This window comes from Conger conger, chromosome 13 (genome assembly GCF_963514075.1).
Source record: "Conger conger chromosome 13, fConCon1.1, whole genome shotgun sequence".
Classification (NCBI taxonomy): domain Eukaryota; kingdom Metazoa; phylum Chordata; class Actinopteri; order Anguilliformes; family Congridae; genus Conger; species Conger conger.
The window spans coordinates 23315029-23456219 of NC_083772.1; the positions used below are offsets into that span (position 1 = coordinate 23315029).

Genomic DNA, 141191 nt, shown 5'->3' on the forward strand with positions numbered 1-141191 from the left:
TATAATACTTTACTTATGTTAAAGCCACATACTGTTGTATATTATGGTACATAAATTAAAAATTATTGAAAATTATTGGGGCGGCACGGATGGTGCAGTGGGTAGCACTGCCGCCTCACACCAAGGGGCCAGCCGTGTGTAGGTGTAGAGCCCTACGATGGTCACTACGGCTCGAATCCGCCCTTTGCCAAACCATGACATAAATAATGGAAACTATTTCCTTGTAGAATTGTCCCATAATCATGTTTGTTGTGTCATTAGATCCCCAGCTCCATTTCACTATGGATAGGAAATCCTTTCTGCCATCATTCTACTTAATAGTTATCTCAAATACAATTAAGGTATTTGGCTCTGTCCCCCACTGTTCACTCTGAACAATATGGGATATGCAATTTGTTTTAAGTACATTGTTTTTAATGGCTGTTATTGTAACTCTGTAAATGTTTTAATTTTTTAATTTTATTGTTTCAAATTGGAGGCGGCACGGATGGTGCAGTGGGTAGCACTGCCGCCTCACAGCAAGGAGGTCCTGGGTTCGAATCCCCGTCGGCCGGGGCCTCTCTGTGCGGAGTTTGCATGTTCTCCCCGTGTCTGCGTGGGTTTCCTCCGGGTACTCCGGTTTCCTCCCACAGTCCAAAGACATGCAGGTTAGGCCGATTGGAGAGTCTAAATTGCCCGTAGGCATGAGTGTGTGAGTGAATGGTGCGTGTGCCCTGCGATGGACTGGCGACCTCTCCAGGGTGTATTCCTGCCTTTCGCCCAATGTATGCTGGGATAGGCTCCAGCCCCCCTGTGACCCTGATCGGGATAAGCAGGTTCAGATAATGGATGGATGGATGGATGTTTCAAATTGTTAAAATTAGGGATACGTTACGGCCCCCTGCTCTGTGCTACTTATTCTGGCGTTACTTCACAGGTGCCTTGTTGGCGGAGCACCAGGTCATTTGCGCAATTGGAAGCACCTGTGACCAGATGTTAAAATGTACCTGACTCTTGTCTGAAGGAGGGAACTCTCTTCCCACGTACCTGTTGGTTCTTTTTGGGTTTGCATTAGACAACATTGCTTCAGCATACTTTTCACACATCCACTCACTCACACTACTGATGCAACTGACTTTCACACTACACATTTTTGTTAACTGGTTATTTCAAATAAATTTGACCTTGTTTTTTAAATGCGTCAGTGTGCGTCTCCCTCTTTGTCACGGCCAATGAGCCAGGTCGTGACAGATAATGAAGTACATCATTTAATATCTTCTAATCCTGACAAACTTTACATTCAAATTAATAATATCAAGCAGGAAATAAAATGAAAGGCAGGCAGCTGGTTGGATTGGGTAAAAGTTTTTATGGCAACTGAAGGAGAACAATATTTACAACTTGTCTACTATCCATGCACACAGATACAGACAATTGCCAAAATATCCACTCACTGAGAACTTTATTAGGAACACCTGTACACCTACTTAGTCATGCGATTACCTAATCGTGGCAGCAGTGCAATGCATAAAATCATGCAGATATGGGTCAGGAGCTCCAGTTCATGTTCATATCCACCAATAGTGATTTTGACTGTGGCATGATTGTTGGTGCAAGGTACGAGTATTCCTGTAACTGCTGATCTCCTGGGATTTTCATCCACAACAGTCTCTTGAGTTTACTCAGAATGGTGCGAAAAACAAACAAACATTCAGTGATCGGCAGTTCTGCAGACGGAAATGGCTTGAGGATGAGTGAGGTAATGGAGAAGGTACAGACTGGTCTAAGCTGACAGGGAGGTGACAGTAATGCAAATAACTGCACATAACATCAGTGAACAGATCTCTGAACACACAATGCGTCAAACCTCTAAGTGGATAGACTACAGCAGCAGAAGACCTAATACATCTAATAAATACCCAATAAAGTGAGTGTATATTTTCAAATAGAACATGCAAAATATGTAACTGAGGTGAAGGGTATAGCTCATTAAAGTACAGAACCGTATAAACATATTTACACTTACACAATGAGGCAACATAAAAGTAGTACAGTAGTATGTATGTGAAAATAGCAGTGTATAACAATATGTGGAAAGTTCTACATTAGATGTAGAACTGACATTACATCACTACTGACATTAGATCAATGATTGCAATTTATTACATACACAAAAAAAGATTACAATGTTATATAGAGTGCCATCTGTAATGTTTAGGACAAAGACATTTTTTTATTTGGCTCTGTTCTCCACAATTTTAGATTTGTAATCAAAAATGCATATTCTCAGGAAATATTGAAGGGCATGTTTACAGACTTTGGTTTCACCATATTGAAATTACAGTGTGTTTTATATATAGTAACAATAAACATCATATTTTTCTCAGCTTTTTCTTGCCTTTGGTTTGTATTATTGTTGGCATTAAACATGAGGGCCAGAATGTCCAAATTCCAATGAATGTCAAGGAAGCCATTATGAGACTGAAAAATTAAAATAAAAAGTCTGTAATGTCTGCTTTGTTATGCCAAACCTTAGGTGTAACAAAATCAACTGTTTGGAACAGCATTAAGGAGAGAGAACATGTAATGGGGCATAGGGCATGGCAAGCCAAGTAAGACCTCTACAGCTGATAGCTGAAGAATTCTCATCATAATGAAGAAAAATCCCAAACATGTGTCCAACCGATCAGAAACACCCTTCAGGAGGCAGGCGTGGATGTGTCAGAGACTACTGTCCACAAAAGACCACAGTCATGTCTCAGTGGGTCACAGACTTCAACCAGTCATGCAGACAGAAAATATGCAGTAAACATGACTGTAATTTACATCACATAAATATGTCCCAAACATTATGGTGCCCTGAAATGCGGGATTATGTATAAAAAGTGCTGTCATGTCTACATGGTGAAACCAGAATGCATAAAAATACCCTTTAATAAAATATGAGAACTTGCACTTTGAATCGTTTGTTTATGAATATAAAATTGTGGTGTACTGAGCTAAATTAATGTTTTTATCCCAAGCATTACGGAGGGCATTGCATATTACAATTCTTATTTGCAACAGCAACAGCAACAAAAATATCAATGAATAACTATATATTGTTGTTTGTAACAATATTAGCATGGTGGATATGCATAGGTATTAAAGGAGACTAGGCTTGGGACTGGGGCAGTTGGAATAGCCAGGGCAGGAGGGAAGGTGAAGGCTGGGTCTCCTGAGGTACTGGTATTGTTCCGATTTTGCCAAGGACTTCACAGACCTCTTCGGAAGTACATCTGCGCCTACCTGGGAGAAAATATAGACGCCTCCACATGCTGATCACCTGGAGATATCAAAGTAACGTTAGTTATCAAATGTATGAAAGTAACCAAGAGACCTATACTAATTATACTGTGTGCCTAATTATACTGCAATGCCTGGCATTACAGTCATTGTTGTACTAAACAAAGAAAAAACAGAACAAAAAGTATATGTATTTACTGTACATTCATATAATTTAAGGTAACATGGGTGTAAATATTGTATAATATAATAATTGTGGAAACTGCTCTATTATTTAAGTACTTAGCTGGGCAACTACATAATATGGGCAAGTTAACAACAACAACAATAATAATAATAATATATTAATGGAAAATAAAGGAACATATACCAAGATGTCTGAATGACAGTAAGTTAGGCCAATGTCAATAAACAATTGCCAGTGAAATACGAGCAACAATAATACATTTTATGTCTAAACCTTCACGAATCAAACGTGTATACAAATTGTCAATACTATTAATGACGGTGATATTTTAAAACCGTAATGTGATAGCATGTTAATGTAGCTGGCTACGACGTTGAGAAGCAGACATGCAGAGACATTATCCCGTTTACCTGTAATTTTCCCACATAAAAAAACGAACAATTGGAACATTCAAAATAACAATAATACATCGGGAATACCTCAACAACATGAATATCATTCGAGGACCCGTTAATGCCAAAATAATTATCTAAATAAGACTTACCAAAAGGAGCCCATGGATAAGAACTTCCGTTGAAAATGAATGGGAAAAGTTAAGGAATCCGCGCTGTAAGGACGTCATTGGTTTTTCTCGGAACAGCGCCGCGATATCAACGTGCGGCCAAGAATATATCGCATCCGAAGTGATAAGAACTTCCGTTGAGAATGAATGGGAAAAGTTAAGGAAAGTTAAGCTTAACTATCCGCGGCTTCGGCGCGGGAGGTCCTGGGTTCGAATCCCTGTCGGCTGGGGCCTCTCTGTGCGGAGTCTGCATGTTCTCCCCGTGTCTGCGTGGGTTTCCTCCCACAGTCTAAAGACATGCAGGTTAGGCTGATTGGAGAGTCTAAATTGCCCATAGGTATGAGTGTGAATGGTGTGTGTGCCCTGCGATGGACTGGCGACCTGTCCAGGGTGTATTCCTGCCTTTCGCCCAATTTTATTTTTATTTATTTTATTTGTCCTTTATTTAACCAGGAAATGTCACCATTGAGATACAAGATCTCTTCTTCCAGGGAGTCCTGGCCAAGACGGCACACATAAAGTTACAACATGAGAAACAATAAGGCATATACAATATACATGACAAAAATAAAATAAAATAAAAAATAAAAAAATTATTTATAATAAAATTAAATAAAAATAAAAATAAATAAATAAATAAAAGTCAAACACAGACGCAGTAGGCTACAAGTGCATTTTAAAAAAGCATAATTGAGTCAGCATCAGGTAAAGCAATTACATGTTTCCTGTAGGGCTCTCTGTAGCATAACCTTAAAGGCACTAATAGTAGGGAGTGCCTCTAGACTAATTTGTTGTTGCAGCTTATTCCACAAGGAAGGGGCGTAGTAAGAGAATGCAGTCTTGCCAAACTCTGACTGCACCAAGGGAACATCCAAAAGCATCTTATTAGCTGCTCGCCTGGTGTTAAAAGTACAGGTATAAAAGGACAGAAGTCTGGAAATGTATAAAGGTAGTTTGCCTAGCAGAGACTTCAAAATAAAAATCAGCATGTGCGACTGTCTCCTTTGATACAGAGAGGACCATCCTAAAGATTGATACAGAGTGCAGTGGTGAGTACGTGAGCCTGCATCTGTTACAAAACGTATAGCAGCGTGATAAGCAGAATCCAGCTTTTTAAGCAGGGAGGATGGAGCATGCATATAGATCACGTCACCATAGTCCAACACAGACAGAAAAGAGCTCTGAACGATTCTCGTTCTGGCTTCAAAGGGAAAACATTTTCTTAAACGAAAGAAAAAGCCCAATTTGGGCCTAAGCTTTTTCAGCAGGTTCCCAATGTGCACATCAAATGCCATCTTTTCATCAAGCCATATGCCCAAATATTTGTAGGAGGCTACTTTTTCAAGGCATGTCCCTTCCAGTGTCAGGACTGTAGGGACAGCTGTAGTGGCTCCAGAACGAGTGAAGGTCATGTACTTGGTCTTCTTTGCATTTAGGACCAGTCTTAACCGTAGCAGAGAGTGCTGCAAAGTATGAAAGGCATCCTGCAGGAGCTCTATGGCTTGATTTAAAGTGGGTGCCACCGTGTAGATGACTGTGTCATCGGCATATAAATGAAAGCGGGCAGGACTTAAATCTTTACCTAGATCATTTATAAAGATGGAGAATAAGACAGGGGCCAAAATAGAACCTTGAGGAACACCTGTGTTTATAGTAAGAGCAGCTGAGGTGTAGTCATTTACTGAAACACACTGAGTTCTTTCAGATAGGTAGTTTTTAAACCAGCTCAGAGCCGTTTCACCAAGGCCTATGCAGCCAAGCCTCTGCAGTAACAATGCGTGATCCACAGAGTCAAATGCCTTAGATAGATCGACAAACAGCGCTGCACAGTGTTTCTTCTTATCTAGGGATTTGATGATGTCATCTGTGACTAACATAGTCGCTGTAATGGTATGCTGGGATAGGCTCCAGCCCCCCTGTGACCCTGTTCAGGATAAGCGGGTTAGGATAATGAATGAATGACAATTATTGTTCATTCAAGTGCAAGTTCATTCAAGTGCAGGTGCCAGGCCTGAAAGATTACAGGTAAGTCAAGTCAATTATATTCATCAATTATAAGGGTTCTGGGTTAGCATGCATGTAATGTGTACCTAATGCAGTGCTTCAAAAATATTTCAAGTACATTGGTTCTGGCCAAAGAGTCCTGTCAACTTTGTCCATATCATTACATCACTACAACCTGTCTGTCAGACAACGACTCTTATCTGTTCTGGACAAATAACTTCATATAATATCTGCCATCTGGTGCCATCTCATCCTTTAAACCAGTTATTCAGGATGTCAAAGTTGGTTCACTGTGACTTTGTGTGATGGGTAACCAGGCAGGTCAGATAAAAGCTGCACTGAGAAAAATTGTATGTTCCTATAAAGGTACAAATGTTTGTCACCTGGATGGTACCCTATCGTTACATACAATTATACCCCTAGCTAGCAATACATAATTCATTTGCACTGTTTTTGCTTGTACATAGTACTTATTTGTACGATAATAGAAAATGATTGTACTCTCAGAGCACATTTGGCAAATTGGCATAAAGAACAGAAATAGACCTTCATTGTACCTTCATTTCTCAGAGTGTGTGTCCAGATGATTTTTTAGGCTTCTGTTCTACATGTGTCTCTGACTTGTGGAATAGAACTTGATTTCTATACCAATTCTGTACTCATTTGGGTTCATTACTGCAACAGACTTGTCACAGGGCATGACACACCCCTGGGAGGACAGAAGAGCTGGGCACAGGGAGATACAGAAAATGAATGGCTGATTATCTAATCAATGTTCTGATGCTTTCCTATTAAGCTGTCAAAATCTAATGCTTGCCTGAGATATATACAACATGGCAAAAGTTATGGATTAAGTAAAGAATAAAGGAATAATGAACAACATTGCTGCCAAAGTATCACAAACATATTTTATTTTGTAGGAATGATGAATAGCAAATGTAAAAACAAGATTGAGGCAACCAAATGTTGCTCTTGATACAGAAACATCTAGAAGACCATGATCAGTTCAAGCTATCACCACACAAACAGCATATAATTTGGATTTGGTTATTTCACGGGAGTGTTTGACAAATCATATAATCATATAATAATCATATAATAATCTTTTTCTTTTCATTGTTAAAACATCATTAAGTTAATGTTGACTACATTGCTGATGTCCATGCCGATGACAATCCATCATCGTATCCAAAGATTAAAACAACCAATTCCTCCAGCCACTACTGCCCAATAGTCACGCCTAAATTTGTAGTTGTCCTGCTTTGCATTTTTGCAGAATTAAATTATTATATTTGGTGAGAAAAAAGCAGTGCACCTACACTAGCCCAATGCACTTTACTTCCCTCAGTGAAGCCTGGAAGGCAGCAGCTTGTAGAAATAGAAAACAAATAGTGACAGATTAGCAAACAAGCTAGCTCAGTAATATAGATAGATTTGATAAAAATACATTAAATAAAAACTGCCAGCGAAGAAGTATGTACACATAATCTGTGGTTGGCTGAGCTGAACCTGCTGCCTTTCAGGCGTCACTAGGGGAAGGAAGGTGCCTTGGGCCCAACACTACAGTATGGTGGCACCATCTACTGGTGACATTTTAACTAATTTCTGAAGGTTGAATTTGGCATATCCAGCACTTCATGTATACACATACAAGCAGTGTGGGGATGAGGCCATTGAAGCAGTACCTATGCACACTGCTTTCTGAGAAGGGTATTTCCAGAATTCAATTTGATGAAATTGCACTCGTATAGTTTACAGAAGAATGTGACTAAGATGCTTTACAGTAGCAGAAGGGAGAACACCAGACTTGGACCCCCAAAATAGTAAGCAAAAAAACTCCCCATAGAAAAAAAGGCTCAGGAGGATAGAAAGGAAGTCCATCCTCTGTTGGCTGGTGATGTAATGATACAAGTCTGAGATACAACCTGCAAAGGAGGCATGCATATTAATGTACTGCAGTACCTTCAGTGCAATGATGACAGGTTTTCACGGAAAGGAGTTTACACCTGCACAGGTGATGGGCATGTGATGAAACGATAATCGATGAGTAATATTTTCTGTCTCAGCCACAGAACACAGGAGTTTCTAAACTCGAGTACAACACCGTTATGGTGATACTAGGGGGGCACTTGAGTTCAGATTCTGCCCAGATTTGAATTTTGCTAACATTAGCTGGGTATAGGTTACCCCCCCAGCGACAAGCATTTGTACCATTTTCTGCAATTTTCCTATGTTTATTTCTGAAAGTGTAGGCTCACAGGTTTTCAGACTATGTTACATAATAAAACTGAATTCAAAAGAACATAATATGGTCACAAGATTGCAAAGAAAGCTGTCAAGATTGCTTTATAGCAACAGCACTTTACTCAACTTCTGGAATCCAATAACTACACTTTCTGCACCTTGCTCATGTGAATGGCAGCAGTAACTGGATATGAATGTAGTTCCTAATTTTCAAAAGCAGACATGATTGCACAGCACAAGTTATGCACCAAGTTACAAAATATATTGGAATTATTTGTAACAAAATAATGGTATTCAAAGAGGACCTGGTCGGCCTGTTCCATTTTGAAATGACATGTCATTAAAATTTGATTGTCATATCACAGAGCATGCGCACTCGCCTGTATCTGTCTTAAGTATGTATGTATTATGTATGTATGCTTAGCCTAAGGAGGATGCCAGTTGTGTTGGAATGCTGAAGGCAACGATATTGTGCCGATTGCGGAGTGTATTAGTGTGTGTCAGTCCGTGTTAGCTGGTTAACCCGAACTTTGTCGGCGGTAGGTGTAAAAAGGGCAACACAGCAAGATGAAAAACGGAGGCAGTGACGACTTTTTTTGACGAAATGTCAAAAAAAGAGCTTGCTCGAGAGGCTAGTTTACTTTGTTACCGGCATGTTAGCCAACGTTAGCTAGCTAATACAACTCATCCAGACCAAGTAACTAGCTAGGTAGCTAGCTACCTTTGTGCTAATTGGTGTGCTTAATACACCTGCAGCTATTGTTTTCATTAGAAGAGAAGTTGTTGCATAGCTACGATTAAACAACACAGCGAGCATTCAATTAGCTTAACGTTGAGTTAGCCTTCGTTGACATTTACTGTGTTGAGCCAAGGTAGCCTCCTAGCTAGTCTAGCTATACTAGTATCACGGAAGCTGACGGCTGCATTTTTCGCGCTCACATTTTCTAAAAGCACGGTGTCGTCATTCTGTTATTCTCTATCTTTTTCGGACAGGACATATGTGTGCCGCGATGTACGTGCTGCTACCCGTGACGGGATATGTTCTCACATCAGTCCTGCTGTTTAAATGTCCGTCACTTTTGCATCGGAAGAAACGGGAGACTTTCAGGAGCAGACACATATCGCACCGCGGGGGTGAGTGGCCGGCTATCGTTAGCTAGCTTAGCTACATACCATTCACAATCACAGTACTATCCATTTGCAATGTACATAAGAATGAACACTAGCGTGGCAGTTAACTGATTGGCTGACAAGGGGGTCAAATTCTAGGCTCTCGTTTATAATGCTAATGCTATGTAGTTTACAGTGGAACAGCTAATATTTTACTGAAATATGTTTGCAGAATATGGATAGTTGCAGTATCCAGTGCTGTAGCTTGTACCTGCATTAGCCACAATCTGACCAGCTGTATGACATATTGATATGCTTGACACGATATGAAGAACAGCCCCATTGATCTTTGAAACGTAATTAGTCGAGAGCTAACTTTGCTAATCGCGTATAACTAATGCCTCTGCGTTCTGTTTGGTAGCTAGCTAGCATCCGCAGAGAGGGTCAAATGAGGTAACGTCTGAGCTACGATGTAAGTGGCTAGCGAAGAGTTTCAGTCTGGGATGATTTGAGTTAGTTCTGTAGCCTATGTACAAACGTATGCTGGTCTTATGTCATACTGGTGGTGTTGAAACATCAGGTCAGTACAACGGCACTGTAACCAGCCTGATAGTCTTGGAGGGTTACTTTCAACATGTTGCACCTCTCATTTTGAGATTAATCTGACCTTTAACTCACTCAAAGACTGACCCCATCACCCTTCCACATTGATCCAACAAACTTTTTCATTGGTCTCCAACAACAGTCTCCAGGGACTTTTCTTATCTTCACTGACAGACGCAGTCACAAGTTAAAGCCATATGATCATTAAAACTCATCTTTTAAAACAACTGCAATTTTTGGCTATTGGTTACCAATGTAAACAAAGACCCCTGTTTTGGCCTAGCTATATATACAATAGCAGCCCATCTATTGCTCCTACAAGAGTGTTCTAAGGATGAATACTTGGTGTCAATATGCATTGAGCTGGGTTCCTCTTTCTCAGGGCAAAAGGGCCTTTTGACTAAGCTGATAAGGCCTGCAAGTAGTATCTGCTTTGCATGCCTTTCTTGGTGTTCTGGTGTCCGGTTGTATCCAATTTCTTTTGTTATTGTGGCACTGACCCGCATCCTGCTTTGTGGATCATAATGGCTTTCCAATTGGCTGTGCCAGAAGATCAATTTTCCCTTTTCATTTTGAACACAATGAGGCCAAATTGGTTGCTCAGCTATGACATGTGATTAGACAGAGACTGTAATTCCTGCTCTGATTGGATAGAGGGACTAATGCCTGCTCTAATTGGACAGAGGGACTGTAATGCCTGTTCTGATTGGACAGAGGAACTGTAATGCCTGTTTTGATTTGACAGAGGGACTGTAATGCCTGCTCTGATTGGACAGAGGGACTGTAATGCCTGCTCTGATTGGACAGAGGGACTGTAATTCCTGTTCAGATTGGACAGAGAGACTGTAATGTTATCTTATTTTTCTTAACATCTGTGTATATGCTGTGCTGAATGTCTGGTAGACTGACGCTGTTTATCAAGCAGTTCGCAAAACTGCAGTTATGTCAAGTATGTCTCTCACTCTCCATTTCTCCCCCTCGCCCTATCCCCCCCTCTCTCTCTCTCTCTCTCTCCCCCTCTCCCTCTCCCTCTGCCTCTCTGAGGCCTTAATTATTTGGTTAAATTTCAAGGCTTGTGTTCTCGACAAGCAGGCTTACCCTTGCAAAATAAGAAGTTGAGCAAGTTTGTCACCCTGCAAGCATGGGGTTATGCTCACTGTAATTACTCTATTTCATGCAGATGAGTCAGCTTCCATATTTAATGTAACCGAGATCTACAGTAACATTTTTTTCCAAGGAGCACGCATGCTCCCAATTTGAAATATTTAGGTGCACACTAAAGCATCCCAGTTAGTAGATACTCCTAAAAACATGTTCAGGAGCAACTGCTCCTAATGTGGGTGCACTTGTCAAACCCAGTCTTATGGTGTGGCATCATCTGTACAGTGAGTGACTGTGTCCTCTGCAGTGGTGTAAATCATGCAATCAGGTATTTTTTCGCTTGATTTACTGAGCTAGGCTAGATAGTTATTACAATGGAGGCAATTAAACGTACACAGCAAGCTGTTCTGAACGTGCAATAAAGCATAGCCAGATGTAACTCTGGGTGAGGGGACAGCAAACAAAGCATTTGTTAATAATTATCCCAAGACAATATTTATATGGGTAAAAGTGCATTGTTCTTTGATTGGGCGAAGGGGGAATTCAGTGTGTTCAGTTAATTTGCAGTGACCTTGGACTCAACTAGATTTTTTAAAATTGTGCAGGTGCAGGTGAAAACCTGGAGAACACCATGGCAGCTTTCAGACAGTGAGTAGAACCACGACCCCGTGTCCTCAAACACCATTGAGCAAGAGCTATCCAACTCAAGTCCTGGAGGGGTGCAGTTTCTACAGGTTTAACTCCAGTCCTGGAGGGCCGCAGTGTCTGTAGGTTTAACTCCAGTCCTGGAGGGCCGCAGTGTCTGCAGGTTTAACTCCAGTCCTGGAGGGCCGCAGTGTCTGGAGGTTTAACTCCAGTCCTGGAGGGCCGCAGTGTCTGTAGGTTTAACTCCAGTCCTGGAGGGCCGCAGTGTCTGCAGGTTTAACTCCAGTCCTGGAGGGCCGCAGTGTCTGCAGGTTTAACTCCAGTCCTGGAGGGCCGCAGCGTCTGCAGGTTTAACTCCAGTCCTGGAGGGCCGCAGTGTCTGCAGGTTTAACTCCAGTCCTGGAGGGCTGCAGTATTTGAGTATCTGTTGGTATCTGAGATTAGCTGGTCACCACAGGGGGAATTGCAGAGATTACAGGCGTGATTACGGTTTACAGGCGTGATTACGGTTTGGTTACATGTGACAGTAAGGCAACATTTGCACAACACTTAAATTAACTTTCTGACTTCCTGTTTTGAAGTTTCACCAGAGAAAACCCGTTCCAACCTGTTCCAAACATGTTCGGCAGCTGTCTGATAGTTATGCAAACACATAACTAACTGAATTCCAAACTCGGGGTACAGCTCTTTCTCTGTTTCCGTTTTAATTTTCTCTGTCTCTCTCTCTTTCTCTCTCTCTCTCTCATGTTCAGTGTTAATGTCTCACTCTTTCTCCCTCCCCAGTGCGGTCCAGCTGGGCACAGACATGCTGGAGCTGGATTGTCACCTGACCAAGGATGAGGAGGTTGTGGTGTCACATGACCACAACCTGATGCGCTCAACGGGCGTTTGTGCTAACGTCTGTGACCTGGCGTACACTGTGAGAGTCACACCCTCGTAACATGAATATGTTCCACCCTCTATTACACTGATTGTTCAGTTAATTACCCAGGATGCATTTGATCCCTGGTCTGGATTCTCTGGGTTAATTGCTGTCCTGTCATAGTCTGTCAGGCACTTACAGTACTTAAGCACATCATTGGGATTGGCTCTGGTGAGCGCATGTACATTTCTGATTGGCTAAAACAAGACTGATTGCCATGCCATTGTTGCTGCGCTCATTATGGAGTAATGAAACCTCACTCTCCTGTCTGTGTGTTTGTGCGTGGGTGTGGGTATGGTATGTGTGTGTGTGTATGGTATGTGTGTACCTTGCTTGTGTGTGGTTATGATGTGTGTGTGTGTGTGTGTGTGTGTTTGTGTGTGGGTATGGTGTTTGTGTGTGTGTGTAGGAGCTGCCCCCTTACCTGTGCAAGCTTGATGTCTCCTTCCAGAAAGGTGAGTGTTACTGTGTTGCTGTAGACTAATGTAAAGGTTCTGCGCATTTGTTTTTGAGGGACTTTTATTGAACTTGCACAGCACAAATATTAGAATGGCCTACAATCTGTGCATATTCACACACTAATGATCTGTGTGTGTGTGTGTGTGTGTGTGTGTGTGTGTGAGCGTATTCACCCACTAATTGTGTGTGAGTGTGTGTGCGTGTGTGAGCGTATTCACCCACCAGCAGTGTGTGTGCGTGTGTGAACGTATTCACACACTAATGGTGTGTGTGTGTGTGTGCACACAGAGTGTTTCTGTGAGGGAGGGGAGGATAAGCACATTCCCCTGCTGAGGGACGTCTTCGAGGCCTTCCCGCACACCCCCGTCAACATCGACATCAAGGCCAACGACGACACGCTCATCAGAAAGGTGGGTTTTACAGAGAGTAACAGAAGGGCTAAAAGCTGAGGTAAAAACTCCCCTAGTGGGAAGAAATCTCTGGAGGACCCCGACTATAGAGGGGGAGCCCATCCTCCACTGGCCAGCGAGGTGTAAAGGTGTGTGTGTGTGTGTGTGTGTGTGTGTGCATGCGTGCAAATCATGAAGCATTTTACTTTCCAAATGTCCTCTGTTCAGCTAGTTTATTTTGTTAAGCCAGAGCTTACACAGCAAACCAAATCTCAAGGTTATAAGTTTGGAGGGTGTGAAGTGTAAAGTGGTTTTTACTTCCCACTGCGCTTATAGTGATGTCGTATTTAGTGCAGATATTCCTGAGTGTGTAGAGACCGTGGAAGTAGCAATCAGTGTTGTGGCCGATGCATGCTGGTCTACGTGTGGAACGGATAATGAAGAGTGAAACTTAAAGGACACACACTTTTGTGTGTGTGTGTGTGTGTGTGTGTCTTTAAATATGTATGTGCGTGCCTGTGTGCGTGTCTTTGTGCATGTGTGTGTGTGCTTGTGTGCGTGTGTGTGTGTGTGTGTGTGTGTGTGTGTGTGTGTGTGTGTGTGTGTGTGTGTGTGCGCGCGTGTGGGTGCGTGTCCTCAGGTCTCAGAACTCGTGGTGAAGTACAACCGCGAGCATCTGACCGTTTGGGGAAACACGAGCAACAAGATTGTGCAGAAGTGCTACAAGGAGGTGAGGCTTGCAACACTGCATGGTGACAGAATAATCCATGACAAAGATCCATATTTCATACAGTCACTCCTGTTTCCTGTAGTCCAGGGATGACTTGATGACTGATTTATTACATTTATATTATAGGCATTTGGCAGACGCTCTTATCCAGAACAAAGTGCAAACCCATAACAGGTGCGCTGAAAGAGGGAAGAACAGTTTTCTAGTGCTAAGAATACAACAAAGATAAGGACTTGGGCCATGTTGATGAATCTGACAATGGATTACATCTATAAAACCCTATTCTATCTATTATACAACACAACGGGAAGGAATGGTGTATGCTTACGTCGGAAGAAACAGCTTACATAGCCAAACAAAAGCAGCAATAAAACCATCCTAGCAAACACAAGTGTAATAATAATGACACACTATTCTGAGAACTATTTTTACTTTGTTTGGATGCCATATACCTTCCAGTTGGTCACAGGACAACGTTGTGGAGTTTCAAAAAGCAATTGGTATGATGAATGGTGAATTTGTATCTCCATATTTACTTTTAGCTTTTTGTTGATTTGATCGGTCAAGCTAAATGTTGATTTGCCTAATTTTCGAACACAGAATTCCCTAATAATGATTAATTTATTAATTTATCCAAAGCGACTTACAGTTGATTAGACTAAGAAGGGGACAATACCCCCTGGAGCAATGTGGGGTTAAGGGACGTGCTCAAGGGCCCAACAGATGAGTGGATCTTATGGTGGCTACATCGGGGATTGGACCACCAACCGTCTGGGTCCCAGTCATGTACCTTAGCCACTAGGCTACAGGCTTCCCTGTGATATAACTGTAGCAGTCAGCCCATCCTGTGGACCATCCCCAAATCTGCCGGTGATGTAGAATCTCGGCTGTGTCTGAAACCTCTCCCTCCTTCACTCGTTCGCTATGCCCTCCATTGGAAACGCTCAATAGGACACTATTTAGGGAATGGTAAGCTGTGATTTCTGGCTCTTTAGGGAGTGGTAGGTTGTGATTTCTGGCACTTGTGAATTATCATTTTGCATCACCATTGACAAGTATGGCGTGATGTAAATATCCTAATTTACGCGCGTCTGTCCTCAGATTTATCTAAATAAACAACCAAGGAAAAGTGATTGAACTGCCATTATCAATTGGGGTTTGCAGTGGGAGAGGTGAATCATTGCATTGTGGGTTTTTTTTGCATAAATATTACATTACATTACATGGCATTTAGCAGACGCTCTTATCCAGAGTGACGTACAATGAAGTGCAAATCAAACACAAGTATAGGTGCGAAGAGGACCTGAGAGGACAGTACAGTTCCGAGTCCTAGTGTAAACATACAGATAATCAGAACCCTTGAAGAGTACAATCGACTTCCAAACTAGCATGCCACAGTTGGCAGCTAGAATACCCTGAGTACAACAATACAACAGCCAATAAAAAAACAACAATATCTATACAAGTAACAATAGCTATACAATCTATACATAAGTGCCATTACAGTCTAAGGCTAATCATGGTGGTGAGTTAGGGAGGGAAAGGTGTAGCCTGAAGAGATGAGTCTTCAGTCTGCGCTTGAAGAGACTCTGCTGTTCTGACATCCATCAGGAGGTCATTCCACCACCGTGGGACCAGGACAGACAGCAGTCGTGAGCGTGAAGTGCAGGTGTGGCGAGGGGGAGGCGCCAGACGGCATGAAGTGGCAGAACGGAGGGGCCTTGTTGGTGTATAGGTCTTGATAAGGGATTGAATATATACAGGGGCTGATCCCTTAACTGCCTGGTATGCAAGCACCAAAGCGAGCCATAACAGGCAGCCAGTGGAGGTTGCTGAGCAGGGGGGTGACATGTGAATGTCTGGGAACATTGAATACCAGACAGACTGCAGCATTCTGGATCAGTTGTAGGGGTCTGATGGCAGATGCGGGAAGGCCAGCCAGCAGAGAATTGCAATAGTCCAGGCGGGACAGGACCATTGCTTGAACAAGGAGCTGAGTGGAGTAGGTGGTGAGAAAGGGTCGGATTCTCCGGATGTTGTACAGGAAGAACCTGCACGCCCGGGTCACCGTAGCGATGTTCTCGGAGAAGATGTTGTCCATCACCACTCCATGGTTTCTTGCACTAGGGGATGAGGTTACTGTGGTATCCCCTAGTGAGATGGAAAAATCGGAGAAGGGAGAGGTTAGAGCAGGGATGAAGATTACCTCCTTCTTACCTGGGTTGAGCTTTAGATGGTGGTTGCCCATCCAGCTCTGGATGTCTCTCAGGCAGGCGGAGATACGGGTAGAGACCTGTGTGTCTGATGGGGGGAAGGAGAGAAAGAGTTGGGGTGTCATCGGCATAACAATGATATGAGATGCCATGAGCAGGGATAACGGGGCAAAGGGATCTCGTGTAAATGGAGAAGAGGAGGGGTCCGAGGATTGAGCCCTGGGGGACTCCTGTAACTAGGGGGGCGAGGGGTTGACACTCTTCCAGCCCAGGACACCTGGGAGGACCGGCCAGAGAGATAAGATTTAATCCAGTCTAAGGCTGTGCCACAGATCCCTGTAGATGCCAGGGCGGCTAAGAGGATGGAATGGTTGACCGTGTGAAACGCTGCAGAGAGGTCAAGAAGGATCAGGACAGAGGAGAGGGAGGTTGCTCGTGCAGCCTGAAGGGACTCATTGACGGAGAGGAGTGCGGTCTCCATCGAGTGGCCAGGTCTGAAGCCGGGCTGGTGGGGGTCCAGCAGGTAATTCTGTGAGAGGAAGGAAGAGAGTTGGTTGGAGGCAGCTTGTTAAATGGATTTGGATAGAAAAGGAAGGAGAGATACCGGACGGTAGTTTTGAATGCAGGAGGGGTCTAGAGTGGGTTTCTTTAGGAGCGGGGTGATGTAGGCCCTCTTGAATGATGAGGGAAAGCAGCCAGAGGACAGAGAGGAGTTAACAAGGGAGGTGACAAACGGAAGGATGTCAGGCGTAATTGCCTGAAGGAGGTTTGAGGGGATGGGGTCCAGGGCACAAGTAGTAGGGCGGTGGGAGAGCAGGAGGTGAGACACATCAGCATCTGTAAGGGGACAGAAAGAGGAGAAACAGGGGGCAGGCACAGAAAGGGAGGCAGGCACAGAGGTGGTGGTGGCGAAGGTGCTGCGGATATCTGCAACCTTCTCGTCAAAGAATACTGCAAAGTCATCAGCAGTGAGGGAGGACTGAGATGGTGGGGGTGGTGTGCTGAGGAGAGAGGAGAAAATGGAGAACAGTTGACGGAGGTTAGAAGTGGAATTCTGGATTTTTGTTTGGAAGTAATTTCTTTTGGCAGTGGTGATAGTGGAGGAGAATTCCGCCAGGAGAGACTGGTAGGAAGACAGGTCCGATGGGTCTTCACTTCCTCTCAGCTGCAGGTAGGCTGGGCCTGGAGGAACGTAGAAGGTCAGAAACCCATGAGCTGGGAGGGGAGGATCGAGCAGGCCGGGAGACAAGAGGACAGAGAGAGTCAAGGGCTGAGGAGAGAGAGGAAAGCAGGGCGGAAGATGCAGAGTCAGTGGGTAGTTTGGAGAAGGATTCCAGAGGAGGGAGAGAAGCAGTGACTCTGGGGGCAAGGGAGGAGGGTGATAGAGAGCGGAGGTTACATTGGACAGAAACAGTGGGGGTGAGAGAAGGGGAGGGAGGCAGAGGAGCTAGGGGGATGGAGAAGGAAATGAAGTGGTGATCTGACATGTGTAAAGGGGTAACAGTGGTAGGGAGGGCAAAGTGGAGCTTTAGAATGTAGACCGCTGTGTGTGCACATGAGCTAAAATAATAATCATAATATTCATGTTGATTTCCGGAAATACATTTTTCGGTTGTCCTCCCTAACAGTGGGGTTAGAAGAGGAGCAGTTCCTCAGAAAGATCAGGTCGAGAAGGTTTCCAGGAAGGGGCAATCAGCAAGCCAGTGCCACCTCCATGGCCAGAGGGCTGGGGGGTGTGTGAGAAGGAGAAGGAGGATGAGAGGTCAGCGGGGGTGGCGGTGTTCTCTGGTGTAATCCAGGTCTCGGTGAGGGCAAGGAACTGTAGGGACAGTAGGAAGGCATAACCAGTAATGAAGTCAGCCTTCTGTGTGGCAGATTGGCAGTTCCATAGCCCCCCTGCAACTGTGAAGTTGTCACAGGGGGTCAGTGAGGTTGGTGGGGGCCACGTCGCTGGAACCGCGTTCTGTAGGGGAGAGAGCAGACTAATGGGGTACTGACCCACCATACCATTCCAAATGGGAGTGAGCGTCGCTCTGAGCACGCCTATATAAACTGCTAATTATCAATGCAAACTAGCGATCTAATAATTATCCTAACAATTGCAGCGTCCAAAGTATCTAACTGATTCTGATCACCTAATCAGAATAACAGAAGCGAGCGAAACTGCCGGCAGCTGGTGAAAAACACATTAGATTTGCATCAGTGTACAAGCTTTGTACACTTTGTACACTACATTTTCCATTGCATTGTGGGACTTTTTGAGGGCATTACATAGTGCACAAATTTTTCAGTTGCAATTCACTCAAAATGGTGGAAAGTGAGTATAGTACACTATATAGCGATTAAGGTGTGATTTTGGACTCTAGACCAGCTTGCATAATTAATGTTGCAGTAGAACCCACACCACCGTGTGACCTCACAGAAGAACCCATGCCATGTCCTTGTGTGCGGCCGGTAGCGTTGTGGTTAAGGTAACTGACTGGGACACGCAAGGTCGGTGGTTCTAATCCTGGTGTAGCCACAATAAGATCCGCACAGCCTTTGGGCCCTTGAGCAAGGCCCTTAACCCTGCATTGCTCCAGGGGAGGATTGTCCCCTGCTTAGTCTAATCAACTGTACGTCGCTCTGGATAAGAGCGTCTGCCAAATGCCAATAATGTAATGTAATGTAATGTGTGTGGATTAGAACCCACAGATCCCCATCCTGTTCAGCCTGCAGCGGGTTCTGCTGCTGGTAGGGTTGTTCTACACAGGCCTGCTGCCCTTCGTGCCGCTCCGGGAGCAGTTCCTGGAGATCCCCATGCCCTCCATCTTCATCAAGTGAGTGACCCTGCAGGTTCACATGACTCTCTGTTTCACTATTTTACTATTATCAATGGTCACTCATGTAATCTTTTGTTATTGTTTTATTGGTTTTATTTTATATTTTTATATGTATTTTAGCAGTAGAGTTTCAGTTTTTTGTTGTTGAAGGTAAGAGCAGTAGTGTCTCCTTTGATTGAAACCAGCGACCCTTAGGGGTATTTTTAACCAATGATGGATGAACCTTCTAGAAATTATATAACCTTTTGTACATGGTTCCCCCATTTTAACATACTACAAGTATTTGTTGAACTGGCTTCACAGATGTTCACAGACGACACAAATTCATACAGCTGCCTATAGATGTGTCACTGTCCAATGAATTATGGTGCTCACTGAAAATGCTTTGTGATTCCCAGTACCTCTCTGTAATTGTAACCAAACAGAGTTCAGGTGTGTCTGTAATTTTAGCCTAACAGAGCTCTGATGTGTCTCTGTAATTGTAGCCTAACAGGGCTCAGGTGTGTGTCTGTAATTGTAACCTAACAGAGTTCAGGTGTGTCTCTGTAATTGTAGCCTAACAGGGCTCAGGTCTGTCTCTGTAATTGTAGCCTAACAGAGTTCAGGTGTGTCACTGTAATTGTAGCCTAACAGGGCTCAGGTGTGTCTCTGTAATTGTAACCTAACAGAGTTCAGATCTGTCTCTGTAATTGTAACCTAACAGAGTTCAGGTGTGTCTCTGTAATTGTAGCCTAACAGGGCTCAGGTGTGTCTCTATAATTGTAACCTAACAGGGCTCAGGTGTGTCTCTGTAATTGTAGTAACTGTTTGATGCTGCCCCACAGGCTGACTGACCCCAGGAGGCTGACGAAGCGCCAGCGTTTCATTGCTTGGCTGGCTGATATGTGAGTGCCTTTACCGCCCTCTGCTGGTCATATAAGGGAACAACCAGGATTACATTACATTACCATTATTTAGCTGAAACTTTTATCCAAAGCAACTTACACTTGATTAGACTAGGTATGGGACAAATGTGGGATTAATGGCCCAACAACTGTGCAGATCTGACAGTAGAACCTCAGAGAACCAAACAGGGAAATTAAGGTCATTTGGAAGGCTGAAATTTTCTGAACTCGACGGTGAAATACGCCAATTTTACTAAATAAATATACATTTCAGTTCAGCTTGGTTCGAGTCATAGTAAACCAATAACCTCATTGGCATTTGTCCAAACAGTAACTATTATGTAAAGTGCAATCAAATATCCAACAATAGACAAAACTTGTAAACTTGCCAAATCTGAAAAAATCCACATAGTGACCTTTGCAAAGTACGGTTTCGCAACTCTTGTGGATGAACGCCAATGCTGAGCGGAAGTCAAAGTTGCTGCTTGCATTCCACTGTGATGTGATCTTTACTGGATTTTAAATTATTTGCCTACTTCTTGCTTCCGTTCATCAGCAAATTTTGTCCTGTAGTGTATGTGCAATAGTCAGTAGTGTATTTATCACATTTCTTTTTACAAAATGAATGAATAGTTAATGCAGTATCGGGAACATAATAAGATTATTGCACTTATTAAACTACATTACATTACATAACATTATTGGCATTTGCCAGACGTTCTTATCCAGAGCAACATACAGTGAAGTGCAAACCATAACCACGGATAAGTGCGCTGAGAGATCCTTGAGGGAAGTACAATTTCAAGTGCTAAGAATACAAAAAAGATAAAGATGTCACATCTCAGCTTTGTCCTGGTTTTTGAGATTGAAACTAATTGGGGGTGATAACAGGGCATGATGTGACTGTGTCTGTCTGCAGGCTGCTGATGAGGAAAGCCCTATTTAACCACCTCACTGCCAGAGGGATTCAGGTAAGAGTCATGATCGTCAAATACTCAATTCCCACAGATGATGCTTTTCTTTTTAAAGTGTGGGTGTATATATTGTGTGTGTATATATTGCAGGATTATCGGTGGGTGTATATATTTATTATATTGCAGGTTTATGTGTGGGTGTATATATTGTGTATATATGGCAGGTTTATGACTGGGTGTATATATTGTATATATATTGCAGGTTTATGTGTGGGTGTATATATTGTATATATATTGCAGGTTTATGTGTGGGTGCTGAATGATGAGGAGGATTTCCACCGTGCGTTTGCTCTGGGAGCCACTGGGGTGATGACCGACTACCCCACCAAACTGAAGGAGTTCATGGAGAAAAAAAACACCTAACCTGTCAACATCTACCTAAACCCCCCCAGAAACTCCAAATCACTTAAAACGAACCCACCCATAAACATTCAAATCACTTTTACCTAAACCACCGCCCATAAACATCCAAACCTCTACCTAAACCCCCATAAAATAATCAATTTGGGATTTTGGGATCATTGCCAACACCTCCCATCCAGAGGATTACCCAGAATCCTGCAGTGCACTGCCCATTGTGGCACACCTGTTCATAAGTGCACATTTACCTGCCAGCATTGAGCAGGTAGAGCTCAACCTCTATCACATTTTGCCCTTATTTGGTCTAAGTCTAGGGGTCCGAAGGTAAAAGTCCTGCTTTGTGTTTCCTCCACCCATGAACTCATTTCACACTAATTAGCCCTACCTCCTGGCTGAAGAGTTGTGGTAATTAGCAAATCCAGGTGATTGGAACAAAGTATTTTTACTTTCTGAACATGGATTTTACACCTCTGCTTATTACAGAGAGAAACTCTTCAGCCCTCCAGTCTAAAGACTGTACTGTACAGTTGCGTAGTTTACAGTGTTTTAGCCACTGGTTTTTACCAAGTCTACCTGTGTTGAAATGCGCAGATGGAGAAGATCTGACTCAGCAGTTTGTGAAAATGCTTTTCACTGCCCGACAGACTGAGAACAGTGCATTTTTCTTTATAATGCATGTTAATGCCCTTGTTTTGTCTCATTTCAACAAGCCCTCCGACTTACTGTGTGTTTTCAGATTTTGAATTGCAATATTCGAGGTGTCCGATACCATTTTCTGCCTTTATGAAAACGATGATATCCCAAAGCAAGTAGTTAACACTCCTTGGAGTGTTATAACATATGTAATTATGCGTCGTTGTTCTCCATAGTAACACTTTCATTCGTCCCAGGGGGCATTTTACAGAAATCAGATGCCGTAATCGTGTCGAGGGGAGATTAATTCTGTTTGCAGTGAAGAGGATTTCACTGTAATGGCTCCGGTGGAGGGATATGGATGCTTTTGAAGCACAGTAGTGTGTGATTGCTCGAGAACTCGCCTCCTAGGTTAGGACAGTGCTGTTGTAAGGTACTTGCAGGGTAATTTAATAGCTTCAGTATGTATCCAGACCGGCTGTATGGGGGGGGATACGAATACCGTGTAAAAATGCAAAAGTTGCATGAAGAGCGTTTGCTGAAATGGCGGTAATGAAATGGCAGGGGGTTCACCGATTGTAAGTTTATTAAATTAATGAATTTGTTCAAAATATATATGGGCAGTGGCTACATGCAATATTAAGTACATGTATATGTGATATCAACTAATTACATATTTTGTATGAGTACGTCATCGGTTGAAGTCCCTTTGCTGATACTGTGTGCAACCACTGTCTATAGTTATTTTAACATTTATTTTTTGAGTGTAGACTGTCGTTTAGGAAGTGAGAATAAAATAAAAATAAAATAATGTAGGTTTTATTGCGGGCTGGCGTATTATTGCTGCGTAGTTTTCAGCCAATGGTAGCCAGCGTTAAAGGAAAGTGGGAGGAGGAAATATGATCGCACGGACTTGATCAAGCAGACTAATAACGTATTCTTTATCCTAACTTGATAAGCGAGGCGTATTCTGTGCAAAGAAGCAGTCATGTGGCACTATGTCATTGTCGTTTTTCTGCATTGTAATTGTTTACACCGCGATCGCTGCTGTAATTTGTGTCTTTGTGCTGCAAATGGGGTAAGAGTGATTATTTTAAAAGTTATGTTTTATGAATTCAGAGTCTGAAAAGCTGAATGACTATTATCCTATTTGATTGGAATTGTCTTTGTGTAGGCTATTAGTCATCCAGGGGCGACATGGCTCAGGCAGTAAGAGCAGTCGTCTGGCAGTCGGAGGGTTGCCGGTTCGATCCCCCACCCGGGCTGTGTCGAAGTGTCCCTGAGCAAGACACCTAACCCCCAAATGCTCCTGACGAGCTGGTCGGTGCCTTGCATGGCAGCCAACCGCCGTCGGTGTGTGAGTGTGTGTATGAATTGGTGAATGAGAAGCATCAATTTGGATAGAAGCAGCGCTTTGGATAAAGGCGCTATATAAATGCCAACCATTTACCATTTTGATGTTTTTGGTTCCGCCGTTGTCTCTGGCTGGACTTTAAATCCTGCAAATGTGCAATATTGATTTAAATAATAGTATTTAATGCTTTTATTTGTACATGGTACACTTTTTATTATGGGTTTTTGGTTTATATTGAAAATGTGTTTATTGATTTTACAACTTCATTTTGCACGTTGTGAAGCCTGAGTTTCTTAATTTAATCTCTCAATAAAGAAACAAGGGTTGGGCCTGCGCTTTGCTCTCTACTCCTGTTAGGTTCCGTCTCGTCATCCTAGGAAAAATGTCCCTCTCTTTCCAGCTCACAGGGACTGATAAATGGATGCCTTTTAGCAGACCACACTTTCCTACCCATCCAGTTCTCTACTTCTAACTTTTAGCTGCCTGGAAGAAACAGTATTGTGAGGTGATTTTTTTTTTAAGACTCTCAGATACGAATGTAATCATTTGACGTCATTGTCCTGAGTTACATAGTGTATAGTGAGCAAGAGATGATAAATGGTTATAAATGGTGTATGTTAAAGTCCTACATATTTTTAAATGCGGTGAGCTTTGAAAATGTATAAATTGTAATGAAGCAATGCTGAAATAAGACGACCAATAAATGTCTAGATTACGTACTACTGCTGCTTCTGCCCGTTTTATTGAATGCACACTTTATTTGTGTCTCATCTCACCTGATCAAAGAAACTAATCTTGTCGGGTGTCTGTGCCTGCACCAGGCTGTACGCCTCAGTACTATACAACCACACATGTCATTTTTTTTAAATCGTGCAAATCATATCATACTTGTACAATCTGCTTTGGTACACTTGTTGATGTCCTGGTTGAGTGAGTTAGATCGACAAAATAATAATGGTTTTTCGACACTAGATGGTGCTGTTTGCCGTTTCGGCGAAATGCGAACACACGCCAGTCAAAACATTTGGCTTTCGAAGTTGTTGGCCCAACCAGACACAGATTCGGCCTAGTCCTAGACCAAATTCAGTTTTGAATAGATATTCGTCATACAAAACTCAATTGGGTCCAGGACTACGGTTAATAATCCCTATTTGTGACCCGCCCATTGGGTTTTTTAGCACCAGAGTGGTTAACGAAAATATTACAGCCGAATTGACGGGGGTAGTTAAATTTAAGTTTTTAATGTAACATACTAGCAATGACATCACATTTACACGTTGTAATTATGATGTAGATCTTCAGTAGAAATTCAGTCTTTTTATCCTTAAAGGCATACTGTGCAAGCATATTTTGCTTGCTTCACTCCTATATTTTTACACAAAAACACATCTATGGCCCCATTCTCAACCCCGCCTACACCCCAAGGTGATTCTGGCCGTTGCAGACTAGTGTGTGATGGCAATGTACTACAAAAACCGATTGTTAGTAAAATATCTGCTTTAGTAGTCGCTTTCCACACAAGCCATTTAGCTAGCTATTTAACTGACGACGATACTCGTGTTTGTATTTATCTAAACGTCGTTAGTGGCGGTTGAATGAACCGATGTTAGCCACTGCTGCTTACACCAGTGGATTTCAGTCTGGTCTAGCCTGCCTGGAAGGAAGCATTGCACAATTCTGCAATAAAAGCACGTATACCCACAATTAATTTGCGTTTTATTTTTATCAGACACCTCAAAGCCAGCCTCTTGCTTAAAGTTAGCCACCAAGGCGAGACTGTCGTAAACTCGTCTCCTCTGGCCCGTATGAGTCCAGTGTATTGGATCATAGAGTGTATGAAGTGCAGTGTATTGAACCATAGAGAGTATTATTTCAGTGTATTGGACACATTAGATCTTTTCTGATACAGCACAGAAAAGAAAGAAAAAAAACCTACACCCAGGCCTGGGGTTTTTTTTTTTTAGAATAACAAATACAAGTAGACAAGCAAGGTATTGGGCAGAAGTTAAAAGACACAGATTGCCAGTGTATCATAGTAATGACTGGGCATGTTATTTCCATGGCGAAAATCCTGCATATGCCTTCAAGGTTTCATTCATACCATCTGCATTTTCTAGAAACTGTTTTGATTTAGTTGTCAACGGATTGCACTAAATAGCATGCGCCTGTAGCGCGGGTAACTTCTATCCAAAAACATTTTTTCCCTCTGACACGCCTAAAGGTGTTTGGTCCAGACACGTCTATAAAATCAGGCGGCGCACCAGCTGTGAAAGTGGCAGTGAATGGCTGTTTATGGATCCTGAACTTACTTTGTTTGGTTTAGAATGACAGTGGCACCTGTGCATGCTTATGGGCGGCACATAGCGGGTAGCACTGTTGCCTCGCAAGAAGGAGGTTCTGGGTTTCAATCCCGGCCGGCCAGATCCTCTCTGCATGGAGTTTGCGTGTTCTCTTCATGTTTGCTTGGGTCAAGACATGCATTTCAGGTTAGGTGTGCTCCTCCCCTTCACCAAGGCACTGGCCTCAGAACTGGAGTTGGTCCCTGGTTGGTAGTATGAAGGTATACTATGCAGGAGTTCGATAAAGTATATCTTATCTTATAGCTAAAACTATGTTTGGACATTTACACATGCTAAGGGTATAAATTGTGACCACCCCACCCCGCAAGTGGACCCCTGCACTGGGCTTCTAACTTCAGACTGCTCCTCAGCTAGCCTACCTCAGAAGGTTTTGGCAGCTGTTGTGGTCCCCAACAATCGTGCGTCGCAGCCTCAGGTCGGAGCACAGCGCGAATTAACGTAGGATGGCGCTGTCTACCCACGGCCAATGAACGAATTGTTGTTTTGTCGTATTAATTTAATGGTTGGCTGGTTCAGCTGTCAGTCTTTTCTCAGCTGAACGTGCAGTGGTACGGTGCGCTCCGGAGTGATTACGCCAGCCCCGTGTGCGCGGTGCGTTCGGAACCAGCGCGTCTGGTCGGAGGCGAGGGGGATAGAGTTGGAGGACGTTACTCGCAAAAGGAACGCGAGGGATTCGCTTTCCTTCAACTGGCATTTCCAGAAGGGGACAGGGGAGCTAGGACGTTGCCTACTTTTTTATTCAAAGGTAACGTTCAATTTATGCACCTTCTCAATAAGCGACAGCGTTGTCCTCGATGCTAGATATAAAAGTTTTTGGACCTATGTTCAATAACACTTATTTTCATGCACACTTATATGATTGCGCAATAAGACGCGTTTGTCATTTATGGTGAGATTTATAAGCGGCGACGTGTTGCAGGGGCTAACCGGATAGTTGTTTTTGTTGCTGGCGTGGGATGCCCAGTTCCATACGCTGGGTTTTCATAACGTGCCGTTTCTAACGTTACCAGTGGCGCGCGTGATCCTGCACCAGGGACGCCAATGGTGTCACGAAAACACTCGCTGCAGGCCGGCGTCGATGCTAGCCAAGTTGCATTGCAGTCAAAATGAATTAATGTGCCGATCAAGTACTGTATAATTTCGCCATTAATTACGTAAACATAATATAAGAGTGTTTGCTTTTTTATCTTCAGTGAAGATTTGATCATTTATGTCAGTGTTGTCCATGTCCACGCTTTCAGCTTGCGTCATATTTATTATGATCTCGAAATTAAAGATTTGGAAGTGTTACTGTTTAAACAATAGGCCACGCAATATTTTACAGTCGAATTCTGAGAATTTATTTTCAACGTAGAGTATTCTTTTCCATCGTATTTGCGATAGAATGCACTCATCGCGAGTAATCGAAAGAACGAAACACCTCAGATCTCTGGATCGTCGTTTCTTCCCACGCCCAAAATAAAACAATTTCACGGTTAGTTTCTGTAGCTTGCCTCCAACATTTCGGACGCATATCGCTCCTGCACGATGCTAAACTGACAGGTGGTTCGAGCAAGCTGTTATTTGTGAACGCTATGGAAGAGGTATAATGTTGGTGTATAAGTGGACATTTCAGTGTCTGACGTTTTGATTTTACTGATATCGTCACTTTCACTCCAAAGACTACCGGTTACAGAATCATTTTTCTGATGTCTTAAAACTCGCTATATCGCAACGAAGAGTCCAGGCTGTGTTTACTTGCTGGATTATCTGATATAAACAGCTCGACATTTCTCTTGGCTTTGCACATACCGCTGGGGCTACTGCCACAGAATGTGATTTTGAGTTTCAGTGCAAACCGAGCAATATGTATATATATACATATTTAACAATTGACATGCACCTTCCAAGCAACATTTGTATTTTTTTTTATCAAGAAATTAGTACAGAGATGACTGATAGTGGTACAGTCACGTGTGTGTTCTAGTGTGAGGATTTGCAGGTGTGTGTGTGGGGAGGAGGGTGAAGCAGAAAAGTTGGCGGAACACCGTCTTGTGATTCATGAATCGTGTTTTATTTCTGCTGATTTGCGATACATAGCGATGATATCATCCAGCGAGGCGTGAGATGAATTTTTAAAGGGGCTGCGGGCAGCCGAGCAGGTGACTGAGGGGTACCGTTAATCTTTGTTAATTTAGAAAGAGTTGATTTAGGACAGTACTGCCTGTTGTAAAAACCGAGCTATGACACCTTGACCAGTTTGAAAATTGAACTGGATAAACTGGTCTGGCTGCGTATGAGCTGGTCAACCAGCTAGTGATGGTAGCTTGTCTGAGCTTGTTTAAAAACATAGCTTGAGCTGGTCAACCAGCCAAACCATGGAAGTTGGGAGCTGGTCTGCACTGGTCAACCAGCAACCTGCTGTTTTAAAACCTAACTTCAGAAGTTTATTTCAGCAGGGAGGGCTGCGACACATCATTCATCCATCCATCCATCCATCCCATCCATTATCTTAACCCGCTTATCCTGAATAGGGTTGGTGCCAATCCCAGCATACATTGGGTGAAAGGCAGGACTACACCCTGGACAGGTCACCAGTCCATCGCAGGGCACACACTCACCATTCACTCACACACTCATACCCACGGGCAAGACCTCCTTGCTGTGTGGCGGCAGTGCTACCCACTGCACGCATTTGTTAATTATGGTTTGTTGGTTGGTATATTTATAATAAAAGATAATTTTTTAATTCAAGTTTAACCTCACCACCCCTCAAGCCTGATGCCCAGATCTTATTTAGCATAGAATTACATTAATGGCATTTGGCAGATGCTCTTATCCAGAGTGGCATTGATTAGACTAAGCAGGAGATAATCCTCTCCTAGAACTCAAGGGCCCAACGGCTGTGGGGATCTTATTGTGGCTACACCGGGGTTCAAACCACCGACCTTGCGCGTCCCAGTCATGCAGCTTAACCACTATGCTACAGGCTGCCCTTATCTTTAGTATGGTTACTGCCAGCCCAGACCATAACCATACAAAGCAGTGGGCCATCCATTTCAAGATTTCATTCCAACTTCTGCTCTAAATTACATGACACAGTGGCATAGTGGTTAGCACTGGTGCCTCGCAAGATGGAGGGTCTGAGTTTGAATCTCGAATCTGCTTGGAGTTTGCGAGTTCTCCCTGTGTTCACGTGGGTTTACTCCGGGTACTCGGGTTTCCTCCCACACACATGCATGTCAGATTAGGTGTGCTCCTGCCGTTGCCCTTGACCAAGGCACTGGCCCCAGAACTGGAGTTGGCCCCCAGGTGCTGCACTGTGGATGACCACTGCTCCTAAATAACTAGGATGGGTCAAATACAGAGGACAAATTACCCCACAGGGTTTAATAGAGTATATAATGCTCAATCTTGATCTTACATTTTTAAAAGCACCATGCAGCTACATCCAACTACTGCAGGTGTATCCTATTTTACTGTGTTCAACTGCAGGAGTGAACCAGCATACTTTCTAGGTAATTGGTTGAACAAACCTCAGTGTGGATACAGTATGGCAGTAACTGTGCAGTGTGGATACAGTATGGCAGTAACTGTGCAGTGTTGATACAGTATGGCAGTAACTGTGCAGTCTGGATACAGTATGGCAGTGACCAGTGTGGATACAGTATGACTGACTGCAGTGTGGACACAGTATGACTGTGACCAGTGTGGATACAGTATGACTGACTGCAGTGTGGATACAGTATGGCAGTGACCAGTGTGGATACAGTATGACTGACTGCAGTGTGGATACAGTATGACAGTGACCAGTGTGGATACAGTATGACAGTGACTGTGTGTGTCCTTGGTTATGGGCAGTCAGCTATGTCTTAGTTATTGTGCTTCTGCTTGGCCACCTGGTCTGCATTTGTGGTAAATGTGTTGTCAGGTGTGTGTGTGTGTGTGTGTGTGTGTGTACAGGATATACGTGCTTGTGTGTTTATATGTGTGTGATTACAGACGTGAATGGGGCAGTTGTAGTTTTTGGCCATAAACTAAACACTCACAGACACACATCTTCGGTTGCCAAAATAAGAACGATGCCAGGGTGTTTATAAATATGAAACGCAACAAGCAGCTGTACAGCACTGAGCTTGATAAAAAATAACTAACTGACAATCAGACAGGTGCAATTTCCTTTCCAGATTATTTCCTCAGGATTTTTGGCTTGTCCACATTTTTAAAACGTAAATATGAATGTTCCCTTTTGCTTTGCACATTAAAAGGAAGGGGTGGTTCTGAGGCAAAAGTTCAAATGTGTTGTTGGAATAATTTTCTTTTCCGTTTCCAAGAAAGATTGATTTCAGTTAATATCTAAATGCTGTCAAATTTAAAAAACAATGTGCCATGTGTCATCCCTCCTCGAAAACATAAGTTGTAATTTTTACAACTGAATTTGCTTCTAACATTTAATGCTTCATCTATATTTCTGACTGCATTAGGTAGCCGACAGTGCAATGACACCATGTGAGGGCCCCAAGTAGAATTCATTAGCCGGCACAAAGATTGCATTTTAGATAAATATGCTCATAACATTAAATAACACTGTGCTGATAAGTCTTTGTTCTTCTTTCTTGCTGTTGTCAAAAGTAAACAAAAGCACATTCTTGTTGCCCCTGTCACCATTGGAGCCCTCCTGTCTGTTACATAACGGAGGTTGCTGTGGAGAAGGACACTTAGTGCTACAGGGAGGTTGCTATGGAGAAGGACACTCAGTGCTACAGGGAGGTTGCTATGGAGAAGGACACTCAGTGCTACAGGGAGCTTGTTACAGAGAAGGACATTCAGTGCTACAGGGCCAGCTGTGTTGTTTTCAGGGATGTTTAATTCTGTTTCTGGGTACACAAAGAGGACATGTGGTGTTATTCCAGAGAGATGCTTCTTAAAGCTGCTTTATCTCGCATTCTGCGCTGTCGTCACAGGGACGATGCCCATGTTTATCCATCATACAGTGGGGAGCAACAGGACACAGGGGTTTCACACCTCAGTGCGGATCCACGGCCCTCCTCCTTTGTGTGGAGCCTGTCTGTCTGTAAGGACCTTCAGCACTCTACAGTGAAGTGAGTCTTACAGACAGTCAGTGGAGACATATCCAGATGTTCCCCAACGCACCTGTTGAGTCGTTCCCTGTAACAAAATTCTTTCCACTGGATTTAAGGGTCCTCCAGGAAAGCACATGTAAAGCTGAAACGGGCTATTTGTGCTTCACCTCTCTCTCAGTTAGAGACTGTAATTTTCATCCCGAGCTGAATCGTCTGTTCTTCACGTCTGAAAATAAGTATGCAGCTCATGAACAGTGCTTCCATTTATCACCCTCGCCCTTCTCACCTCCCACGGCCCGAGATGCTCCGGGTCATCCCAGGACACCCCCCCCCCCATCTGCCCCCCTCCATCAGTGGAGCAAAGGGCTGTGATGTCACACACCCCTCCCTAAGTGGAGCAGGGGCCTGTGATGTCATAAACCCCTCCCTCAGTGGAGCAGGGGCCTGTGATGTCATCAACCCCTCCCTCAGAGGAGCGGGGGTTATGATATCATGTACCTCTCCCCTTTGTGAGATTTAGTATGATGTGTGAGATTTAGTCTGACAAGGGTGAGATTTAACCTGATGTGTGAGATTCAGTATGACGTGTGAGATTTAATCTGACATGTGAGATTTAGTCTAGATGTGAGATTTAGCCTGAGTGTGAGATTTAGTCATACGTGTGAGATTGAGTCATACATGTGAGATTTAGTCTGAATGTGATATGATATGAATAGCACAGCAGAGGTGAAATGTATCTGGGTCAAGCACCTGGAAAATTTGGCAAAGCTCTGGCAGATTCATGAGAATATTCAATGAAACTGTCAAAATCATAAACATCATGAAAGAAGAATTCTGTTCTGAATGTTGAAGGTCATCAATTTGACTAGTGTAATAATGCAAAGTGATAAAATATGAAATAATTATAAACAATTATTTGTGACCTGCTTTGGTATGGCATGAAGCGGTTTCACAGTAAAATACAGTGTTGATCCAACTATGAGTCCAACAGGGACAGTAATATGTATTACAGGTCAGTGTCTGACCTAACACTGAGCTGTGATAGCTCATACAGTGATAGTTCATACAGTATGAACAGGGTGAACAAGGTGCTAACTGTCATAAAATCAAGGTCATAAACTCTGTGCAGGTGTGTGGTTGTAAGTAATCTCAGTGCAGCTCAGTGTTGTAAACATGTTTGTGTTAGGGTAACTAGGTGTGTGTTCATCAGTAAACTGCTGTAATGAGTTAACTTAACGAAGTAAACTTAGTGCAAGTGCATTTGGAAGGTGTGTGGACAGGTGCGTGTGCTTTAAAAAAAAAACTATGGCAGGTGTGTGTTTTTAAATAAACTTGGGGCAGGTGTGTGTAAGCCGACTCAGGGCAGAAATGTCTGCTCATGTGCTGTATTTTTAGCTATATTTTCGCTATATTTTTGCCCTCAACAGCACCCTGGGGGCAGATGGTCATGTTAAAAGAGTAGTCTTGCCTTGTAATCTTTGCTAATTAATCAGGGAGACAGAACATGTTTAAAGAGAGCAGCCTCATTTACCGAAAAGGCAGCTCTGGCTCCCAGCAGATTTGGTGTTGTGGTTAGTGTGATCACCAGGGTTCAAGGCCCTCCTTTTGTGTTTTTTTCTCTTTGTTCTGCTCACTTTAAAAATAAATACACAATAACAAACAATATTTGCAATATCAGTGCAGGGGCAGTCTTAACTGAAATAGGTTAATTGGAGCAACTCTCAGTTTACGGGGTTTTCGTGAGTAAAATCGAGCAAAACATGGCTGTGTGTCCTCAGCTGCTGAGGGCAAAAAAACTGTATGGAGTTGTGTACCCCTGCAGGTATTTGCCCCCCCCTCACCACGGCCCTCCCCTGCGTGTTACGCTGCTTCCCCGGCGAGCCGCCCTGGGCCGGGAGCCTCTTCCTGCCCCGCCCCCCCGCCCCCTCCATGGGCAGGATGACGCGCTCCAAGACCTTCCAGGCCTACCTGCCCAACTGCCACCGCACTTACAGCTGCATCCACTGCCGTGCCCACCTGGCCAACCACGACGAGCTCATCTCCAAGGTCAGAGGTCACGGGTCATAGTGGTCACACAACAATTCAGTAAAACCTGAATGACCTGATTAAAGCAGAGACCATCCTCTATACTCACAGAAAAATGGTTATTTGGCTTCATTCCACTGAGGAACCCTTTTCAGTTCTTTATGGAAGCCTCAATCATAGGTGTGAAAGCTCCCAGTCAAAGATCCATTTTGCCCTACAAGGAACCCTTGAACTAGACAGGGTTCAGGACTGGAGCTAAACCTGCAGACACTGCGGCCCTCCAGGACTGGAGTTAAACCTGCAGATGCTGCGGCCGTCCAGGACTGGAGTTAAACCTGCAGACACTGCGGCCCTCCAGGACTGGAGTTAAACCTGCAGGCACTGTGGCCCTCCAGGACTTCAGTTTTTGTTTAACAAAGTGAACTAGAGAATGTCTTTACAACAAGGATTCCGAGGTATGAATTAGTTTGACAGTTAAGACACAGTGAGTCCGGAACCAACCCCCCTTCATATGCATCACACTGTGCAAATTCTAATAGTAAGAATGGTGCAGTTTAAACACTGTGTAGTAGTAGTATTTAGAGATCCAGTTCAAACAGTGAAAGGATCCTGGTTTCTGTGTGTGCATGCGTGTGTGTGTGTATGTGTGTGTGTGTGAGAGAGAGAGCGAGAGAGGGTATGTAAGGACACCATGAGAGAGAGAGGGAGAGGGATAGACAAAGAGACAGATAGAGAGAAGGGGGATAGTGAGAAGGAGTGAGGGAGAGAGAGGGGGATAGTGAGTGGAAGAGAGGGGGGATAGTGAGAGAGAAGGAGTGAGGGAGAGAGAGAGGGGGATAGTGAGGGAGAGAGAGATGGGGATAGTGAGAGAGAGAAGGAGTGAGGGAGAGAGGGGGATAGTGAGAGAGAAGGAGTGAGGGAGAGAGAGGGGGATAGTGAGAGAGAGAAGGAGTGAGGGAGAGAGGGGGATAGTGAGAGAGAAGGAGTGAGGGAGAGAAGCGATAGTGAGAGAGAAGGAGTGAGGGAGAGAGAGGGGGATAGTGAGAGAGAGAAGGAGTGAGGGAGAGAGGGGGATAGTGAGAGAGAAGGAGAGGGAGAGAGAGGGGGATAGTGAGAGAAGGAGTGAGGGAGAGAGATGGGGATAGTGAGAGAGAAGGAGTGAGGGAGAGAGGGGGATAGCGAGAGAGAAGGAGTGAGGGAGAGGGGGATAGTGAGAGAGAAGGAGTGAGGGAGAGAGAGGGGGATAGTGAGAGAGAGAGGGGAGAGGGAGAGAGAGGGGGATAGTGAGAGAGAAGGAGTGAGGGAGAGAGGGGGATAGTGAGAGAGAAGGAGTGATGGAGAGAGGGGGATAGTGAGAGAGAAGGAGTGAGGGAGAGAGAGGGGGATAGTGAGAGAGAGAGAGGGGAGAGGGAGAGAGAGGGGGATAGTGAGTGAGAGAGGGGAGAGGGAGAGAGAGGGGATAGTGAGAGAGAGAGGGGAGAGGGAGAGAGAGGGGGATAGTGAGAGAGAGAGGGGAGAGGGTTCGTGAGGACACCGTAGACAGGAGCACAGTGTCCCAGAGGCTATAAATCCCACTGATGCCTGACCCCCCCCAGGCTCCAGCTCTCAGTGTGAGTTTACACAGCAGCCCAAAGCCTATATCACCGTATATATCACTCCCTGTACTGCATAGGGTGCAGCTGAAGGTTATCTCTGGCACATGTGTGAATGTGTGTGTGTGTATGCGTGTGTATCAGTGCGTGTTTCTGCTGTGAAACTATTTCATTATTTTATTTGTGATTAATCATGATTCATTGCAAATTCATTCACATACTGAAATTCAATGAAAATACATTTACTGGGTTTAACCCCAGTTTATTTAAAAAGTCATTTTTGTAGCCCAGTCTTGTGACCATCAGAACAAACATACTAAATCAACGACTTTCATAGTCTCCAACCAGGCAGGTTATAGTATAGATACAACCTGTGCATCCTCCCCCAGGACTAGTTGTATTATATCATATCTCACAGACAGGTAATTAGTCAAATATTACATTGCTGGCTATTACTCTGTAATTACAGAGTAATAACGTGTGCATGTATCTGTCTCTGTAATTACAGAGTAATATCACATGTATGTGTACTTGCCTCTGTAATCATAGTGTAATAACACAGTAACTGTACTTTGCTTGAATCAACACCCCACCTTCATGAGGTCACAGTTCATCATAAACAGTAACAGGGCACTGGTTTACCTCTCTCTCTTTCTTCCAGTCTTTTCAAGGGAGCCAAGGCAGAGCGTATCTCTTCAACTCTGTGTAAGTTTTCTTATCCTCACCTGGATCATTATTTGTTTTTAGCAGACAGAAAGTAAAGCAGGAGAGATTAGATGGATAAGTATAAAAGTGTAGGACAAAATGACTTATTCTGTCCAAAGACTGTTTGTAAGCTGGTCATGTTTAACTGTGTGTGTTCACTGAAACAGTGAGAGGGTGTGTGTGTAACTATGTAACTGTAACTGTGCGTGTAGCAGCAGGTCAGGTCTCTGTGCAGATCACCCAGTAAATCTCTGCTGTCTGAGCTCTGTGTGCTCAGGGATAATCCCAGCTCAGAGGTCCTATGTGTTCTCCACTCTTTCATTCCTTCTCTCATCTCTATCACTTCATCCCTCTCCTCTCAACTTTCTCTCTCTCTCCCTCTCGCGTCCCCGTTCCCCCTTCTCTCAGGGTGAAAGTGTGTGTGTGTGTGTGTGTGTGTGTAATGCTGTGTGTGCATGTGTGTGTGATGCTGTGTCATCTCAGGGTGAATGTGGAATCTGTGTGTGTGTGTGTGTGTGTGTGTGTGTGTGTGTGTAATGCCGTGTGTGTGTAACACTGTGTGTGTACGTGTGTGTGTGTAACGCTGTGTGTGTAACTGTGTGTGTGTGTGTGTAACTGTGTGTGTGTGTCTGTGTGTGTAACACTATGCTATCTCTCTCAGGGTGAATGTGGGCTGTGTGTGTAACGCTGTGTGTGTGTGTGTGCGTGTGTGTGTGTAACGCTGTGTGTGTGTGTGTGTGTGTGTAACACTGTGCTATCTCTCTCAGGGTGAATGTGGGCTGTGTGTGTGTAACACTGTGTGTAACTGTGTGTGTGTATGTGTGTGTGTAACACTATGCTATCTCTCAGGGTGAATGTGGGCTGTGTGTGTGTAACGCTGTGTGTGTGTGTGTGTGTGTGTAATGCTGTGCTATCTCTCTCAGGGTGAATGTGGGGTGTGTGTGTGTAACACTGTGTGTGTGTAACTGTGTGTGTGTGTAACACTATGCTATCTCTCTCTCAGGGTGAATGTGGGCTGTGTGTGTGTAACGCTGTGTGTGGACTGTGTGTGTGTGTAACGCTGTGTGTGTAACTGTGTGTGTGTGTGTGTAACTGTGTGTGTGTGTCTGTGTGTGTAACACTATGCTATCTCTCTCAGGGTGAATGTGGGCTGTGTGTGTAACGCTGTGTGTGTGTGTGTGCGTGTGTGTGTGTAACGCTGTGTGTGTGTGTGTGTAACACTGTGCTATCTCTCTCAGGGTGAATGTGGGCTGTGTGTGTGTAACACTGTGTGTAACTGTGTGTGTGTATGTGTGTGTGTAACACTATGCTATCTCTCAGGGTGAATGTGGGCTGTGTGTGTGTAACGCTGTGTGTGTGTGTGTGTAACGCTGTGTGTGTGTGTGTGTGTGTGTGTGTAATGCTGTGCTATCTCTCTCAGGGTGAATGTGGGGTGTGTGTGTGTAACACTGTGTGTGTGTAACTGTGTGTGTGTGTAACACTATGCTATCTCTCTCAGGGTGAATGTGGGCTGTGTGTGTGTAACGCTGTGTGTGGACTGTGTGTGTGTAACGCTGTGTGTGTTTGTAACGGTGTGTGTGTGTGTGTGTAACGCTGTGCTATCTCAGGGTGAATGTGGGCTGTGTGTGTAACACTGTGTGTGTGTGTGTGTGTGTGTGTGTGTAACACTGTGCTTTCTCTCAGGGTGAATGTGGGCTGTGTGTGTAATGCTGTGTGTGTGTGTGTGTGTGTGTGTGTGTGTGTGTGTGTGTAACGCTGTGTGTGTGTGTGTGTGTGTGTGTGTGTGTAACGCTGTGCTATCTCTCTCAGGGTGAATGTGGGCTGTGTGTGTAACGCTGTGTGTGTGTGTGTGTGTGTAATGCTGTGTGTGTGTGTGTGTGTGTGTGTGTGTGTGTAACGCTGTGCTATTTCTCTCAGGGTGAATGTGGGCTGTGTGTGTGTAACGCTGTGCGTGTGTGTGTGTAACACTGCTATCTCTCTCAGTGAATATGGGCTGTGTGTGTAGCACTGTGTGTGTGTGTGTGTGTGTGTGTGTGTAACGCTGTGTGTGTGTGTGTGTGTGATGCTGTGCTATTTCTCTCAGGGTGAATGTGGGCTGTGTGTGTGTAACACTGTGTGTGTGTAACTGTGTGTGTGTGTGTGTGTGTAACACTGTGCTATTTCTCTCAGGGTGAATGTGGGCTGTGTGTGTGTAACGCTGTGTGTGTGTGTGTGTGTGTGTGTGTGTGTGTAACGCTGTGTGTGTGTAACTGTGTGTGTGTGTGTAACGCTGTGTGTGTGTGTGTGTGTGTGTGTTTAATGCTGTGCTATCTCTCAGGGTGAATGTGGGCTGTGTGTGTGTAATGCTGTGTGTGTGTGTGTGTGTGTGTGTGTGTGTGTGACACTGTGTGTGTGTGTGTGTGTGTGTGTAACTGTGTGTGTGTGTGTGTAACGCTGTGTGTGTGTAACTGTGTGTGTGTAACGCTGTGCTACCTCTCAGGGTGAATGTGGGCTGTGTGTGTGTAACGCTGTGTGTGTGTATGTAACTGTGTGTGTGTGTAACTGTGTGTGTGTAACGCTGTGTGTGTGTGTGTGTGTGTCTAACGCTGTGCTATCTCTCTCAGGGTGAATGTGGGCTGTGTGTGTGTAATGCTGTGTGTGTGTGTGTAACGCTGTGCTATCTCTCTCAGGGTGAATGTGTGTGTGTGTGTGTAACGCTGTGCTATCTCTCTCAGGGTGAATGTGGGCTGTGTGTGTGTAATGCTGTGTGTGTGTGTGTAACGCTGTGCTATCTCTCTCAGGGTGAATGTGGGCTGTGGTCCAGCAGAAGAGAGAGTATTGCTGACGGGACTCCATGCTGTGGCGGATATTTACTGTGAAAACTGCAAAACCACACTGGGGTGGAAATATGTGAGTCCGTCACACTGCCCCATAACTCACTGTCGTAGTTCCATATTTCAGTCCCTCTGGTTATAAATCAGTTTCCCACTCAACGGTGATGAATCAGTTGTCCACAAGTTCTTTTTGTAATTAAAAAATGAGGTTTTGTTCCAAAAACACACAAATTACACTGACTATAACTGTTTACCCTTCAAATATTTCAGTTGAAAAATGCCCTTGGCAAACCAAAGGAATCTGTTTTAGCCGTAGGTCCCTTCGAGTAATCGGGATATAACATACAGTACATGTAAGGGCTACGAATATCAAAATGGGAGCTCCCAGCTCGGAAGTGTAATGTAACAGTTAGGTTATATTAAGTTTAGTGGTTTTATAGCACAAAGGTTGCAGGTTTGAGTCCCAGCTGGAACAGTGCTGTTGTGCCCTTGATTACGGTACGTAACCTGCATCGCTTCAGTCCATATCCAGCTGTACACATGGATACAGTGCAAAAATGCCAAAGCCACGTACATGTGCTCTGAGTGAGAGCATCCGCTAAATGCCTGTCATGTAAGGTGCACCAGACCTGGTCAAATGTGTCATTGTTTTTGGTTCAAATAACGGGGAATAGGAATGTCACTCAACCAGCGTCAGTGTGAACACACTGCTGTTAACAGTGCCCTGGCTGCTGAGTACATCAATATCAATATTGGCAATGTTTAGGAGCCACTTTGCACATCTCCTCCCAGTCCTTGTATATCTTGGATATCTCTACTAGTTTCATCAACTGATAAGAAGTCGCCCCCTAGTGGTATGTATAATTTTGCCCAAAAAGCCTATTTTCCCATTAGACTCCATTCATTTTTGATAGCAAATGAAAAATATTATGCTACACATTTCTTTGTATTATTTTTTCACTATTTTTTCCAAGGTCAGATTTTTTTTTTTTCCTTGCACACAGTCAAATATGTTTTAATTTCCCAAAAAGCATGTATAGTGAGCAAAACTATTACACATCCTGGTGCCCTGTATGGCGGAACTTGTGCCTGCAGGTTTCTATTGGCGTGTCGATATGTTCTCTGGCATATATCCTCTGGCGTGGAATCAGGACAGTGCCATTGGTCTATTGTGGCCAGGGTTCAGCCTGATTTATACTCGTACGACCCTTGCGACAAGTGTCATATGATGAAAATCTCTCCCTCTCTCTCTCTCCCTCTCTCCATCTCTTTCTCCCTCTATCTTGCCCTCCCCTCCTCCCCCCTCTCTTTATCTATCTACCCCCCCCCCCCCCCCTCTCCTGCAGGAGCATGCGTTTGAGAGCAGTCAGAAGTATAAGGAGGGGAAATTCATCATCGAGCTGGCTCACATGATCAAGGACAACGGCTGGGACTGAGCATGTACAGAAGGTGGAGGGGGTTACCTCTATTCCACTGTCCACAATCCTTGCACCTCCTTCATACATACACACAAACACACGCACACACTCACACACATACACACACACACACACTCACACACATACACACACACACACACACTCACACACATGCATACACACAGACCCACACACACACACACACACAAACACACGCACACACTCACACACACATACACACACACACAGAGACACACACACACATGCTGACACACACACACTCATGCACTGACATACACGTACACACACACACAAATTATGCACACACACACGTACACACATTACACACATGCACACACACATTAACTTTTACACATGCACACACACACGTACACACACATGAACTCAGGCACGTGCACACACACACTCACACACACAGACATGCACACACACACACATACACACACACACATCCACACACACACACACAGAATGTGCAGCAGCAGCACTATTATCCTGAAACAGGATTCACACCTGGGTGATGTATGTACCTGAACATCTCTTTCAATCCCCAATTTTCAGACAAGACATATTGCTAACCATACATACATACATGCAGTATATACATATATACATACATACAGTACAATCAGTAGTCCAAAATACTCTTTTAAAATAGTCAGTAATGTGCAGGGACTTTTAATTAATTTTAGTCTGGCCCAGGTCTGGCCCAGGTTTGGCCCAGGTCTGGCCTGGTTCACAAGGTGCAGAGTAGAGCTGATGAAGGCTGCTGACGGTGACAGTTCTGACGGTGGCCTGAGGTGGCGCTGATGTACACTTGTGACCTGGTGACCTTTTGGAGAGCCTAGTGGGGGGGTTAGACTCCGCAATTACGGCTCTCTGCAGAACTGAATTCTGGGGCATTTTTATGTGTTCAATTAGATTTATTTCTATACTGTGTTCATTATTTATTTGTCATGAGTCTGGGACTCCCCCTTCTGTGGAAAGCCCTGTCCTGTGGTCCCACCTGTACCTACTCTCTACCTGTGCACACCTGTACCCACTCTATATCTGTGCACACCTGTACCCACTCTCTACCTGCGCACACCTGTACCCACTCTCTACCTGGGCACACCTGTACCCACTCTGTACCTGGGCACACCTGTACCCACTCTCTACCTGGGCACACCTGTACCCACTCTGTACCCGCGCACACCTGTACCCACTCTCTACCTGGGCACACCTGTACCCACTCTGTACCTGGGCACACCTGTACCCACTCTGTACCTGGGCACACCTGTACCTACTCTCTACCTGGGCACACCTGTACCCACTCTGTACCTGGGCACACCTGTACCCACTTTCTACCTGGGTACACCTGTACCCACTCTCTACCTGGGCACACCTGTACCCACTCTCTACCTGCACACACCTGTACCCACTCTCTATCTGCGCACACATGTACTCACAGCTAGCAGCAGTCTTAAGAGATCTGAGACTCTGGGTACGGTGTTTTACGCCTTTATAATGCGCTGTTAAGATCCACTCTGAATGTACACCGTGAATCATGTTTCATTCGCACAGCGAAGACCCTAAAAGTGTGTGTAGGGAGAAGACTGGAGTTTTGGGGGAGAGGGCACTTGTTGTTTTCTTATCCTGGGATACCCCCTCATGTTTACCGGAGTCAGTCTGTTACACTGCCTCTTAACGACTTCTTAAACAAACTAAAACAATAACCCACAGTAGAATAAGGTTTTTTCACTATTTGGGGAACTGGAGTCCACCGGTAGCCATGGCAAGTGCCTGGCGATGGAAATGCCCAATCATAGGCTTTTTAGAAAGCTCCAGCACAACCAAAGAATCCACCCATCTACGATAAATCGACCAATCAAGAGATCTCAATTTTGATGGGCAAAGTGGCTCACAGGAAGGAGGGTTGTGATTGGCTGAAAGGGACAGCCCTTTCTCTTTGATCTATTGCATCATTTGCTTTTGTAAATTATACATGTTAATATATTATAAATGAACGTGAGTCATAATTTATGTCTTATTGTTGTATGTATTACACAATGTAAATAGTCATGTTTAATGTTTGTTTTTATTTATTATGATCGTGATTATTATTGTTATTATTATTATTATTATTATTATTATTATTATTATGTCTATGCTGTGTATTCCGTCCCCAGCAGGGACTCTAATATTTGCTACTTTTTTACGATTTGAAAATGTTTTGATTTCATTGTTTTTTTGTAAAGGACAGAAGATGACAGTGATATTGGAACTTGGTCAATAAAGTCGCCCTTCTTATCGATCCTCAGCTGTGGTGTCAGTGTGATTCACCTGTCTCAAGTTCACCCCCAGGGCTCATTTTATTATGTTATCATTTTATAATATAATGTACAGTTTCTGAGTAATCAGCTATGCAAATGAGCTGGTAGGCAACTGACAGTGTATAGCAACATATGCCTTTTCATTTGGTAACAATTTATATTTTTGGAGCAATCAACTATGCAAATGAGCTGGTTGTGAACAGACAGTGTATAGCTTCTCATGGAATAACTCCAGTCAAGCTCAGCGAGTTTATTGTTTCAGTTGGAGCTCAGTTATCACTGTGCCCCTAATGTGTGGATTCAGTGACATATTGATGAATACACAAACATCAACTAAGATGACAAATTAACAGAACTGTTACAATGCCAACTGTCTCAGGAAGGATGGGTTCAGTAATAACATGTTCAACCACAAACACCTTGTTGGTTCATCTGTGAAAGCCATGAAGCCATTTGGTGGTCTGTCACAAGAAAAATCAATAAATCACTACGAACCAACATGAATTTCTGGGGAAATAAAACATGACTGCAGACTTCAGTTTGACCAGAGTTGTTTCAGCAGTAGATGAAATGCTTCATAATGACCCATGAATTTGTGCACTTGGGGTGCATGAGCCATTATTTAGCATTTGTATTATTTGTAAGTATTTTGCATTGTCACTTTTCTCCACTAGAGGGCAGTAGGTGTCACTGGGTGGTAGGTCAGGTGTGTTCACTGGGGGTCAAAGGCCACAGGTAAGCAGGACGTGGTAATGCTTGGGTGGAGGGAGTTCACAGTTCGTACTGTAATGTAACTATATAAAACAATGTAGCTTACTGGAGTAGCACCATTATACACACAATTCTATATTCAGCAATATTTCATCTGGAGCGTAGCACTTGCACCTTCACTTTTATCATGGTAATTTACTTTTGTTGTGAATATTTGTATATATCATGCTGCAATAAAGGCAGCACGGATGGTGCAGTGGGTAGCACTGCCGCCTCACAGCAAGGAGGTCCTTGGTTCGAATCCCCGTTGGCCGGAGTTTGCATGTTCTCCCCGTGTCTGCGTGGGTTTCCTCCGGGTACTCCGGTTTCCTCCCACAGTCCAAAAACATGCAGGTTAGGCTGATTGGAGAGTCTAAATTGCCCATAGGTATGAGTGTGAGTGAATGGTGTGTGTGCCCTGTGATGGACTGGCGACCTGTCCAGGGTGTATTCCTGCCTTTTGCCCAATGTATGCTGGGATAGGCTCCAGCCCCCCTGCGACCCTGTTCAGGATCAGCGGGTTAAGATAATGGATGGATGGATGCTGCAATAAATGGGAATTTCACACAAATATTTTTCAATGTGTGGACATTGGATGAATTTGATACGGGTAAAGAACACCGTTTCCACACAAGCTACATGGCTAATTAAAATTTTTATTGATAGTCAATGCACTTGTTTTACCCCCATATTATCTTTGGGGTGTTTACCCCAATTTGATGGGATTAGATCGAATGCATGTAATAAACATCATGCTGTTTGCAAAGGTCCTGTACCAACTTAAGGGTCAGTTTGACTCAGTATAAAAAGTAAGAAAATATATGACCTTTTACATTTATTTTCATCTCTAATTCTTTGTGTGTGAATCGAGTGGCACTTTCCCATACAGGTTTCAAACTTCCACCTCAGGCTTTAAAAGGAGAACTTTCTCACAGATTTTTAATACAACTTTTGAGAGACAAGGCGACACACACAGTGTCAATATGTTTCTCTTACACCCATTTTGTCAGTTCAAATTGACATCATAAAATGTAAACATAATATGAGGGTTAAGGTGTTATTACTTATCTTATCCTATGCATTTCCCTCTTGTTCATATATAAGGCCCAAGTCACACATTTCTTGCATCAGAGGCACAGGAAACCATGCCAAACCCTGATGGAAATTCCATCTACCTGCCAATGCAGTGTAGATGGAAGCAGCTTCTGCTCCAGAATGTAATTCTGCTCCAGATATCACCTGGAAGGGTGTCTGTGGGTCTGTACCAAGCTGGCCCACCAGCTAGCCATTGTCTTTGCAGCATGGTTGCTATCTCGACCATCGTGTTGCCAGCTTGATCATCTCCAAACCAACTGGACCAGCTTAACAGCAAGGTGTCATTTCCACCAGAGAATGGGTCGACTTTATTTTTTAAACTCCTCAAACCGTTTACCCATACTGTACGGAAGTACTGAACTTGCATACTGTGAGTTTCAATTAGTAGTAAGTGATAATCAAGACTCTAAAATATACATAGGAAACAATCATATCGCTATGTGCTATGCCTGTGTTAGGCACTTCTAACCTGCTACCAATGCAAATAACATTAACTTAGCTAGCTAGCTAACTTTAAGACTTTAAGACTCTTTCTCAAATTTTGAAAATCACGTGTTCTAACAATTAGTAGGTGATAATTATTATTCTAAATGTAATAACGTCACACATATGCAATGCCCTTATTGATAATATTGTTTATAATCTACATTTACACGGATGGATGTGTGTAACTACATCTCACTTCCGCCTCTAACCGCTCTCTCTAGTTTACGTTTATCTGTGGTTGTGGTGTGCTACCCCCCACAGAATTGTGGGATATTAAAGTCCTCCGGTGGCGCGCTGCCGCCATGACTCCCAGGGAGAAGCGGTGGATCGCGCTTATCTCTGTGGTGGTGATTTCTCTCGCGATCCTCTGTCTAGCTCTTTATTTTATTCCTACTTTTCTTTATATCGTGTTACTTCTTGCCATTTCTTGTGTCGTTTTCTTTTATCACACTAGCGATTCGCCATTCCACAGTAGGGAAGGCCATCATCATCGGCCTAGTCTGATCCTCCCGCCGCTTTTTAGACGCTGGTTGCCGGCGAAGACTGCTAACGGCGTGCCGTCGGGTGTGAGAGTCAGTGCAAGAGTCAATAGGGGTCGTTTTGTTAAGGGAGAGCTTAGAGATACAGTTGGATTAGCCGGTGAAAAACGCACGAGCACCGGTCTTTTTAGAAAAGAGTCGGAACTCAGCGCCTCGTTGTTGTTTAGTCCACGGGACATACTCATGGGAAGTTACCTTGGTAAGCCAGACAGCCCCTCGGCCGTTGGAAGGCTCGGTGGCGCCGAGACCAAGGAGCTCCGAGAGCGGCTGTCCCGACCCAACCATGCAGTCTATACCCCCAACAGAAGACTGTCATTCGGGTGAGTGCGTTAAACGAGTCCTGGGTACTTGTTCTGTTGTCCACAGCTCATGTTTGGTTGGGTAACATAGCGCTAGCTACATTGATCAGAGACCAGTTGCGCCAGGAAACTGATTTAGCTAGCTGCTAATGCTAGCCGTGTAGCATTCTCCCCAGCGAACACGTGAAGAATAGCTAACGCTATTTAGCGACGATCTGTACATTCGGCCAGACTGCCGGCTCTAGAGCAACATTAGCTAGGCTATCAATTGTCACTTATTTGGCTGTCAGAAAGCCGGTTTCTCACAAGAGTCATTGTGATCCACAGCCTTGCTAAACCGCTTTTTTCTGCGCAGCGGTGTGGTTAGTGGCTGGCTAGCTTATGAAAAATGCAATTCAATGCGGATTTTCAGACTTCCCTCCAAGATTTGAAAATGTGGGAGTTGCTGTGCGTTCCTTGCCGGGTGTGTTCCATCCTGTTATGGTATGCCGGCTGTTAGCTGCTACTAACGTTCAATAGCTAGTAGTAGCACAGTAACTAACTGCTATTAGTCTACAGCAAACTAGTTGTTAAACACAAAATTCACGGATAGGCGTCAAGTCTAGCCAAGTAAAACTGTCAAGCTAGTAAACAAGCCCGGCGTCTGACAGAAAATGTAACCACTTTGTACAGATGCGAAATTGTTTAGAAACTATTCAGCTACTATACGTTTTGACACGCACTCAGAAGTCCCTAAAAGTACAGGCGATTGTCTTATAGCAATTTCGATTTTATTTTTCACTTTTTACGATTTGTACCACTGTCTAGCTATACGAAATTAGTCGTAGTAACTTTTTTCCTTGTTCACAAAATCCGTTGCCTTAGATAATCGTTTTGGAAGTCAGTGGCTCCTTGTTGTCCTGACCTGAATTTAACAGCTCTCAAAACCCAAATTCTTTTTTTTATTTTATTTTGCCATGAAATTTGATGACATTTCTTGCGGCCACCCTACCATTAAGAAGTTAAACATTGCCATTTTCTCTATTTATATACAACTGTACACAAGGGTTGCCATACCTTGTTCCTGGACGTCTACTGTGCTGTTGGTTTTCACGTCTACTGTGCTGTTGGTTTTCACACAGGAACGGTGTTGGGCAGCTACCCAACTTTACCCCATGAGGGTACAGAGTGTCTGTTTAAAAGTTCTGAAAGTATAATTGAAGTTAAGCACCACATGTCTGTTGCTATTAGTGTGACAATTAGTGGACCAGCCTGTCTCTCTCGACTGAGAAGTACAAAAAGTAATTCTCTAATTTATTGGTGAGCACATGAAAAATATTGATTTGGGTTTAAAGGTCAATGATGAGGATTTATTACAGGGGGTTTAGGGAAGGTTGTGACCCTGTGGACACCAGGAGGGCTAACACACTGGAAGTTCATGTTAAAAAAACGCACTGGCATTGTGCTGAGAGACATTACATTACATTTAGCTGAAACTTTTATCCAAAGTGACTGATAGTTGATTAGACTAAGCAGGTGACAATCCCCTTGCAATGCGGGCTCAAGGGCCCAACAGCTCAACGGATCTTATTGTGATTACACTGGGGTTTGAAAGATTGAATCGCATGGACAGCAGTGTGTGATTTTGCTTTGTGGATTGTTCATCTTTGGGTGTGCATTCTTGCTGCATTCGGTGGGCAACATTAGCTCGGGAGGTCGTCTGGCAGTTGGTGGGTTGCCGGTTCGATCCCTCTGAGCAAGACTGAGTCTGACCCCCAATTGCTCCCGACGAGCCTTGCATGGTGTACGAGTCTATATGTGAATGGGTGGATGAGAGGCATCAATTGTGAAGCGCTGTGGATCGAAGTGCTGTATAAATGCAGTCCATTTACCATGCATTTAGTGCGTATTTACTGTGTTTCCCCCAGGGAGGCGGTGGCTCCAGCGGGGCGTTTCACCATCACGCCCCAGCGGCACTACCCCCTGGCCCAGCCGGGGTGCTCCTCCGTGGGCATGCTAGCCCCCGCCCAGTGGCACGGCTTCCGGAAGAAGAACATCCTCACCCCCCGAAACAATCCCAGCGTGCACAGCCCCGTTACGGTGAAGATCGCCCGGCCGGACCACAGCTCAGCACGCTCCCCATTGTGAGTCTCGTTTCTCTGTGCGCTCTCTCGCTCCTCTCTCTCTGCGCCCTCTCTCTCTCTGTGTGCTCTCTTGCTCCTCTGGCTCTCTCTTTGTGCTCTCTTGCTCCTCTCTCTCTCTCTCTGTGTGCTCTCTCGCTCCTCTCTCTCTGTGTGCTCTCTCGCTCCTCTCTCTCTGTGTGCTCTCTCGCTCCTCTCTCTCTGTGTGCTCTCTCGCTCCTCTCTCTCTGTGTGCTCTCTCGCTCCTCTCTCTCTCTCTGTGTGCTCTCTCGCTCCTCTCTCTCTCTGTGTGCTCTCTCGCTCCTCTCTCTCTCTCTGTGTGCTCTCTCGCTCCTCTCTCTCTCTCTGTGTGCTCTCTCGCTCCTCTCTCTCTCTCTCTGTGTGCTCTCTCGCTCCTCTCTCTCTCTCTGTGTGCTCTCTCGCTCCTCTCTCTCTCTCTGTGTGCTCTCTCGCTCCTCTCTCTCTCTCTGTGTGCTCTCTCGCTCCTCTCTCTCTCTCTGTGTGCTCTCTCGCTCCTCTCTCTCTCTCTCTCTGTGTGCTCTCTCGCTCCTCTCTCTCTCTCTGTGTGCTCTCTCGCTCCTCTCTCTCTCTCTGTGTGCTCTCTCGCTCCTCTCTCTATCTCTCTCTGTGTGCTCTCTCGCTCCTCTCTCTCTCTCTCTCTGTGTGCTCTCTCGCTCCTCTCTCTCTCTCTCTGTGTGCTCTCTCGCTCCTCTCTCTCTCTCTCTCTGTGTGCTCTCTCGCTCCTCTCTCTCTCTCTCTGTGTGCTCTCTCGCTCCTCTCTCTCTCTCTGTGTGCTCTCTCGCTCCTCTCTCTCTCTGTGTGCTCTCTCGCTCCTCTCTCTCTCTCTCTGTGTGCTCTCTCGCTCCTCTCTCTCTGTGTGCTCTCTCGCTCCTCTCTCTCTCTCTGTGTGCTCTCTCGCTCCTCTCTCTCTCTCTCTGTGTGCTCTCTCGCTCCTCTCTCTCTCTCTCTCTCTCTCTGTGTGCTCTCTCGCTCCTCTCTCTCTCTCTCTCTCTCTGTGTGCTCTCTCGCTCCTCTCTCTCTCTCTCTCTGTGTGCTCTCTCGCTCCTCTCTCTCTCTCTCTGTGTGCTCTCTCGCTCCTCTCTCTCTCTCTGTGCTCTCTCGCTCCTCTCTCTCTCTGTGTGCTCTCTCGCTCCTCTCTCTCTCTCTCTGTGTGCTCTCTCGCTCCTCTCTCTCTCTCTCTGTGTGCTCTCTCGCTCCTCTCTCTCTCTCTCTGTGTGCTCTCTCGCTCCTCTCTCTCTCTCTCTGTGTGCTCTCTCGCTCCTCTCTCTCTCTCTCTCTCTGTGTGCTCTCTCGCTCCTCTCTCTCTCTCTCTGTGTGCTCTCTCGCTCCTCTCTCTCTCTCTCTCTGTGTGCTCTCTCGCTCCTCTCTCTCTCTCTCTGTGTGTGCTCTCTCGCTCCTCTCTCTCTCTCTCTCTGTGTGCTCTCTCGCTCCTCTCTCTCTCTCTGTGCTCTCTCGCTCCTCTCTCTCTCTCTCTGTGTGCTCTCTCGCTCCTCTCTCTCTCTCTCTCTGTGTGCTCTCTCGCTCCTCTCTCTCTCTGTGTGCTCTCTCGCTCCTCTCTCTCTCTCTCTGTGTGCTCTCTCGCTCCTCTCTCTCTCTCTCTCTGTGTGCTCTCTCGCTCCTCTCTCTCTCTCTCTGTGTGCTCTCTCGCTCCTCTCTCTCTCTCTCTCTCTGTGTGCTCTCTCGCTCCTCTCTCTCTCTCTCTCTGTGTGCTCTCTCGCTCCTCTCTCTCTCTCTCTCTGTGTGCTCTCTCGCTCCTCTCTCTCTCTCTCTGTGTGCTCTCTCGCTCCTCTCTCTCTCTCTCTGTGTGCTCTCTCGCTCCTCTCTCTCTCTCTGTGTGCTCTCTCGCTCCTCGCTCTCTCGCTCCTCTCTCTCTCTCTCTGTGTTTGTTTTTTTTTGCCACTGGTTGAGGGTTTCCCAACTGGCAAGGTTTATTTACCTGACAATCTCTGTAAGAAGCGCTGTAGAAATAAAGCTGAGTTGAAATGAATGCTTATTGTGTTTCCTGTAGTCTGAATCACCTGACCTCCCCGCTGACCCCCCTGAGCCCGGGCCTGGGGTCAGGGGTCGGGGCCACTGCTGACCCCTGCGCCAGGGAGACGGTTCTGAGCGTGCTCAAAGAGAGCCGCAAGCGCGAGGTGGATGAGGACGTGGACGGCAGCTTCATGGGCGCCCAGAAGAGCAAGAGGAGGTGAGGACGTCTCCCCTCCTGTCCCCTCCTGTCCCCTCCTGTCCCCCTCTGAGCGAGCAAGAGTAGGTGAGGGCGTTCCCCTCTGGGCTCACACTTTCATTCAGGTCCAGCACGTGGGAGAAGTGAGCTTTTCATGTGCAACGAGTCTCTCTCAAAATTTTATAAGTGTGTTCTAAACTTGCTTTCAATGGACCCTTTTGGAGACAACGTCATGCTGACAACAACGTGTGCATCTAACTGGAGGTAGAAAAGCTAGCAAACTTCAGTGTGCAGGCTGGAGCTTAATTTTAGCTGCTGTAGCTGCACACTCCATGCCCCCTCCCCCCTCTGTCCCCCCCATCCCCCTCTGAGCCAGCGAGGGAGGGCATGATGACCCGAGTGTAGAGAGGATGGGCTTGGGTGATGATTGATTGTGGAAAAACAGCACCGTGTGTTTTAAATGTATTTTGTGCCCCCCCTCCCTCAGACGCCATGGCAGCAGCGAGAGTTCCCAATCTGCCTTCGAACCCCTGACCAATGGGACCCCATCGCACCTGGTGCCCAAGTGAGCGTGGGGAGTGGCGTGCCTGGATGGGGGGTTTCATTGACATGCTGCTCCTCTTCAAATGTCTAAAATAAATGCATAAATATAAATGTATGTCATTGAAATACAGATAAATAAGTAAAAAAACTGATTGCTTCTGATGATGGGTGATCAAGTGCCAGCTAAAATGTGTACCTCTGAGAAATATCTATGAATTTTAGCTTGAATGATTCTTGGTGAAATGAACTTATTGTTGCATTTGTGCTATTATAAGGATTAAGAGTAATGAATATGACAATTGAATGAATATGGATAAAGTTGTCCTGTGTCTTTGGCGATGAACTGCAGTTTGGAGGAAGGCTCCATCCTCTTCCTCAGCCCTCACGCTCTCGTTCTCCCCTCCTCTCCGCAGACCGAGCAGAATGAAGCGAGGGATGAACACGCTGGTGGTGGAGGAGTCCCAGATGAAACGGTCCCGCACCTCGTCTGTGAGCTCCCTGGGGTGGGGGCTGACCCCCGGCGGGGTCCCCGGCTCCATCCGAAACCCCATCTACAGCTCCTACAGCTCCTCCAAGGGTGCAGCTCAGGTACCAAATTCCAAAACCTGTATCCTCAAACCCGTTCTGAACCCCCAAACCTGTCCACCCCCCCCAAACCCCATCTACTGCTCCTCGAAGGGTGCAGCTCAGGTACTGAACCCAAACCCCGTCCCAAAACCGCACTGAACCCCAAACCCCATCTTAAACCCATACCGTACCCCCGACTCACTCCCAAATCCCATCTACAGCTTTTACAGCCCCTCAAAGGGTGCAGCTCAGGTACCAAACTCCCGAACCTGTACCCCCACAGTCATACTGAACCCCCAAACTTGTACTCAACTCCCGAACCTGTACCCCCACAGTCATACTGAACCCCCAAACTTGTACTCAACTCCCAACCCCGTCCCAAACCCGCACTGAACCCTCGGCTCGCTCCCTAGCCCGTCCCTAGCCCGTCCCTAGCCCGTCCCTAGCCCGTCCCTAGCCCGTCCCTAGCCCGTCCCTAGCCCGTCCCTAGCCCGTCCCTAGCCCGTCCCTAGCCCGTCCCTAGCCCGTCCCGTAGTGTACTCATACCGTGCCCATATTGAACCCCATATTTTGGCCAGAGATGCGTCTACCAGCCTATTGTGTCAAATGACGAAAATGACTTGGTCTCAAAAATGGTCTCCCGAATTTCCCCTAGAATTTTCTTATGTCACAGACAGCATCATTCTTTGTCGTGCTGTGGACTGGATCAGCCAGATGGAACTCTGAAGGTCGTTGTCATGGACACATCTTGTTTTCTAAAAAAAAACCAACAAGCTGTCAGGAGTCCGGCTGTCGTTTCCATAGAGACAATAGAACCCTCATCACAGATATTCGGCAGAGTATAAATGGAAAACTTTAGTTTTTGTTGTCCATGGTTGTGCCATAGTCTGAAATGGGCTTAACGCTGACCCATGATCCCCCATAGCGATCGCTTGTAGAGGAGACCGAGGCCTGACGCATAGCAGGGAGGGGCCGGAGGTAATGATTCCTCTGAACCCGTAATTCCCCTGATCACGGCTGCCGGGGGGAATAGTTGCTAGGTAACCGAATCCCCCACTTGTTAACGGGCTGTGTGTGCGAATCCTGGGTGGGACTGTACACAGCTCTCTTAGGCTTGAGAAAGGTACTGTCAGAACATCAATCTGTGTGTCAATGACTTCTTAAGAAGGGTAAAATTGGCCAGGTGTTTTAAATTGCAGGAATACTTAGTAATAATTGGATGTTATGTCAGAGTAAGTGCGGCCTCGTGGAATGCGGTTGTAGATGTTTTATTATGTACTTGTGATTATGTAAGCTGGTCTGGTTTAGTACCTATGCTAAATGCTGACTGTAAATGCACTGAAATCTGGGCTGGTATTCTGGAAATTCTCATGCACTGATCACTGCTTCTGCGGAGTTTCTATTTTCCAATTTGGGAAGATAATTGAAATTCACTTAATTCTGTCAAAGAATATTATATTATATTTTTTCAATGAGTGAATTGAATGTCCAGTCATTTCCTGAGCCTTACGTACTGTACCTGGCCCCAGCCCTACCTGCTCTAATTGGTGGTTAATGCTCGACTGTCACCATCCGCTGGAGGTTAGATGTGCTATTGATTAAATTGTTCATTCGTTCATTCCTTACTGTATCCGACAGAAGCCATCCACCCTGAGCCTGTCCCCCCTCTCCAGTCCTGGATCGTCCCGCCCGCAGACCCCTGAGAGACCCCCCAAAAAGCCAAGGTACTGTCCCACCCCATTCCCCCGGCCCCCCTTGCGATGGGACATCCCATAGACCTGCTTGTCTGTCGTGTGAAGCTCTTGTTCTTTGGTGTGGACCCCCGTCTTGTTCTGTGGTGAAGTTAGACTACTAGCTCTGTGGTGTGACTCTTCTTGTTCTGTGGTGTGGAGCTCATCCAGCTCTTGTGCTCTTGTGACTCAGGGAGGAGGTGGCTCAGTCCTCCAGTGCAGCACCTGCTGACATTTCTGACGCAAGCTCCGCAGAGCAGACCATCAGTGCAGGTAAGCGTCCAGGTTTCAGGCGATTGCCGTTTCACCTCGCTGAGTTGTAAGCCTGGGCTTGGATCCATTTTCTGGAAATCAATTGACATTCAGTTCATGCTTTTGTGAAAAATGTTCTCTTAGTATCTTTCAGTTAATGGAATTCAAGTTTTTATCCTAAACTGATGGAAAGTGAATTGGAATTGACTCTAACCCTGGCTTAAACCTCTCTGCTGTGTATGTGTGTAATGGTTTGTGATTATCTTCAGGCAAGAACACCCCTACACCTGCAGCACCAGTGGTCACTTCCCCATCAACCTCCGGGGGCAGTGAGGGAAAACGCAAGCGGAAGATTCCACTGATGCCCAGCCGGAGGGGGGAGAACATCTCCCTGGTAAGTGGGGTGGATTCATGAAGTAAAGTGATTTCCTCTCATTTTCAGTCTGTGAAAGCTGGGTTGGAAAAGCACTAGCTTTTCAGAAGAATAGTTTTCTTTGTTCTCTGCCTTTAATATCCCAAAGTTTGAAATCGACCAAAATTATTTTGCGGTTTGCCTTCCCACAAGTTCAAAATGCTGCCTTGTGCTCCTCCTGGATTGTGGTCAGAGTCATGTCGCCATAGATTTATACCCCCTGGCAGGGTCTCCCAAGGCGAACAGGTCTGGGGTGAGGACCCACACAAAAACGATCTGTCGTGCTCTGGGTGAAAGGACTATGTGGGATCATCACCCACAAAGTTCAGGGTGCAAAGCCCAATGGACGAAGGGTGCATGTGGAGTGGACCTGGGCATTGCTTTCTCGGGCAACAAACTAAATCTTGGTATGTGCAATATTACCTCACTGGTGGGGAAAGGCCCCTAGCTGGTGCAGGAGGTTGAGAGGTACCAGCTAGATATAGTTGGGCTCACATCTATGCACTGTGTTGGCTCTGGAATCAAGCTACTTGATAGAGGGTGTAGATGTTCAGGGTTAGAGTCACCAGGTGGAAGTGGGGATACTCACTTCAGTTGGAATTTACTGCAGTTGAAGAGGGGGTTGCCTCAATGCAACTGTGTGATGGAGAGGAAAATCGACCGTTATACAGGCGTATGCACTTGATAGCAGTTCAGTGTATTCAGATTTCTTGGAGAAGGTGGTGTAAGCGGGATGCTGTCCATGCTGTTCTCAGCAAGGATGGTAACGCTGACCTCAACTGGGCATATTGTCAGAAGGTGGAAAGAATGTGTTGAGGAACTCCTAAATCCGACAGACACTCAATCTAGGAGGGAGCGCTGGAACAGTCTGGGGGGATCAGATCCTTATCTCTGGGACAGACGTCACTCGGGGGTTGGAGAGCTTCTCAGTGACAGCGCCAGGGGCGGGTGAGATCCATCCAGAAATGTTGAAGGCTATATTGTTGGAGTGTCATGACTGACACAAATCTTCAATATCGCATTGAGGTTGGGTGCAGCACCTTTGAAGTGGAAGAACGGGGTGGTGGTCCCCATCTGTAAGATCCAATTATCGGGGAATCACACACCTCATCCTCCCTAGGGGGGAGGTACTGGAATGCCGGGGTACTGGAAAGGAGGCTCCAACAGATAGTCGAACTTCAGTTCCAGGAGGAACAATGCGGCTTCCATCCTTTCCAAGCAATAGCAGACCAGCTTTTTACCCTCTCGCAGATATTTGAGTGGGGGAGGAATTTGCTTACTCAGTCTACGTGTGGTTTGTGGATTTGGAGAAGGCTTATGACCGTGTTCCTTGGGGTGTCTTGTGAGAAGTGCTTTGGGAGTATGGGGTGCTGGGGTCGCTACTGTGATCCATTCGGTCCCTGTACACTCGGGAGCAAGAGCTGTGTTTGCATTCTTCCTATTCTTAAGTCAAGCTCATACCTAGTCTCTCCTCCTGTTCCTGGTATTCATGATCAGGTTCTTAAGGTGCAGCTGGGCGCGGGAGTGTGTCTGGTTTGGACACGTAGGGGTGCCGCTGCTGTTTGTGAACGAAGTTATCCTTTTGACCTCCTCATACTGTGGCCTTCGATGCACACTAGAACGGTCTGCAGCTGTGTGTGTGTGTGTGTGTGTGTGTGTGTGTGTGTGTGTGTGTGTGTGTGTGTGTGTGTGTGTGTGTGTGTGTGGTTGGCACCTTCAAGTCTGGCTATAGTCCTCTCCTGGGACCAGAGCGGTGGAACAACTGCCCCAGGTGGCGAGGTCAAGTGTTTCTTATTCATAGAGGTGGTTGAGGAGTTGAGGTGGTTTTGGCCCGATACAGACGCCTCCCTTTCGGGGTGTTCCGGGCATGTCCACCTGGACACGCTGGAGGGATTGGATCTCACTGCTGGTCTGGGATTGCCTTGGGTTGGGTTCGAGGAAGTTGCTAGGTAGAGGGATGTCTGGGCTTCTCTGCTCTGCCCTGTTGCCACCACGACCCTTACCTAGATTAAGCTGCTAGAAAATGGATGGAGGGAGGGATGGTTTTGGCCATAGATGATAACCCCAATTTGTTAAAGGACCTGTAAATAAAGCAAAAATAAAAGAAAAACCATGGATTTCCTGTTATGAAAATTCGTTTAAGGCCCATGTATGACCGTATCGCTGGAGGTTACTAATTCTCAAACAGACTTACGTTGATCATTCCATTAGTCATTAGTTGAATGTCAAATAGTCATGTATTTGATTGTTTTTTAATAAACTTTTCTCTTGCATGCGAATGAGGCTCTGTGCTCAGGACATTAAGTCGAAAGCTGGCTAATTAATGATTAATGGGCCTGATTTTAATGCAAAATAATTAATATGTTAGTTTAATATGTAAATGTTTTGCAGCCACCGGCCCCTGAGCTGGGTTACACCATCACTGTGACAGACCTGGATTTGGAGAAGAAGGCAGCCCTGGAGCGGATAAAGAAGGCCCTGGAGGATCCAGGTCAGTGTGCCATTAACCTCCTTGCATCACACTCATTAGAACTGGGACGCCTCCATCTTGGGACTGGGGGATATTTCACATGGGAGGATTAGAGTTGGCTGGATAACTGTGCCGTGTAAAAGCAGCTTTTGTGTTCGTTTTTTAACTTGATTATTGAGCTAACTTGATAATCCTGCTTTGTGAAATACACCCCCTCAGTGTTTAACTCAGCAAAAAGTTTACTTTCAAAATGAGAGAAAATTGTCTTTTTTGGAACACGGCCAATAACTTCCAGTTTTCTCCATTTCAGAGCCGCCTAAGCCCGCCCCTGCCCCAGCCATGCCGACCTTCCCCGCAGCCCCCGCTGCCAGCCTGGCTCCCCCGACCTCTGGAGGCCTGCTACTGGGCTCCATCACCACCGCCTCCCCCTCTATTGCTCCCACCTCCACAGCGGCCTCCGGAGCGCCTGCCCCCGGGCCTTCCCTAGCGGCCGGAGCCAGTACCACACCGGCCTCCACCTCCTCCTCCACTGCCACTGCGGCTCCTGCTGCCCCCGCCTCCAGCCTACCCAACCCCCTCCTGGAGTCCCTGAGGAAGATGAAGGACAGCCCTTCACCGTTAGGTCTGAGCTCACATTTATTTCACCTCACTTCCTGTCCAAAGGGACTGTGGCCACACACTCTGTACATACACTTGATCCTATGTTCTGGCGTTCCTTCTGGACTTTGTGCTTCGTAACTCCTGGAGGTTCCGGGTTCTGTGTTTTTGCGCCCGTTTGCAGTGTGTAGGTGTTGCATTTTCTGAGTCTCTTTGCTCTTTTTCCCTCAGGGCCTGCTGTTGGTGGGACGGCATTGACGGGCCTTTCTGCCCCGACACCCTCACTGTTGAGTTCTGGAGGAGTGAAGCTGGAACCTAGCCTGACTCCGGCACCACCTAGCCTGATCCCGACACAGCCTAGCCTGAACCTGACACAGCCTAGCCTGATTCCCGCGCAGCCTAGCCTGACCTTGGTGCAGTCTAGCCTGACTCCAGCACAGTCCTCCGCAGCTGTGGCCCCTACCATCCAGCTCCCGAGTTCAGTGTCAACTTCTGCCTTCACCCAGGTCTTGCCCCAGGTCGCACAGTCATCTGCCTCTGTGCTGCCCACCACGTTCAGCCTGTCCAGTGTGGTGAAGGCCCCCTCCTCTTCCTCTTCAGCGACCACCGCCACAGAAACCACTAGCGTTACGGCTAATCCTCGGCCCTCGGCTTTCGGGGCCGTTTTCGGGGCGGCGTCAGGAGCAGCGCCCCCTACCACCACCACCACTGCCGGCACGCCGGCTCTGCCCACCTTCACACCCATTTTCGGGAGTGCGACAGGCAGCAGCAGCTCATTCGGCCAGCCCCCGAACGCCACCCCGGCTGCTCCCGCTTCATCCCAGAGTGGCTCCATATTCGGCCAGTCCACCGCGACCTCTGAACCCACCTTACAGACGCCCGCCAAGTCGCTGTTCGCGAGCTGGAACGCAGCCCCTGCCCCCTCTGTTTCTGCCCCCGCACCTGCCCCCACCCCCGCCTCCAACGGGAGCTCTTTCCAGTTTGGGGCCACGCCCGCCGCTACAACAGCACCCACCCTCAACCCCACCTCCACCACTGCTGCCCCGTCCCCCTTCCAGTTTGGTGGGGCTACAGCCACCACAGCGGCCCCCCCTCCCGCCGCCCAGGCGACGTTCAGCTTTGGCGCCCCCACCGGCCAGACCGCTGCCCCCGCCAGCACTTTCGGGGGATTCGCCGCACCCGTTTCCACGGCGACAGGCCCCACCCCAGCCCCCACAAGCCAGCCGGCGTTCACCTTTGGGAAGCCCGCCTTCGACGGACCTGCGGCTTTCCCCTCCGCACCCCCACCGGCGGTGCCGGCCGCGGCCAAGCCCTTTGGTTTCGGGGCGAGCGGGACGGGGGCTGGGACTGGGGCCACACCCTTCAGCTTTGGGGGGGCCGCCACAACATCTGCCCCCTCCTTCGGCACGCCCAGCCAGCCGGCCTTTGGCGCGGCCACGGCGGGTTTTGCGTTCGGCTCCAGCACCCAGAGCGCTGCCCCTCTCCCCGCCCCGGCCCCCACCTTCTCCTTCGGGGGGGCCCCGGCCTGCCAGCCCAGTGCCCCCGCACCCTCCCAGGCCCCCCCCCTGCAGCCTGCCTCGGGGGGCTTTAACTTCGGGGCAGCAGTGGCAGGCAGTGCGTTTGGCACCCCCGCCCCGGCCAACCCCCCTGGCCTCCCCCAGAACTTCGCCTTCGGGGGAGCCAACAACGCTACAGACAGCAAGCCAGCCTTCGGTGAGTCACTCACTGTCACTCACCCACTCTCCCCCACACCCCCACACCCCTAACATCTCACTGGAGTCCTATTCCTCTCTCCAGACCTGATTTTCATCCTTGGGAGATAATTTGTCCTTGTCTTTCTCTGTAGTAAGACTTATTTTACGCTGGGCTTATTTTACCTTGAGTCTTGGTTGAACTCACCAGTTCTGTTGTCTTTCAGCCCCTATTGTGGGGCCTCTCTGAAAGCATGTTCTCCCCGTGTCTGTGTGGGTTTCCTCTGGGTACTCCGGTTTCCTCCCACAGTCCAAAGTGTTCCCAATGCATGTTGGGATAGGCTCCAGCACGCCCACAACCCTGACCAGGAATAAACGGGTTGAATAATGGATGGGTAAACTCATGGCCTCCAAGGGCCACTGTTCTTCACAAACTGAACCTGAAGGGAGAAGGTTGTCTGGTTTGGGGTGAAATTGGAGTTTTAGGTGCTCACTGTCTGTCTCCCCCACAGGGACGTCCACCCCCGCTTTTGGCCAGAACACTGGAGCCCCCATCCCCTTTGGAAGCCCCAGCTTCTCTCCCGCAGCATTCGGTAAGCTGTCTACACCAGCTTACACCTGTCTGAATAAACTGTGATTTTATTGGACAGTGTCTCTGTACACCAGCTGGTGCGTGTTTGGTGTGGTCTGGGTATATGTTAATGTGAATATTTCATTTGGCTTCTGTTCCAGGGGCCTCCCCGACTCCCTCCTTCTCCATCGGCTCCGGATCCAAGCCCTCTGCGAGGCAGAGGCTGCAGGCCCGCAGACAGCACCCCAGGAAGAAGTAGCCGTGGCTGGGGGAGAGAGAGCCGCCTCCACCCCCTGTGGGCCTAGAGGCCAGGGAAAACCCTGGAGGAGGAGGGGCGGGGTGCGCTGAACTGCTGCTGAAGACTGCCCCCTTACCTGCCCCCGCCCCCGCCTCTGCCCCGCCCCGCCCCGCCTGGACGGAGAAGCCCCCCCCCACCCCTCCCCCGTCACCTCTGTGGGTCCCGTGCTGGCTCCAGACACTGGGGGACTGGGGGGGTTGGGTGTCGGGTGTTGGGGGCTTCAGGCTACAACAGTACAAGGTTACTTGAACAAAATGAAAAAAAAAAAAAAAACTTCAAACCTGGACTCAAAACTTTGTACAAATCTAACCTGCTCCCTGTCCTGTGCTGCCCTACACCCCTCTCCCCTCCTCCTTCATCAAGTCCCCAAACCATCGCAGTCGCCTTCAGCCAGCTGCATTCCCCCACCTGGGCACACACTACTGCACACCTAGTGCTTACCACAGCTGTATTGTACGTTTTGGGAGGGTTGGCGAGGGTGTTCATCTCACTGGCAGTGTGGACAGGAGGGTAGTGTTGTGTAAACCGTGTTACTCTGGTCTGGTTTTCTGTGTAATGCGGCTGAGTATTCTGGGAGTGTTGTGGAGGAAACCGTCTGAGGCGGTTCTGTTGCCGTTCACTTCTTGGTATTTCTTTGGCCGTGGTTTTTCTGCGGAGAAGATCAGGAATAGGAACATTTATAGAAGTAAGAAAAGCTTTTGCACTCGGTGTATAATTCATGCATCACTTACTGAATGGGAATGTTTAAGTTTTTACGTTTATAAATCTTTCGATTGTTGTGTAAATAATGCAAGGTATGTCACAAGCCTGATTCTGGAGTGATACTTTCAGCAGGTAATTTCCATTAAAACTCTTGTTTTCCAAAGAATAGCAGACTCTGTGTGCTTACTTCGGAAAAAGTGTGTTTTATTTTTCTGTTTTGGAAAGGTAGCCTTTGCGTGTTTTGACCTGTGTTCTCTGACGGTGAGCAGACGGCATTTGGGTGGAGTGTTGTGAAGTGTTAGATTAACAGTTTGTGGACAGTATGATAGCCGTAGTTAAGTGGTAGAGTTTTTATTTGTAGAGATTCAGACTGCAGGTAGCAGTGCACGGATGAGGTACAGCTATGGTAAGCCTCTATTCCCCAGGTGCTGTTCCTGACTCCCTCTCCAGTGCCCTCTGCTGGGCACAGATGCAAAACTGTCTCTTCAGATGCTCTGCAGATCCCTTTATTGAGTCACGATAACGTTCCCGAAAGCAGAGGCCATTCTACACTCATTTGGAACAGATGAAATGCGAATACGCAGCCTAAAACTGAAACACCCTCTCCAAACTCTCCGTAGAGGCAGCATGATCCTGGACTAACCCCCCCCCAAACATGCGTACACGCACACGCACACACGCGCGCACAAACCCCCCACCCACCCCTGTTCTCCGATCCTAGTCTGCTGCTTTGCTCTTCTAGACTACCTCTTTCTGCCCCCCCCCCCCTCGCTGCTAAAGTGTGTGCTACCGCTAATGGCTTCGCTGTCATCCGCTCTGCTCGCCTCCCCATAGACATCTGCAAGCATTTTAGCGTCTTCTGCTCAGTGCTGCCACCCTGTGGACAGCAATGTGCACTGCACTGGACTGAACACCGTTTCCCCCAGACGGTATGAGCGAAGGCCCCGTCATATGTACCCATCTTCTGACTGTCACTCCGCTCCCCCTCCCTAATCCAGTACTACTCTATAAGGAAGTGGTGTTTGATTTTTTGTTTGTTTTTCGTGTGCCTCAGAGAGTCTGGTTTGGAGGAACTGCTGGGCGATTGGCGGCGCGTTGGTAGTGCCGGACGCGTGGATCTCCTGCCGGGGCAGGGTCAGGGTCAGGGGTGGGGCTCTGCAATTCTGGGCGGGGATGAATCCGACTTGAGAGTGAATTTTTAATTTGTGCTTTGGTTACGTTTCTTTTTTTTTTTTTTCTTTCTATTTAATGTTAAAACTTCTTAAAGAATGTTTTTTGGATGCATGGTTAAATTGTATTCTGCAGCGAGTTAAAACAACTCAAGTCAGCCATGAGCTGGAGTATTGTTGGAGAGATGACCGTTTGTAAGATAAAAACAAAATTTCTTTTTAGTGAGAAATTTTAACTTTTTATTTTTTTTCCCCTTTGCCGACATGTAGTAGAGAATGACTTAGTTGATATTTAGACACAGTGTTTTTGTAAATACTCTTTAAACGATGGTGATAAGTGTTGTTGGTGTTGACGATGTTTGTGGTTGAAAATGTGCCCCAGCTTGTGTTTGAGAAGCTGGACGAGCAGCTGATTGGATCGTGTGAATGATGCGCAAGCGGATGATTGGCTAAATGCAGGCAACAGATATTGAAATTATTTAAATCAGCTGATGAATCACAGCTATATTTTTGTATTAAAGCAGTTTGCTATTTTCAATTCCTTCAAGCCCGGCTCCCTGAGGCAAATATGTTTACAAAAAGATAGCTTTGTTTTATTGTTTTTGTTTTTTGTTTTAACTTTTCCAAAATGATTGTTCTCTTTTGGAATTTTTCTTTACTTAGCTGCAGAAGGTGTAATAAAGAAGGAAAACTGTCTGATCTGACTGCGATGTAGCTACTTTTAATTTGGAAGAGTACGGGGTCTGTGTGGGGTTTTTATGCAGAAGAGTACGGGGTGTGTGTGGGGTTTTTATGCAGAAGAGTACGGGGTGTGTGGGGTTTTTATGCGGAAGAGTACGGGGTGTGTGGGGTTTTTATGCGGAAGAGTACGGGGTGTGTGGGGTTTTTATGCGGAAGAGTACGTGGTGTGTGGGGTTTTTATGCGGAAGAGTTTGGGGTGTGGGGGTTTTTATGTGGAAGAGTGCAGGGTGTGTGGGGGGTTTTTATGCGGAAGAGTGCAGGGTGTGTGGGGGGTTTTTATGCAGAAGAGTACGGGGTGTGGGGGGTTTTTATGCGGAAGAGTACGGGGTGTGTGGGGGTTTTTATGCGGAAGAGTGCGGGGTGTGTGTGGGGTTTTTATGCGGAAGAGTACAGGGTGTGTGTGGGGTTTTTATGCGGAAGAGTACGGGGTGTGTGTGGGGTTTTTATGCGGAAGAGTACGGGGTGTGTGTGGGGTTTTTATGTGGAAGAGTATACGGGGTGTGTGTGGGGGTTTTCATGCGGAAGAATGTTGGTGCTGGGAGGTCTGTCTCGGTAAGGAGGGGCGGGGTCATTCCTCAGCGGTGTGCTCTGATTGGAGGGCCTTGTGGAAGCGCACCGCCATGGAAATGACGGATTTAGGTATGAGAGGGGGGTCTGACAACCCTCAGGGGAAGTTGAAAGGTCATCTGTGTTTCTGCAGAGTACTTCACTCTAAAACATTCAACGATCTGGCATTCAACGTGGCTCCATTTCAGATTATAAACCGTCGTGCAGGTGGCCCACGTGCGCATATTAGCCACGCTATTTACTTTGCATCAGAAATGACTTCACACACACACAGATTTAATTAAGTTTGATTTCTATTGCAGAAATGCAGACCCACTGAACTCGTGAATACAGACCTGGTAAAGTCCAAGACAATCTAAGCTGGTGTGTTTCCACAGATGATGATTCCTGTTGGACTGGAACAGTTTGGATGTTTGGCAGCGTAACAACGTGCCCACCCACTCTGGGGTTTAAAGGTCTCAATAAAAGTCCCCGCTACGTCCCGGTTTGAGGCGTTTGGCTGCACCGCTCTCGTCTCTCCCGCCGTGGCGGCATTCAGGCTGTCCTCCGGTACTGACGGTACCGCCGCGCTGCCCTCAGCTTACGGCCTTGTTCTTCCTCTTCCTCTTGTTCTTCCTCTTCCTCTTGGCCATCGGCGTCTCTGGCTGTGTCTCCATGGCGACGGGCTCCTGTACCTCATCATCACTGGTGACTTGGGGCTCCGCGCTGATTGGAGGGCTGTGAAGGACAGTGACCAATCAGGTTAGGAATTACCAAACCTCACCTTTCGGGCTCTTAAACTTAAGGTAACATGAGCCTCAGGTCAAGTATGACTAATCTGCCTTTTTTTTTTTTTGATTTCTCAGAATTTAAACGATCAATGTGATTTCACTCATTTAAAATGATTTGTTGGGTCTGAATTGGCTTCTGATTTTAGGAAAGTCTTAATAAGCAGCCTCCCCTTGTGTCTGAGACCATGAAGCAGGATCACTGCACAAAGTAAAATCCAGAGCAGCTCTTTTAGCTTCAGTCCATGTTCTGGATTTGGCTGGGTTTGGGATTTTACTGAATGCAGTTATTCAGCTAACTCCGTAATCGTGCTTTGAGGGTTTTACTCAGTGCAGTTATCCAGCTAACTCCGTAATCGTGCTTTGAGGGTTTCACTCAGTGCAGTTATCCGGTGAACTCGGTAATCCTGCTTTGTGGAACCGGCCCCAGGGCTGATGCTCTCAGCTGTACGGTCAGTAAAAGTCACTTGCCTGTTTGGCGAGGGCATTTCTGGACCCTCCTCTTCTTCCTCCTCCTCCCCCTCGGCACGGCGCTCCAGGACAGCCACAAAGAAGCCGTGGGTGAGGGTGGAGGCAGGGCTGGCCCGCAGGCACTGGGGCAGGGGAGCGAGCCCACGCTCGGGCCAGGAGGGCAGGAGGGGAACCAGCCTGGGGAGGGAGACGGGGAGAGAGGAGCAGTCAGGAACGAGGATCATTCTGACCATCTTGTAGGATTCCCACTCGTATCACGGTGATTAACTGACTCTTCCATGACTGTTTTAACTGCCATTGTATGGTGTTCTCCAGACCTGGGGTCATTGTTTTGGACTCAAGTAATTTCCTTCTGTGGTTGATTGATCTTGCCTGGTGCAATTGAGCCAACCTCAGCCAAGTTACAGAAGTTTTGCAGTATTTCATCGGTTCCAATACACCAGACAAGCTCAGTAAAGTGGAGAAAAATACTTCAATCCAAAGCGATTACAAATTTCACCCAGGGCTGATAGTCACCAATTCACTAGCAGGTCAAGTAGACCACGCTGACTCGCCTGAATCTCCGGTTCTCCTTCAGGCAGGCAGACAACACCTCCTCGTTCTCCTGCGTGTGTATGGAGCAGGTGGAGTAGACCAGGCGGCGGAGCTTGGGGAAGCGCAGGGCGTGGTTCAGGCAGCGCAGCTGGAACCCAGCCAGGGCCTGGAGACGCCCCGCATCCAGGGGCTCAGAGGAGCCATCCTGCAGGCACACCATGCCTGAGGAGAACACACACTGTTACACCCCACGCCTGACACTGTTACACACCATGCCTGAGGAGAACACACACTGTTACACACCATGCCAGAGGAGAACACACACACTGTTACACACCATGCCTGAGGAGAACACACAAACTGTTAAACACCACGCCTGAGGAGAACACACTGTTACACACCATGCCTGAGGAGCGCAGAAAACACACCATGCCTAAGGGGGAGAGCCCCACACACACACACGACACACACACACACACACACACACACACACACACACACACACACACAATTCCTGAGGAGCGCAGAACACACACTGTTACACACCATGTCTGAGGGATACACACACACAGACACACCACATCATTCATGAGGAGCGCGCACACACCATTTCTGGGGGCACGCAGTCATACACAGCATTCTAGCACACCCAAGTTTCACAGTCATTCTTTAATCCCACATCCTAATAAATAATAAAAAATGATTATAAATGATTTGACACTTATTCAAAGCGATTTACATTTGATTAGAGGTTGTGCTCAAGGGCACACCAGCAGTGCAGATCTTATCGTGGCTACACCGGTGCTTGAAGCACCAACCTTCTGGCTCCCAGTCATGTACCTTAGCAACTAGGCCCTGCTCCCCTACCTGAGCCGCTGCAGGAGGGGTCGAGCAGGACGTACTCCACCCCGCTGTACTCTGCACTCTCCGGGTCCACCTTCAGGAAGTCCTGATTGGCTAGCTGCTGACATGTGACCCCAGCCCGGAGCAGGAGCGTGCTCATGGTGGCCAGGCGTTTCGCATCCAGGTCAAATGCTAACAACTTCCTGTTTGGTAAGACAAGGTAGGGGGGTGATGTTCACTGAAGGGGCACTGTTATATTTTAAAAGGTGATTTTTTTTTAGAAACCACAGGCCACTCTGGCCAGTGGATGAAAAGTTTAATGCCCTGTATGACCCTGCTGTGGGTTAATTCCATGCCCTGTATGACCCAGCTGTAGGTTAATTCCATGCCCTGTATGACCCAGCTGTGGGTTAATTCCATGCCCTGTTTGACCCAGCTGTAGGTTAATTCCAATCCCTGTATGACCCAGCAGTGAGTTGAATATAACCGTGCCCCATACCCCTTGTTACGCATGATGGCAGCCAGGTGGCTGGTCTTGTTGCCGGGGGCGGCGCAGGCATCCAGAACCTGCGCCCCAACAGGGGGGTTCAGGAGGTATGCAGGGAGACAGCTGGCCTGCAGCAACCGAGGAAAGGAACAGAGAAATGAAATGTGAAATTTCTGCATTTATATAGCGCCTTTATCCAAAGCGCTGTACAATTCATGCTTCTCCTTCACCCATTCACACACACTCGCACACCAACGGCCATGCAAGGCACCAACCAGAGAGGTGAGACTAAAACTTCCCATCACATCACATTACATTAGTCATTTAGTTGAAGCTTTTATCCAAGATGGCTTACGGTTAACTACACTAAGCAGCATTGTGGGGTTAAGGCCCTTGCCCAAGGGCCCAACAGCTGTGTGGATCTTATCATTGCTACACCAGGGCTTGAACCACCAACCTTCTGGGTCCCAATCATGTACCTTCGCTATAAGGACATAGGGTACCCAACCCTGTAACTGCAGATCTACCATCCTGTTGGTTTTCACTCCAACCCTAACACAGCACACCTCATTCAACAGCAAGAGCAGGGCTGCCCAACCCTGTTCCTGGAGATCTACTGTCCTGTATGTTCTCACTCCAACCCTAACACAGCACACCTCATTTAACAGCTAGAGCAGGGCTGCCCAACACTGTTCCTGGAGATCGACCATCCTGTTGGTTTTCACTCTAACGAAGCGCATTCATTTTGGGAGTGCGCACAGATTCACACCTTGTCTTGCAGGATAATGTGTCCAGCTTGGTACAGGAAGTGATCATGGAAGTCTATTTTGGGTGGGAACACGAGGAGCTCGGGGAGGTGCAGGTCTCTGATAAACGTTTTGCCACACAACGTCTTCAGATCCTCCATCCTGCAGAGGCAAAAACAGTGACCATTCTTATGCAGACTAACCCAGTCATGATAATTATTAATGTAGTTATTTAGCTGATGCTTTTATCCAATGTGACTTACAGTTCATTAGACTAAGCAGGGGACAATCCCCCATGGAGCAATGTGGGGATAGGGGCCTTGCTCAAGGGCCCAACAACTGCATGGATCTTATTATGGCTACACTGGGGCTTGAACCACCAACCTTCCAGATCCCAGTCATGTAAGTTAGCCCCTATGATAAGGACACCAATAACATCTGCTGCAGACTTTGCCACAAAGTTGAATCTGTAGATGTTCAAGGCTTACCTGCCAGCTTGCCCATGATACATGAATCCTTCTCTCTTCAGGTAGTCTATGGCATCCTCCACAGTGGTCTTCAGTGTGTTTACACGCACGTAGCGTGGCAGCTGACTGCCTGTGGAACAGACCAATTCAAATCATACAATCAGATATACAGCAATCATCTGGAGTTTTTACGATCTCTGTGAATCTACAGAAGTAGCAGGGCTCTACAATAACATTTTCCAAGGAACAAATGCACTCGAAACTGTATGTTGTAAGAGTGTGCCAATACATCCCAATTAGTAGACATGTTCCTACATTACTCTTCTAGTTCGCTCACATCAATTGTTTGTAGTACCCTGCTGTAAACTCCAGCTATGCCAGCTTGAAAATTGAGCTGATCAGGCTGGGAATGAGCTGCTCACAAAGCTGGTCTAGCTGGGTATGAGCTGGTCAACCAGCTAGTACTGGAAGCACAGCTTGAGCTGGTCTGAATTGGTCAACCAGCTACCAGCCGTTTCAAAACCGAGCTTGAGCTGTTTTCTTCAGCAGGGTACTATACTAGTAAAATGGGAGCACTCGAGACTAGAGCCCTGAGTTCTGGATCCCCAGTTGTCAGTGCCCACGCAAGTCGTTATGGCACTCGGGAGCAGCGTACCCTCGCTCTGTCGGCTGCTCGGGGGCAGCAGGTCCTGGTTGCGGCTGACCTTCTTCCGAACTTTCATACGGGCAAGCTCAGACTGCAACCGTGAGCGGTGCTTCATCATCATCGCCTTCCAGCTCCCTCCGCACTTCAGCCCCTGTCCGATCAGCAGGTCGTACACCAGAACCTGGAAACGGACCGAAGGAAGACGGACGCTTACGCACGCACCGCGGTGACAACGCAAATGCACTTAATTTGAGGCATGCAATGTTAGATAAAGACATGAAAGGTATTAAAAGTTACTTTGGCCAAGTTCATTTTAAGTCTGGTGTGCTTGAGCAGTTTGGTCGCGGTGATGATGTCTTGAAGCACGGCGGAGTATTTCTGAGCCTCGCAGACCAAGGCAAAGAGCTGCTTGATGTTCTGCGAAGAAAACATCAAAACGAACCGTTATTACGTTGGACAGCTAATAGCTACGGTTTCCTCCAGAAGTATGGTTAAATGTTGTTGTTTTCTATACTTCCTGGTCAAAAATTAATATGACAGAACCGTGTTTTTGTGTTTAGTTCCCCTGTTTAACACTACATCACACTGCGACCATTTGATTTTACAGGTAACGTTATTGCTAGGAAGTATAATGAACACTCTGATCATCTCACCTGAAATTTACTGTCGTACACCAAGGTCTTAACAGCACCTTCCTTGCGCTCCACTTTGTCGAGTATCTCCGCAGCTTTTAAATATAACGCCATAGTGCATTAATTTGGATGTACTTCTACTCAATTAACGTCTTGGGGTTTAATGATACAGTACTTGCTGTTGGCAACCTATAGAAACCACGATAACGCATGGCATGCCAGCGCAATCCATTATATTGCTTTACGGACTGCTGCAAACATAACTTCACTCACGACACATCGGTTAACGTTTATGAATTCTCACCGTTTTCGCCTCACAGAAAAATAATGATTTCATGTAAATTAGCTGCCTTTCAGATCAGTTCAAGTAAGCATTACACACAGGCCTTGGGGAAAATGACGCCCGCGCTCTCAGTAATATAGTAATATGAATATATACTTTCCACTCAATGTAATTTGTTTGCTGGGTTTAACTATGATATATTTGTACTATTATATATAATTTATGAATATTATCCTACTAATGAGTTTTCATAAATAAACTACATGAACGGTACAGAAAATGGCCATAACTTAAGGTTAGTTTACCAGCTTACCAGAGCGAATATAACCTGTTTGGTTAAACAACTAGTCTATAGCTACAGTATGTTTAATGTCAAATATGTGCCTGTTAGAAATTCTACAATTCCTAATCAAGTTAAATGATTGCAGTTCCAAATATGGAGAATAATTATTTTTTAATTATTTAATAGCTCGTTGCTATTGTTTTTATTTTTTTATTAACTTCATGAACTGAACTCAACAGCTCATTGAAGAATATTTGTCCATTATGCATACATTTGAATAATGTGTTATCCAGTAGAACAAAATAACATTAGCAGAAAACGTTGTTATCGAAAATGTCGGGTGTACTGAAATAAAACATGTCGTCTTCATAAAACCATATTATCTGACTAGTAATAACCGCTGAAATCGTCAAATGGAAATACTGTAAGGGCGTTATCTCGGACAGGAAAAAAATAAGTCTCGCGAGATTATGAGCGCAAATATTGTGACCGAGGTCGGGGAAGGAGCAGGAAAAGAAGGCGAGAAAGAAGTACCGAAACTTCATATCAAGCTTTAAAATGTCTGGACGCTCTGTTCGAGCCGAGACTCGCAGCCGCGCTAAAGATGACATCAAGAAAGTCATGGCAGCCATTGAGAGGGTCCGCAGATGGTAAGTGAAAACGGGTGTGTAATTTGTTCAATCATAATGAACATTTCTGAAACATAAACTTTCATGTGGCACTGGTACAGAAAGACAGAATGACAGAAGCTCTAGCCAATTGGCGAAGGGTTCAGCTGGCCGTCCAATCAATCGGTCCTTTGTTGGTAAGGGGCTGTTCCTAAAGAAGGACTGTGAAAAGCTGATTTGGGTTCCGTGAAGCAAAGGCGTGTTCATCTGTCAATTGTTTTGAAGAACTACTAGGCTACTACCGAAAATATTTCGCTGACATTATGGCGGGTCACTTCAGAGGCTTATTGTTAGATAGCCAATGACTAGCTAAGAACTACTGTATCATGCTCATCTGTTACTACAAGAGACAATTGGCAAATGACCCTGCAAGATTTCTTGATGGTCGAATAGGCCCCATTACAAATATTTACTTGCTTGGTATCATAGTATTGATCACAAATAAGGTTGCATTGAAAATATGCAGGAAACAAACTATTAATCTTTTTTATACACATTCACAGTCTCAGCCAACCACACTTGTGTGGACTTTTAATATCTATTTTCTCATACCAGTAAGCCATAATTGATGCAACTGAAGCAGGTATGGTTTCATAAATATTTTATCCCCTGGATGTTCCCAGGTAGCATGTGACCATTGCCAATTACCCCAGGAAGAAAATGTTCTCTCTCTTTTCAGGGAGAAGAAGTGGGTTACCGTGGGAGACACATCTCTGCGGATATTTAAGTGGGTGCCAGTGGTAGACATCAAAGAGGTAGGAGATATGTTGTTCAAATACACCATCTGCCAGTGATGTTGGATTACATATACTTTAGATAGATAGATAGAAACCTTTATTGCAGGGAAGTTCCACTGAGACCAAGGTCTCTTTTTCAGGGGAGCCCTGATTACAATAAAACATTTACAATGACAGTTTTATAAAAACTGAATTTTCAGTTTAGATCCTAGAAATTCACATACACCACACGAAATATAGGGATAAAATAATTAAATCAATTAAAAAATTTAAAAAAGGACAGGCGGCACGGATGGTGCAGTGGGTAGCACTGCCGCCTCACAGCAAGGAGGTCCTGGGTTCGAATCCCCGTTGGCCGGGGCCTCTCTGTGCGGAGTTTGCATGTTCTCCCCATGTCTGCGTGGGTTTCCTCCGGGTACTCCGGTTTCCTCCCACAGTCCAAAGACATGCAGGTTAGGCTGATTGGAGAGTCTAAATTGCCCATAGGTGTGAGTGTGTGAGTGAATGGTGTGTGTGCCCTGCGATGGACTGGCGACCTGTCCAGGGTGTATTCCTGCCTTTCGCCCAATGTATGCTGGGATAGGCTCCAGCCCCCCTGCAAACCTGTTCAGGATAAGCGGGTTAGGATAGTGAATGAATGAATAAAAAGGACATAAGACAGGGAATAGTGATCTGATTGTCCTAATTTATCACTATAGGCAGGTACATTCAGCCTCTTTTAGTGTCATATCCATCACTAATTTCTTGAAGAACTCAATCGGGGTAAGGCAATCTAACTTCAGTATATCCTGACATGTATTCCACATATAAGGTGAAAATGTGCTAAAAGCGGTATTGCCCACAATTGTTCTAGCTGTGGGTGCCTCTAACGTAATCCAATCTTGAGATCTGGAGAGAAGCCTGGTGAGGTTGAGAGCAAGTTTGCCTAGCAAGGCTTTATAAATAAATAGAATGCTATTTTGCTTCCTTCTATAATAACACATTAACTTTAATGTGTTATTCATGTGTAATCACATTCAAAAGGACTTGAGTAGACATTTTAATTAATCTAAATCATAATAAACAGAACAACTTCTTATCATTGGCCCAAAAGGGAGGTGGAAAAACAGGTTTGTGGATTTGATTGAGATTGAAAAATGTATTTGTGGAAAATGTTTGTGATACAAATGTGGCATAGATGGATTTCAGTTAGATCTTCAGAGAGCCAGACTCTGTTTTCCTCCCTCTGTTCCATCTACAGAAAGACAGGAGCAAAGTTGCTGTGGGTGGACCGAGACAGCTGAAGAACTTTTCTGCAAACAAGGTCTCAGAAAAAGCCCGTTCAGTCCTGCTGGACTTCCAGGGTAGGAAAACGCATCCATTCAACCACCCCCTCCACCCACAACCCACAATTTAACAACCTCCTCTTAATTTAACGTTATTTGGTATTAATGCGAATAATGATCAAGTGAATTTTGTGAGGATTCTGTTTTTGTACATTTACATTTTACATTCAAGCATTTAGCAGACTGTTTATCCAGAGAGATTTACAAAGCTTAAAGATATTTTTAACATACCACCCATTTACACTTACTGACGAAATTCAGGTCAAGCAACTGTTATATCATTGACCAAGTTGCTTGACCTGAAATTCTTCAGTAAAATATCCAGCAGTCTAAATGTATTGTGTTAAATAATATATATAAACTTGAATTCACTCTGGCTAAAACCATCTGCTAAATGATTGAATGTAAAATGTAAATGTACAATAACAGACTCCTCACAAAGGTCATTTGAGTAATCTCATGAATACCTCTTCGGGTAGTGCCCCTATTGACCTGGGAACTGAACCAGCAGCCTCCGAACTCTAACACAAAATTTCCTAACCGGCACACTTCATGGTCAACATGGCTGCCCTGCTTAACGGCTGTTGTTTTGTCACAGATGAGACCAGTAACCAGAGCTCCCTGCCTTCACGGCTGTTGTTTTTGTCACAGATGAGACTAATAACCAGAGCTCCCTGTCTTCACGGCTGTTGTTTTTGTCACAGATGAGACCAGTAACCAGAGCTCCCTGTCGGACGCCTACCAGGCCAAAGCTGACGACAGCAGCAGCTCCAGCCCCCAGCCCAGCGAACCCGTGAGCCCCGCCCACATCTCAGACTTCCGCACCGATGACTCCCAGCCCCCCACGCTGGGCCAGGAGAGCTTACCGGGTAAGGACACTGTGCCGGGGGCCAAAATCACAGCTTACCGGGTAAGAACACCACACCAGGGCCCAAAATCAGAGCTTACTGGGTAAGAACACCACGCTGGGCCAGGAGAGCTTACCAGGTAAGAACATCACACTGCACCAGGGCCCAGAATCATAACATTCTTTGATAAGAACCCAGTAAGATAAGTATCGTATCATTACACCAGCATGACAAGACCCCTTGCATTGTTACTGATACAGTAAGCAGAGATCCAAAATATATAAGATACATAAATAAAATACAAACCCAAAGTATTGTATATATGTACAAACTGCATATACACTCAGTGAGCACTTTCTTAGGTATTTATTAGACTTATTATTTATTAAGTCTTTTGCTGCTGTTGCCTATCCACTTAGAGGTTTGATGCATTGTGTGTTCAGAGATGCTCTTCTGCATCATGTAATGTGTGGTTATTTGCGTTACTGTCACCTTTCTGTCAGCTTTGACCAGTCTGGCCCTTTTCCTCTGACCTCTCATCAACAAGGTCTGTCTGCAGAACTGCTGCTCACTGGATGTTTTTAGTTTTTCATAAAGTGGTCTATGTGCAAATATAAGATATTAATATAACAAGAAAACTACAAACAAGTTAGATTTAATCCTATGGTGTTTTTTCTTTTCAGACTCGGAGACATCGATGCCGATCTCTGCCGACGCTGACGAGCCTCCTACACTGACTAAAGAGGACATGCTGTCCCTCGCTGACCAGGTTAAACCTCTCTGCTGCTATTCTAATGTCCCCTCAGGAACACTGAAAGTGTTTCCGTCTTGTCATTTTTTTCTTAGCATAACATAATGGCAAGAACAGGTCATTCAGCCCAGCAACGCTCACCTTTTCCTACCACTAAACTGTAACTACTGCTTAGTTTTCCTAAAAGCGAAATAGTCTCTGGAGCCGTATCAAGCCTCTCTTGAAAAGCCTTGGTCTTAATATTTTCTACTTCTTCTCTGAAGTAGGACACATTAGCCTGTTTTAAGTTACTGTTCGGTTCACAATAAGTGAAATTATCTCACCCCATTAGTAAATCTTGAAATTAGTAAGACTGTCTCACCTCATTGGCAATATCTTTGTGAAAAGTAACAGAAATGAGAAGACTTATGTAAGACTAAAATGCTTGTTAAGATCGAGTTATTTCTTGGTATTTCAAGTGAACGTTTTGCCTCTTTTCATGAGATGATTATTTTATCTGCGTTTCAGGAGGAGGATGATGGAGTGCCACCGCTGAAGCGAGTGTGTACTGACCAGACCTCCCCCAGCTAGCCCACAATGCACTTCACTCAGCCGGCAGAGTGCACCGCAGTGTGCAGCCTAACTCGCTGCGGCTGCACACCACACACCAAGGACCACACGCCTCAGTATTGAAGTATTTTTGGAAGTATTGTTTGACTGCATTTAAAAAAAAAAAAATTTTTTAGTTGCAGCCAAAACCTTTGGTCACGATATTACATCCACAGGATAACAATTGTTAGCTGTGTGAACCACATTTTATTTGGGATGCATTCTAAACTTAGCATGGTATACAAAAAATGTCAGGCACATGCTTGCCTTTTACATTTCTGTCACTGGAAATGACTGTTTAAAAGTATATTTAAACTATAGCTTTAAATGTTGGGTTTGTATTGCATGTACAGTATGTCCTGTAATGCCATTTGCCATTGACCTTCTGGAGCTGAAAGACATTTTTTATAAGTCCATGATAAACAATCATGCCCAGTGTTGTCTTTAAAAAAAAAAGGTTATTTCAGCCAAGTCAAATATGAATTTGGATCAATCAATTTTTTTGTTAACTGAGCAGTTTATATTCTATTCTTCTGTAAAATACAATCCCAGTGGATGTATTCTGCAGTGTTGAGCCATAATAATGTTTTTTAGGAACAGACTTTCAAGTGGAGCAAATAAAATTGTGGTTTCATATATATATTAGTCAGCTCCATAATGTTTGGGACATTATATTTATTTGTCTTTCTACTCCACAATTTTCGATTTGTAATCAAATAATTCACTTGTGGTTAAAGTACAGATTCTGCAGAGTTCTGGAAAAGGCTCATGTGGACTGATAAGACCAACATTCACTTGTATCTGGGTGATTTCAAGAGCAAAGTGTAGAGGCCAAAAGGAACTGTCCAGGATCCAAAGCACCCGCTCATCTGTGAAACTTGGTGACAGAGGTGTTATGGCCTGGGCACGTCTAAGCTGCTACAGGTTCTGGCTCATTTATCTTCATTGATGATGGAACTGCTGTGTACAGAAGCATCTTATCTGCTCAAATTCAAGCAAATGCCTTAAAACTCATTGAACGGCACTTCATCCTACAGCAAGACAATGACCCCAAACACACTGCTAAAGCAAAAAAGAAGTTTTAAAAGCCGAAAATGAGAAAATTATTGACTGGCCAAGTCATTCACCCAATCTGAAACCAATTGAATATGCTTTTCATATGCTGAAGAGAAGCAACAAGCCCCCAAAACAAGCAGGAGCTGAAGATCGCTGAAGTATAGGCCTGGCAAGGCAAGATACTCAGCACCTGGTGATGTCTATGGGTCAGACTTCAAGCAGTCTTTGCATGCAACAAAGTACTGAACATGACTACTTTAATTTACATTCCATTAATATGCCCCACACATCATGGTGCCCTGAAATGGGGATCTATGAGGTCTGTAGTTTCTACATGGTGAAACGTATATAGAAATACCCTGAAATAAAAACTGCAGTTTAAGCACATGTGAATTCTTTGATTAAATCTAAAATGGTGGAGTGTAGGGCCAAATCAATAAACTGATTGAAAATGTGTGTTTTTTTTTTTTTTTTCTTAAGTCACAATTCATTGAGGTACAACTGTGTTATTTCATTGAGGTTGAGGTACAGTGTTGTATATTTCACTTGAATAGTCTGCTCTTTGTTTTGATTTTTCTTATTGATGTTTCATTTCTTTTTTATGCAAACCTTTGTTTCCATTTAAAAGACATCATTGATTTCTTATTTCTCTTGTATTTTGACAGCCTGAAAGTGTTTTTCTCAATTTATTTTCCATTTTTTCAAAGTTGTGACCAGTATAGTTACCATTTAAACCATAGTTTAAATATACCATTTTTTACATGAAATTTTAAAATAGCTTTTCTCACAAGGATAAACCATTTCAGTGAATGTTTTCCTTGAGTGTCCACACTGAAAACTGAGAACTGAGAACTTCTATGTTATTTAACAATTTTGGTGTTATTGGTGATATTTTATTGCATATGATGGAATGTGCTATACTATACTCTTTCTTAAAATAGTATTTGTTTTTTCATAATTTATGGAACGGCTTTACTTTAAATGTTTTAAAGTGAAAGAACTGTTTGGTTTCCCATTGCATCCACATATCTGGGTGTTCTTAAATGATCCTATTATCCTAACCATGGCTGACAGGTATTAAGAGCACACTTTTGAAACACCATTGTTTTATTTGATTGGGATGTCTAAGGGTTTTTTAAATAAAAAACCTTTTTAGTGAACAAGTTTTTACAATGCTTTCCAGAAAAAACATTGTTGAAGCGTTGATAAAGTTTTGTATGTTTACATTAGGTCAGTGGGTGCTGAAGGTAAGAACTGAGAAAGTGCGGTCATTGTTGTTATTTCTGTGGCGATCAAAGTCCTGAAGAAATGTCAAACTCTCCGTTGGTTGTGGGCCCAACCAGCACATACATTGGTGGACGGCACGCAAGCCATCCCAACACTCTGTCTAGAATTTCCTTTTAAGTGAGGGCTTTTTGTCTATCACTGTGAAAATTCATACAGAATCATGCTTCTAGATTATTTATTTGACTGGAATGTGATTCCATAAAAGCTCATTACATTTTTTCACTCGAACCTTGAGCCTGTCCCACAGATTGTCCCCAGACTGGCCATAGATCCTCCTTCAGTCTCTCTCTGCAGTCCCATAGGCTTGCTACACAAGCACACAGGACACAGCAGGACCCGTTTCATTATTCAAAACATAAAAGGAACCTTTGCTTCACAGAAGCCAACTGATGCCTTTTTAAATCATTTTTTGGATCTGCAGGATGTTGCAGCTTCCTGCCCTTACCTTTTCAGCCTCTCAGTAATTTCCAGCAAAGGGCGAAGTTTGCCATGTTGCTAGGCTCAAATTACTGTCTTTTGGTTGCCATGGCCAACAGCAGCTTGCGTCATGAGAACGCTCAAGGATTAATCAGCATATTACATAACTGGGCTTCGTGTACATTTCTCAACCTGCGGCTCTTCTTCAGTCTGCTTTAACAGGCGGTAGTCGTGACAGGATTGACCTCTCTGATTTTTCTCCTCAAGCAGGAGTTGTGGAATGAGCCTGTTGCCTAGTGGCTAAAATACATGACTGGGACCCACAAGGTTGCTGGTTTAAGCCCCAGTGTAGCCACGATAAGATCCATGTAGCTGTTGGGCCCTTGAGCAAGGCTCTTAACCCCACACTGCTCCAGGAGGGATTGCCCCCTGCTTAGTCTAATAAACTGTAAGTGACTTTGGATAAAAGCGTCAGCTATGGTACCATTCAGCATTCAGAACCGGCTAAATAACTAATGCAATGAATGAGAACATGGTAGCATTCATGCTAACTGAATGAAACTGATCAGAATCCGATAAACAGTACCAGTTCAGTCAGTGCTATCCTCATGTGGATCTCAAAAGCTTTGCTCAGCAAGAACCTCTGGAATCCCTCTGGATTATTTTGCAGCGTTTCAGTATCAGGTTACCCATAAGGCACTCCTCTTTAGCCAGAGCCGGAGGGCCAGGTTCTTTCTGTGAAAGTCTGGCAGACTTACAGGACTGAAGCCTGCTGTTGTCTGGAATTCTCCATGACCTCTCGGGGCTTGCTGTATTTTACGTGTTGGAGGCTTTAAGAGAATTCGATCGCTCATCTCTTTGCTCTCAAAGAGAAGAAAACCTGCATTTAAAAACCCTGATGTTGGGAAGGATAAAGTAGTGAAAGGGTTATGGGATTCTGTGGTCAGATTGAAGGGAGCCAGGTTGGAAATTTGGCTAAACTGCACAAACAGAAATATGATGAGAAAGGGTGTCTTTAATCTTTGTAAATATGAAATAGATAGCCGACATGACAATGACTATTTAATGGATGACGGAGGAATTGACACCTACTGATGTTTAACCCGTTATATCAACCTTTAGCAAAACCCTCCTGGGGACCGCCCTAAAAACAGATGGGCGGAACCGACCGAGCAATGAGATATGATGGAAGGGTCTGAGCGCCAAACACATGCTGTCGTGAGGGGGGCCGCAGCCAGGCGGTCATAGGAAGGAGGGTGGGGGCGGGATAGATCCGAGTGACGCTACTTGCTGCCGGGGTAACGGAGTTTTGGGGTTGTATGGAATGTTGCCGGCGGAGTGGTAACTCCCGCCATTTTTCAACCAGATTTTCGCCTCCTTGTTTGTTTTCATTGCCTGTACAAAACTACCGAGCGATATCTCTGTGTACGCATCGCCAAGGACGAACACTTTCCTTGCAGGAAATTCAAGTCCAGACTGGAAGAACGCACCCAGCCAGTCCCCCTTGTCGAGCACATCAGCTGTCTCCTGCAAGTGCTACATTCTGGAGGACAACATCCCCGACAACGAAGAAGTTTTCACCGCAAGGAGAGAGTTGACTTAGCGAGTTTAACTGTCAAGTTGGAGGAATCGCAACTCGCGAGCGCTCCTGTATGGACTATGACACCATCTCCGGCTAACGGGAGGCGATGTGACTAACCGTGTGCTTCGTATTTGTACCGAGGATCAGACAAACTACTGACTACATTAGATGCCCTGGATAAGTGCGTAGTGCTGTGATATATGTACTGCACGCGCCTACAGTACACATTAAGGATATTTGTGGAGCTTCGAGCAAGTAGGAGGTGTATTTGTTCTAAGTCGTGACACCGCTCGCGTGCCGATCTCACGATGGCACCGCTTCTGGGCCGGAAACCGTACCCACTCGTTAAGCCGCTGACCGAGCCGCCAGGCCCGGGGGAAGAAGTCTACACCGTCGAGCACACCAAAGAGGCCTTCAGGAACAAAGAGTATCCTTTCTTCTGCTCGGATAAAAGCCGAACCTCCAGGCAGGATAGATGCTCATTTGGCGGGCCAGTCTAGCGCCAGGACATGGTTTTACCGATAGACCGCATCCCTAGCGCGCACACTGCTTGATTGATTAAAATGTTGCGTTTAACGGAACAAATTTTTCTATTGTGTCTAACGTTGGACGTTTTCCCATCACGGAATGTTGTGATCAATCTGGGTCATTTTTGTTTTGCTCTGTGCGGAAGTATTTTGCCCACACCGTTGACATGCTACGTTACCGAGCTGCGTAGCTTTTGAAGCTACAATTGTCACGATTAACGTGCGACACATTTATGCAATTTCTTAACTTAATTGGCAGGTTAAATTAACAGGTTTCATCTAAAGATTTATGTTGTTGGCCAACGTTAGAGTGCTCATTGCCTTTTTGCTTCCTAACTGCATCATAGTGCCCCTCAACGCTGGCTGATTACATTTTGCTCCAGCTAGTTTAGAACAGTAGCTAGGCTATCTAAGAATGCTGTGGTTTTTAGCCAGGCTAGCCATTTTTACCACCAGAGCCTATTATTAGGGACTGTTTATTAGTATGTTTATTAGCCCATCTATTATTAGCATGTTTTGCTTAGTGAACAGGCATTATGGTGCTTTTATTTAAATGTATCGATTAACTTATTTCACCTACTAAGCAACCGTATAGCCACTTTATTTGCAAGTAGCTGACTAGCAAACTCCACTTATCTTGCTAGCGTGCATTTAGCTCGTCAGTCGTCATTATAAGTTGGCCATCGAAGCGTTAGCAATGGTTTAAATACGTCTTTTGCATTGCCCCTAAGTTTACTTAATGCGCATATAGTCATGTTTGCTTGCTGTATGGTGTAGTAGTACAGATCACAGGCTTGCAGCTGCTCTGAACGAAGTTTGCAAGGTACCCTGTCACATGTGCTTGCTGTTATATAACAGGCCCTGCGTCTCTTTACACTAGTTTTCCACTTAAAATAAACTTCGATAGCTACCTGTTAACCACATGCTTTTAACAGGTTTGCAGATTTTAATCCAACAGACCCATTTTTGATGTGCGGATATTGCAAAGATGGTGTGGTATTGATGTGAATTTGAATATTTGTAGAATAAGTGTATTTAAAATGATAGACACACTACAGGTGCAGCGTGACCCCGCTAGTGGTGATGTAAAAGCTGGTCCGTATCGCGTCATCCAGATTTTGATTGAGGTTGTGTTATATGATTTTACCGGCGCCGGGAGAGGCGACCCATTCCCTGTTGTTTCTGCGTAGCGATCAAACGTGAATCTACTGTTTGTTCTTTCTTTCCTGTTCTTCAGAGTTCACATTTCAAGCTTCAGTTCTGTAAATCCTCTCCCCCTCTAGGGTTTTCGTAGACAGGTGGCTACTTCGAACTTCACAGGACGTGTCCTTCACTTCGATTCTGTACTTCAGTGAGTGTGACTTACAAATTAGGGCAACGTTGTAGCTGAGTCCAGACACATATTATGTAACAATTTTAAGTAAACAATATGTGTCTGAATTAAATGCATTTGCTCATGCTAAAAGACACTAGATTCGGCGAGGAAGATTCCCCCACTGGTAAAACATATTTCGTTATTGTCCATCCAGACAATACGAGTTTTCCTGGATTATTGAGCATGCGCTGCTCGCTCACGTGTCGCGCGTGATAAACAGTCATATCGGCGTGCAGCGCGTCCTGGAGTGTGGGAGGAGTTGGGTCACCTATTTCTGGAATATGTGGGCTTGTCTACTGCCTTGGTTCGAGAAAGTAAGCGGGTATGTTACATGCGCTCAATTTCAGCATCAGTACAATTGCTAGTCCAGGTCTACAGACAGGGGGCCGCAGAGGGCCTGTCACAGTGAATGTATGAGCTGTAGCACAATGATTGTTTCTAAAAAGGAGCTTACACTTATTTAGCAGAGGCTTTTATCCAAATCGACCAACAGTAAGTGCATATCAAAAGTCATTAGAACAACTACAGAACCGATCGCATGAGGTACAATTCACATGTAAAATCTATTGTCTAAAGCCGTGAACATCAAGTCTAGTACTATGGTAAATAGGCCGGGTCAGTAAGTATGGCATGTCACACTATATTTAGATCTGGTAAGCAACTGCAGTAGTGAGATGAATACAAATGCAAATGTGGCTGTCCCAGATTAAAGTTCTGTACAGCAAGAGGGATGGGGGTTACCAGCAGCCATCCCATCATGCACCCTGCTCCTGCTGAATGGCTGAAGCTAAGCAGGTGTGGGCTGGGTTAGTACATGGATGGGAGAACTAAGATGCTGCTGGAAGTGGTATTGGTGGCCCAGTAGGGGGGTGATCTTCCCTCTGGTCAAAATATCCCCAATGCCTCAGCGCAGTGATGGGGACACTGCTGTAGGAGATGCTGTCCTTCTTACGTTAAACTGAGCTCCTGTTACGTTAAACTCACTGTTGTCATTACAATAGTTGGGGGTTTCCCCCTCATCACTGTAAGCGCTTAGAGTGTATGTAACAGCGCTGTGTAAATGTAATGATCCAAGCCTAAGTGAGTGTTCCTAAGCGTGTTCGCGCAGAGAGTACGAGGCGCGGCTGCAGTCCTACGGGGAGCGGATCTGGACATGTAGAAGCACCGGCAGCGGACAGCTCACACACCGGGAGGCCTGGGACGAGGAGCAGGAGGTCACCGCGCTGTGAGTACCGCCATTCTGCCCACCCGCCTGCCCACCCGCCTGCATCAGTGATGCTGATTGGCTCCTGCCTGCCACCAATCATACCACTGTCGGGGGCGACATGGCTCAGGCAGTAAGAGCAGTCGTCTGGCAGTCGGAGGGTTACCGGTTCGATCCCCTGCCCGGGCTGTGTCGAAGTGTCCCTGAGCAAGACACCTAACCCCTAAATGTTCCTGACGAGCTGGTTGGTGCCTTGCATGGCAGCCAATTGCCGTTGGTGTGTGTGTGTGTGTGTGTGTGTATGTATGAATGGGTGAATGAGAAGCATAAATTGTACAGCGCTTTGGATAAAAAAAATGGTTAGAATTTGGATAAATTCTAACCATTTACTATATAAATGCCAACAATTTACCATTCACTCGCCTGCAGCAGCCCTGCTCATTTACTCTGCCGCCAGTCACTCCACTTCTCCCACCTGCCTGCTGTGCTACTGCTGATTGGTTCCTGTCGCCTGCCAATCATTCCACTTCCAAAATGTTATACGTGCACTGGAAACTAAAATCCAGGAATGCTATACAGAAATGGTGGTCAGTGCATGTGAATAGAAAAAGATCCTTCATTCCTCAATGTTATATAGGAGCCGCATCCTTCCCCTATCATCTACATCACGTCACTTCAAATCATGTTACTTCAATCTGGGTGTCCCATTGGATATCCCCAGAGGTTTTGTCCAATGACTAATTACAGGGTGTGTGGTTGGAGTCAGCCAGTAATGCTGCGGATAAGCCGTCTGAGTTCCAGGTCTGCATGGTTTCAAAACGGGGAAATCCATCTTCTGGGCTCAGTAGATGGGTTATCCATTCTGTCTGGCGGGGGTTATGGCTGCCTTGCTGAAGTGTCAGGCTGTGGTGTATACACAAGCCTGCATGTAAATGGAGCTCAGGTTGTGAGACTGCTCTACCTGGTGGTCACTCAACAAGGGCAGGGAGGACATTTGATTGATATCATGAAAATGCATAGCAGCAGGTTGATAGGGTGAGGGGGAGGGTGAAGGAAGGGTGCGTGTCATAGCATGAAAGGATGTTGATTGGAGGAACGCATAATTAACAGGCATATTTCATTGTTTCCAGTTTAGATTTTTGTACTGAGGTTCTTGTGTGCACACACACTAGTACAGTGTATGCAGTAGTGATGGCATTTCTTTTCAGTACACACAGAGATATATAGTGAGTTATTTCTTTCATCCTGTGACTCATCGTGTCTGTGTGCGTGTACGTGTGCGGTGCGTCTACGTGTGTCTGTGTGCAGGCTCCAGGAGGAGTACCCACTGTGGTTTGAGAAGCCGGTTCTGGAGATTGTGCACCACAACACCATCTCCCTGGATAAGCTGGTGGTGCAGGCCTGGGTGGAGATCCTCACCAAGTATGCTGTGGGGGAGGAGTGTGACTATTGGGTGAGTGGGGGGAGGTGGGGAGGTGTGCGCGCGCGTGTGTGCTGCACCTGTTCATGTGATCTAACGGTGGGTGAGCATGTCCTTACCTGTCCTACCTGTGTCCCAGGTGGGGGACGAGGCCACGAGGGTGCGGGTGCTGAAGGTGCACCCCCTGGAGACCCCAGAGCAGGGGGGGGCCTGCGACTCCCCCTCCAGCGATAAGGAGAACACCGCGCAGGAGAACCAGAGGAAGGAGGCGCAGCCCAAAGAGGAGGAGGGCCGGCGGGGCAGCCTCCGTGAGTAACACACAAAACACACTACGCACTGCCCTGGGGCCCCTATCACTCTCCTGGGGAGAAAAATGGGAAAGATTGGAAACAAAAAAACGTCAGTTTGCCAAGCACTTGGTGCCGGTCTGGAGTGGATAAGTCTGGAGTGTAAAGTTGAAAAAATGTTATTTTTATTTTTATTTATTTGGTATTTTTGGGGGTCCTCCTCGCCCCAGGTGAGTGGGCACGGCGCTCCCCCAGGAAGCCTCCCGCCAGCCAGAAGGGGGAGAAGAAGAAGTGGGAGATTCCAAAATTCCTGCCGCACAAGTACGACCTCCAGGCTATGGAAGAGGAGAAGGTAAGGAGGAGTGATTGGTTGACTGACCAGTGATGACATGAGCGTCCCTCCCTTCTTCTGCCCGCCCTCCCACTCCAGATGACCACTGTAATTGTTAATACAGAAGTTATGACCTAACCGTTATCTGTATTCTGTAATCCCACATCCGCGACCCTGAACTCCACCCCGTGTTTCAGACCATCTGTAGCGTTCCTGCCGAAAGCCTGTTCCGCACGGAGCGCCCTCCCACCAAGGAGATACTGCGCTACTTCATCAGGCACAACGCTTTGCGGCTGGGCTGTGGAGACAGCGCCCCCTGGCTGGTGGAGGATGAACTGGTGATAAAGTACAGCCTGCCCAGCAAACTCAGCAATTTCCTAATCAACCAACACAAGGTGTTTCCCCTTTACGCTTTATATCCTCTATTCTCCTTGGTAGAAAACCCCTTTACATTTAATGTCCTGTACCGTAAATGGTAGACGACCCCTTCACGCTGTATGTCCTGTACCGTACATGGTAGACCACCCCTTTACGCTGTATGTCCTGTACCATACATGGTAGACCACCCCTTTACGCTATATGTCCTGTACCATACATGGTAGACCACCCATTTATGTTTTGTGAAGCACATGGCAGATAACCCCTCAGCCAAACGCAAGAGCGTTTCGGAGGGGAGGCCGGCCAAGAAGCTGAAGACGGCGGATGAAGAGGATGAGGAGGAGGAGGCCGATAAGAAGAGCCACATGCAGGTAAACCCCTCCACAGTTTCCTCCACTGCTACTGGGTTATTTTTTTGCTCCAGGGGGATTGTTCCTTGCTTAATTAAATCACTTGAAATAAAAGCTTCAGCTAAATATCTGTAATGAAATGTAATTTTCTTTTTCTTTCCCAGTCGAAGAAGGTGAATGGTACCCCCCTAAAGGTGAAGAGAGTGCGGGGGGATGCGGCCAACAGTAAAACCGCCAAAAAGACCCGCAAGGGCACAGCCAAGGGTGAGAAGGTGACCGCCAAAGGCACCAAGACCAAGCCGCTGGACCTGGCAAACGGGGGCGTCTCTCCCACCAGCCCCAGGAAGAGTGGCCGCAGGAAGTCTCTGCCCCCTGCGGCGCTGAACCTCATCCGCTACTACGAGAAGCTCAAGAGAGGGGAGGAGCCCAGGTACAAGCTCTCCCCCCTGGTCACCAGTGCCGCCAAGGCCCTGAGCGCGCAGGCCCGCGCCAGCCTCCCGGAGGAGGTGCAGCAGCTGGTGCAGCGGCGCTGGGAGGCCCTGGAGCAGAAGAAGATGTTGGCAGCCATGGGCGAGGAGGAGCGGCGGGAGGTCTTGTGCAGGAAGAAGGCAGAGATGCGGGAGAAAATCCGGGAGCGGGCGAGGGAGCGGGCGAGGGAGCGGCGGCAGCAGGAGCGGCGGCAGCAGGAGCGGCGGTTCGAGGACCAGGAACTGGAGGGCCAGGGTCTGCCCGCGTTCCGGCTGGTGGACACGCCCGAGGGGCTGCCCAATGCCCTGTTTGGCGACGTCGCCATGGTAACCGACTTCCTCAACTGCTACTCCGACCTGCTCATGCCCGATGACCGGCACCCCATCGTGGCCGGGGCACTGATGGAGGCACTGGTAGGCAATGGTGCGGGGTTCCTCTACCTCAGCCGCGTCCTGGTCATCCTGCTCCAGACACTGCTCCAGGACGAGCTGGCCGAGGGCTACAGCGAGCTGGACACCTCGCTGTCGGAGCTCCCGCTCACCACGCACTCCGTCTCCGAGCTGGCGCGGCTGTGCCTGCGGCCCTGCGACGCCCAGGGCGAGGAGAGTGAGGCCGAGGGCCGGGCCCAGGGTGGCTACGACGACGTGCTGAGCGCCGAGTTCCTGGGGAAGCTGGAGACGTCGGAGATCTTCGAGCTGTCGCCCGCGGAGAAGGTGGGCCTGCTGGTGGCGCTGTGCCACCGCATCCTGATGACGTACTCGGCCGACGACCACGTGGAGGCTGTGCAGCAGCGCACCACGCAGCTGTGGAAGGACCGCGTGGCCACGCTGAAGGCCGCCAACGACCGCAAGCGCGCCGAGAAACGCCAGCGGCAGAGAGGGCCGGAGGCCCCGGGGGGTGCGGGCCAGAGGCGCTGGGTCAAGGTGAGACGTCTCGCTAAAACTGCAACCGCTTCACCCCATTTGTGTCGCTGTAATCCGTTTACCAGCTACTCTGATCTAGGGCTTTTGTTTTTATCTTGGTACTGTAATTGTTGTCTCTGTATGGTAGTTACAGATTTGGCGTATCTATATTTTCTATTGGACTTATGTTCATGGCCTGACAACCAATGCTATATGAATTGTACCTTATCTCACGTGTTGGGTTATTTGTATGATCTTCTTGGGTAAGTCTCTGCAAGTTCCGTCACATTTTAAATCTGCAATACAATAAATTGTGGAAAAAGTGAAGGGGTCTGAATACTTTCTGAAAGCACTGCATTCCTGTTTTATCCATCCTACCTTTACACCTTGCCGGCTAGCGAAGGATGGGCCTCCCCTCTATAGCTGGGTTCCTCCTGAGATTTCCTGCCCTTTGGGGGAAGGAAGGGTTTTTCCTATTTTCTTTGCCCTTTTGTTACTCTGTAAAGCACCTTTTGACAGTCCCTGTAGAGCGCTGTATAAATAACATTTTTGGGATTGCAGGTGGATGTGGAGGGTGGTGCTGAGGTCACCCCGGTGGCCAGTGAACCCAGGCTGCAGCTGGTCAGGGTCAGGCCCCAGAACGAGGGCACCTTCAGCTGCATGAGGAGCCCCAGGCTCCAGGCCAAGAAGGAGGAGGAGGAAAAGCAGGAGAGACCGAGCCTGGGTGAGGAACTGCTCCTAAAGACAGCTGAGGAGAGCCGCAGGGTGTGCAGGGGTCCTCACTCCTGGTCCTGGAGAGCAACAGGGTGTGCTGGCTTTTTGCCTTAATATCAGCAACCAATTCAGATCCAATAAACCAGATGTGGTTTGTAGTCTGAAAATCACTGAGGAATAACTAAAGCCAGCTCACCCTGTGGCTCTCCAGGACCTGGAGTGAGGACCACTGCTCTAAAGTCTGAAAACAGAGCAGTGTCTTCTGTCCTAGTGCTGACCTTAGACCTCAGGGATAAGAAACCCACAGAGAACTGCTGGTTTTTCCACCCTCCCTTTACCTGCGAGTCAGGTGTGAAGACCGTCTGGAAACCAGGGTTTGATTTGGATTTTAAGACCAGATTCTATTATCCCAGATCAGTAAGGTGGTGCTGTATGTAAAAGCAGACCGTGTAGGCAGGCAGAGCTGATCCTAGAACAGTAAGGTTGTGTAAAAGTGGGCGGTGAATATGCAGATGGGCTGATCCCAGATCAGTAAGGTTTTGCTGTTGTCTTGTTAAAGTAGACTGTGTGTAGGCAGGCAGTGCTGATTGGCAGTTGTTAGTGGGCAGTGGATTTACAGATGGGGCTGATCCCAGATCAGTGAATCGGAGCTGCGGTGTTCCCTACAGAGTGTGTGGGAAAGGAGGCGGATTTGGGGTCGATTCAGGAGCAGAAGGACTCAGCAGAGAGGCTGTTCCAGGCGGGAATCGCCAAGGCCAGACTGGTCATCAGACGCCTTCCACTGGGAACAGACCGCAACCACAACAGGTCAGGGCGCCGGGTACCATGACAACTGGCTGTGAAACGGCTGTATGTGTTTTACCATGAAGATGTGCGTTTCGGTCCCTTGAAACCGTGCGCCTGGGTCGAGTGTTCCACTATTTCTGCTGGGAAACTGGGAACATTTTAAACCTAACATTTTGTTGTTTACAAAACCGAAGCTTGTTCATATGAAAGAAAAATTTAGTTTCTGAACATCAATATCTCTGTTAAACAATCAGTGACCTGCAGTTTTGCAGGTGTGTCAGTTGGAGTTGTTTTCCTGTGTGACGCCCCATGTTCTGTGATTGACACATACTGGTTGTTCTCATAGGCACATGTTCTGTGATTGACAGGTACTGGTTGTTCTCATAGGCACGTGTTCTGTGATTGACAGGTACTGGTTGTTCTCATAGGCACGTGTTCTGTGATTGACAGGTACTGGTTGTTCTCGGACGAGGTGCCCGGGCTATACATAGAGAAGGGTTGGGTGCACGAGAGTGTGGACTACCACTTCACTCTTCCTCCTGAAGAAGATGAAGAGGAGGGGGAGGATGAAGAGGCTGAGGCTGAGGATGATGACGGTAGGCCACCCTTGGTGTGACTCGTCCTGAGTAGTTGAGAAATGTTTGTGCTATTTATTTGTGGGTGTGTGTGTGTGTTAGTTCTGTGGTCTCTGACTGCTCTGTTCTCTCTCCCTGTAGAACTGGAGAAGGTTGAGTCTGGTTCGGAGGGTACGCGGGCTGAGAATGGCCACCAGGGGGCTCTGTCAGCTGCAGAAAGCATGGAGACCACCATCCCCAACGTGGGACAGAACCTCTGGTACAAGATGGGAGCACTCCAATAAAATAAAAAAATTGTTCTTGGAATATGTGTTTCATATATAAAATGTGTATATGTAAGGAAACCACACAAAAGATGCGCAATGGGTAGGAGAGGTGATGCTAGGGTGTTTGTATGTGTGTTACAGCTCTGTGTGTATATGTGTGTGTTATAGCTGTGTGTATATGTTTGTATGTGTGTGTTACAGCTGTGTGTGTATGTGTGTGTGTTACAGCTGTTTGTGTGTATGTTACAGGTGTGTATATTTTTGCATGTGTGTGTTCCAGGTGTGTGTGCGACACGGAGGAGCAGTTGGAGGAGTTGATGGAGAGTCTGCACACTCGGGGTGTTAGAGAGGGGGAGCTCAAGACGCAGATCCAGGGCAGGTGAGCGCTGAGGAATGGGGGTCCTTCAGTCCATATACTGAGTACTGCAATGTGTGAGAGCTAATCACAGAAAGTGTGCGTGTCTGTGTCTACGCTCTGTGTACGTGTGTACGTGTGTACGTGTGTACGTGTGTACGTGTGTGTGTGTGTGTGTGTGTGTGTGTGTGTGTGTGTGTGTGTGTGTGTGTGTGTGTGTGCGCGCGCGCTCCACAGGTATGAGGAGATCCTCCACTCCATGCGTGTGGCCCGGCAGCCGGTCCTGCAGCTCAAGTCCTGCGACAGGCAGCTGGAGTTGATTGGCTTCCTGCGCAGTGACATCATGGAGGTGGCATCCCGCCTGCAGAAGGGGGGGCTGGGATACGTGGGTGACATCACCGAGTTCGAGGAGAAGGTCCGTGTGTCCGTCTGTCTCTCGTCAGTCAGTCAGTCAGTCAGTGTGATGTCATTTCTGTTAAATCTGCTGCTAATTCTGCTAAACCCGTTGCTAATTCTGCTAAACCTCACTAAATGGGGTGACGGACATGTGACAGGCTGGTCCCCTCCCGTCCTGCAGGTGTGCTCTCTGGAAAAGCTGCAGGACTTCGGGGAGTGTGTGATCGCCCTGCAGGCTGTGGTGCTGAAGAAGTACCTGCAGGGCTTCATGGCCCCAAAACAGAAGAAGAAGAAGAAGAAGCAGGGGGTGGAGGAGGCCAAGCCTGAGGAGGTGGACGAGGAGAAGAGGCTGGCTGCTGAGGCCAAGGTGTGTGTGTGCGTGTGCATGTGTGTGTGTGTGTGTGTGTGTGTGTGTGTGTGCCCCCCTTCACCTCCTCCTCAGGGCTGGAGTCTGAACACATGGATGGGCCCCATGGTCTGGTATCTCTTAAAGGGATAGTTCGCACTTTTTTCCGCCAAGTTTCTCATCACAAATTATGTACTGATTTGGGGACATTGGACTAAAAGCACTCTGGCATCGGGTTTATGGAGCTCACTCTCTGTTAGCCGTTAGCTTTGTTAGCAGAATAACATTGAAAAATGACTGCCTGACGGCTATTCCTTTAGGCAGCTTGGAAACACAGGCGGCTCACCTAAAGGCCAGTTTACAGTGTCGCTCCACTGAAATCGCATAATGTTTGTGAACTGTAAAAACTATAAACTAAAAGTCCATATTTGACTGAACTATTGAATACAGGAAAAGCCCTGCAGCTGTATAACTCGGCTGCTTGTAAAGAAGCCTGAAGCCTGTGTGAGTGTTTATACTTGTATGAGCTACAGCGTTCGAAATGAAAGTCCAGCTACATGCAATACGTTTGGTACGGTGCATACCGAAGAACATCTACAGAACGGGTTAGATAAGTTACAATTCACATAAACTATCAGTTGCCTATAGCCATGAACATAGTCTAGTTCACAGGCTAAATAGGCCAATAAACAACAGTTAATACACAGACCGTTTCAAATTGTTTTAGGTGCGGTTTTATTTCCCTCAAATTGTCGTTTAGGTGGGTTGGAAATGCGCTCGGACATTTCGGTGTGGGAACTGTAGGACTCTGCTGTGTGTGCAGGAGCCTGTAGCCTGTGTGGGTGGCTGAGCGCTGTTGTTCCGGGTGCCTCCTGCAGGTGGCGACGGCGGTGGAGCGCTGGCGGACGGCGGTTCGCGAGGTGCAGACATTCTCACGCATGCACGTGCTGCTCGGCATGCTCGACGCCTGCATCAAGTGGGACATGTCCGCCGAGAACACCTGCTGCAAGGTGTGCCGCAAGAGAGGTGAGCTTCTGGAACCTTCCTCACACACAGGGGCTTCTGGAACATTCTGCGCACACACACACACACACACACACACACACACACACACACACAGGGGTCCCACGGAGCTTCTGGAACACACAGGAGCTTTACTACTCCTACTTTACTGGAACCTCTGAAGGGCAAACTCACACACGTCTGCGTGTCTCCGTGTCTCTGTCAGGCCAGCTGTCTCCGTGTAAGCAGATCTCTGGTAGGTTGATCCCAGACCTGTGTGCTGTGTGAGTTTTCTCCTCCGCTCTCTCTGTAAATGAGTGTCATTTCCAGCAGGAATGTGATTCTTTGTGGTTAATCAGGAAGTCCTGCTTTCCGGCTCTTGATCGGTTCTCTCCTGGTATCAGCTGTCAGTCTTCCTTATTTCTCTTCACTGGCAGAAAGGTGTGGAAATGTAAAATCACCTCCTCCACAAGCTTTGGCCACCACACTCAGCGTCCTCTGACAAACCTCCCGTCATTCGAAAAGGAAGGTTCATCATTTAGCCTTTTCACTCCCATTTTAATCACACCACTCTTTGTGTGTGTTAGTTAACAATGCACAATGGTGGCAAAAGCAGGGATTGACTGTGGTTTTTGTTCGCCTTGGGCTTTGTGCTTGAGTTGGACCAACATGTTATTAGTTGAATATTAGTCCATTAATTTTAGAAGGAAAACATGTTTTTTCCACTCTGGGGAAATGCTATCCGCTTCACCCCAAACCTCCGATTACAGTGGGCAGAGAGCGGCTCCTTTTGTGTGGGCAGAGCTCGGGCCTGGCCTGGAAACGAGCGAGCGTGGAGCTGGAATAAGAACAGCCGTGTGGTGTGATGTAATTGCTGCGGGTAAATTGGCGTTTATTTGTCGTGGCGTTCTCAGCGGTCGGTCGTGATGAGCTGGCGGTGGATTCGGTTGCTCCGGTTCCGAAAAACGCCGCAGAATGCGGAACGTTTCCCGGACGGCTCCGGAGCTGTTGATTCAGTGAATCACCGCTGCTCCGCAGCTCTATTTACACGGGCATTGGAGCCCCAACCGAGCCTGGTCCAAAGTAAACACGCACCTCCTCTGCTCCGCCATAGGGGGCGCCCAGGACAGCCTGCTTAAGGAACGGGGTTTGATGTATTCAAACACAGTATTATCTTCACAAGGCTGCTGTTGTATTTGGAGGGGGGTGAGTTTTCAGAACTAAAACCACTTTGAAATCAAAATCATCTCTTTGCTTTTCATATATCTTTTTTCACTTTTTTCAGTTCATACACCCAGTTTCAGGATGTTGACTTGGTTTGGTACAAAACAATCATTTGACTTGAAACTGAAGATTGTGGTAAACATTTCCAGTCCAAGAAAATCTTCAACAAATAAACAAATATGTTACAAGAATTCCTTTCTGCAATAGTAGAGGACGTGGTTGTTCGTTTCAAAAATGGGAAGGAGTCTCTCAATCTAAAGCGGTCTTCTCAGATTACACTCAGTGTCTGCAGGTTTAACTCCAGTCCTGGAGGGCCGCAGTGTCTTCAGGTTTAACTCCAGTCCTGGATGTTCACAGCTGGCTCCTGGGATTTCTCTCAGGGCAGGATGATAAGCTGCCCTCTGTGAGATGACTGTAACCGGCTGTATGTATCTCTCTCTCCCTCTCTCTCTCAGGGCAGGATGATAAGATGGCTCTGTGTGATGACTAACCGGCCGTATGTCTCTCCCTCTCTCAGGGCAGGATAATAAGCTGGCTCTGTGTGATGACTGTAACCGGCAGTATGTCTCTCCCTCTCTCCCTCTCTCTCTCAGGGCAGGATGATAAGCTGGCTCTGTGTGATGACTAACCGGTCGTATGTCTCTCCCTCTCTCTCCCTCTCTCTCTCAGGGCAGGATGATAAGCTGGCTCTGTGTGATGACTGTAACCGGCCGTACCACCTGTTCTGCCTGCGACCTGCGCTCTACTCCATCCCCCAGGGACACTGGCAGTGCCCGGCCTGCCAGCCCACCACCCGCAACCGCTCCTCCAGATCCAGGTACACACACATCCACACACACACACACACACACACACACACACACACACACACACACTCACACTCACACTCACACTCACACTCACACACACCACCCGCTACCACTCCTCCAGATCCAGGTACACACACATACACACTCACACACACACAGAAGATTTTACTATCCTCATTTTAAAGTTAAATTTGTCGAGACACAATGTGTGGTCTTTCTGACCAAATTAGCTTTTATAATACAATGCAGTTAATTTATGGTTTTCTTTTTCAAGGGAAATGAGAGCTTTAATAACTAATGGAGTCATAAAAAAATAAGTCAATCCTTGAACAGGAATTACATATAGAAGGAAAAGTAAATCTCATTGGGATGGACAGTTCTCCACATTTCACACAGTCCCAACACCTTGGGTGTTATAACCCACAGCTATAGATGTGTTGGAAAGTCAGAGTCTTGTCTAAATAACTTAAAACACAGTTGCAGTCACCACCTCAGAAGACAGGGGACCCTAATTTGTGCATTTCAAAAAAAGTTTTATAATTTATAAACTTTGGATCGTCAACTTCCAGGACGTGCACGGATGAAGAGGTGACGGAAAAGAATTCCTGGGAGGAAGAGTCGGATGACAATGACGATGATGAAGAGGACAAGGAGTACCATCCGCCTATGAAGTGTGAGTCCCACGTCCACATTCCCTAGCTGTGCTTTCATTGGTGGAGATGGAGGATGGGTGAACGTGATTGCAGTTCTGCATTCGCTACACAAATCTGACCGATCTCTCATAACTACTTTTAAAAGCAGTAATGAAAAGCTGCATATAGATGATTCACTAATGATCTGAATGAAGCCTTTAGCTTTTGAGGTTACAGAACAATTCATTACTTCACTGACCTGCATGATGCCATCACTCTTTATGTATATGGTGAAATGTGCAAGCATAGCATGTAACATTATACCAGAGATAGCATTCAACAGGCCGTTCCGCTGTTCTGCTGTACCTCCCAGTCAGTGGGTGACGTAACGGGCACTTGGTCCATATTTTTCTGCAGTCTGGTTCAGGCTCTGTACATCTCCGCTGAAGACACTGTGGTGGTAAACCTGGGGGGGGATGTGGGGGGTTTCGTTCACAGTGACACTCCAGACGAGGCCCAAGGTGAAGGCGAGTGGCACAATGGCTGCCAGGAAGCAGCCCCCGCCCAACCCCAGGAGCGGCAAGTCGAGGGTCGTCCCTAGCAACCCCGCCAACATCGACGAGCTGGTGAGCACCCTGCCACGCCCTTCCCCTTGGCTCATAGTGTGGTACCATTTCTACTTTGGTTACCATGGCAATGTTTGGCCTGCCATGTTGTGCTTGCTGCTGTGGCAACGGTCACCATGGTTCCTGCGCTGATGTGTGGTTCAGCAGAACGGGGGCCCGTATCAAACATGATTACTGAGTCAGCTGGATAACTGCACTGAGTAAAACCCACAACGCAGGATTACTGAGTAAACTGGATTTGGTTTATACAGTACTTAATAAATTAAATATTTTCAATTAAACAACAACCATAGTCAATGTCGGGCCCCGTTGGAACATTCATGAAAATTCTGCGATTCCAGTCGAGCGATGGAGTATAAACTCCGTAATCCTGCTTTGTGGTACACGGCCCTGGTGCAGTCTGGGTCTCACACACATACTCCTTCATTGCCCACCTTTGTGTCTCCGCCCTGTGCAGGTGCGTCAGTGTTCCGGCTCCGCCCCGCGCAGGTTGGTGGTGGAGTTGGCGAAGTGTGAGGAGATCCTGCAGAAGCTGCTCAAGTTCCGCCCCAGCTGGCCCTTCCGGTGAGCCCCGCCCAATCATTGAGATTACATTTTTACATTTACATTTTAGTCATTTGGCAGACGCTTTTAAATCAAAGCGACTTACAAGTGCATAGGTTCTTCCACAAGTTAAAGAACATCCATAACTAGTAAAATACACATGAAGTGTTGGGATTGTAAAACTGGGATTGTCTTGTCCCCTGCTTTGTCAAATCAACTGCAAGTTGCTCTGGGAAAAAGCGTCAGCTAATTGAATTGATTATTATTATTATTATTATTATTATTATTATAAATGATTTTTTCTTGTTAGGGGTCCGAGCACAAAGTGCTGGAACCATATTTTGTTCCAATTTTTTTCCCCTGCCTGAAAAGTGTTTGCACAGCAGAAACTGTATGCTTGCACCACAGCCAAAATTAGCTTCTCGGTTCCAATGTTGGCCACTGCTCGGGTTAGAAAAATCTGTTTGATATAACCAACTCCTGAATGCAATGTCCAATCATTCCAAAACTTGAGAATTCACATCTTTGGGCCATTATGCAGTAGGCGACGCTATAGCAAACAAACGGTCATAACTCCTAAAATGGAGTTGAAATTTGCATGTTGGTCTTATCTCCTCTAAGGACAAGAAATCATCATAAAACCCTGCCGGATTGTTCAGGATGTATCAAACGGCAATCTGTATGAAAATGACCAAAAAAAAAGAATGGCCTTTTCACATAACCGTTTCTGTTAGTTTAAGATGGCGTTTAATATTTGGACATTTTTATCCGGACTCATTTATCTCTTAAGCGGCAATAGGTCCACTGAATTCCGACGCCGTCTTCCAACGGAAACGTTAGCCAGCAAAGAAATTTAAAGCGACTCGAATAACTTAAGGAAATTACTAATGAGAACACCAACGATAACAAAAATAAAGACACTTAGAGATATTAAGTAAAAAAAGAACAAATAAAAACTTGTAATTTATTACACGAACGAGTAATGGCGATTGGCTATGCGCGTGAATGGTTAACTGAAAATACAGCCAGGTAGTACAGCACTTCGCGTGATGTCACTATGCGACGAGTTGCTAACTACTTAGCCGTAGCAATTTGCTTTTTAAATGTGCACATATTTAAAAATGAATGAAAGGCGTTTTTTTTAATATACAAACTAACGTCTAAATGTCATAATTTATTTTAAAGGATTTTAAAAATCTCCATTCATTTATCCTTTTGACCGTAGGATTCTTTGATCCGGAAGTGTAAAAAACGAACCATAAATATTTCCGACTGGATGGCGACACGACTTCTGAATAAAATAAAATAAAAAACCTCTTGACGATTTGCCATTTTGAACCGTAAAAATTGTAATCTATCTCCTAAATGTTTTGCACAAAATCTGGAACACAGCAGCATCATCAGACCAATACCTTGAATTATTGTATAAATAAAGTCACTTTAAAACAAAATGTGGGCATGTCTTCTGTTGATATGATGGGCTCTAACTCCTGAATGCAATGTTGTAAAACTTCAGAAATGACATCTTAAACCTGGTTTGGTATGCATCCATCAGTATCTGGTGCTACAGCAAACACATGGTCATAGCTCTTAAAATAATTGTCTAATGAAGCTGAAATTTCATGGCCACTATAATCTGATCAAATTTCAGCCATATCCTGCCTGGGCCAGCTTGCAGGTATATTTCATCTTGTTTTTATTTACTTTTTTGTGAGTTTTCTTTTTGTTTTCAAAGAACAAAGTTGACAGACTTTATCTGCAAGAGAGAATTACCAACCTAAGAAAAGGTGGAAAAAGTTGAAATGAGAAACCGTTTCAGAATTTAGTTTTTGTTGTTTAGCCTTTAGAGTTGTCACCAGTTGGTTTGACGGCTTGACGCTGGTTTCCTCCCGCAGAGATCCCGTTTCTCCTGAGGAAGCTGAGGTCTACCTGGAGGTTGTCTCCAACCCCATGGACTTCCAAACCATACTGACCAAGTTCTCCAGCAGCCAGTACCGGCAGCCCAGCGACTTCGTGGAGGACGTGAAGCTGGTCTTCTCCAACGCCGAGCTGTACCACCAGCCGGACAGTGATGTGGCGGCCTGCCTGGCCAAGACGGAGCGGAGCTTCACCGACCTGCTGCACAAGCTGCTGCCCGGCGTGGCCTACCTCCGCCGCAGACACCGCCGACGGCCTGAGGCAGGTGAGGAGAAGGAGGAGAGGAACTCGAGGCTGAGGAGGAGCAATGGTTCTGCAAAGGGCCGGTATGTGGTGCTGGAGGAAGATGGGGGGGGGGAGGAGGAAGAGGACCAGCCAGTGCACAGGCCCCGGGGCAGGCCCAGGATGCGAGAGGAGGAGGTGGATGAAGAGGAGGTGGAGGAGGAAGAGGAGGAGGAAATGAGTGATGAGAGGAAGTTCAGGCCTCGCAGGCGCAGTGGATCTGCAAAGCGCCGGTATGTGGTGCAGGAGGAAGAGCAGGAGGAGGAAGAGGAAAAGGAGGAGCGGCCGGCAGCCAGGAGGCGAGGCAGACCCAGGAAGTTGCAGCAGGGCCGGCGCAATGGTGCTGCGAAGAGGCGGTACGAGGAGGAGGAGGAGGAGGAGGAGGAGGAGGAAGGTGAAGACCCCAGTCTCAGAAGGAGCCGGCGAGCGGGGAGCGCCAGGTCTGCCCGGAAGGACTACCGCGAGCAGGAGAGCGAGGAAGAGGAGGAGAAGCTGGAGGTGCGGCGGAAGTTCAAGAAGCGGGGCCGGTCCAGGAAGGTAGTGAGAGAGGAAGAGGAGGATGAGGAGGGAGGTGAGGAGGAGGAGGAAGAGGAGCTGGTGGTGCCGCGGAAGTCCATGGGGAGGGGCAGGCCTAGGAAGGTAGTGAGAGAGGAAGACGAGGATGAGGTAGAATATGAGGAAGAGCAGCAGGCACCCAGGAAGCGGGGCAGGCCCAGGAAGGTAGCGAGAGAGGAAGAGGAGGATGAGGAAGAATATGAGGAAGAGCAGCAGACACCCAGGAAGCGGGGCAGGCCCAGGAAGGTAGCGAGAGCGGAAGAGGAGGATGAGGAAGTATATGAGGAAGAGCAGCAGGCACCCAGGAAGCGGGGCAGGCCCAGGAAGGTAGCGAGAGAGCAAGAGAAAGAGGAGGAAGAGGAGGAAGAGGGAGGTGAGGAGGAGGAGGAAGGTGGGGAGGGGGAAAGCAGATCCCTGCCCCACAGGACCGGAGAGGGGGCCAAAACCAAACGGCAAAAACTCTCTGTATGAACCCCCCCCCCCCCATCAACAGTTTAAAAAAAATAAAATCAGGGTTTGAGGCTCTTTTTTATTTTATTTTTTAAAGTATTTGAGATGTAACATTACCCCAGAGAGTTTAAAAAGGACAACTAAGTGCAAAATCACCCTTCCCCACGTAGTCTGCCCCAGAAGAGCTTTGAGTTTGATTACTTTTTTTACGCTTTGAGATGGGGACGGGGGGCGGCTGGTGGCTGTTTGGGGACAGATTTAACAGCTGTCGGGAAAACTGTGACTCTTATTCCAAACAGACGTGTGAGTGTGAGGGGGGAGGGGGTGGTGGGTGGTGGTGTCGGTGGTTAAAATGTGGGTCTGTATCTGCTCCAATAAGGGACAGTTTGATCGCCAGACATACACAAACACACACATGCACGCACACACACACACACACACACACACAGAGCTACGCTGTCTGCAAGGTTTCCAGATTACAATAAGAAAAAAAAAAAACAAAAAAAAAAAAAACAACAAGGGCCCTCTTGTCTTTTAAAAAAATAAGTAAAATATACCTTCCCTGGCACCGCTAGACTCAGTGAACGGACACCAAATGTTTATCTGGATTTAGACCTTGGAGGTGTTTTTAAAGTTTTTTTGTTGTGTATTCCAGACAGAGAAGTCCGCACAGAAAGTTGTGTGTGTGTGTGTGTGTGTGTGTGTGTGTGTGTGTGTGTGTGTGTGTGCGCGCGCGCGCGCGCGTGCGATTTGCAGGGGTGTGTGTGTCTGATGTGCAGGGGTATGTGTGTGTGTCTGATGTTCAGGGGTGTGTGTGTGTCTGATGTGCAGGGGTGGGTGTGTTTGATGTTCAGGGGTGTGTGTGTGTCTGATGTGCAGGGGTGTGTGTGTTTGATGTTCAGGGGTGTGTATGTGTCTGATGTGCAGGGGTGTGTGTGTGTGTTTGATGTTCAGGGGTGTGTATGTGTCTGATGTGCAGGGGTGTGTGTGTTTGATGTTCAGGGGTGTGTATGTGTCTGATGTGCAGGGGTGGGTGTATTTGATGTTCAGGGGTGGGTGTGTTTGATGTTCAGGGGTGTGTGTGTGTTTGATGTGCAGGGGTGGGTGTGTTTGATGTTCAGGGGTGTGTATGTGTCTGATGTGCAGGGGTGTGTGTGTGTGTCTGATGTGCAGGGGTGTGTGTGTGTGTCTGATGTGCAGGGGTGTGTATGTGTCTGATGTGCAGGGGTGTGTGTGTGTGTCTGATGTGCAGGGGTGTGTGTTTTCAGTGTGACGGCTTGTTGTGGGGAGGGTCCCTGGTTGGTTAAAGATCCTCCAGTGAACAGGATGGGTATCTGGGGCTGAAATCCGACTGCAGGCTGCTTGATAGACCTCTGTACCGGGAACAATGCTTTGTTTCCTTTGGGTCAGATTTACGCTCTGGGATTAGGGCTGTACCCCTGTGGTGGAGTGGTGTGTGAGGTCCGTTTTCTCGTTAGAGTTGCGTGTCCTAACTGGACCTCACTGGCGCTGAGTTGAGGCGTTGAGTGTTTGAGTCCATTACTGTTACTGGGTGGACCGCGGTGTCACCTAGGCAACTGCAGTGTTATTTATAGAACTTTTGGGCAGGTTTTGTGAACCCTAAACAGACCAGTCTAAGGCCGAGATGTAAAACTCCTGGTCACAGTAACACCAGTATTGAAGACCAGCTGCTCTTAAAGTGCACAGAAATTATGAAAGATGGTTTTTATTTAATGATTTATTGTTTCCTGTATGCCTGTTGCATTGTGAGAGGGGGGGGGGGGGGTGGACACTTTGATTGACAGGCAGAGCCCCACAGTGTGCCCTGGGCCTTATCCAGGACCCTCTTGCCTGCACTTCTCTACCGCCAGCAGGTGGTGCTGTAGCTCTGTGCTTTAACATGAGGCCTACATGAGGCCACAAACCGCAGCTGACAGTGTCTACCGAAACGTGCCCAGTCCCATGTCCCAGGGGAGTCTCAGTACCCCATCCTGACAGTCTCTACCCCCTACCCCAAGGGCTGAGAGCTAAAATTGGGGAGGGAGATGGAAGAAGGCCCAAGTTTCAAGAATATATTCATGTAAAGGACTGAAAGTTCCTCCAAACCGGCAAATGATGGAAATATTATACTGCTCAGAGTGAATGACATGCACCCCCCACCCCCCACCCAATGTACTGAAAAAAAGCTTACTTTACGAAAAGTGAAGTTTCTTCTGTTCTTTTATACGGACAGGGATGGCCACTGGTGGGGACTCCCTTATACTGTATTCCAAATAAAGATAATAAATAAAGAATATGCATTAAAATGTTACTTCTCTTGAGTTTTTCTAAGCTGTAATGATCTGTAAATCACTGCCGATAACTACAATTATATCGTTGGGGCGGGCGGGGGTCTGGGGTTGTGAAAGTCTGATCTTTGTTATGTTTCTCTCTTTTTGTCTTTTTAATAAAACATCATATATATATATATATATATAACATGCTTTTGTGTTTCTTTTTCTCTTGCTTGAGTACAGGCTTTTTCTGTGTTTCATTTCATTTGTCATCTGAGCGTTTATGGTGTCAGTAATGCAGAGCGTCTGTGGTGTCTGTAATGCAGGGCATCTTCAAATCTGGCCCTCAGATCAAAATCCATCCCTGGTTCTCTTTTCTCACAGCAAATTAACTGAGCAATTAGTGCTGCTGATTGGCCAGACTGCCTTCACACCTAACTCCCAGGTAAAGGGAGGGTGGAAAACTAGACGTTCTCTGCTATCGAGGACCGTGATTTCAGGATTTGTGGTCGATGGTGTTAGTAATGTTTCTGCTGACTGTGGCTCTGCCCCTCAGTCCAGGCTCTGAAAGTGGGCTTTTGTGAGAGCAATGGAGCTCCTGGGGTGTCAGTGTGTAAAAGCTGCCTCCTGCCTTAATTGCACACGCTTGTTTTTCTTGGGGCCTCTCGGGTGACTGGTGCCTGATGGGTAATCTGATCCACCTTGTGGGGCTTTCCATATAAACCCCCCTGGCCTCGAACCCCCACCCCCCATTCTCTAGGGCTGTGTGCATCTGGGGATTCTTCTTTCCATCTCTTTGTTCTTCACTTGATTCTCCAGCTCAGGAGGTAAGAGCAATCATCTGGCGGTCGGAGGGTTGCCAGTTCGATCCCCCACCCTGGGTGTGTTGGAGGGTGGGCCTCAATCGATTCCCAGGTCAGTTGAGGAACGAGGAGACAAATTGTTTTAGTATTCAGGTTATTCTAGCTGCCAACCTTGGTATGCTAGTTGGAAAGTTGATTTATTCCTCAAGGGTTCAAGTTTTATCTATGTGATCACTCTAGGACTTGGAACTGTACTTTCCTCTAGGGTCTTCATTGCACTCGTGCCTTGTTCTGATTTGTATGTCGCTCTGGATAAGAGCGTCTGCTAAATGACTGTAATGTAATGTAAAGAGACATGGTAGGACATAGTAAGCGATGAGACCTTTGTATGTCTTCCCTTGAAGCACGCCTGTTAGTAAGCACCCTGCTCACAATCTGGTTTCTCTAACCCCCTGCTCACGAGCTGGCTTCTCGAACCCGCTATCCCCTAACACTGCAAGAAGTCTTTAGTTTTCCCAGAGTTGGGAAGAACTCTGCATTCCCGCTCGTTGACATTCACAAGCTTCATGACTTCAACTGAAAGGAAGATGCGTGGCCGTTAGTTCCTGTTGGGCACTGTTTATATTCTAGGCTAGCAATGAACTAGTACAGCAAGTGATCTTTGGCTATTTCAGGGGGTTAAGAATGCAAATACCACAGGGAATTGAATGCTGCATTTCTATAGTTATCACAGAATGTCTGGGTTTTAAATTTGTAACTGTGGTTCCCTTATGACTTAGTTGTATGACATTTCTTATGGCTCAAGGAGGAATCCGTGTTTTGTTCGAGCGAGTAGGCCATGTCACAGCTCATGTTGCATGAACAATTCATGTTGGATCCAGAACCCTGATTTCCCCGACTTGATCATCCAACATAATGAGGGCCTTTCTGGTGGGAAACTCATGTAGGCCGTGAATCCGACACCACTTGAAAGCAGGGTAAAACCCTTTCACAAACCGGCCCTTTCATTGCCTGAATTAGCATTTTATCTGGTTCTGGAGGAGGGGCACATCGCTGTTACCACCACCCTGTCATCCTGCGCACCTGTGCTGAAGAGAGCAGTCATCCCGTCAGCTCCCAAAATGCACAGGAGTGTTAATAACGCATTAAAACTCCCTCAGTAAGAGCTATGGAAATGTACAGGAGCATTAATACGCATTAAAAATCCTTCACTAAGACCTACAGAAACGCACAGGAGCATTAATAAAGTGTTAAAACATTGTTGCAGCGACCAGTCCGCCGAATCGATTCATTTCAATGCTGTGGTTGTCTTGGTGACCGACAGGATTAAACCAGAATACACTTTCTTGATTATAAATTCTATCTGGTTTAATGAAGTTTTAATCGAGGATAAACCCGTTTTTTGCTGTGTAGCTTTTGACCATGTTGGACAAAGCAAGGCCCCGGCGTGTTCAGCAGCACCTTTTAAATCCCGACACTCAAGGCCTGTCTGGGGCTGGCTCTTATCTCCTCCTATCTATCTGCGGTGGGGGCTCGGGGGGGCGGCTGTCCTGCTCCTTGGAGTCGGGAGGTGTCTGCATTCTAAACATTCTCCGCCTTATCGACCCCGGTCGTGCTGCTGCACTGCGTTCCGACCCGAAACCCTGCGGGCGAGCGAGCGATCTGCTCTTTATCTCAGAGCTGGTGTTCTGATTAAGCAGAAGGCCGGCGGAACCTCGTTTCACCAGACCCAAAGAAAACAGAAACGACTAAGGCCCCAAACTTCTAAATACTCTTAGGTTAGCCTTTCATCTTGTGTTCGCCTCATTTTCCCTGTAGTCCGGGTCCGGGCCTGTTGATGTTTGCAGTCTGAGAACTCCTGCAGTTTGCGCTTTGTTACACCATTGTTTTGTAAATCCCACTGTCTGCTTTGGCTGCGCAGGTCTGCTGTTTGTCTGGTGCAGACTGCTCATCTGTGTTACGCCCTGCAGACAGAGAGAGAGAGTACACTGCGCTACACCACGATAAAGTGGATATGAAGTATCTACTGCATACTTTATATACTTCATGTGCACTTTCTATTTCACCTGCTAGTTTAATACCCCAACTGATACCAAATTAACATATAGGCCAGTGGAGGATGGGAATCCCCCTGTAGCCAGGTTCCTCTTGAGTTTTCTTCTCATCTGTGAGTTTTCTCACCACTGTTAGGTGGATTTTCTCCACACTAGACCCCACTAGATCCCTCTTGCTATCTGCAGGCTCAGGGCTGGTATTTCCCTTCTGTTACTATGTAAAGTGTCTTTGTAACAGTCTTCAGCGAAAAGCACTGAACAAATAAAATTGGGTATCTGGGCCCTTGCTTCCCATGTCGGGGACGAGCCAGGGTGTCGGCCATTTGCTTGAGCTTGTCTGGTTGTCTGACACCCTGGTTTGTCCCCTACATAGAGCCCTTATCTCCGCCCTGGAGGCCATCTAATCCCTGCCTGTAAAACACTGCTTCTCTAAAGGGGTTGATCCTATTTTTAAACACATACACACACACACACACACATTCATACACTCACAGATACTCACTTACATTCACATACGCACACACTCTCATTCACACACACACACACACACACACACACACCAGTGGCCCCCACTGAATCCCCAAGACCTTTAGGGTTTGAAACAAGGCTGTTATGGAGAGTGTGAGAAAGGGAGACTTTAGCTGTCCCTGAGCAAGACGCCTAACCCCAAACTTCTCTCACAACCTCACAATTCCCACAAATGCCGTTGGTGTGTGTGTGTGCGAACGGGTGAATGAGAGGCATTAATTGTACAGCGCTTTGGATACATTCGCTATTTAGATGCAGACCATTTACCATTTGTGTGGGTCAACAAGTAATTGGTAAGAAGTGGATTAAACGTATGGCCTACTGCAAATTGTAGTCCACCTGCGTGTGCGTGTGTGTGTGTGTGTGTTTGTGGGCCCTGCCCTGTCTGACACACTCCTGGGAGAGGCCTGGTCTGGGATGCCCACACGGGGAAATGCAGTAACTGATGGGAACAGGTGTGATTGTACTCTTCAAGGGTTCTGAATTTCTGTATGTTTACACTAGGACTCGGAACTGTACTCAGGTCCACTTTTGCACGTGTTCTTGTGTTTGATTTGCACTTTGTTGTACGTCGCTCTGGATAAGAGCGTCTGCTAAATGCCACGTAATGTAATGTAATGTGTGTGAGTGCGTGTGCCCAAATGTATTTCAAGATGATGTTTGTCATATGTATTGCAGACATATAAATAAGTGTGGTTTACATTTTGTTGAATTGGTGATCAGATGTCATGAGGTTGTGAGGTTTCCTGTCAAATATTTTTCCATTTTGTGGTACACCCAATACTGCACAATATGTTCCGGTAATGAAAACTATATTTTAAAAATGATATGGTATCACTGTATATCGGTACATTTTGTTCCTCGTGGTGCTAGACTGCTGACCTGCTGATGTGGAACCAGTGGTACAACCAGGAGCCGATTTATTTGATGCCGGATGAAATTCCAAACTGAACCAATTAATTTCGGGAAGGGTGAAGCTTTTGACAGAGGGAGGCAAACCTGTCAGAGATGCTCCCCTTTGGGGGGGGAGGCTGAGTAAATATTTACACTTTCCCCCCTGCTGTTACAAACCCCTCCCCATGTCGGATCATACCCCTACCTGCTGATGGCACTGATGATGTCATCGGAACACAACTACTAGTTTGTTGCTCAATGCAATTAACAGTATACACAGGGTGAAAATAATGACATAATATTGAAATTAACAGGCATACAACCTATACGCACATAATCTATATCAAATCCATAATTATAGGCAATACTACATCTGAACAAGAATGTGGATCAAATAAATTCTCTCAGGTGACATGGAAAAAAAAAAAGAAAAAAAAAAAGTTTTCTCAACGCGCCTGACAGATTTCCATATATAATGATATGAAGGTCACAGACTGCAGTAAAAACACAAGAGTGACTGCCGATAAAACTATGGCCATTAGCCAAGACAAGCCTCCTGTCAAAGACTCAATTATCCCGTGTGTTTAGAGCAAAGGCTGAACGCTAAACACACTCTGCATGAGAGCGATAAGGCAGAGGATCGTGGGTAATAATGATATAATGACACGGAAACCAGTCCCTCTAAACATGAAGAACGCTTGCGTCTCGAAATGCAGCTCAGATATTTAATATCTGTGAAGCTGAAAGCTCTCGTTAGCGCCTCGGCTAAATCCCCGTTACGGAGACATCGCGCCTCATTAAGACACCGACAGCTTTCCTAGCCTGAAGCGCGAGGAGTCCTGTGGAAGCAAAGGGTCTTTCCTTTGATGTGCAGGGCAGTCTCACGGCGTGTTAAACCAAAGAACAAGAGTTAGTGGGAGTGTGTTTTCGAAAGGGGGGTGAAGAGGGGGTGATACCAGGTAAAACTCGCTACAAGAACGCAGTGTTAAATGGCTTCTTCCTAATGTACCCCAGTACAGCCTTTTGCAACAGGAAACCATACAGATATGTAAAGAAGTAAGCTCATCGGTTTAGGCTCGTTATTCACTCTGTTTCTGTGTGTGATACTTTTCATGCAGTGGTATAAATTAGGTCTGTGTAAACAAGACATTACACTTACAAAGGAAAAACAAAAACACCTATGTGGTGCAATATATTAAATGTTAAATGTTAGAACTGACGTTTGAAGGAGCAAGGATTCCATTCCATTAAGCTTAATTCACGTTTTCTTGATTTCCCTGTCTTTACTTTTTCTTTCAATTTTTCCTCGTCTCTCCCTATGTGGGGAGCTAGGGGCAAGAGAAGAAGCAAAGAAAAGAGGAGAAAAAAACAAAGGATTGGAATGAGCCCCTTGTCTCAAAGTCACTTTCCAGGAAAGTGCTATCTTCGAGTGTGGCGGTTGGGAATGAGCTGATTTGGAAGAGGAAGGACAGTAGGAGAATTCCAGGCTCTGGAGAGGTCAGGGATACGGTATAAGGGGTTTTTTTGTAGCAGGAGACAGTGGAGATAATGAGGGAAGATAATGGATTAGGAGGCACTATCTGGAAGGAAATGACAGCAGATTAGCTCCTTATCCAGTGTCACAACTCACCCGAAGACTTGGGGCTAATGGGCACTCCAGTTTGAACTCAAGCAGAGCTTATTTGATTTGTATTTCATATTTTCTGTCATTCAGCTGTCTTTTGAAATTATTTTGTTTCGTTTATGTATTTTGTGACTACTTTCCCCATAGTATCCTAATTTTATTGAATTTATCATTCTTGTAGTCATATTTATTTGGAGGACAGTTTGAATGCAATATGTGAAATGTGCTATTAACAGACTGACCCCTCTTCTGTTTTCTCCTCCAGGGAGTGACAGGTCTGTGAGTGAAGCTACACAAGACCTTCAGCCACGCTCTTGGGTTTACTCTCCTGACCGACTGACCCACAATGAGACTCTCTTCCCATGAAGTTAACTTATCAGAGTCAGTGTGTTTTTGGGAAGAATGTGCCCATACCACCAAAAGTGAAAAGCCAAAAATAGACATTAAATAAGATAGATCAGCATTTGAAGTGAACTTGGAAGAAAGTTTAAATCTTACAGAAGCAACTTTTTGTTGAAACAGACGAACCGTTGTGGGCATCACAATTACGTTATTTGTATATTTTTCACAATCTGATATTGTATTCATTCAGTACTGATGCAGAGGTTGCATACCGACCAATCATAGTGTCAGGTTCTGTATTTTTCTGTATCTGTTTTTCTGTTTCTAGCATTTTCGTTCCTTCTTTCCCTCTGTGACCACTGGTCTGTCTTCGCATGCATGCCCACTCATTAATCTCACCTGTTCTTCATTTAGTGTCTCCCATTCCTTATACGGATTTCCTTCCTGTCTTTCTATCTGCCTCTCACCTGTTTCTTGTTGTCTGTTCAATCAATTTTGTATTTATACCTGTCCATTTCAGCTTCTCGGGGTAGGTTTTCTACTTCCTTTTCAACATCTCCAGTTTCTTGAGTCTTCCCTTGTATTCTTTTCCCACAATTCTTTCTTTTTGACACCCTGTTTTTCTGTTTGGGTTTTGGTTTTCTGTTTTTCGGCTTTTTAAAGTTTTTCCTTGCCACTGTTGCCCTAGGCGTACTAGGCCGGTTCCCTGTATAGCTGCTTTTGGACAAAAGCCCTTTGTTTAGGCGCTATACGTATAAAAATGGGATGTTTCATTGTCAGGCTGTGTGGCCGTCTGAAGCTCTGCAGTCACCTGTACTTTCCCTTGTTCCCTTGGAATGTCCTTGCCCCTTCAAATGTCAGTTTGGAGCTACGTCAGATGGGGAGAGGTGGAGCCACAGGTCGATCATTTATATGCCAGGCTTTCTGAAAAATACTTCTGCAAAAGATGTGCTGGTGTTTCCTTGCTCAAAGGAACGATTGGGACTTGCTAACTTTCACTTCTAAGTCTAACATTTAATGGCTTTGAATGTCCTTAAAGATGGTGGACCTTGATCGTCAGGAGTGAATGGAATGAGCCATCTGTCTGGGAAAAGCAGTGGAAAAACTCCAAGGCTTTTCCTGTATGTACGCTCAAGTTCCTTCCTGTTCGGTCCTCTGATACCAGCTATAAAAGTGTCTGTTTTCAGCACAGAGAGCAGTTCTGCCTGTTAGAGGGTTATATGGGGTCCTTAACACCTAGTCTGTTTACCTGAATGGAGCAGAACTAGCTATGTGTGGAGACACCCAAGCAGAACAGAACAACTCAGTTACTAGCCAATGCTATTACCCTCTGCCCTGTTTACAGCCAAATATAGGGAGAGAACTTAACCAACCATGAAGGTGTTTGAAAATGGTCAGTCTATGATTAAAATAGTAGCTACTTTAACCTTTAGACATCAGTAGTGTTCCTGGCGATTATTGGCGATTTCAAATATAGCACGAATTTTACATTCGTTCAAATGACCGTACCTTCTGGTTTATAACAGCTTCTTTTAAAATTCTCAGGAGAGAAATTATGCAGGAATTTTAAGATAAAAAAAATAAATAAATCCCAAACGCATTCTCACCAAGGTCTGCAGTTTATGTTTCTCTACTTGATGACAGAGAGTTATGTAGAGACTTTAGACACAGACAGACGGACAGTGTTTCATTGAGCCGGATGCCTTTACACACTTTGCACACATAGCTCTGGCATTCTGCTCTGAGCACAATCGGCTTGCGGGGGTGCATGGACTGGGCACTGTGCGGTTGCGCTTGGCCGTCAGACCGTCCCACGCTGAGCGAGTCTCGCCGTGGTGACCTTGCAAAAGCCCGGACACGGTCGCATAATCACGCCGCTTACCACAGATCGGAACACAGCCCAGTGAGCCCTGCATGGCCTGTTCCCGTAACGGGGGGGAGGTCCAACCGCAGGCAGTCTCTACGACCGACGCGATTTGTCTGATGAAGCTAAAGGCCCGGACACACCAAACCGACAGTCGCCGTCGGAGCCCCCGGAGCCGTCGATGAGAGAGCTCTCACCAATGTCCGACAGCTCCGATGCCGATTCAACATGTTGAATCGGCGTCGGAGCCCTCCAAAACACGCCAACGGAGTGTCGGTGTGCGGGACACACCGGAAAGACTCGGCCGACAGGGCGCCACCGACGGCCGACCGTCAGTTTGGTGTGTCCGGGCCTTAAGGATGAATACTTGGTGTCAATATGCATTGAGCTGGGTTCCTCTTTCTCAGGGCAAAAGGGCCTTTTGACTAAGCTGATAAGGCCTGCAAGTAGTATCTGCTTTGCATGCCTTTCTTGGTGTTCTGGTGTCCGGTTGTATCCAATTTCTTTTGTTATTGTGGCACTGACCCGCATCCTGCTTTGTGGATCATAATGGCTTTCCAATTGGCTGTGCCAGAAGATAAATTTTCCCTTTTCATTTTGAACGCAATGAGGCCAAAGTGGTTGCTCAGCTATGACATGTGATTAGACAGAGACTGTAATTCCTGCTCTGATTGGATAGAGGGACTAATGCCTGCTCTAATTGGACAGAGGGACTGTAATGCCTGTTCTGATTGGACAGAGGAACTGTAATGCCTGTTTTGATTTGACAGAGGGACTGTAATGCCTGCTCTGATTGGACAGAGGGACTGTAATGCCTGCTCTGATTGGACAGAGGGACTGTAATTCCTGTTCAGATTGGACAGAGAGACTGTAATGTTATCTTATTTTTCTTAACATCTGTGTATATGCTGTGCTGAATGTCTGGTAGACTGACGCTGTTTATCAAGCAGTTCGCAAAACTGCAGTTATGTCAAGTATGTCTCTCACTCTCCATTTCTCCCCCTCGCCCTACCCCCCCCCCCCCCCTCTCTCTCTCTCCCCCTCTCCCTCTCCCTCTGCCTCTCTGAGGCCTTAATTATTTGGTTAAAGTTCAAGGCTTGTGTTCTCGACAAGCAGGCTTACCCTTGCAAAATAAGAAGTTGAGCAAGTTTGTCACCCTGCAAGCATGGGGTTATGCTCACTGTAATTACTCTATTTCATGCAGATGAGTCAGCTTCCATATTTAATGTAACCGAGATCTACAGTAACATTTTTTTCCAAGGAGCACGCATGCTCCCAATTTGAAATATTTAGGTGCACACTAAAGCATCCCAGTTAGTAGATACTCCTAAAAACATGTTCAGGAGCAACTGCTCCTAAAGTGGGTGCACTTGTCAAGCCCAGTCTTATGGTGTGGCATCATCTGTACAGTGAGTGACTGTGTCCTCTGCAGTGGTGTAAATCATGCAATCAGGTATTTTTTCGCTTGATTTACTGAGCTAGGCTAGATAGTTATTACAATGGAGGCAATTAAACGTACACAGCAAGCTGTTCTGAACGTGCAATAAAGCATAGCCAGATGTAACTCTGGGTGAGGGGACAGCAAACAAAGCATTTGTTAATAATTATACCAAGACAATATTTATATTGGTAAAAGTGCATTGTTCTTTGATTGGACGAAGGGGGAATCCACCTTGTTTTTGTTTGGTATCATTGCACTTGTTTATTGCCTGTGTGGAGTTCAGTGTGTTCAGTTAATTTGCAGTAACCTTGGACTCAACTAGATTTTTTAAAATTGTGCAGGTGCAGGTGAAAACCTGGAGAACACCATGGCAGCTTTCAGACAGTGAGTAGAACCACGACCCCGTGTCCTCAAACACCATTGAGCAAGAGCTATCCAACTCAAGTCCTGGAGGGGTGCAGTTTCTACAGGTTTAACTCCAGTCCTGGAGGGCCGCAGTGTCTGTAGGTTTAACTCCAGTCCTGGAGGGCCGCAGTGTCTGCAGGTTTAACTCCAGTCCTAGAGGGCCGCAGTGTCTGGAGGTTTAACTCCAGTCCTGGAGGGCCGCAGTGTCTGCAGGTTTAACTCCAGTCCTGGAGGGCCGCAGTGTCTGCAGGTTTAACTCCAGTCCTGGAGGGCCGCAGTGTCTGTAGGTTTAACTCCAGTCCTGGAGGGCCGCAGTGTCTGCAGGTTTAACTCCAGTCCTGGAGGGCCGCAGTGTCTGTAGGTTTAACTCCAGTCCTGGAGGGCCGCAGTGTCTGCAGGTTTAACTCCAGTCCTGGAGGGCCGCAGTGTCTGCAGGTTTAACTCCAGTCCTGGAGGGCCGCAGCGTCTGCAGGTTTAACTCCAGTCCTGGAGGGCCGCAGTGTCTGCAGGTTAACTCCAGTCCTGGAGGGCTGCAGTATTTGAGTATCTGTTGGTATCTGAGATTAGCTGGTCAGCAATAAAGCAATAAAACCATCCTAGCAAACACAAGTGTAATAATAATGACACACTATTCTGAGAACTATTTTTACTTTGTTTGGATGCCATATGCCTTCCAGTTGGTCACAGGACAACGTTGTGGAGTTTCAAAAAGCAATTGGTATGATGAATGGTGAATTTGTATCTCCATATTTACTTTTAGCTTTTTGTTGGTTTGGTCGGTCAAGCTAAATGTTTATTTGCCTAATTTTCGAACACAGAATTCCCTAATAATGATTAATTTATTAATTTATCCAAAGCGACTTACAGTTGATTAGACTAAGAAGGGGACAATACCCCCCTGGGACGTGCTCAAGGGCCCAACAGATGAGTGGATCTTATGGTGGCTACATCGGGGATTGGACCACCAACCTTCTGGGTCCCAGTCATGTACCTTAGCCACTAGGCTACAGGCTTCCCTGTGATATAACTGTAGCAGTCAGCCCATCCTGTGGACCATCCCCAAATCTGCCGGTGATGTAGAATCTCGGCTGTGTCCGAAACCTCTCCCTCCTTCACTCGTTCGCTATGCCCTCCATTGGAAACGCTCAATAGGACACTATTTAGGGAGTGGTAAGCTGTGATTTCTGGCTCTTTAGGGAGTGGTAGGTTGTGATTTCTGGCACTTGTGAATTATCATTTTGCATCACCATTGACAAGTGTGGCGTGATGTAAATATCCTAATTTACGCGCGTCTGTCCTCAGATTTATCTAAATAAACAACCAAGGAAAAGTGATTGAACTGCCATTATCAATTGGGGTTTGCAGTGGTAGAGGTGAATCATTGCATTGTGGGGTTTTTTTTGCATAAATATTACATTACATTACATTACATGGCATTTAGCAGACGCTCTTATCCAGAGTGACGTACAATGAAGTGCAAATCAAACACAAGTATAGGTGCGAAGAGGACCTGAGAGGACAGTACAGTTCCGAGTCCTAGTGTAAACATACAGATAATCAGAACCCTTGAAGAGTACAATCAACTTCCAAACTAGCATCCCACAGTTGGCAGCTAGAATACCCTGAGTACAACAATACAACAGCCAATAAAAAAACAACAATATCTATACAAGTAACAATAGCTATACAATCTATACATAAGTGCTATTACAGTCTAAGGCTAATCATGGTGGTGAGTTAGGGAGGGAAAGGTGTAGCCTGAAGAGATGAGTCTTCAGTCTGCGCTTGAAGGAGGTCAGAGACTCTGCTGTTCACCGGAAAGACTCGGCCGACAGGGCGCCACCGACGTCCGACGGCCGACCGTCGGTTTGGTGTGTCCGGGCCTTTAAGGCCACGGTCCCAGCTAAGGAAACTGTAAACCGCTATGAACTAACTAATCGCCAGGTTTATTGCGTCTCCGGGGATGACGTCATGTTCTGTACTGCCAACTCGCTTCTTCCGCTGGAGCGGTTTCAACAGTAACAGAAAATATTTCACATTCTTTGCAGACAACATTATCCAGAGTCACTTACACATGGTGATTTTTTTTTTACTGTCCGTTTATACAGCCGAATTATTGCTACGTAAATTCAAATTTAAAGTAGACTACCCAAAGGTTTAATCCACAATGAAATAATGTGTAAGAAAATCATGTAGGAATTCGATTTCATGCATTTTTTAACTGACAGGACTTTAGCCCAGTCCAACTCAGATTTATTGAGATAAGTGATGGAAGTGATGTAGGCTAGCCCAAGTTAGTTAGTTGAGCGAATTCGTTAATAGATTTTGCGTTTGTAATTTATAGCCAGGTAGCTACGCCACCAATCTGACACAGATACATACAGCCTAACTCTAATTAACTTGCAGTACATTACATTGTGTTCCGTTAGTTAGCAGATGCTTTTAGCTGGAGTGAATTGGTTTCAATCAGACTACAATGCAAGCAAAACAGCACCTTTGGCTCAAATAGTTTTTTAAAACACTCCCCCCTCCGGCTACTCATAATCCAGCCGAGTTTCCTGCTCGCGGAGACAGTAGCGTGAAACCGCCGTGGCTGCTCTGGCGCCGGAGTGTTCTGTGGCCCGCTGGCGGCGTTGCTAATCTCCCATTAGCAACCACTGGCTCTCCCATTGTACGCTTCGCTAGTGAGGGAGAAGCCGGCTCCTCATGGACCTGCTCACTCGTTTTCCAGTTTACATTTCTGCATATAGCGGACGCTATAGCGCAGAGGAACTTAGACTGATCATTTTACGTATTCGACACGATTTGGCTATTTGAGTAAACTTCTTGTGAATTATTTTGCTCTTGAGATATTTAACTGCAGGTTAAGAGCAGATCATGAATATACACATGGGGCTACGGAGAAATCGGTTTGCTGAAAGAGATGTGTGTTCCTACTGAAGAGCACTTAAAGCACAGGCTGTGACTCTCCCCCAGACACACACTTGCGTGCACACACACACACTCACACTTGCAAACACACATGCACACACACACACTTTTGTGTTTTTGTTTGTATGAGTGTGTGTGTGTGTGTGTGTGTGTGTTGGGGGGGGGGGGGGGGGGAGTTTCTGGAAAATCACACTTCTCTGGTTTGACCTTAAACCCAAATTCCAGGGCGATCTCTATGTTCAACCACAGGCCCTGAGTGTCTAACCACAGAAAGAGCTCAGTGTCACCCCAGTCCACCTGCTGCCCTGTCCGATATGCCATTTCCACTGAGTCACAGTCTATTTTCACTACGTGTCCCATAATCTCTCCTCCAAAGACCAGGCATCCAGTTTACAGGAAATGGTGACAAGAAAAATAGTTGTGACTGTTAGAACTCTTTGCTAGCTTCCTACAAATGATATTTCTAATTATTTTAATGTAATGTATTATTCCCTATTCATAGTGGCTGAAATGGTGCTAGGTATGTAATTGTTCATGGGATTCAGTTTGTGTAAAAGTGGTAAAAATTCACTCACTTCTCTTGACATCTTTGGCAGTGTATGGTTATTATGATGTCATGAGGCTGATGCTCAGAAATAGGCCTGTTGTCACTTCCACTGTCCAATCAGAAGCGGTTATTCAGCTCCTGTGCCTGTGGTTGCTGGGCTTGCCCCTGGGTGTGAAATTAACACCCGCTTCCTGCCAAATGCTGGCAAACATTTTGATGGCTGCTGGTAAGAGTTTCTACACTAGCCGCCACTTTGGCAGGTAACCAGCTGTGTTGTGTTGTATTGAAAAAGGTGACGTGGCTGGTAAAATGTTTCAAAATTGAAAATGGCAGGTGATTTATTTAAATTTTTTAAATTTGCCACTGTGTCCAGCGAGTTAAAGTTAATATCGTGCCCTAGTTTTGCCACGAGCACAGAGTCGGTATTGTGTGAATATGTGCTCTGGCTGCAGATGGTGACTGCGGGGGGATCTTTGTCTCCTGTGTCTCCCTGTGTCACCCCGTGTTTCTAAATGAATTCTGGTGATTCAGCTGAAAAACCCCACAAGCCTGAGGACACTTCCTGCTTTACTCTCCCCCAAGGGCCCGCCCACACGTCAATCATGTCTGTCCCTTATGACATCCTCCAGTTAAGAACAGCTCATTGGCCTACTTCCACCACTGTAGTCAGGAACTGGCAGACAAGCTTCCCTCTCTGTCTTACACTCTCAGTTTCATGTGCTTTACACATCTCCCTCTTTAGAGGAATGGACAGATCTGGACCCAATTTCTTTCTGGATTAAAAAATAAAACAAAATTTAACATTGCACAGGTTGTGGGGACAGACCACTTCCTGGTTTAACCGGGAAGGGCTAGCTGCTCTTGGCTGGGCCAATCAGTGGGTAAGATTTGACTGCTGGTGCCTGTGGTATAAACGCCATTCTCACCTTCACCCCAGTCTTTCAAGCTCTGCACATAAAATGCTTTTATGCGTGAAACCGCCAATACCCATCAAAATATGTAATGAAAGTATATGAATATTAGTTTTCGCAGTTGAATTAGTCACACATGCTCTCAGGTAGAGGAGGCGGATGTAATCTCTGAACCCACAGAGGATATACAGTCTGTAAAATCGGAACTGGTTTAATTACAGCGCTGTGAAAAAGTACCTCCTCGCCTCCTGATTTCCTCCATTACTGCATATTCGTCACACTGAATGGTTTCTGATTTTTAGGCAAAAGGAGCCTGAGTAAACACAAAACACATGGATGATATGGGTGTTCTTAAAGGGAATGTGGGTTCCTTTAGTCTAATATTACACTCTGTGTAAAGATCAGAAAGCGCTCAGTGTGACGAATGTGTGGTAATGGAGGACATCAGGAAGGGGCAATAGCAGCGCTGCTGGTAAACCCACTTTCTTCTCGCTGCTGGAACAGTGTTATTTCCAGCAGAAGCCTTCTACACCATGCTGCTCCGGCACACTGTGTGTGTGTGTGAGTGTGTGTGTTTATGTGTGGTGTGTGTGTGTGTGGTGTGTGTGTGAGTGTGTGTGTGGTTTTTTTGTGTGCTTGAGTTTGTGTGTGTGTGTGTGTGTGTGTGTGTGCTTGTGTACACATGAGTGCTTGTGCAGGTGACTCTCAAACACCAGAACAGTTATGTCAACCACCAAATGCTAAAATGAGAAGAAAAGCAGTGTTTTTTCCTCGACTTCAGTGCGGTAGCTCTCTCTCACTCTGGTGATTATTGACACGTTAGTCACAGCAGGACTCACACCGAGTGGCCTGGGAACTGGGAACCTTTCCCTTTTTTAGGAGAAAAACAAAGTTTCCTGAAGCAGAAATGCAGAGCCTGAAAGCATGCATTCTTCTGTAATGATTTAAAATTAAAACGAACAAAATTGTAGTTAAAATATGTTGGATGTCCTCTGTACAGAAACTTCAGGATGGTTTCCCAGGCTGGAGTGCATTACAGAATGTGCACTTTATTGTGTCCCTGAATGTGTTTGTAGAAGATGTTCTGGGCTGCAGTCATCTGTAATGGTCAAAGTATGGAGTTGAGTATCTGGCTCGGTTGCAATATCTATGATGGAACGAGTAATGCTGACTCGCAAAGGGAGTCAGTTGTAGCTTTGGAAAGGACATACGAACATTAGTTACAACAGGACAACTGTAAAAAAAAAAAAGCATGGCTGTTCCGGACAGACTGTCCCATGCCCTTTGCTGGTCCTGCGTTTCCACGGAGACTCGGCAGAGCATCGCCGTGGAAACCGCATCCCTCTGGCCTCAATCTGACACAGGCTCCGTTACCGCTGGGTCATGTGGCTTCGGACTTATCAGCAAGTGAGATCGGCAGCACGAGCGCTGCCGTCAAGTGCCGAGAGGTTGAGACCTCGAACCCCAGACCCTCCTTCAGAATACGGCTCTTTCACTCTGGACATGGTTATCTGTGTGTATTCCCTGGCTTTGGGTCAGCCATTTTAAATCCTTGCCTTCATGAGGACCAGTTCTCCCCCCCCCCACTGGTCTCTCTTTCAGCCTCACGGAGGTCAGTGTACATACCCGCTTCCCAATATTTTAGGAACTTTGCTTCTGTCCTAAAATAATACTGTGTATCAACCAAGGTTAGGGACAGCTCCTCTTCCAATCTCAACACAGTCTGCTCCGGAAATGATCTGAGATTCCAGTCAATAAAAAAAATGCCTGTGACGCTATGTGAGGATTTGGCAGTTGGTTAATGAACAGAAACGTGTTTTACTGTGTCAACCTTGATTTTTAAGGCGGAATCCCAAAACTGTGTTTGGAGTTAGGAGGAGCTGCTATGCACAGAATGGGGTCTGGTGGAGGGAAAGATTGAGGGAAAGTCTAAATGAAAGGAGGTACAGTTTCTGACATTTAAGGGCAAAGAAACGAGGCAAAGTAAATATCTGATCTCATTTCTCTCCTTCGAGTAAACGCTGGATGAGTACGGATGGGCAGATTATGGAGGGAAGGAGGAGGGTAAAAAACGAGTGGGCAGCAAAGAGAAAGTTAATGAATGAAAACATGAAAGCCTGTGACAACAAAACACCCCCCCCCCCCACACACACACACCCCTCACACACACACTCACACACACACACCAGAACTAGCCAAAGACAACAAAGCGATTCACAGAAAAAGAAGGAACAAGGGAGAGGCAGCTGCAGTTTGAGCGTCAGCTCAGATTCCCGCTTAAAAGAAAAGGCGGATGATTTTTCGGGAGGGAGGGGCCGGCGGTAACAGAGCCCCCTGTGAGGTTTTAATGGGAAACATTCAGGGGGGTATTTGAGTGGCAGCCGGCACATCGGGGCTGGTAATGCCTTGCAGATGGGAAGGTAAGACTATCCCCCTCGCCCCCCCCCCCCTCCAGACTCGGGCAGGCACCCTGGTGGGGCATCCCTGGGCCAGACACTGTCCCAGCCTGGGCCTGTGTGGGTTCTGACTAACAGGACAGCAGATGGCGGACACACAGTGTACAATGCAATACTGTGTGTCATGCACAGTGTACAGTGTAATACTGTGTTATGCACAGTGTACAGTGTAATACTGTGTTATGCACAGTGTGCAGTGTAATACTGTGTTATGCACAGTGTGCAGTGTAATACTGTGTTATGCACAGTGTGCAGTGTAATACTGTGTTATGCACACCCTGTGTTAAGACACCTAACCCCCAAATGCTCCTGACGACCTGGTCGGGGCCTTGCATGGCAGCCAATCGCCGTCGGTGTGTGACTGTGTGTATGAATGGGTGAATGGAGAAGCATCAATTGTACAGCGCTTTGGATAAAGGCGCTATATAAATGCCTGCCATTTACCATTTTACCATTTACCCCATCTCAAGTCCATTTCTGCATTTAGAAATATCAGAAAGTGAAGATGTTCAATGGGGTAGCTTTTGCAATAAATTAATTGGGTCTGCTATGCTTTTTTAAGTACAATAGATGTTTCCTTCAGATTCTGATGTTTGACTCTTTCTGAAGAAAAACATTAATAAAAATGTAAACATAAACATTTAATTTAAACAAACTTGAAACATTGCTAGAATTTTAGCCTCTCTTTGTTACTGGTTGCTCATAGTCTGCCACCCTCTGATTGGACAGCGCTAGGAGATTCATGGTGGAGATGAGGGAGGGAGGTGTGGCCCAGACTAGGTGACCTTGAGGGGGGGGGGGGGGGGGGGACTGGTCCGTGACCCAAGGTGCTTCCACATGGCTGGGGAATTAAAAAAGCGGAGAGAAATCACACCATCAGCAGCACCCGTGTGGCCTTTCTGGGATCTGTGTGCTTTTGGTCACCCTACACCCCTCACACACCCCCCTGATAAAACAAACCTGCCCCCAGCACACTGTAGAATCACTCACTTCACATTTAATTAAAGCTTAATTTGGAAAACAAATGGGGCCCCGGTCACATCCCCTGGCCCTCGCCTTGCGAAGGCCACTGAGCCACTGTTTCTTTTTACAGACCCAAGTGGGCCGCACCGTTTCCATGCGTAAGAGAATCCGTTGCCCCCCCATATGTGGGATTAGTGGGGGGGAACACAAACAGGGGATCGCACTGGGAACGTTCTCCCTTTCCTGCTGTCTCTGTGCACACACCACTGTGTGTATGTAGGGAATGTGTATCTCTGCGTGTACACCACTGCGTGTGTGTGTGAGTGTGTAGGGAACGTTCTCCCGTTCTCGCCGTCTCTGCATAAACACCAGGGTGCTCTCTCTCCCTCTCATCCACCGCCGTCTTTCACTTTCTCCTGCGATGGGCCTCCGGACGCGTCTGTTTTAGTAGCAAAGCCCCCTGTGTGAGTGTGTGACTGTTATTGTTACTGCCCTGTGTGTGTTACTGTGTGTGTATGTGTGTGTGTGTGTCGGGGTTCTGCAGCAGGAGGGTATATGTTGCTCTGTAGCCCATTAAGTCTGGTTAAGAGTTCCACTCTTGTTGGCAGTAACAGGACAAGCATAAATGACGTTCCTGCATCATTTCAGCGCTTCTACATGTTCTTGTCATGTAGTGGCGATCATCATCACATGCATTACACCGCAGGGATGCCCTGGAGGAATGAGCTTACTGGAATGTACTTCATTGGCTCAGGAGGTAGAGCAGTCGTCTGGCAGTCGGTGGGTTGCCAGTTCAATCCCGCCGCGTGTGTGTGTGTGAATGGGAGAATGAGAGGTATCAATTGTAAAGCGCTTTGGATAAACGCGCTGTATTAAAAATAAATAAATACAATAAAATAAAATGCATTCAATACAGTTCCTCTTTTGGGGGGGACTAGGTAGTAAATATTTGCCCAAAAATGTCTGACTGTCACGAGTCACAACCAGCACCTTGGTGACACATTAACAGGCGCAGACGGTCACTGTGAGTCATCTGCCAACACCCCAGCCCTCGGGTTGAACAGCCTGAAAACATCGCCGGACAGCTCCCACGTGTCCTGACCACACCCGCACCCGCGTCAAACACGGCACTTAGCATAACGCAGGTTTACATACAGACTCCCCAGGACTTCGGTTTGTTAACACCGTCTCGAAGAGCCCCTTCAGAGTGAGTCCATTAAATAATGAAAAGAGGTCTTCCTTTCTCTGTTTCTGAAGCAACTATCCGAATGGAGATGGGGGGGTGAGGGGGCTGGAGGCTGGGGGCTGGGTGGGGGAGGCCATGTTTGTCCTGGCCCAAACTAAGCACCGCCTGACGCAGCCGTCCAACCCAAACTCGCCACAAACTCCTCTGACCAAATATAGATCTTCAAAAGGGTAAGGAACACAATCCATTTCCAAATTCGCTGAACCTTTCCATCATTTGGAATATACTGAATATTTATTTAGCGATATTTTTGGATTAATGGGTAATGGACCAGACTTGGAGTGACCGCTGATTGTGTTTTTATGTGAAATCCCTCTCAGATTGGCCCGTTCAGGGTATCCCTTTATAAACAGTAACCTTAATGTAGCATCACGACAGATATACATGGATACACTCAGTGAGTAACTTGTTAGGTAGACCTATACACCAGCTTGTTAATGAAAATATCTAATCAGCCAATCATGTGGCCAATCGAATCAGCCAATCAGCCAATCATCAACTGAATGCATGAAAGCATGCAGACGTGGACAAGAGGTTCAGCTGCTTTTCAGACCCAATGTCAGAATGGGGAAGAAATGTGATCAAAGTGATCTTGACTGTGGATTAATTGTTGGTGCCAGACAGGGTGATATCTCAGAAACTGCTGCTTTCCTGGGATTTTCATGCACAACAGTCTCTAGAGTTTGCAGAGAATGGTGCAAAAAACAAAAAAACATCCAGTGAGCAGCAGTTCTGCGGGCAATCTGTAATAGCCTGCAGAAATTCCCATGATGCTCATGGACCCGAAGGGGCCTGAGGTCTGTCGCAGTGGCGAAGCAGAGGATGCTGGGTAGCGTGGTGAGGTCATTCTGGGACAGCACGGGCAGCATCTCTCTCCTTCCTGTTACTCTGTTCTTTTCAGAGCAGGTCAGGGACACACCATCGCTTTTATCTTCTGTGAATCTCTCTCTCTCCCTCCCTCCCTGCCTCTCTCTCGATCGAGGTGCTTTGTACTCTGAGAGAGGTGGAGGTGGCTGCCTAGCAACCGGCCTGGAGTGACAGCTGAGAATGAGGCGGAGCTCTGACCTGCATGGCTGTTGAGGGCCCTGTGATCGGCCGGCCCCTGGAGGTAGTGAGAGGCTGCTGTGTGTCCTCTTTTCCTCGTCCAGCACCCAGCACTCAGCACTCTCACAAACTTGCTCATCTCCAAATGAAAAGTGTCAGTTCTGAACTTTATTTCTACCTATTTTCAAAACAAAATCAGATCTTGTGACTATCCTGCAACCTACGGAGATAAAACAGCATGGTATAAGCCACCAGGTGTGCTTGTGTCAATTCTGGGGACAGAAGGTTCTCATCTGAGAATAGTCTCCACCTGGAGACTGATGTGCTCTTCAGAGTTGTGGCCTTGTGAGTGTCTGAGCAACAGTATCATGGATGTGTGAAACAATCTGGTGTGTGTGTGCATTTGTGTGTATTAGTAGGAGAGTGTAAGCAGACATGAGTGTAGTATTGGGGGGTGGGGTGCTGTTGGTGGTGTGACAAAAGAGGGAGGGCTTCTCAATTCTGAAACGGCGCACTTTGGCGGAAAAGCCTCTTTTTGGACCTGCAGGTTTTTCAGTGAGCTTTTACAATGCGCTCATTACCACATCAAAACAGCCCGAGAAAGGGATAGCTCCTAGGGGGGGTTGGCGTAATGAGCATGGGGGGGTGGGGGTAATGAGGTACTCTTTTTCCCTCCACTTTTCTGGCTCTTTTGAAGAAGGGTGGAGTGGGGGTGACCATAATCATTCCTTTAATCAAACCCACAGGCAGCAAGAGGCCTTTTCTTCAGAGCCTCTCACACACACACACTCACACACATAAAGATGCTGGATATCGCCAGCTCTCTCTCACCCTTTCACTTATACACACACACACACACACACACCTACATGCCCTTTCACTTTCTCTTTCACACACACACACACACACACACACACACACACACACACACACTGGATATCTCCAGCTCTCTCTCACCCTTTCACTTATACACACACACACACACCTATGTACCCTTTCACTCTCTTTTTCTCTGTCTGTCACACACACACCCATACACACACAGATACTGGATATCTCCAGCTTTCTCTCACCCTTTCACTCACACACACACCTACGTGCCCATACACACACACACAGAACACACACACACTGGATATTTCCAGCTCTCTCTAACCCTTTTACTTATACACACACTTACGCACCCTTTCACTCTATCACACACACAGACACACCCATACACATGCACACAGGCACAGATACAGGATATTTCCAGCTCTCTCACCCTTTCACTCATACACACACACCTATGCGCCCCCCCCCTCCCTCTCTCTCTCTCTCTCTCTCTCTCACATACACACACACACAGACACATACACCCACGCATTGGCCCACTTGCATACACACATGCAAATACACACATTTGCAGATGCATACACACACACACAAATATTGTATATCTCCAGCTCTCTCTCACCCTTTCACTTACACACACACACACACACACACACACACACACCCACGCATTGACGCATACTTGCATACACACATGCAAATACACACACACACACACACACACACAATGATTCTCCATGTTCCTGAATTATAAACCTGAAAGGAAACATGCACTCATTTAACTTTACAGTTGCCTTTAAACACGGTTTAAACACACAGGGGTCTGAGCTGCGGGCTCCTAAACGAGCTGCTTTTTAAAACTATTAAATGTACCACAAATTTTAAACAGAGTAGCCTATGTTCCATGCTGCTGTGATTAATAAAAATAACGAGCACTACTACAGAAAGAAGCATCCCAACACTGGTGAAACAGCCAGCCAGTAACACAGCTCCCAAATAAACAAACCGGCACCCAATTAAGTACACACGCCGTTAAAATAAACTGTAAAAAGAGTGCAGGTCACCTCGAGGGCGCGCTCAGGCTGCATAATCACCTCACTCATTATTTCGCATTACATTCATCTAATTTGTGTACTCGTTTGGAATTTCTGCCCGAGCTAACATAAAAAAATGCTACTTCAACCACATAATTGCTAAATATAAGTTACTAAAGTAGCCTATTATGCGGATTGTCGCTGTATTAGTTTGGACAGACGTTGAATAACAGAAAGGCCTGCAGGACACAGAACTCGATGACATTGCCTTCATAAATTGTCATACATTTATATCACAGTATATTTCAATATTTTATCCAAAAAATGTATTACAATTATAGGCTAACCATAGGCAACCAGAGAGTTTGTTTTTCTTAAATGACGCATTAAAAAGTAATCGTATCTGAGAGCATAAATGTTTGATAGGTTAAAGGCATTAAAGGTTAAAGCTGCATCGTAGCACCCGTTACCATGACAACCTTTGAGAGACCCCAATCCTCTCATCTGAGACAAAGCGGCAATTTGCGCGCGAACGCTGAGAGAAGCCGTGCACGCGTATACGGTACCGTTCCGTTCCCAAGGCAACCTGTAGCTCGCACTCGCAGTGTCCTGAACTTATCAATGGCAAACGAAAAACGGTAATAGTTTAAACGACTTGTAAGCAACATTTGGTAAAGACAGGTCTTGTAAAGACAGTCTGATTCCACCATGTGTATATGCATGGATATAATCTCAAAATCACATACAATCCAATTTTTCATCAAAGCCTGTTCCTTCAACGCTTTCGCTTCATTTAACACTTTGTTTAGGTCACTGAAATCCTTTCAGTAGACTCAACTGAGTTTTTTAATGTATCTTAATCAAACACAACCACTGACAATATGTCATCGTTGAAAATATATAAACATGTTTTTATTACAATATATTTTGAACATTTATGTTATAAAAAGGCACCTTAGCTTTCTCCTTCCTCCTGCCATTACAATACAGATTTATACAAAAAAACATTCATTCCAAATGTGGGGAACACCATGGAGGACAAATTAAATACACATAAAATAAATAAATTTAAACCTTTTTCTTTACAGATTTCTTTTTTTTCTTTTCTTTTTTTTGCCATAAAAGGAGGATACAAGACATCCATTTTATGTGATAAGCTGGTACATTTGCCTGGAAACAGAGTGAGAAAAGCAGCACACTTCTCACTGCAAGCTGAAATGGGCCACTTCCCTTTCCCTTGATAAAAGCTGTCTGTAGTTCTGTGTGGAACACATCCAGTGGGATTTAATTTGTTATTCTACAGTCCTGGATAATATATAGTCTTATTTCTAGCCAGCTTTAAGAAAGGGGTGATAACGACCATCGCTGCCAAGACCTGTTACAGATGCAAACTGCTGCCATATATTCAGACCCTGCATTCCCCGTTTTATAGCTTTGTCCATAACAGGGGTCAAATAAAAAAATTGGGAGTACATGTGGGTCTCAGAGGTGCGTGGGGGAGTCCAGGTAGGGGTCAGTTTTGGTCATGTTGGGGTGCAGTCTCAGAGGTGCGTGGGGGAGTCCAGGTAGGGGTCAGTTTTGGTCATGTTGGGGTGCAGTCTCAGAGGTGCGTGGGGGAGTCCAGGTAGGGGTCAGTTTTGGTCATGTTGGGGTGCAGTCTCAGAGGTGCGTGGGGGAGTCCAGGTAGGGGTCAGTTTTGGTCATGTTGGGGTGCAGTCTCAGAGGTGCGTGGGGGAGTCCAGGTAGGGGTCAGTTTTGGTCATGTTGGGGTGCAGTCTCAGAGGTGCGTGGGGGAGTCCAGGTGGGGGTCAGTTTTGGTCATGTTGGGGTGCAGTCTCAGAGGTGCGTGGGGGAGTCCAGGTAGGGGTCAGTTTTGGTCATGTTGGGGTGCAGTCTCAGAGGTGCGTGGGGGAGTCCAGGTAGGGGTCAGTTTTGGTCATGTTGGGGTGCAGTCTCAGAGGTGCGTGGGGGAGTCCAGGTAGGGGTCAGTTTTGGTCATGTGGAGCACGACGGCGGGGGCCTTGTAGTGACAGGGCGTCCTGCCACAGCCGTCGGCGCTGCAGGGTTTGCGGTGGGTCCTTACCCCCAGCCTCCCGCTGCACAGGCCCTGCCACGTCTGCAGGGTCTTGGAGCTCCAGGTCCAGACCCCGCTGGTGATCCCCACCACCAGGGACATGAAGATCTTCAGCATGAACACCTCCACGGCGGGAAGCGAGGCCTCCATGGAGCAGCCGTCGCTCCTGCGGCCTGCCACGGAGGCGCACACCTGCTCTGTCCCGCGGAACCGCCAGTACTCCACGTTCAGCCGCTCGTAGAAGTAGCAGATGATCACGCAGGTGGCCGGCACGGTGTAGAGGATGGAGTAGAGCCCGATCTTCACCATCAGCTTCTCCAGCTTCTCCGTGTTGGTGCCCTCCGTCTGCATCACCCGCCGGATGTGGAAGAGGGCCACGAACCCCGTCAGGGTGAAGGAGGTGCCCAGGACCAGGTAGCAGGAGAGGGGCACCAGGACGAAGCCGGTCAGGGCCCCCACGTCCATGCTGCCCACGTAGCACAGCCCTGTCAGCTCGTCCCCCGCCACCTTCCTCATGGTGAGGATGACGATGGTCTTCATGGCGGGGATCCCCCACGCCGCCATGTGGAAGTAGCTGCTGTGGGCCTCGATGGCCTCGTGACCCCACTTCCTGCCGGCCGCCAGGAACCAGGTGAGCGTGAGGACCACCCACCAGAGCGAGCTGGCCATGCCGAAGTAGTAGAGGATGAGGAAGACCATGGTGCAGCCCGTGCTCTCCAGGCCCTCCTGGATGATGTAGAGCTGGCCGTTCTCACGGTCGCATGCGATGTTCTCCGCGCCCGCCACCGCGCGGATGACAAATGCCACGGAGTAGACGTTGTAGCACATGGCGAGGAAGACGATAGGCCTCTCAGGGTACTGGAAGCGCTGCGGGTCCAGGAGGAAGGTGAGCACAGTGAAGGCGGTGGAGACGAAGCAGAGGGCCGACCACGCAGTCATCCAGACGAAGGCGAAGTCCTTGTCCCGCCGCGACCAGAGGACGTCGACGACCGGGGAGCACCGTGGGGCACAGGAGCCACTCTTCTCCACAAACTGGAACTTCTCTGGGTTCTCACATGCCCCCCCCAGGCCCCCGGCTGAGCGCCCGCCCCCCGCTCCGGGGGGTCTGGGCCGGGGGGGCACGGGCAGCATGCCCTCCCCCTTCTTGGCCTCGGGCTTGGTGTCGTTCTCGGGGGCCTCCATGCACAGGGCGTTGGGGTCGTTCTTGGTGGGCAGCCGGGAGCAGTCGAGCGAGTCGGGCCAGCCGAAGCTGAACTTCTCCATAATGGGCGAGCACCTGTGCCGGGCTTGCTCGCACATGGGCCGGCAGGCAGGGATGGAGCTGGACACCTTGTCGGTGCACATGGGCGCGTACAGCGAGCACAGGAAGAAGCGCAGGTGCACGTCGCAGCCGTACTCCACCAGCGGGGCGAACTCATTCAGCTTGATGGCTGCCTCGTTCTGGTTCTCGTGCCGCAGGAGGTTAGGCATGCGGGTCATGTTGTAACCGATGCCCTGGCACATGGGAATGACGACGGGCTCACACTGCGCCTGCATGCGGCGCTCAGGGTCTCCGTACACTCCCGTTTCGAAGCTGGAGCTGGCACCCACCAGCTGGCACCACAGCGACACCAGGATCTTCAGACGAACGGCTTCCATGCTAGTCCTTAAATCGCACGTTTACGTCATGCGCAAGCGCTTAAGCAAAAATGAAAGAAATCCACGTGCAACAAAAACCTTTCCTAAATACAGTGTCCTGCTGGAAACAACAACAACAACAACAAAAAAGCTAGGCTTTGAAACAGCTGGTAGATGGTTGACCAGCTCAGACCAGCTCCACACTCAACATGATTTGACCAGCTCAAGCTATGCTTTCAAACAGCTGGTAGCTGGTCATTGCTGGATTTTACACAAGGGTGCGATACGGTTTCAAAGTCCGTTCAGCGCAAACTAAAATTGCACATCTGTGTGTATCGTGTTCAGCACAAATCCTCCTAATAAACGGTACTGCAGACCCCGGTTAAATCATTCTCCTCTGGAATAGCACCTCCTACGCAAAAAAGTCCTACGCAAAAAAGAAACGCGATATAGGTTATACGGTTTCACGCCAACATTAAGAGTAAAGAGGCATTGAAACGACGGCATGCTTGGCAAACATTATGAATGAAATCGCTGTGAAAGCAAATAACGGCAGCAATCCAATCTATGAGCTGTTATTTACCTCATTCAGTATCGTTCTTGTTGTCTTTTGTTTCAGCGAATAGTCTTTGGAAGTTGATCTATTCTTAAGAGTGCAGTTTCCATTGAATGGTGTGCAAGGCGCGCAGCTGCTTTGAATAGTTTACAGGAGTCGCTGCGTTCAGCGCTGCCCCACACTCCTTCTATCCATCCCTTGTGAAGACTAAACTTTCTACTCCCGCTGCCTCTTCTCAACAGGGGATGAGAAGGCGTGACGTTCCGCCCATGGCTCGCCATATAAGGCTTGAAAAAAATTTTTTTTTGTTGCATAGATATCCGCCCTCTTTCTGCGACATGGTTCAAGCCAGAAACGTTCCTCGTTCTTGCATGTCAGTAAACTTGTCTCTCGCGTGTAATTATGGATAATGATCTTGTTTTCGTATGTACCCTTGAAATAAATAAATAATTAACTTGAAAACCGTGACACCAATTTCAACCGTGACACCAATTTCAACCGTGACATCAATTTTACATTGTACTGCCCGACGTAGCATGTCGCAATACCAATTCATTAATGTCACGCATCACATGATTGGCATTGGCCCATACATTGTGTCTGTATCGTGTATCCTTATGCCAGAAGTACCGAAATATGAAACCTTTTTTATTCTCTCTCAATTTTATAGCCTACGACTGTAACGTGTTTAGTATGTCTCGGTTTCTGAATTAACGAGACACTAGCCAATTTTGCATGACCGCACATAAGAAAAAATATCCAATACAAACTAGACGTTTGGCAACTTCGTTTTTACGATTTACATTACTCCCACTTATTCAATGTGTACGCGTTTCCAATATTTTTACAGTTACTCTGAGCTGTCAGTGTTTTGGCAAATACTATTTTAATTAAAAACTGAATGTTAACTAAATAAGTTGGTGGTAAAAGGATTGTTGATACCATCTAGTGACAAGATAAAGTATTGCAGCCGTAACGTACAGAGAGAACGCTGGAGCTCGCGATTGCGTATTGGGACCTGATTGATTGTCACAGGGAAGGCCAAATGGTCCTTCTTTTATACAAAACAAAACTGAACTGATATGCGTGAGGTGTGACAAAAAAAAAGATGTCAATTAAGTTGTGTTGTGTGACAATATTTCAAGCCTGAAAAGCCAGTTTGGACTGTTAAAGTTATCACCTGGACGGATGAACCTGATTTTAGATCATCGCTCCTTTGCTGAGATATGCATATGTGTTCAGGTATTCTGCCTGGTAACCAATGAAGGTGCAACTGAATTTCAGACGCTGTAGTCTCTGGCAATACTACCACTATTACAACTGCAACTTATCATCATCATCATCATCATCTTCATCATCATCCAATCACCGTAATCATCAATCAAAATGCTGCCATACTCAAATTGGCAGAAATGTCTCGTCATGGCCGGGCTGGTTGGTGTCTCTTTGTGTTTACAATTAAGATGGACCAGCCAATGGCGTCTCTGCAGTAGACTAGTCCAGTCTCCACTCGTTTATTTGACCATAAATTGTCCCAGATGTACAAACAGTTGGGCCATTGAAATGATGTCATTTTTGACATTGTGTGTGTGTGCATGTGCAGATGTGTGTGTGTGCCTGTGTATGCAGTGTGTGTGTGTGTGTGTGTGTGTGTGTGTGTGTAGGCCTATATATAGTTTATCAGATTGGCGTAGAAAAATAACTTTCATTCTGCCTTTAAGAACGATTCATATCTGGAAGGGGAAGGACGTTCATTCCAGAGAGAACCGTACAGAGATCTTATCCTGCTCTGAGCTAGAATGTGGCCTTTTTGGAAATTACATTTCGGTTTTGCATCTTTGCCACAGTCATTCTCTGCTCTCTTTGTCCGTTAAAAGCAGTCATTTGAGAAACCACTGAGCAAATGAGTGGGTTATGTAAACGTTACCGGCCAGCATCCTTACCCCTGCTGATTCAGTGTGACTCAATGGCGATATCCATCTGGAAAGTGTCTGTATGCATATTCATTCACTATTCATTCAGACTCCTTTTTTAAATAGCTTATCTAGAAAAAAATCTTTTTGAGTGCTTGTTCTATTGTTTTTGTGTGTGCTGTTATAGCAGCTACATTGGGGCTTGAACCACCAACCTTCCAGGTCCCAGTCATGCACTTTAGCTGCTAGACTACAGGCTGCCCCCTAATTGCCTCATTGCTCATTATCGCCCCCCACAGGTCGATCAGTTAAATCTAGCGGTTAGGTGATGTGTGTGTGATGAAAAGCATGCTGTGGAGAAGAGAACACAGAGAGAGCTGGTTTATCCTCGTTGTATTGAGTGAAGATGATGTTCCTGCGTCATTCTAAACAGTAAGTCCATTTTGAAGGATGTAGGAAAATGTTTTTGCCTGGAGTACACGAAGAACCAGACTCTGGTTTTGGTTGGCAGTGGAAAAGGATGAGCCACACACATGGAGTTAGTGCATGGGTGTTGCTGGAGGTTGTGTTTGAGACTATGAGCACATTTGGATCTGTATCCCTGCCAAAATTATGTCATTTCTCTCTGCTACCTTTGGCCTGCTTGCTTTTTTCATACTGTTTTAATTTTGATGATCAGCGTCCGTATGACATGTGTATATTTGCTTTCACTCTGGTTGCTGTGTGCAGCAGTTGCAGCTTTAACAATCTTGACGAATTGAGCTTGTAAATGAAAAGCATCTGTCACGTTCTCCTGACGATCTATGTGGGCAGACAGACAGACAGACAGACAAAAGCAAAGGCCTGGATGTTTCTTAAGCCTCAGAATAGAAACAACCCACTCCATTGTTAAGAGAACACAAAGTACATTTGTAATTTTCTTTCTGTTTTTGGAAGGGGGGATGTAAAATAGACTGAGGGATGGAGAGACCGATGTGGAGAGATGGAGAGCTCTAGAGGAGATGGAGAGAGATGGAGAGGTGTGGAGAGATCGAGTTGTGGAGAGATGTTTATTGAGACGTATGACTAAGCAGGGGATAACCCCCCTGGAGCAGTGTGGGTTAAGTGCCCTTGTAGCTACAGCGGGGCTTGAACCACCAGCCGTGCGGGTCCCAGTCCTGCACCTTCTATGCTACAGGGGGCCCTCTGAAGGGATTACTTTCTCTAGTGGGTCGATCGACCCACATTGGTCAGACACAGGACGCTGTCTAGAAGCTCTGCTTGTTTTGACTGAGAGGTGCTTTTAAGCTGGTCTTTCCACACATTCTTCTGCAGGTCTAATGTTTTTATCCTGAAGTAAAGGGATCACTTATCACCATTTGTAGAGAGAAAAAGACCAAAAGCAGTTTATGAAATCATCACGACGGAGGGAAATGGAGCAAGCTTTTCCATGGTGTGTGTGCAGCAGGTTACTGTGTACAGCACGCTGCTGCGATCTTACTGAAGCTGAAATCAGTCATGGCTGCTAAACACAGCTCAGCCTCATATTCATAAAGTATCTGAGTATCAGAGATCAGACTCTCTGTGCTGGTTTCCTCTGTCCACATGCTAACCTTCTCCATTATGCACTGAAAGGGAAAACTGATCTCAGATCAGCTAAATGGGCCAAGACCTGCCAATCAGCGACTGGAATTCTTCAGGTGGATTGCAACACCACTCTTCCAAAGTCAGTCATCTCATCACTGACTTTGGAAGACACCACCAACACCATAATAACGCTGGAAATGGAAGATGCTGTCTTCCATTGTCATAATTCTGGAATATTCCATAAATGCGTGATTGTCTCTGGCATTGTTCCGGAATGTTCCATGAATGCGTTTTTGATCCGGTTCAGATTTGGTGACCCAGAAGGCCGTGATAGAGGAATGATAGGAGGGCCCTGCCCCTGATCCACTGTGCTGTGTGGCTGGGGGCAAAGTCACCTTGATGCTTTAACAAAGGGTGAAGGTAATTTAGTCTCTTCGTACCAAATAATGATTGAAAAAAGAAAGTAAATGTAAGTACTACTTAGTAATTAAACTAAGTACCCCCCCCCCCCCCCTTTCACACAGAGAGATGCAGTGCTAATTAAACTCTGTGAGAGTATATGAGACCAGTACAACCTGTATACTCTCCTCTGTGTGTGTGTGTGTGTGTGTGTGTGTGTGTGTGTGTGTGAGTGCACTAGCAATTAGCACATTTTATCAAGTCTGTGTTATTCTTTTACAGGAAGCAAAGAAAAGGAATATTAATCTGTTCAAAAAATGGCAGTGTCAATGGCAAATTCTAACCAATTCTGCACATGCCCTTTTTTCAACAATGGTGCTTTATGGGGGCTTCTTGCTGATAGCTTCGATCAAATGTCTTCTGACTGTAACAGCACTTACGGGTAATTGTAGATCATCTTTTGTCTTTCTGAAGCAGATGAATGGCTGAATCTTTGCCATTCTGACTATTCTTTGGTCCGTTTTAACATTAGTTGCTTGTATTCTTCAGGTTTCAGGTTTTTGTCGCCATTTACAGCATATGAGATCACATGAGCATCCTATAATTTGCTGCACTTCTTCATATGTTTTCCCCTCTCCAATCAACTTTTTAATCTAATGATCAAATAACAGTGGTTCATCAGGTTACTGATGTTGTACTGCTATTTTCTTGAACCTGTGTAAATTAACTGCATTTACATATACAGCTTGTTCTTGTTCACCCATTCATACACATACACACACACCAATGCTGAAAGGCTGCCATGCAAGGCACCAAACAGCTCATCAGGAGCTATTGGGGGTTAGATGTCTTGCTCAGGGGCACTTCGACACACCCAGGGCGGGGCATCGAACCAGTAACCTTCTGCTGCTCTTACCAACTGAGCTACTGTCGCACTGTGTGTGAGTGTCTGTGTGAATGTGTGTGTGTGTGCTTGTGTGTGTGTGTGTGTGTGTGTGTGTGTGTGTGTGTGTGTGTGTGTGTGTGCGTGCGCTCTTTGTCAGTATCACAATCCACTTATTCCTCTGTAATCACACCTTCAGTAGCAGCACAGAGACCTGCTCAGACAGCTGCCCTCAGTCTAACTCAGGTGTGCATTTCACAGGTAATTTCAACACCATAATAACGCTGTCATTAGTGATTACATTTGAAATGTGATACAAATGTAATAACAGTTTGGTTGACAATCTCTGGCACAGTTTGGGCATTTGAGACAGGGTGAGGGGGGGAGGGAACAGTACTCAGGATGTGGGCAGTCTGGAACACAATGGCACACTGCACTGGTTACCCCAAATCCCCCCTCTGCTAACCCTCGAACCCTGTACTCCCAACGGGTAGCAACACCTCGGAATGCTTCATATTTTATTTACAGGGGAACAGGTATTGCAATATCCTGTTGATTTTAGAAACCCCTACACATGGTACCTTTTTATGTAGTTTAGTTTGCCTGGGGGGAACAAACATAGTGACGAACCTGATTGGCATGATCCACACAGGTGGTAATTGGTAACGTTTGCCTACAATTCTGTGGGAGCGGGCATTGATCACTCGCAAGGAGAGCTTAACTCCCCTGTTGCTAACGGTGGGCTACTGAAAAGATTTTTGTATATATACTCATACATATATATGTCAAAAGTATAACGATAGTTCCATCCTCTAAATGCAGAAGACACACTTCGGAGCGGGCTCATAGTTTAGCTGGAGTGTGCTACCTGTAGGTTGTGAAGTAACACTTTATATTAAGCATTGTAGAAAGTGTTCGCCTAGCAGGGCAGTATCATAGCTAATTAGCTAACGCTCAACAATATAACTTAGATGAATGCAGTCTGGTTTGAACTTGGCTCGTTATCGTATTGGGACAGAAGGGACATCTCGCTTTTCGAAGAGATAAGCACAAGAACTGGAGCTTCGGTTTTACTTCCAGAAGACTGATTAAAAATTTTTATTTAAATTTTTAAACAATGTGTTAGCCGCTAACCAGAACTGGGAGTGCTCTTAACGTATCTTTAGAACTGGTGCAGTTTAGTAACATTCATTATTCTCAGGATTCTGGTGATAATAGATTCTTTAATAGATCGTTCCTAAACCGCTGTGGTTTCCGACCATTCTCATTAAAATGTTAATCTAACTCACGACGAAATTAGCGAATGTTCAGAAAAAAGGGTGTTGGGGGTATTGGCATACCTCCCCCTAGTGACAGAAATAGTGCAAAGAAACCTTAATTTTCACCTTTTCACACATACAATACAGGGAAATGGAAGAGATCTCTTATGAGCAGAGGCTTGAGTAAGGACTGAAAGGCACTACAGTAGTTTAACATCATGAATATATTTAGCACAATTTTCCCCCACTGGTTACCCAAGCATTCTCATTCTCTGGGTAGGGGAAATAAGTGCACACTGATGAAATGCGACACTACCGTGAATGTTTTTTTTTTTTTTTTTGCATTTTAATAAGGACTTTTGATTAAATTTACCTAACTAAATTGAAGTTGTTAAATTACGCCCTTTCTCAATATTTCTTTTTCAAACCACCTCTCCCTCTTGGCTTTGAACAATAACAGTTACATAAAGGTTTTCACATTCACCTCTTTGTAAAACGACCTTCGACAAGAACAGAATGCAGTTTTTCGCTGCAAGAAGGCAGACAGATCAAACTTTACAGCATAGGTTAAGTGTGCGTCTTTTTAAAAGCACGTTTCTATTAATAAGCTCCGTTTATGCTATGTCTAGTAGAGCTAAATTGGGAGCGCAGGAAATGATCGCTTTTCTCAGGAGAGATTGGACAAAATGGCATACTCTTTCGTCGTCCTAATGTGACATCTGCGGTCTCAATCTAAAGGTGACGAGGCACAAGAAAATACCGCTTCCAACACGACGGGAATAAACGAGCATGCCTCCTTTCAACGGTTAGCCAAGGTTAAAGCCAGTCCACATTGAACTACATTGAAGTGACGCTCGTTCAAGGAGAACACGGGCAGTCAGCCAGTCTTTTCCAAAATATGCGCAGAATGCATGATGCTAAGTTAGGTAAATATTTTTAGGAACAATATAATAAATACAAGAGGGTTTTCAGTTCCGTATGTGGGGCGCATTAATTGTACCTTATGCCTTTTTAAAAACCGTATCAAATGCCTTGCGGCTGAAAAAAGGAAATCTGAACGAGGTGGCAGATTCCGAGTTAATATAAACAGTACATATAATCCTCTACCCCGGTCCACCCTCCCCCTCTGCTTTCTTTCAGAAGAGCGACTGATGTGGAACGGCTCAATTTGCAAGGAGTCCGCATTCTCCCGTTTGTTTATGAAAGCTGAACTTGCTGGGCAAACACGCGATCACTTTTCAGTCCCCTGTGACAACGGTGACCCGAAGCGGTACTACTGTGCAGTAGGCTGAATACTTTCACTGGAGAAGTTTAGCGAGCGGGTAGGGAGTTTTGAAGCAGTACCGACGGCACAGTCTGTCGCGGTCTTCACGGGCCTCGTGTGTTCTGTAACTTTCTGTGGTCTGACGACGGGAACTGAGCGCTCATGTATAAATGCCGGACACTTTGAACTTAAGAGTACCGCTCCCTGGGTATAATTTATTTATTGATTTGTGACCCGTTCTATCATTCATCTATCAAATCCGTTTTAGTTTTTCATCTTCAACGTGTATAACAATATCTTGGCTTTCATAACCTGCATGTCTTCATGCCAAATTCACTGTAAAAATATAGTTTTTAAGCTTTTAAGCAAAAGATGTCAAAGTGAATGTAACACCGGAGTTGTGCACTGTTTGGTGAACTGTGAAAAGCTGGCTAGCCTCCAGTCACAAACTACAAACTGTATGTCTTAATGTCAAGAGTAAATGTTCAAATATAGTTTTAAAGGGTTTATACATTAGAGAAATTATATCCCTGGAGTTTCCCTCTCACAACGAAACTTTGAAGCCATTTTTTGGCTTGGTTTGGTGGCACTAAAAATGCAAAGGGACACAACTCCCTTGATGTCTGGAGTAGAGAGATAACTTTGAAAGCTTTCTAATGATTTCATTCTCCTCTTTCGATTAGTTTCTAAAACTCTAAATATGTTTTGGGGTCAATACAACTGATTTTGATAGAGCAGGTGATATTTGTGTAGCTGTAACTAACACTCAACTCATGGGCTGGTTGCCTTCTGCTGTTTTAACAGTAACAGTAAAAGGAAAAGCAAACAAAGAACCCCAGAAAGCATAAACAGTGGCTGTTACATTCACCAAAACATCACATTTTAAAATATCTGCTAAAACACCTTCAGATGGACTGAAAATGGAAGGCCGTTTCAGGTAGCCGGTGTGGGAGACGTGTGTCGCAGTGTGTAATTACTGCAGCAGTCCTTTGCTTAGCCACGGCAGAGAATTTCACCTCAAATAGAACAGTAATGTGCCCACACCACTGTCCACAGACACTGTCTCCTGGACCGGACTGTACCATTATCTACCTCTCCTGATGGTACCGGACCAGTCTGTACTGTTATACTGGACTGGACCTGACTTTGGGCCCAGCTGGGATGGCTTGGGTTCTGCCTGAGATGAACTGAATGAAATTATGGAAGGGTTCCATTCCTCTTTGAGCTTCTGGGAGTCGAACAAGGCCGCGTTTCAGATGGGGGAGAATGTATTTAGTATCTCCTTTCACACAGAAAAACAGAGCAAGGTGCCCGTGCAGGAGAAAGGAGGTTGTGTGGCCACAGACGTGGGCTGGAGCAGGACCATATGTGGGGAATCAGGGAGAGAGCTGAGCTGTGACAGGATTATACACACATCCTGCCTCTGGCCTGCACCCCAAAACAAGCAGACCCTGTGGAGAGGGAGAGAGGGGTTCAGGGGCCTCTGTCCCCTGTCGGGTCACCCCCCCTCCCCAAAAAGACCATAATGCAAGATTTATTTGCATTTCACATTTCTGTGTTTAGCTGGACGCCAGCTTCCAGCATGTTTATCTGGCTGGGCTTTTACTGCAGCTGCTGGGGTACAGTGGCTGTGCCTCCGCCCACCTGGGACTCAAGCCTGCAACCGCAAGCCTGCCCCTCCCCCTGTTACCCCACTCCTCATTGGCCTCCACTGACTTCCTGTTGTCACACGCATCCGCTTCAAGGCGCTAGTGTTGGCATTTCAGGCTGACTGGGGACTGCCCCATTTTACATACAATCTTTAATTGCTCCCTACACCCCAGCAAGACCACTCTGGTCTGCCAGCTCTGGTCGCTTTGTGGTTCCCTCACTACGAGCACCTGGCGGTTGAGCTGCACGTTCACACCTATTTTCCATTCTGGTTCCTCAGTGGTGGAATGACTTGCCTACCACTGTCAGGACAGCAGAATCCCTCCCCATATTTCGACGCAGACTAAAAACACCCCTCCAAACTATACTCTAGTCCAGGGGTGGGCAATCCCAGTCCTGGAGGGCCAGTGTGTATGCAGGTTTTTGTTTCCACCAATTACTCTGTCTAAATTAGCTAATTGGCCGTATACACCAACACAAGTTCACTCAGATTAGATCACAGTAAAACTATATCATACAAGGACACAAGAACAGTCTTTGACTGGCATTAATGCCTTCATCAAGAAATGTAGGAAAAATATCAGATGGCGTAAATGTTAGAGCGACTGAAGTAATTAAGGCCAGAGGTTGACATGAAAACCAGAAATACGGCCCTCATTGCCCACCTCTGCTCTAGTTCCTTCCTGATTTCCCCCCCCTTCCAATATCCCTTTTGTCAAACCCTAAAAATAAATAAATTGCCCTTATGATGACTGTCTTTTTGTTTAGAACAGCCTTTCGTGCGTATTTTACTAGTTATGGATTTGATGCTTCAACCTGTGGAAGAACCTATGCACTTGTAAGTCGCTTTGGATTAAAAATGACATCAGGGTGTTTTCCTTCATATTTCTTCACAAAATCTGTTTTGTTTTTAATTGATTATTCGCTTCAATTTATTCTCCAGTTTGCCTGTTGTGTTCGATTAACATTTAAAGATGCACAGCAAGGCAAGTTCATACTGTATGTAGCATTACATTACATTACAGCGCATCCATTTAGTGATTAGCCTTATCTAGTGCTCTCTCACACTAGTGTATCTGCCTGAGTTATGTTTGCAGTGCAGTGCAGGAAACGCTGCCATTTGAAGGCATTTTTTTAGATGGTGTTTTGAAGGTTGAAGTGGAGGAGGATTCTATTTGTGCATTAATCTCCCAGCGGTGACCTTTGGCTGTGGGATCATGCAGATAATCAGGAGGGAGTTTGATCCAATGATAAGTAGTGCGGGCACACATGCTCTTGCACACACACATTCTCACTCATACACACACGCACACACACTCACACTCGCACACACATTCTCACTCACACTCGCGCACACGTTCTGACTCATACACACACTCACACACACATTCTCACTCACACACATTCGTACACACACATTCTCACTCACACTCGTACACAAACATTCTCACACATGCTCTCATTTATATATACATACACACACACACACACACACACACACTCAGAGGTACACAATCCACACACACATGCGCCCCACCTACCATCATACACACACACACACAGTGTCCTGGGCTATTTCCATGCTAAGGCTAACCCCAGCTTTCTGTGTGTTTTCCTTAGGGGAAGATGCTCATAAGCAGATCCAGGTTGTTAATTTTCTGTCGCTCAAATGCACCAGCCACCCCCCGCCCGGCAGCCTCCCCCGTACCCGAACTGGGGGCCTCCCTGCGGTAAGGCACCCCCCCTCCGGGTCCTGGGGAGGCCGGGCTAGCGTAAACAAAGGGGCCTCAATTCTCCGCTTTCCTGTAAAAAGAAAAAGGGGAAAAAAAGAATGGAAATGAAATAGAAATTGTGTGCGTATGATAATTTTTGGCATAGCGTGATGAACTTAACCGCACAATGCTGCCCTTGTTCCTGTAAGTGTTCAGGCCCGTCTGTCTCGGAGACGTGTGATTATAACGGGGCACGCAAACCGGACCCCACCACTATGCTCAGGAGAGTCGGAATACTGTACCTGGGACCCGTCTTCAGAGACAACACACCTGGTGTCGGAGAACCTCCCTGTCAGGACTTTCATGCACACAAGACAGGGCTGATTACAGCTGCTGGCTGGTACTCAAGACAAGCTGGTTTGACAGTTCTTCAGATACAGTCAGTTGGGGAAAAATAACAATTTAATTTCTGAAGGAATTGCTGAATCGCTAAAGGGCATCAATATCAAGCCATATAGGGGGCAGCCTGTAGCGTAGTGCTTAAGGTACATGACTGGGACCCGAAAGGTTGGTGGTTCAAACCTCGGTGTATCCACGATTGGCCGGACTGTTTTCACACCTCACTCCCAGGTAAAGGGAGGGTGGAAAACCAGCAGTTCTTGGCTCTTGAGGACCATGGGTTGATGATCCCTGCTGTATATAGCAGAAGATTGAGTGTTAAATCAGTTCAGCTAGAATACATTTGATCTGTGTGAGTGAAACTAGCAGTGAATATTTTACACTGAGCCTGCTGTGTCTGAAGCCACTGGGTGGTACTGTCAGGGCAGCAGGGAAAATTAATCCATAAAAATGATGAATCCAGATGGGGGAAGGATCGGATCCGCCAGGGGTAACCCACACCAGAAACCCAGGCAGGAACCCCCCCCCATGGCAGGGTGTAATGGAGTATTCTGAGGGTGTTGGGTTAGGATGGCACTGCCACTTGGGGTCGTTAGGATCGTGCTACCACATGATCTGGGGGTTTGTAGAGATACCGCAGAGTCTTGGAATTCCACAACCCTCCAAAACCCCCCCCCCCCCCCCCCCCCATTCTGTAAGATCTCAGCCCACCTACAGAATAAGACGTGTGGGGATATTGTGCGTATATCTGAGAGACCTCCATACTCTACCTGTTTACCTGTGCACACCTGAGAGACCGCCATACCCTACCTGTCTACCTGTGCACACCTGGGTTCCAGAAATGTTTGGTACACCTACCTGTCTACCTGTGCACACCTGGGAGACCTCCATACCCTACCTGTGTGCACCTGAGATACCCTACCCTAGTTCCAGAAACGTTGGGACCAAACTCTTGCTGTGGTTCCCCCTCTTACAGAGCCTCCAATTGCAGACATTTTGTTCCGTTTTATATCCCCATTGTCTAATCGCAGCGATCAACTGGAGATGTCAGAGTGTAGGGTGTGGGGTTGGGGTCACAGCGATGACGTGGAGACGTCAGAGTGTAGGGTGTGGGGTTGTGGGTCACAGCGATGACGTGGAGACGTCAGAGTGTAGGGTGTGGGGTTGGGGTCACAGCCATGACGTGGAGACATCAGAGTTTAGGGTGTGGGGTTGGGGTCACAGCGATGACGTGGAGACGTCAGAGTGTAGGGTGTGGGGTTGGGGTCACAGCGATGACGTGGAGACGTCAGAGTGTAGGGTGTGGGGTTGGGGTCACAGCGATGACGTGGAGACGTCAGAGTGTAGGGTGTGGGGTTGGGGTCACAGCCATGACGTGGAGACCTCAGAGTTTAGGGTGTGGAGTTGGGGTCACAGCGATGACGTGGAGACGTCAGAGTGTAGGGTGTGGGGTTGTGGGTCAGTGTGGAGCTGGAACTGGATTGCAGCTGTCATACGGAGTGTACAGGCGATCATACCAACCCAGGTAATCTGACGAAATCTGCCCCAGTCCCAGGCCTGAGGCGTGTAAGCACACTCTGTAACATGTCTGGTCCAGATTCCTGCATTCGCTCCGGTGCCAGGGAAACATAATGCTAGTGAGGGCAACATTGTTCATCACACGCTAGCTTCATTACAGTCCCCGGAGACAGCTGTTTGGCTGCTTTCTCACCTCTTCATAAACAGGGTGTTTAGCAGTGTGTGTGTATATATGGCACAATCATCGCCAGCACTGTGTGTATGTGTGTGTGTATGCCACAATCATCAGCGTCCTGCCCGCTTAACTGTCCCAGGTCTTGACGGCTGCTTTCAGCCAATTTCCTTGTCACTTCTTTAAAAACTAATTTCCTTGTCTTGTTTTAAAAAAAAATCTGAGCTCACAGCTTGTGTCAGTTCCCGGGGGCGGGGGGGGCGGGCGATGTGTTCTGTAAGCTTTTTCCAAATCCCCCCAAGCTACTCCCTGTTTTTAAAAGGACGAGATGTTTCTGGAATATTCCCTTTGGAACGACCAATTCGTCTAGCTTGACAGTCCACTCTGAAATGGACAGTCTGCTCTCTTGGCAAACGGAATACATTTCGTAAACTTTCTCAATACATTATTTAGATATTGCTGCTAATTAATCGTGTCATGAAATTATTTTGCCAGTCTGGTCTGTCGCAGTTCATTTTTGCCTTTCTGAAGATGGTGGCAGATTAAATAAGATGCTCCTCTGCTGGGAATGGGTGGAACAGTGGGGATATTGTGCTGGTCGCTAACATGCTACAGATGGCTCCAATTGCATCATCCGTGTTGTTTATCCGAATAACAGCAATTCGACCAATACAAGCAAACAGCCATACAGTCCTTTCATTATGATCGAGTATGTATGAACATGATGTGCTTCATAATGACAGAATAATCATGCTCATGTGGACATAAGCCCATTGTACTGTTTGTTTATACTGTGATTATAAACTTGCAGTATAGTGATTGAATGCCAGTTCACTCTGGTTTAAACCGGTTTAAACTCCTATAATCCCTGGCCTTTGCACCTCTGGATCCCTTGCAGGTATATGGTGTATGTACCCTCAGTGAGCACTTTATTAGGTGTGTATTAGACTTATTTTTAGACTTAGGACTTCTACTGCAGTCATTTGCGTTACTGTCACTTTCGGCCAGTCTGGCCCCTCTCCTCTGACCTCTCTTATTAACAAGGCATTTCTGCCCACAGAACTGCTGCTCAATGGATGTTTTTCGGCACATTTTCTGCAAACTCTAGAGACTGTTGTGCGTGAAAATTCGAGGAGATCAGCAGTTTCTGAGACACTCAAACCACCCTGTCTGGCACCTACAATGAAGTCCCTTAGATCACATTTCTTTGAAATTTGGTTTGAAAAACAGCTGAACCTCTTGACCACATCTGCAAGCTTTTATGCATTTAGTTGCTGCCACATGATTGACTGATTAAATATTTATGTACAGGTCTACCTAATAAAGTGCTCAATGCATGTATATGGGCAGTTACATGACATTTGCAGTTGTGTTTGTAGATACGTTTTGATTCAGGTAATATATTCAGTGATGGATACGGCACTCCCATTGCACAGCAGTTTGAGCCAGTGCTGGTTTTACTTGAAGCAGCTTAGAGTGCAGTGTGAAAGTAACCAATGGGGGGCTCCATCACGCTTTCCTGCAGCTAGAAACACCTGCAGAGATTCAAACTTGATGAAGATGGAAAGTGTGATGTGGTCGGAGTGGCGTGCATAAAGAGCGTTTTAACTTAATTACGTTTGGCCCGAACTGGGGTGAGAGTCTCCAACCTTGTTACAGTTTAAAATTGTTTGAGTTTTCATGTTTCATGATTAAATAAAGGTTAATATTGTTTGTTTCCTTAGCAAGCACACACACACAGCAGTTTGTCTCTTGAGTTGGGCTAAGGTATCTGGGTTCTGCCGTTTGTTGGGAGGTCAAGGGTCACAAGATGGAGGAGGTGCAGTCCGAAATCAGTTATGTAACCCTGCGGTCATGTGACATGTTGGCCTGCTTCTCATTGGACAGGGCAGGGTGTTACCAGGGAGACTGATGACAGGCATAAGTGATTGATACTGTAGCCCCCTCCCATTTGAAAACAGTGAATTAATAGGACTGAACATTACATCATCAGTTGGTTCCAGGACAAGGTGGTCCATATGGTGTACTGTCCCCCAACCAAGCAGATCTTTCCCTGCAGGAGAATTTGGCCCATTGAATCATTTAAAATGTCTGATTTGTGAATATTGTGATTGATGATTGTGCACTCTTATTTATATGAGTTACATGGATAAATAAGTGCATTTTATTTGGTTCCAATAAATGCAGGCAATCATGCTAATATAATATACTCCCTCAACTTCTGATTGGCTGCAGTTTAAAACAAACCACTTTTGTAGAGTGTTCTTTTCCTGTGAGTTCTTCCCCAGTGAGAGCAGAACTCAGTTTAGTAACAGTGCAGAAAACGGTCAGACACGACCGTCACACTAAATCAAACCGAACAAACATCGAAAAGAAGTCATATTTACAAACCCCCCCAGAGCACTCTGTTCCCAAAAGCCTGTCACCACCCCATTGATGAATGAAGTCTAAAAATGTCTAAAAGGGCCTTTCTGTGGGAACAAACAACAGAACAATTCCCTAAAAAATGGCACTCGGAAGGGCCTAGCTGCTGGAATTGTTGGTGTTTATTTGTAGAAATTCAAAGAACAGGGTTTAACACCATATACCAAGGCCAGCGTCGATAATTAACAGCTGTTTCTGTTATATCGACCTTGTGTGTCTGAATAGCAAGATGAGGTGATAAGTGAATCCACAGCAGTGCTTTAGTAAACATTCCCTGTCCTTTTTGCCATATTCCTCTTTCTAGAATAAGCTGGGCCAAGATACTGTTTACAGAAGGTTATCGTTCATCAGTGAGGATGCTCACATCGTTATTGTTAGAGTTATAGTTCTTGGTATGCATGGGCCTTTACTCTAGAACTGAGGCATCGGTGGGTTCATTTACACTGACATACTGGAAACGGACTGTGTTAAAGCTCTCTCAGTGTAAAATGGATCTCAGAAACACACAGACACTCAGGCTACAGAGTCGTGTCCCAGATGAAAACGTCGTCGCCCAGTCTGGGAGACCCTCTTTCATGCCGCACTCGGACATGGTTTTAAAGAGAGAGCCTTTCTCTTAAACAAAGCCGGGACACAACACCCTTACAGGCGCTCCGTTTAGGCCAGAGCGCTTTGTGCGATTATTAAATTGGAGCCAAATTACGACGTTACCAAATTACCCTAAATGCCTTGGGTTCCCATGTGGATTCGAGCCTTTGGACCTGGTGAATGCGGCACATTTTCAAACCCAGATCAGACGACACAGCAGACTGTGTTCCAGTGTGAGCTGGCTCCGTGTTTGTGAATAAGAGTGAGAAAGGTTCTGTGTGTGAGTCTGGTACCACAGACACACATACACATACACGCACATACACAGACTTTACACACTTTACACACTTTACACACAGCGCTGTGACTCCAACCCCACCCTACAATCCTTTAAACTTTAAGCATTTTCATGGCCTTGTTCTTGCTCTGCTGAAATCTGAGCTGCAGGATTGTTTTGAGAGCCGTCTGTGTAAGGGGTTACAGTTGCAGCCTCAGACCACCGCAAGCGGGCTTTAGTGTGGCAGGCCGAGCATTCTGGGTTAGTGTATGCAAGTGTGGAGGAGGAGGAGGGTTGGGGTTAGAATAAGAGTTGGGGTCAGGTTTTTAGTTTGTCGGGTTAGGGTTAACACTGTATTGGCCCCTGGCAGGGTTTGGGTTAGACTTAGCTGTGGTTACAGTCGGGGGGGCACTGCTCCAGGGGAGGATTGTCTCCTGCTTTGTCTAATCAACTGTACGTCGCTCTGGATAAGAGTGTCTGCCAAATGCCAATAATGTAATATATTGTAATGAGAGGCTGGGGAGTGGTTGGGGAGAGGGCTAGAGACAGGGCTGGGGAGAGGGTTAAGGAGAGGGTTGGGGACAGGGCTGGGGAGAGGGCTAGAGACAGGGTTGGGGACAGGGTTAAGGAGAGGGTTGGGGACAGGGCTGGGGAGAGGGCTAGAGACAGGGCTGGGGAGAGGGTTAAGGAGAGGGTTGGGGAGAGGTTGGCTATGATTGGTCTGGATCCACTCCAGCCATTAATCTCCACTGGAGTCTGTCGTATGACGGCACTCAGGAAGAATGCAATGTGAGCAATTTAATTAAGGAAAGAAACACCCGATACACCTGTCAGGTCTGACTGCTGTGCCTGGAAACCTGAGGATTTTCCAACAGAAGGGAATTTTGCCATCTTCCCATTATTAAGAAGCAATGTTCCCGCCACCGTTCCGCTGGAATGTGTTTCACACAAAGCTGTTAGTCCAGCTGCTGCTGGATAGATTTACGGATGCCTCACTTTGTATCATGAAGTATGGCCACTAATGAGATGTGA

At 46.3% G+C, this 141191-nt stretch overlaps 7 protein-coding genes and 1 long non-coding RNA gene across 14 annotated transcripts; 6 read left to right on the forward strand and 2 right to left on the reverse strand.

Moving 5' to 3' along the window:
• Positions 1-8706: 8706 nt before the first annotated feature.
• gdpd1 (glycerophosphodiester phosphodiesterase domain containing 1) lies at positions 8707-24182 on the forward strand. 5 transcript variants are annotated; one of them, XM_061218337.1, is made up of 11 exons: positions 8707-8800; positions 9255-9395; positions 11681-11723; positions 12504-12639; positions 13052-13097; positions 13390-13511; positions 14131-14220; positions 19119-19252; positions 20080-20139; positions 21059-21110; positions 21354-24182. In XM_061218337.1, exons 2-11 carry the CDS (start codon positions 9260-9262, stop codon positions 21474-21476), a joined length of 942 nt encoding a protein of 313 aa, XP_061074321.1. In that variant the 5' UTR covers positions 8707-8800; positions 9255-9259; the 3' UTR covers positions 21477-24182. The 5 variants fall into 5 exon arrangements, with proteins under 5 accessions (XP_061074321.1, XP_061074323.1, XP_061074320.1 ...); XM_061218336.1 differs by having other exon boundaries at positions 8713-8892; XM_061218340.1 differs by lacking the exon at positions 8707-8800 and adding an exon at positions 10720-10819 and having other exon boundaries at positions 9265-9395.
• Positions 24183-26449: 2267 nt separating this feature from the next.
• Positions 26450-41756, forward strand: LOC133108072 (protein yippee-like 1). The gene is made up of 5 exons (XM_061217490.1): positions 26450-26565; positions 32706-32929; positions 35162-35205; positions 37986-38094; positions 39365-41756. Exons 2-5 carry the CDS (start codon positions 32813-32815, stop codon positions 39452-39454), a joined length of 360 nt encoding a protein of 119 aa, XP_061073474.1. The 5' UTR covers positions 26450-26565; positions 32706-32812; the 3' UTR covers positions 39455-41756.
• A 2621-nt stretch (positions 41757-44377) lies between these two features.
• On the forward strand, positions 44378-60952 carry pom121 (POM121 transmembrane nucleoporin). 2 transcript variants are annotated; one of them, XM_061216691.1, is made up of 13 exons: positions 44378-44959; positions 46846-47061; positions 49088-49267; positions 49734-49811; positions 50203-50377; positions 51995-52080; positions 52280-52359; positions 52608-52732; positions 55142-55241; positions 55531-55842; positions 56049-57530; positions 58021-58101; positions 58241-60952. In XM_061216691.1, exons 1-13 carry the CDS (start codon positions 44403-44405, stop codon positions 58336-58338), a joined length of 3570 nt encoding a protein of 1189 aa, XP_061072675.1. In that variant the 5' UTR covers positions 44378-44402; the 3' UTR covers positions 58339-60952. The 2 variants fall into 2 exon arrangements, with proteins under 2 accessions (XP_061072675.1, XP_061072674.1); XM_061216690.1 differs by having other exon boundaries at positions 44673-44959; positions 51998-52080.
• Positions 60953-61831: 879 nt separating this feature from the next.
• Positions 61832-67423, reverse strand: nsun5 (NOP2/Sun RNA methyltransferase 5). The gene is made up of 10 exons (XM_061216692.1): positions 67171-67423; positions 66815-66934; positions 66527-66698; positions 65893-66001; positions 65428-65566; positions 64671-64786; positions 64196-64374; positions 63349-63550; positions 62795-62971; positions 61832-62273 (listed from the first exon to the last, which is right to left on the reverse strand). The coding sequence occupies exons 1-10, from the start codon at positions 67261-67263 to the stop codon at positions 62132-62134; spliced, it is 1449 nt and encodes a 482-aa protein (XP_061072676.1). The 5' UTR covers positions 67264-67423; the 3' UTR covers positions 61832-62131.
• A 787-nt stretch (positions 67424-68210) lies between these two features.
• Positions 68211-74851, forward strand: LOC133107652 (B-cell CLL/lymphoma 7 protein family member B-A-like). Its single transcript, XM_061216693.1, has 6 exons — positions 68211-68365; positions 69063-69138; positions 70361-70463; positions 71150-71314; positions 71977-72062; positions 72552-74851. Exons 1-6 carry the CDS (start codon positions 68274-68276, stop codon positions 72612-72614), a joined length of 585 nt encoding a protein of 194 aa, XP_061072677.1. The 5' UTR covers positions 68211-68273; the 3' UTR covers positions 72615-74851.
• Positions 74852-76656: 1805 nt separating this feature from the next.
• LOC133108045 (tyrosine-protein kinase BAZ1B-like) lies at positions 76657-95725 on the forward strand. Its single transcript, XM_061217457.1, has 21 exons — positions 76657-77401; positions 79985-80101; positions 81389-81533; positions 81640-81808; positions 82018-82139; positions 82316-82513; positions 82745-82867; positions 83011-84237; positions 84778-84940; positions 85599-85737; positions 86167-86312; positions 86433-86550; positions 86838-86936; positions 87150-87327; positions 87490-87675; positions 88533-88680; positions 90550-90697; positions 91259-91362; positions 91820-91947; positions 92405-92511; positions 94386-95725. The coding sequence occupies exons 1-21, from the start codon at positions 77283-77285 to the stop codon at positions 95713-95715; spliced, it is 5214 nt and encodes a 1737-aa protein (XP_061073441.1). The 5' UTR covers positions 76657-77282; the 3' UTR covers positions 95716-95725.
• Positions 95726-95735: 10 nt separating this feature from the next.
• Positions 95736-98000, forward strand: LOC133108046 (uncharacterized). Of its 2 annotated transcripts, none has more exons than XR_009704637.1 (2): positions 95736-96723; positions 96895-98000. It is a non-coding gene; the product is annotated as an uncharacterized LOC133108046 (long non-coding RNA). The 2 variants fall into 2 exon arrangements; XR_009704638.1 differs by lacking the exon at positions 95736-96723 and adding an exon at positions 96730-96842.
• Positions 98001-121722: 23722 nt separating this feature from the next.
• LOC133107972 (frizzled-9-like) lies at positions 121723-124322 on the reverse strand. Its single transcript, XM_061217336.1, has one exon. The coding sequence runs from the start codon at positions 123598-123600 to the stop codon at positions 121843-121845; it is 1758 nt and encodes a 585-aa protein (XP_061073320.1). The 5' UTR covers positions 123601-124322; the 3' UTR covers positions 121723-121842.
• Between the last annotated feature and the right edge of the window lie 16869 nt (positions 124323-141191).

Excerpts from the sequence above, each read along its gene's own strand:
- gdpd1 (XM_061218337.1), top strand. The coding sequence starts at position 9,260 with ATGTGTGCCGCGATGTACGTGCTGCTACCCGTGACGGGATATGTTCTC. Across the intron at positions 13,098-13,389 it reads TGATGTCTCCTTCCAGAAAG|AGTGTTTCTGTGAGGGAGGG; the intron begins GTGAGTGTTACT and ends GTGTGCACACAG. Across the intron at positions 14,221-19,118 it reads TGCAGAAGTGCTACAAGGAG|AACCCACAGATCCCCATCCT; the intron begins GTGAGGCTTGCA and ends TGTGTGGATTAG.
- LOC133108072 (XM_061217490.1), top strand. The coding sequence starts at position 32,813 with ATGGGCAGGATGACGCGCTCCAAGACCTTCCAGGCCTACCTGCCCAAC. Across the intron at positions 35,206-37,985 it reads GCGTATCTCTTCAACTCTGT|GGTGAATGTGGGCTGTGGTC; the intron begins GTAAGTTTTCTT and ends TATCTCTCTCAG. Across the intron at positions 38,095-39,364 it reads CCACACTGGGGTGGAAATAT|GAGCATGCGTTTGAGAGCAG; the intron begins GTGAGTCCGTCA and ends CCTCTCCTGCAG.
- pom121 (XM_061216691.1), top strand. The coding sequence starts at position 44,403 with ATGACTCCCAGGGAGAAGCGGTGGATCGCGCTTATCTCTGTGGTGGTG. Across the intron at positions 47,062-49,087 it reads AGCTCAGCACGCTCCCCATT|TCTGAATCACCTGACCTCCC; the intron begins GTGAGTCTCGTT and ends TGTTTCCTGTAG. Across the intron at positions 49,268-49,733 it reads GCCCAGAAGAGCAAGAGGAG|ACGCCATGGCAGCAGCGAGA; the intron begins GTGAGGACGTCT and ends CCCCTCCCTCAG.
- nsun5 (XM_061216692.1), bottom strand. The coding sequence starts at position 67,263 with ATGGCGTTATATTTAAAAGCTGCGGAGATACTCGACAAAGTGGAGCGC. Across the intron at positions 66,935-67,170 it reads TGTACGACAGTAAATTTCAG|AACATCAAGCAGCTCTTTGC; the intron begins GTGAGATGATCA and ends TTTTCTTCGCAG. Across the intron at positions 64,787-65,427 it reads ACATTATCCTGCAAGACAAG|GCCAGCTGTCTCCCTGCATA; the intron begins GTGTGAATCTGT and ends CGGTTGCTGCAG.
- LOC133107652 (XM_061216693.1), top strand. The coding sequence starts at position 68,274 with ATGTCTGGACGCTCTGTTCGAGCCGAGACTCGCAGCCGCGCTAAAGAT. Across the intron at positions 68,366-69,062 it reads ATTGAGAGGGTCCGCAGATG|GGAGAAGAAGTGGGTTACCG; the intron begins GTAAGTGAAAAC and ends CTCTCTTTTCAG. Across the intron at positions 72,063-72,551 it reads TGCTGTCCCTCGCTGACCAG|GAGGAGGATGATGGAGTGCC; the intron begins GTTAAACCTCTC and ends TCTGCGTTTCAG.
- LOC133108045 (XM_061217457.1), top strand. The coding sequence starts at position 77,283 with ATGGCACCGCTTCTGGGCCGGAAACCGTACCCACTCGTTAAGCCGCTG. Across the intron at positions 82,514-82,744 it reads TCCTAATCAACCAACACAAG|CACATGGCAGATAACCCCTC; the intron begins GTGTTTCCCCTT and ends TGTTTTGTGAAG. Across the intron at positions 90,698-91,258 it reads AACCGCTCCTCCAGATCCAG|GACGTGCACGGATGAAGAGG; the intron begins GTACACACACAT and ends GTCAACTTCCAG.
- LOC133107972 (XM_061217336.1), bottom strand. The coding sequence starts at position 123,600 with ATGGAAGCCGTTCGTCTGAAGATCCTGGTGTCGCTGTGGTGCCAGCTG.